Raw genomic sequence first — 122939 nt, forward strand, 5'->3', positions numbered from 1 at the left:
GCATATATATAACATAACAGTGTTCCTTTTATTCATCAGAACCAAGTTTCATCAGAATGTAAACAACTTTTCAAATTAATATTTAAGATTGGCTTGGAACATGGTTTAGCCATTTACTAATTTACACAGATATTCAGAAGTATAATAAAAATGTGGATGTGAATAAAGAAAACTTTGATATGACTCTTTTTAAGATTTACTTATTTATTTATTATTTGAAAGAGTTACAGAGAGAGGGAGAGGGAAAGATCTTCCATCCACTGGTTCTCTCCTCAAATGGCCACAATGGCCAAAGCTGGCCAGGCTGAAGGCAGGAGCCAGGAGCCAGGAGCCTCATCAGGTCTCCATGTAGGTGCAGGGTCTCCAGGACTTGGGTCATCCTCCACTGTTTTCCCAGGCCATTAGCAGGGAGCTGAATTGGAAGTGGAGCAGCTGGGATTCGAACTGTTGCCCATGTGGGATGCTAGCACACAGATGGTGGTTTAACCTGCTGCGCCACAGCACCAGCCCCTTATATGACTCTTTTGTAATAAATCATTGTATAGGTTATCACTTTACTTTTTATTTTTTTATTTTTTTTGACAAGCAGATTTAGACATAGAGAGAAAGGTCTTCCTTCCATTGGTTCACCCCCCAAATGGCCGCCACAGCCGGCACGCTGTGCCAATCCAAAGCCAGGAGCCAGGTGCCTCCTCCCAGTCTCCCATGTGAGTGCAGGGGCCCAAACACCCGGGCCATCTTCCACTGCCTTCCCAGGCCACAGCAGAGAGCGGGACTGGAAGAGGAGCAACCGGGGCCAGAACCCGCGCCCATATGGGATGCTGGCACCGCAGGTGGAGGATTAACCAAGTGAGCCACAGTGCCAGCCCATCACTTTTTTAAATTATCATGCTGTACTTTTTTTTTTTTAAGATTGATTTATTTATTTGAAAGAGTTAAACACAGAGAGAAGGAGAAGCAAAGAGAGAGAGAGAGAGATCTTCCATCCACTGGTTCACTCCCCAATTAGCCGCAACTGCTGGAGCTGCGCCGATCTGAAGACAGAAGCCAGGAGCTTCTTCTGGGTCTCCCACGTGGATGCAGGGGCCCAAGGACTTGGGCCATCTTCCACTGTTTTTCCAGGCCATAGCAGAGAGTGGATTGGAAGTGGAGCAGCCGGGACTCTAACCAGTGCCCATATAGGATGCTGGCACTGCAGGCTGGGGCTCTATCCACTACACCACAGTGCTGACCGCCACTTTATTTTTTAAATTTTTATTTATTTGAATGACAGTTACAGAAAGAGGTAGTGAGAGAGAAAGCAAGCTCTTCAATCTGCTGGTTCACTTCCCAATGGCTGCCGCGGCCAGAGCTGAGCTGATGTGAAGCCAGGAGCCAGGAGAATCTTCCAGGTCTCCCACGTGGGTACCAGGAGCACAGGGATTTGGGCCATCCTCTACTGCTTTCCCAGGCGTATTAGCAAGGAGCTGGATTGGAAGTGGAGTAGCCAGGAGTCGAACTGGCACCCATATGGGATGCCAGCATTGCAGGCCAGGCCTTTAACCCACTGCACCACAGCACCTGCTCCATCGCTTTCGATAAAATAGCATTTCTAGTTTTGACCTCCTTTGTCATCTTTTTTTGGATATTTAATGAATAAGCACTTTATTTTTAAGTCAGTTTTGTAGTTCTGTATATAGTCTTTTTGTTGTTGTTTAAGGTTAAAAAAAAAAGGATACTGTTTTTATGACATTATTTTCCAATATTTACACTGCTTCCAGTTTGTTTTTCTTAAAGCATTGTGTTAGGTTCTTTAGGATGCCAAAACAGAGAAACAGGTTACCTCAAATGTGGGTGGTGGTGGGGCCTCAGAGTGTGTGTGTGTGTGTGTGTGTGTCCAACAATTTATTTAGCTAGAACTTTTGGAAAATGATACGTGTTTGGAATTTGGAAAGATATATTGTCACTCTAGAGATTTCACAATATGAGTTTAAGGATTCTAGCCAGATTTTCTATTTATGTAAAGCTACACTTTGATGATTGATAATGATAGCAGAGATAAAGAAATTAAGGTGAAATGAACAACACCTACTTGTATTACCCTCCAAACTTATAAAATGTGCAACTAGAAGGTAGTTGAATGTAGGGTTTGGTAGGCTGTGAGAGAATGAAATGACAGGAACTAAGTATCCTCTTCTAGATTGTCCTAGTCAGTTAGAGGATGGGAGGCGTTAGCTGTTGAGCTGTTTTTCTTGCGCCTTAAAGAGTTTCCTTCTAGAATCACTTTCCTAATGAACCATATCTTTTAGAGAGTTCTTTTAGTAGGTGTCTGTTGGTAGCATCTGTTTTTGTTTGATCTTATCTTTACTCTCTGTTCCTCTGATAATTTCACCAGGTGTATAGTTCTAAGTTCGGTTATTTTCTTTCAGTACTTTGAAAATATTGTTACATTGTCAATTGGTAACCCATTGTTGCTCTTGAGAAATCAGCTATCCATTTAGTAGCTGTTTCTTTGCAGGGAATTTCTTTTCTTTCTGATATCTGCGTTTTACTTTGATGTATTTGAAGTATCTTTTTTTAAAAAAAAAATATGTATTTATCTCAAAGAGTTACAGAGAGAGGGAGGCCAAAGCTAGAAGCCAAGAACTTTATCTTGGTCTCCCCACATGCGTAGCAGGGGACCAAGTATTTGGGCCATTTTTCGCTGCTTTTCCCAAGCCCTTATGAGGGAGCTGGATCATAAGTGAGCAGCTCAGACATGAACTGGCACCCATATGAGATGCTGATGTCACAGGCAGCAGCTTTACCCACAGTGCCCTAACGCTGGCCCCTGAAATATTGTTTACTTATTCTGCTTGGCATTCAGTCTGCTTGCTGAATCTGAAGGTTCTTGTATTTTTTTAAAAAAAGATTTATTTATTTTGAGAGTTACAGGGGGCTCTTGAAAGTTACAGAGTTACAGGGGGGAGGAAGACAGAGGGAACTTTCATTCACTGACTCATTCCCCAGATGGCTGCAACAGCCAGGACTGGGCCAGGCCAAAGTCAAGAAATTCATTCAGGTCTCCCACGTGGGTGTCAGGGACCCAGACACTTGGGCCATCTTCTGCTGCTTTTCTTAGGCCAGCAGCAGGGGATTGAAAGTGGAGGAGCTGGGACATAAACTGGCACCTATATGGGATGCTGGTATTTCAGGCAGTAGCTTTACCCACTATGCCACATCACTGGCCCCAAAGAAGATTCTTGTCATTAATCAATTCTGGAAGATTCTTAGCCATTACTTCATCATATACTGCCTTTTTTGTTTTCTCTTTCTCCTGAAATCCTCATTAGGGTTATGGTACATCTTTACAGCTTGTCTGCATGTCTCTTAAATTGGATTTCTTCCATAAAACTCTACAAGTCTCCGAGCTGCTCTCAATAGTTTCTACTTTACAATGAATACGCTCTTCAGTTGTGTGTAATCTGCTATTAAATGCAAACATTGGCTCTAGTATAAATTCTTTGTTTCTAGTCTGTTTGGTTCCTTTTCAAAGCTGCCTGGTCATTTAAAAAAATAGTATCTTGTTTCTTGGTCCTATTTTCTAGTTCCTGTCTTATTTTCTTTAACATTTACATGAACTTCTCTTTTGTAACCAGTAATAGCAACATCTGAAGTCCTTATGGTTTTCTTTATTCCTTATAGTCTCTATTGACTCATTTATGGTGGTTTGTTTCTTTGGGTGTATTGTACTCACATTTTGGGGGTTCATGTTTTGCTTTGGAAATCCTGCTTATCTGTGGAATCCTTTGAGACTGGAGTTGAGGACACACCTGTGCAGTGAGTATTTGTATTTGTTTCTTCCAGACCCTCAAGCACTAGTAGCCTGGGACCACTTTCTTGACTTGAGGTTACCTGGACAGTGCAGGTACTATAGCTTTGAACTTTCAAACCTTGGTGAGGGAGTATTTGTGGTTATTAATTCTAGAGAGGCATTTTTCTCTTTCCCAAGTCTTTCTGCCTAGTCCAGGCTAAAATAGACAAATGTTCTGTGTGTTTCCAGTCTGCTCCTGGAGGGTATGCCTTTCAGTTTCCAGCCCCATGCAGGATCATAGTACCAGCTTCTTACACAGGTCCAACACCTTGTCTTGGGGCTTCTGTGTCTTGTGCAGCCATTAAAACCCTGGAGACTTTTAAGATGAACAAATTCCTTTAACCTCAGCTGCTTACCCACTCTGGTTTCTTGTTCCTTCGGTGGGTTAAGTGTGGAATTTGGATTACTACCAGAGGCACTCTCTTCTTTCATGCAAGCTTGGTTACACATTTGAAGGGATGTCTTATTTTAGCTAGTGTTCCTACGTGTTTAATAATGGGAGCATTTTTTAAGATTTATTTATTGATTTGAAAGAGTTACAGAGAGAGAGAGACAGAGAGGCATCTTCCACCTGCTGGTTTACTCCAAATGACTCAGTGGCTGAGGCTGGGATGAGCCAGGCCAAACCCAGGAGCCAGGAGCTTCTTCCGGGTCTCTCACATGGGTGCAGGGGCCCAAGGACTTGGGCCATTTTCCCACTGCTTTCCCAGGCACGTTAGCAGGGAATTGGGTCGGAAGTGAAGCAGCTGGGACTTGAACCAGTGCCCGTATGGGATGCTGGTGCTACAGGCCATGGCTTTAACTAGATGTGCCACAACTCCAGCCCCAATGTTGGGAGCATTTTTGAGGTGATCACTAACGTGCCACATTGCTCCTTGATTCCTTTTCTCCTGTAACCTCTGTATCAGTTGAGTTTTATGCTCTACATATGAAAATAAGCACAATCTGTCTCCCTCTCTCCATTTCTTCTATTTTTTAAAAATTTATTTTATCAGAGAGCAAGTGAGTTGGAGGGGAGACTGTGATCTCCCATCCTCAATTGTGTTTGGCTGGGCTGGGCAGAGTCTGAGTCTGGGCCTCCCACGTGAGTGGCAGGGGCCCAGTTCCTTGAACTATCACCTGTTTCCTCCCAGGGTTAGCATTAACAGGAAGCTGGAATTGGAAGCAGAGCTGGAACTCAAACCCAGCACCCTGATATGGGATGTGAGTACCCTTACTTGCATCTTGAGCACTGTGCCAAATGCCCACCTCCTGACCTCACTTCATGTCTACTGCTATCTAGTGTCTGTTGTCATTATTGCCTCCCAAGTTCTGTATTTCTGTACTTCATTCTCTATGTAGCACTCTAGTTATTTTCGAGTATAGACCAGATAACTCCAATTTCTTGCTTAAAACCCTTTAATGCAGACTTGTCTAGCTTGGTATTCAAGATCCTTCATGACCTGAATCTTGTCTATCACAGTGTTTTCTTATACTCTGCTCTTCTTGCACTAAGTTCCAGCTCCACAGGCCTTCCTCACTGACCATAGTGGCACCATTTGTATCACCTCCTCCCTGTGATGCTTTCACTGGGGTGTTTCTCAAGGATGTCGCTTTCTGTTTGTAGCTTGAATGTCCTCTCCTTAAAGAGGCAGCCGCTGGCTGCCTATCCAAAGTAATCTCATAGCAACATCACTACTTTTGCGTTTCTGTTTTTCTAAACTGCACAAAGGCAGAGTGAATCATGTTCACCCTGTATCCCTGATGCCTAACAGTATGCAACACTCAATATATAGTTAAATATTTTTAGAACAGTGAACACACCGATGAACTCCTGTATGGATAAAATACAGAGGTCTTGACTTGCCAGAGGTGGAACTAAATTTAGTGACAAAATACAGTTTGTAGGTAAAGAAGAAGAAATAGATGAAAACAAATGGCCTGGAGCACATTTGTGTGTCATCATTCGTCCGTCAGCATCTTCCCTTGGCAAAACCGGATCGGAGGCGATGCTGAACTCACTGAGGGACTGGCTGGCCCCCTCGATACAAAGACCACCCTATAAAAGCAGTGTCCGTCATTAAACTACAACTCCCAGTAGTCCCCGCGCGAGCGCTCCCAATGAAGGGCGCGGCTCCTCTCGGCCCCGAGGATCCGCAGAAGGGGCGGGGCGGGGCGGCTGCTGGCCCCGCCCCTCCCCGCTCCCCGCCGTCTCCCTCCCCCAGGGTTGTGGCCACGCGCAGCGGCGGCGGTTGTTCCGCTTCCCCTCCGGCCGGGGCCGTCGCCATTGCCGAAGGCTCCCTCCCCTCCCCTCCCCGGCGCCCGCAGGGCTCCGCTGCCGCTTGGCCTAGCGGTAGTAGCGGCTGCGCTCCCGCGGGGCTCCTCTTCCCGCCCCGCTCGCCCGTCCCTCCCCTCCGCTCCGCGCGCCGCGCGCCTGCCCGGGGCGGCTCCGCAGCCCGCCGGGAGCTCGGACGGAGGCGCCTCGCCGGGGCGGGGACCTTTCCTCGCCTGGGGTAAGTGTGCGGACAGGCCCGGGGCGCGAGCCGCCGCTCTCCTTCCTCTTTCCATGTCCGCGGCCTGGCCGGCGGGAGCGGCCCGGGACTGCAGAGCTGCCTGCCTGCTTGAGCTGGGCCGGGGCAGCCGCCACCTGCGAGCCGGGAGCCGCAGCTCCTGGGGCGGTGGCTCATTGTCTGCTCCCTAGGGGTGTTTTCTTCTCCGGCTGTAGCCCGAAATGGGAAGCGTGCGGGGCTGGGGAAGCCTGGCCGCTCCCGGAGCCTCCCTGCCCCGAGCGTGGCGCACCCCGGGCTCTGCCCTCTCGCCTTGCAGCCGCCGCCTCCGCTCGCTTTCGCGCTGGACCAGACGTCTCGGGGCAGGTCCCTCGGCTTTTCCTGCCTTGGTGGCTCTCAGCCCCTTCGGTCGCGGCTCGGTGGCCCAGGAGTGTGGTCTCGAGCCCCCTCACTCTCCGCTCCGGTCCGCGCCCGCTTTCCCGCACCCCACGTTTCCCGGGGCGTCGCGGGCCCCTGCCGACGACCGGGACTCTCAGACCTTGTGAGAGTTGTTTGATCTCCGGCCAGGACGTGAGCGTTTGCGTCTCCTCAGGTGAAGCGAAGAGCGGCTCTTCACCATGTTTGGCTTTCTTTGAAACGCGCGCACGCACGCGCTGCCGCGAATTGCTCGGCGAACGCAAACCTTTTGACTAATTCTTGAAAGATAAAGTCATCCCGGGGCTGGAGCGCGCCAAGTAGTTGCCATTGTCAGCTGGCGCGAGCTCGCACCCGTCCCTGAACCTGGAGCGGCCGGGCCGTGGGGGGAGGGGGCACACGTCCTCCCCCTCAGGGAATGCACAATTCCGTCCGCGGAACTTCAGTTCTTGATGGACGAGCCGCGGTTACTGTGTCTTCCAACCTTTGTCGAGACCGTCAAAACGGCCAAGCCTAAAATTAGACCGGGACGAGCTGTGTTTTGGATCAAGGTTGCGCACGTCACGTTTTTTCGCCTGCTGTGTGTGACTCTTCCGCTCTCAGAAGCAGGCAGGATATTGAGACGGACACGAATCTGTTCGGGGGGTTGTGCGGCCGTAGGGGTTGTCCAGGAGAGCACCGGCAAAGGAGGCTCGATCGGGCTGCAGGCAGTGGGTAGTGATTTCTGAAGCAAGTTAAAACTCGTCGGCTCTGCCAGGTCTGTGGCATTTGTAACACGCCAGCGCTCCCTTATAGGGCTGTGTGTGTGTGTGTCGGTGCAGAAAGGGAACGCCTTTCCCAGCTTCTGTAGGGGATACTGATCGAAGCGCTTTCACTTTTTCACCCTCAGCTTTTGGACCTTCCCAGTCATCAATTTCGCTAAGAACGCCCGCGTTTGTATTTACATTTTGGAAACTGAGCTTCGTGTTTCTGACCTGTAATGTATGTAGGTCTTAGACTGATGTTCAGATTTTTGGGAAAGAGGTTGACCTCGTTTCAGCACATTTGTGTTTCCATTAACGAGTCCATTGTTAGCTCTCTGTTCAGCAGGCTCTGAAAAATATGGCTTAATACTCGGCCACAGTGCTGTCACCTTTTGGTAGTATCAGTTGGCCTTAACTTAGTGGAATGTCTTGTCGGCCGGATGGATTAAGGTGTAGAAAGGTTCCAGCATGAAACTCGGTCAGTTAATGTCAGCCTCTTTGCCAGTTCTCTCTATAAGCAGAGTTCCTGGATTATTTCACTTCCCCTAGGGCCTTGGGGTCCTGGTTTACCATCATTCAGAGCCATGCTTGAGGACTTTGTGACATTTAATACTAAGCCTGCAAACCCAAATTCGTAAAGTAACAGTGAGTATGTAGTTGGAGTTCCTCTTCTAAACAAATGAGCCGGGTTCTCCGATCTGATCTCTGAGATAGACAGGTTTCCAAGTAGACCTGGTTCACCATAGTTTGTGTTTCTTTTCAATTACACTTTTTGGAGGAGTGAATTTAGAAATTGTTCACGTAGCTAAGGGTGAACTTGCAGTTATATGTTTTTAAAACAGTGAGTACTTGTTTAAGTAGCCAGGGATAAAATAAGTAGGTACTGTTAAATTCCTCTCTAATCTGCCATTATTTGTTATTATAGTAATATTCAAGTATAACATTTCTTGCTGAAATTTTTTTTAAGATTTATTTATTTATTTGAAAGAGTTACAAGGCAGGGGTAGGGGAGAAAGAGAGAGTGCTCTGAAAGACATTCCATCTGCTGGTTTACTCCCCAGTTGGTCGCAGCTGCCAGGGCTGGGTCAGGCCAAAGCCAGGAGCTTCACTGGGGTCTCCTACATGGGTGCAGGGGCCCAGGTACTTGAGCCATCTTCCACTGCTTTCCCAGGCACTTTGGCAGGGAGCTAAATCTGAAGTGGAGCAGCTGGGACTTGTGTAGGTGCTATGGGATGCTGGCACTGCAGATGGCGGCTTAACCCAGTGCTTTTGATTAAAACTTGAAACTGGGCAATGTTCAGGACTTTAAGTCTTTAGAGTTTTGATGAATTTGTTCTCAAAACCCCTTCCAGAGTTAACTATCTACTGTATTATTTGTGAAATTAGAAATAAGCTTCTGTTGGATGTCATATTGTTTTCACAATGATTTTGAAATCATTAGCGCTGTGGCTTAGCAGGTTAAGCCTCTGTCTGCAGTGTCGGCATCCCATATGGGCTCCGGCTCCAGTCCCAGCTACTCCTCATCCAATCCAGCTCCCTCCCTGCTGATGGCCTGGGACAGCTCCTGGCTCCTGGCTCCTGGCTCCTGGCTGCTAGCTCCTGATCGGCCCAGCTCTGACCATCTCGGCCATTTGGAGAGTAAACCGGCAGATGGAAGATCTCTGTCTCTCCCTCTCTGTCTATAAATAACTCTGCCTCTCAAATAAATAGATAAATCTTTAAAATAAAAAATCTAGTCATTATTTTTCATAGCAATACATATACTGATACCTCATCTTTTTTAACAGTGGTAATGGAGTGTATTATAAGGTATTTGTTTAATTATTCTTGGTCATTTATGGTATTTTCAACTTTGACAGTTAAAACTATAGCCTTGATGAATTTCTTTATATCTTTGTGTACATGAGTATGTATATAAATATTTCCCTAAAAAGGATTTCTAAATGTGCATTTTAAGTTTTGGTAGATGCTAAATTGCCTTCCAAAAAGCCTGTACCAATCTTTATTTCCTTGTTGAGTTGTAGGAACTTTTTACACATAATAGATATTAATCTTTTGCCTTCTGTATAAAGATCTTTCCTGTTTCACCTTTACAGAAAACATTCTTGCATGTTTTCTTGTACTTTGAGTAACTGCTGTGTTTTGATGTTAATCTTTCTGGAATATTTTGTGGGAGAAGTATAACAGTTAAAATATAGTTTTGCTATAAAAGTTTTGCTATATAGTTAGGCTTAAAACATTTCAGAAGTTTGAGAGTGGTGTGGATTGAGAGAGGAAATCTTACAATGGTTTTATTGTAACTCGTATTTGGAAAGGAGGGGATGCCCCTCTTTGACTCCTAGTTCTTGTCAGCCACCTAATTTATTCTCATCTTTTCAAATCCCAGCTCTGTGTGTGTGTGTGTGTGTGTCTAGTTCTTATTTATTTATTTGAGAGATAGAATGAGAGCTCCCTTCTGCTAGTTCACGCCCCAAATACCCTTATTGGCTGGTATTGGTTGGGCCCAACCCAGGTCTCCCATGTGAGTGACAGGAATCCAATTACTTGAGCCCTCTCTGCTGCCCACTCCCTAGTCTGCCTTAGCAGGAAGCTGGAGTCAGGAGCCAGGGCGGGGGGTGGGACCCAGGCCCTCTGATAGGGAATGCAGATGTCTTAACTGCTAGGCCAAATACCTACCCCCATATCTCAACCTTTGGGTGTAGCTTTCTAAAGGAATCTTTCCTTTTTAAAATTTTTTTTTTAAGATTTATTTATTGAAAGAGTTACAGAGAGAGGAGAGAGAGGTCTTCGATCCGCTGGTTCACTCCCCAACTGGCTGCAACGGTCAGAGCTGCGCTGATCTGAAGCCAGGAGCCAGGAGCCTCTTCCAGGTCTCTCACGTGGGTGCAGGGGCCCAAAGACTTGGGCCATCTTCTACTGCTTTCCCAAGCCATAGCAGAGAGCTGGATCGGAAGTGGAGCCAGCTTGGTCTCGAACCGGCACCCATATGGATGCTGGCGCTTCAGGCCAGGGTGTTAAGCTGCTGAGCCACAGCGCCGGCCCCTGGAATCTTTCCTTTTACTATGACTTAGATCATCTTACTCTATATGCTCTCTCTCTCTTTTTTATTTTAAAGATTTATTTATTTGAAAGTCACAGTTACACAGAGAGAGGAGAGGCAGAGAGAGAGAGAGAATTTGCCATCAGCTCGTTCACTCCCCAATTGGCCGCAACAGCCAGAGCTGCACCGATCTGAAGCCAGGAGCCAGGAGCTTCTTCCGGGTCTCCCAGTCGGGTGCAGGGGCCCAAGGACTTGGTCCTTCTGCTGCTGCTTTCCCAGGCCATAGCAGAGAGCTGGATCACAAGTGGAGCAGCTGGTTCTCCAACTAGCGCCCATATGGGATGCTGGCACTTCAACCCACTGCGCCACAGCGCCGGCCCCACTATATTCTCTTAACATGTCAATCTATATATATATTTTTTTTTTTACTCATCTGGAAAAGAGTTATTTCTCAATTTTTGTAATGTGAAACCAATCAATCAAAGAGGGAGTTGGAAGAATTTAGTAATATTGGTTAAAAGTGAGATACACACACACACACTACAGAGTCATTTCATCTGTCCTTAATGAAGTCTTCCTTAACATCTTTCTGATAAGCTTTTATGTTTGGTAATATTTTTTCATGTGAATAATAGGTTCTCTAAAGATAGGATTTATTTTGTTTTTTTTGCATTTATTTCATAAGAACAAAGTGTGTGTTAATGTATAATCTGTGCTTCAAAGAATTCCTACTCCTGGGGCTTGCATTGTGGCACAGTGGGTTAAGCTTCCACTTGGACGCCTGTATCTCATATCGGAGTGGCAGTTCATGTCCCAGCTACTCTCCTTTGCTAAAGCATCCTGGGAGGCAGCAGATGATAACTCCAGTGCTTAGGCCCCTGCCACCCCCTTGGGTGACCCTGATGGAGTTCCCCACTGCTGACTTCAGCCTAGCCCAGCCTGGCTGTTATGGGCATTTGGGGGAATGAACCAGCAAATGGACAATCTGTCTCTCTAATGCTCTTTCATGTAGATGAAAGTAAACTTTTTTTAAAATCCCACTTTTAATTTTGAGATTATTTAGTAATATAGGCTAATGAGTGAACAGTCTTGTGTTGTAATACACACAAGAACGTAAGAGGTGGGATAAAAGATTGAGACAAAATTTCAGGCATTCTAAAGAGCAAATTGTTAAAGCATAAAAAGTTACATTCACAGATGTAATAGAAGTATTAGCCAGTTGCTTGATAAAGTATCCCTTTTGTAATTCCCAATCTTCTCCATCTTCCTGATTAAATATTTGAAAAGATAAAGTTTTTTTTTAAATGTTATTCCATTATCTCTAACTCTTGTTGGTGTTTTGGGATGTCTCTTGCCAATGCTTTGTCTTCTTTATATGTTGCTTATACATGATTTTTAAAAAGATTTGTTTCTATAGCAATGATGGCTCAGTGAGTCCCTGCCACTCACAGGGGAGATCAGGATGGAGTTGCTGGCTCCTAGCTTTGGCATTTGGTACAGGCATTTGGGAAGTGGACTTTTAAGATTCCAGTAAAAAGAAAAAAGATTTGTTTCTTCATTTCAAAATCAGAGTTAGTGAGGGAGAAACAGAGCTGCCATTCTGCTAGTTTATTCCCCAAATGCCTCTAACAACTGGGGTTGGGCCAGGCTGAAGCCAAGAGCCAGTAGTTTCATCTGGGTCTCCCATTATGGGTGGCAGGGACCCAACCACTTGTGTCATCTTCTGCTGCCTTTTCCAGGCCATTAGCAGGGAACTAGATTGGAAGTGGAGCAGCTGGGACTTGAACTGGCTTCTACATGGGCTGTCCATGTCATAGATGATGACTTTAGCTGCTACGCCAAAACACCAGCCCCCACATTGGTAATTTTTATGAAACAGGAACAAGGCATTCTGAATAATTTGTTACCATATTTTTTAAATTTAACATTAAATCTTGAATGCTTCCTTTGTTCTTCTTAGAAATCTTTTAAATTGATTTTTAACAACTAACATTGTATTTTAGGATTGTGCCTTTACAGTTTCACTGTAAATTATTTCTGATTTTAAAAATATAAATAGCACTATGATTATCTTTGAATAAATCTTTATCTCTGGTTATAACTTTATTATTATTATTCCTTTTAACTTGAAAGGAAGAGAGACAGAGTACTCCCATGGGTTGGTTGACTTCCTAAATATATGCAGAAGTAGGCACCCAAGCACTCAACAGGTGTCCATGAGTGGCAGGGACCTAATTACTTGAGCTATCACTGCAGTGGAGGAACTTGGAATTGGGGAAGCTTGAACTGGGAGGGGGACTGGGAATCTGACCCAGGTACTCTGGTAGTTATGTCTTTTTTTTTTTTTTTTTTTTTTTTAGATTTATTTATTTATTTGAGAGGCAAAGTTACAGAGAGAAGTAGAGACAGAGAGAGAGAGAGAGAGATCTTCCATCTGCTGGTTCACTCGCCAAATGGCCACAATGGCCAGGGCTGGACCAGGCTGAAGCCAGGAGCCAGGAACTTCATCTAGATTGTACATGTGGTGTGGGTGCAGAAGCCCAAGCACTTGGACCATCTTTTGCTGCTCTCCCAGGGGAAAAGTGGAGCAGCCAGGACTTGAGCTGGTGCCCATGTGGGATGCCTGCCGGCACTGCAAGCCACAGCTTTACCAGATACACCACAGCGCCGGCCCCTTAACCCGTGTCTCAACCACTAAATGCTTGCCCCTGCTTTGTGGACTTTAATAACCAGCTTTGAGATTTATTTATTTAAATGATTTACCATTTTCTGAATTGCTGATTTTTACTTTTCTCCTTTATTTGGTTCTCTTGTTGTTTTTTTTTTTTTTTTTGTGATACCTTTTCTAATTTATTGAATTTTTTTTTCTTTTTCTTTTTTTATTTGAGAGAGTTACACAGAGAGAGAAGGAGAGGCAGAGAGAGAGGGAGAGAGAGGTCTTCCATCCACTGGTTCACTCCTCAGTTGGCCACAACGGCTGGAGCTGTGCCCATCCGGAGCCGGGAGCTGGGAGCCTCCTTTGGGTCTCCCATGTGGGTACAGGGGTCCAAGTCTTCTACTGCTTTCCCAGGTCAAAGCAGAGAGCTGGAAGGAAGTGGAGCAGTGGGGACTCAGACCCACACCCATAATGGGATGTCAGCACTGCAGGTGGGCGGCTTTACCAGCCCACTGGCCCCAGCTTTTTTTTTTTTTTTTTTTTCCTTTTAATAAAAGCATTTCATGCTCTTAATTTGCCTCTGAGTACAGCTTTGGCAGTGCTATATAATTTACGTGAATGGTGTTATAGTTAGTACTTTCCAGATAGTTGGTAGTTCTAGTTTTGATTTCATTTTTGACATGAGACAGTTATGACAGTTCTTTTCACATCTATATTTTTTTTCATTGTTTTTTTGTGACTTAAAGCATAATCCATGCTGTAATTGTTTTGTAATAACTTAACAAGAACATTTTCCGTTTGCAGTCTACAGTTTTAAATATACCTGTTAATTAAATTTAGTGATTCATATTATCTTACCTGAATTGTTATTCCTTACTGATAGCTCTCATTAATTATAAGCCTTAGTCCTTATTAATCCTAGTAAGGACAGTATTCCTTATTTTAATTAATTGTAGTCCTCATTAATTTTTCAGTGTTCTTTTCTTTTAAAATATTGTTTTCATTCTATTTGAAAATCAGATAGAGAAGCAGAGGTCTTCTTCTATCCAATGGTTCATTTCCCAAATGCCTGCAATACCCAAGGCTGGGCCAGACCGAGCCAGGAGCTTGGAACTCCACTCAGATCTACCTGGGCTGCAGGGGCCCAAGCACCTGAGCCATGATCTGCTGCTTCCCAGGACACAGTAGCAGGAAGCTGGGTTGGAAGCGAAGCAGGCAGAACTTGAACTTGCACTCTAGCATGGGATGTGGTGTTGCGCGTGGTGTCTTAATTTGCAGTTCCACAGCACCCGTCCCTCTTTTGCCCTGTTTTAAAATTTTACTTTATTTATTTGAAAGGCAAGCAGAGTTGGTTCTGTCTCCAAATGTCAGCAACATCTAGTTTTGCCTAATTTTTAATTAAGTTGTTCTGTTGTTGAGTTTTAAGAGTTCTTTGTATATTTTTGGTAATAGTCCTTTTTTTCACATATTTATTTTACAAGTATTTCTCCTGATATGTGGTTTGGCTCCTCTTTCTCTTACTCTGGTGATTTTTATTCTGTTTTTTTGATGTAGTATTATTTGGTGCATAATGAAGTTTTATACTACTAAAGATCTTCATTATGGATTATACCTTTACCAATAACAATGATTGTCCTACTTAATATTTTTGCATCTTACATTTTACTTGTTTTAAATTCCTGACTGTATTTTATTCCTTTGTAATATGTTATTACTCAACTTTGTTTTCCTTGCCATTTTCCTTTTGTGTCTCTTTTATATTGTATGTAGTTTGTTTTAGTCCAAAATTAATGCTTAAAGAAAGCATTTGTGTTTGTCGTCATAACTAATACTTTGTGATATGTTTCTGTTATTTAATATTTTAAATTGTTCATTTCTGCTGCTTTGTTTTATATTTTTTAAGTTATAGAATATATGTAGCATAAAATTACCAACATAACCATTTTTAAATATGCAGTTCTTTCGCAGTAATTATATGCACACTGTTGTGCATCCATCACCACCATTCATGTCTAGAAATATTTCGCCCTTCCCACCTGAAACTATGTACTTATTAAAAATTTAACTCCTTGTTAGGAGCCCCAGTATACTACCTTCAGTCTACCTTCTGCCTCTTCTAGATATTTCATGAAAATAGAAGCGTGCATTATTTGTGCGTATGGTCTATTTCATGTAGCATGTTCTCAAGATCCATGCATGTTGTAGCATGTATTGGTACTTAATTCTTTCATCTTCTATATATAGATGTAGTTACAGATTTATATACACACATTTTGTTTATCCAGTTATCTGCCTGTGTTTTCTGGTTTTTACTTGGTAAGTTATATTTGATGCCTGCTTTTATCTCAGATATTTGGGATGTAATCCTGTTTTTAATGTATACTAGTTTAAGTAAATTCAAGTCTAAATACACATTGAAAAAAAAGTAAGATTTTATGATTTGTTAATCTTAAAAAGAAAGTTATTTTAGGCCGGCACCGCGGCTCACTAGGTTAATCCTCCGCCTTGCGGCGCCGGCACACCGGGTTCTAGTCCCGGTCAGGGCACCGATCCTGTCCCGGTTGCCCCTCTTGAAGGCCAGCTCTCTGCTGTGGCCCGGGAGTGCAGTGGAGGATGGCCCAAGTGCTTGGGTCCTGCACCCCATGGGAGACCAGGAGAAGCACCTGGCTCCTGCCATCGGATCAGCGCAGTGCGCCGGCCGCAGTGCGCCTACCGCGGCAGCCATTGGAGGGTGAACCAACGGCAAAAGGAAGACCTTTCTCTCTGTCTCTCTCTCACTGTCCACTCTGCCTGTCAAAAAAAAAAAAAATAAAATAAAAAAAAAAAAAAAGAAAGTTATTTTGACTCTCCTTGTACTGAAGAATGTAGCTTTTTCTCTCAACTCGCCCTCACTTATCTCCCTTCCCGCTCTGATGGGTGCCGGGTCCAGCATAAATATTGTTAGTTAGCACATTTTTTTGTACTTCATGTTTTTAACTTCATTTTGTTTCAAGACTTTTATCCTGATAATTACATTCAGCGTTAACACGCATTATTTAAACTGTATTCAATTTCACATTTAAATTGACTTATCCTGTGCCTGAGCTAGCACCCATTTTCACCTAGAATCTGTGGTAGGAGGCCCCTCAGAAAGTCTGTCGACGCTATTTCCTGTCGACCTCCACCTGGCCCCTTGTTCCTATGCCTGAACAGTGGTAAGAATTTTCTTTTTATTGAGGTATTTTGACAGATCATGTCCTGTGCATGTTGACTAATGTTGCCTGAAGCATTAGTTCCTTATGATCTGCATACTTGGTTCTTTTTTCACTTCCCAAAATACCTTTGGTCATTGCTTTTTTCCAGCTGTTCTGTTTTCTTCCTTGAAAACGTTTGTAATTAGGTTGGCTCAGGGACCTTTTCTCTCCTCCGTGTGAGCTGCTCAGTTGTTTGTGTTTTTAATCACTCATTTGACTTTCTTTTTTGCCTCCAATGCTGACTTTGTTTCTACTATTGTAATTTTTTGGTAATTTTAATTTCTGTGCATCCTTAAAAATTTACCATGCTTCCTTTTCTTCTTAAATTACTCTCATTTCGGCCGGCGCCACAGCTCACTTGGCTAATCCTCCCCCTGCGGCGCCGGCACCCCAGGTTGTAGTCCTGGTCAGGGCGCCAGATTCTGTCCCAGTTTCTCCTCTTCCAGTCCAGCTCTCTGCTGTGGCTCGGAAAGGCAGTGGAGGATGCCCAAGTGCTTGGGCCCTGCACCCACATGGGAGACCAGGAGGAGGCGCCTGGCTCTGGATCGGCACAGCTGGCTGGCTGTAGCAGCCATTTGGGCAGGTGAATCATGGAAGGAAGGCCTTTCTCTCTGTCTCTCTCTCTCACTGTCTAACTCTGCCTGTCAAAAAACAAAACAAAACAAAACAAAACAAAACAAAACAAAAAAAACCAAAACTCTCATTTCGTCTTAGATTGATCTGTTTCTGTCTCTGTCTCTCTCTGACTCTGTCTCTCTCTCTCTGTGCCTCTTTCACAGAGTTTGCCAAACAGCATTTGAAGTTAGTTCTGTGTCCTCAAGTAATTTAACTTCTAATACAGGCTCCATGTTTGCGTGTAGGATAACCATCCCTCTTCCCTGTGCTGCTTTGCTTTGTGTTGAATTTTTTCCTGCTAGTACCTGTTATATATATTATCTGATGTGCATTTGTAAACACCGTTTGTGGGTTGTCCTTGCCTGGACGATTGGACTGGGGTCCTGGTAGCATCCTCTTGTCGGGGCATTGCTATGAGGGATAGATGCACCTGGTCTCATGTCCAGTGGCTCATGGAAATGCCTCCGCTGTGGCAGGTCTGGGCTAGGGCAGTGGTTTCTGTTTCTCTCCATGAAACTGAATTCCGAATGGCATGATTTGTGTGCCTTCCTGATCTGTCGCATGTGCTGCTGGTAGGGCTCTTCTTGGGACAGGTCTAGTTCTTTCAAACTTAGATAACCACTTAGGTAATCAGACTTGGCCTTCATCTTACAGTTTTATCTTAGACTGGTAGATTACCATTTTGATAGTAGGGAAATGGTTCTCTCTGATTTTCATCTTTTTTGTGATCAGGTGAGGTAGAACACTTTTCAAATATTTATTGCCTCTCCCATCTCATTTTCCTATTCTGAATGGGGGTCTGGGATTTGTAGCTAGACTTCACAGTGTTTAACTCATTCTTCTTGATACTTTTTCAGTAATCTTTGGCCATTGTGCCTTGCTTATTCTCCCCATTCCCCACCTTACAGGCAGTTTTAAAACAATTTCTGAGCCTTCCCATGTCCTTCATGCTTGGTCATTGTTTCATTTTTTTATTGTAGCAATTGGGTAGTGGCCAAGAGGAAGAAAGAAAAAAAAAATCACATTTGAATTACAAAATCTCACTCCCTGTTTCCTCTGTATACAGAGACCTTCCTTTCTTTCCCTGCCTGGCAAATTCTTTCTCATCCTTCGGAAGCCAGTTCTTACGATTGTCACAGAAACTGGAGAACTGGTTCCTCTATTTTTTTTTTTTTTTTAAGATTTATTTATCTGAAAGCAGAGTTAACAGAGAGGAAGAGGCAGAGAAAGATCTTCCATCTGCTAGTTCACTCCCCAAATGGCTGTAGCGGCTGAAGCTGGGCTGATCTGAAGCCAAGAACTTCTTCTGGGTCTCCCATGCAGGTGCAGGGGCCCAAGGACTTGGGTCATCTTCTACTCCTTTCCCAGGCCGTAGCAGAGAGCTGGATTGGAAGTGGAGCAGCCGGGTTTTGAACTGGCGCCCATAGGGGATGCCAACACTGCAGGCTGCTACACAGCGTTGGCCCCATCCTGGCTCCTCTTTTTTTTTTTTTTTTTTTTAAGGCTCCCCCCACCCCTTTTTAAAAAATATTTATTTATTTTACTTGAAAGAGTTACACAGAGAGAGAAGGAGAGGCAGAGAGAGGTCTTCCATCCGCAGGTTCACTCCCCAGATGGCTGCAATGGCTGGAGCTGTGCTGATCTGAAGCCAGGAGCTTCTTCTCTCCCACAGGGGCCCAAGGGCTTGCAGTGGCCCAAGGGCTTGGGCTATCTTCTACTGCTTTCCCAGGCCACAGCAGAGAGTTGGATAGGAAGTGGAACAGCTGAGACTTGAACCAGCACCCGCATGGGATGCCGGCACTGCAGGTGGCGGCTTTACTCGCTACACCACAGTGCCAGCCCCCTGGCTCCTCTTTACTACTGAATTCCATCGGTCTCTGCAGATTATCTTATTGCAGAGCAGTCATCTCTTAACTATATTCTGCTTATTGTGAGCTTCAAGGTAAGATAAATCTTTAGTATGTGATACATTTTTTGATAAATCTTAAATAAATAGTTGAATGAATATATTAGGAGAGACTTAATTTAAATGTTTTCTCCCCAACTCTTATAATTTTCCTGCTTAGTAACTTCTAGCATGAAAATACCACAAACAGTTGTCTCTGGAAAGTGGAATTATGAATATTTCTTGTTTTTTAGTTTATTCTGATGTGCGGTTTTTATATAGCTGCTCATGTACTACTTTTATTATGGGAATAAAAACACCATGAAAACCAAACCCCTTTGGTCTGGTGATATGGCTAGGTGGCTTAAAAGCCATGGCCTGCAGCACCAGCTTCCTGTATGGGCACTGATTCGAATCCAGGCTCCTCCACTTCGGGTCCAGGGCCCTGCTAATATGCCTGGGATAGCAGCATAAGATGGATCAAGTGCTTGGGCATAGGCACCCACATGGGAGACCCGGAAGGAGCTCCTGGCTCCTAGCTTCAACCTCGCTCAGTCCTGGCTGTTGTGGCCATCTGGGGAGTGAACCAGCAGGTGGAAGATTTGTCTCCCTCTCCTTCTCTGTAACTCTGCCTTTCAAATAAATAAATAATTCTCAAAACAAAACAAAACATCATACCCTTCAAACTTTAGGTATTTCCTGCTGTTGGTTGCCCTCCATCTCCTTCCTGTCTCATCAGCTAGGCTTTACTGACTGGTCCTCTTCTTTAAATCCCGTCCTGGTTGGGAGTGCACTCTGGTAAACACTGAGGGGTACTAGTATTAGAGGTTGTGTACTTAGAGTTTAGACTGGCTGCATGCTGGACAAGGTGGTAAAGGTGTGAGGTTTCTGGATTTTTTTAAATCAACTGTTAGGGTCAAGATAAATGGAGAATTTAATTATCTTGGCTTTCTGGATAGTGACTTTGGAGAAGACAGACTAGTGAGTGCATCTTCAACTTTTTCTGGATTTCTACTAGCGTAATTATGATGCCTTCACAGATAAAGTCTATTCATTCACTGATTTTTTTATTCAACAAATAATTACTCATTTGCTTACTCTGGACTGGTCACAATGTTAGATGCCAGTGATACAGTGGTTAACAAGATACTCACTGGGCCCATGCTTGTAGAGTTGATAATGTAGTTAGAGAAGACCTTTAGAGAGCAAATTCAGTGTAATGAATGTTAAGATAAAAGGGGAGGGCAGGCGCTGTGGCGCAGTGGGTAAAGCCGCCACCTGCAGTGCCAGCATCCCATGTGGGCACCAGTTCAAGTCCCAGCTGTTCCACTTCCGATGCTGCTCCCTGCTAATGGCCTCGGAAAGTACTGGAAGATGGCCCAGGTGCTTGGTCCCCTGTACCTGCATGGGGGACCCAGAAGATGCTCCTGGCTTCCGATTGACCCAACTCCAACCATTGTGGCCATTTGGGGAGTGAACCAGTGGATGGAAGACCTCTCTGCCTCTGCCTCTCTGTAACTCTTTCAAATAAATAAATAAACCTTAAAAAAAAAAAAAGATAAAAGAGGAGGCTGGATGCTTGGTGCAGTGCTTAGAATGTTGCTCAAAATGCCCACATCTCATATACTAGTGCCTGGGTTCAAGTCCAGGCTCTGATTCTTATTTTTCTTTTTTTTTTTTTTTTTTGACAGGCAGAGTGAATAGTGAGTGAGACAGAAAGGTCTTCCTTTTTGCCGTTGGTTCACCCTCCAATGGCCGCCACGGCCAGCGGATCTCGCTGATCCGAAGCCAGGAGCCAGGTGCTTCTCCTGGTCTCCCGTGGGGTGCAGGGCCCAAGCACTTGGGCCATCCTCCACTGCCTTCCCGGGCCATAGCAGAGAGCTGGCCTGAAAGAGGGGCAACCGGGATAGAATCCGGCGCCCCGACCGGGACTAGAACCCGGGATGCCGGCACCACAGGTGGAGGATTAGCCTGGTAAGCCATGGCGCTGAACTGATTCTTATTTTTCTTTAAGGTTTATTCTATTTGAAAGACAGAAGTAGAGAGGGGAGAGGGGAAGAGAGAGAGAGGTCTTCCATCCGCTGGTTCACTCCCCAAATGACCACAATGGCCTGGCCCACTCTGGCTGAAGTCAGAAGTCAAGAGCTTCATCTGTGTCTTCCAAGGGGGTGCAGGGGCCCAAGCACTTGGGCCATCCTCCACTGCTTTCCCAGGCACATTAGCAGGGAGCTGGATGGGAAGTGGAGCAGCCAGAACTCCAACCAGCACCCACAACCTGATGTGCTGCAATGCCAGCCCCATAGGCTCTGCTTCTGACTCCAGCTTCCTTTATTGCACACCTGAGAAGCAGCAGAAGATGGTTCAAGGTGTTGGTTTCCTATCTCCCAGTGGGAGACCCGGATTGGGTTTTAGACTGAATTTAACTTGACCCAGCCCCAGCTATACCCAGTCCCAGCTATTGCCAGCATTTTAGGGAGGGAACCAGTTAAATGGAAGATCTTCTGTCTCTTTTTCTCTGTGTATCTCTGTGCCTTTCAAATAAAATGAAATTTTAAAATAAAATAGCCCCGGTTGCCCCTCTTCCAGGCCAGCTCTCTGCTGTGGCCCGGGAGTGCAGTGGAGGATGGCCCAAGTCCTTGGGCCCTGCACCCGCATGGGAGACCAGGAGAAGCACCTAGCTCCTGGCTTCGGATCAGCGAGATGCGCAGGCCGCAGCGGCCATTGGAGGGTGAACCAACGGCAAGAAGGAAGACCTTTCTCTCTGTCTCTCTCTCTGTCTCTCTCTCTCTCGCTATCCACTCTGCCTGTCAAAATAAATAAATAAATAAATAAATAAATATAAAAATAAAATAAAATAGCGTCTTTAAAAAGAAGGAAATGAACTGGGTGTGTGGTATGAGAGTAAGCCAGTAGCAGGGAAGTTTCCTGAGAAAGTGACATTTAGGCCACTATTTGAAGTGTTAGTAAAGGGAAATGGCAGACCAAAAGTAGAAGTGATCGGCTCTCCCTGGTTTGCCTGAGGCTTTCTGGTTTTTAACACTAAAAGTCCTGTGTCCCAGGATCTCTTGGTCCTCAGTCCTAAGCAAATGGAATGATCACCAAACAGGAAGCCTTCCAGAAAGGTTATGTCCATAGTGAAGGCTTGTGGTAGTTACTAGAGAAACTCAAAGAATGCCAAAATCTAAAGCATAGAGGAAGAAAGGCCGGAAAGAGATGAGGCTGAATGGTTAGACAGGGCCTGATCATGAGGGTTCTATGGGGCTGAATCTTAGATTAAGAGTTGTTATAGGCTGGCACCGTGGCTTAACAGGCTAATCCTCCGCCTTGTGGCGCCAGCACACCAGGTTCTAGTCCTGGTCGGGGCGCCGGATTCTATCCCGGTTGCCCCTCTTCCAGGCCAGCTCTCTGCTATGGCCTGGGAAGGCACTGGAGGATGGCCCAAGTGCTTGGGCCCTGCACCCCATGGGAGACCAGGAGAAGCACCTGGCTCCTGGCTTTGGATCAGCATGATGCGCCGGCCGCAGCGGCCATTGGAGGGTGAACCAACGGCAAAGGAAGACCTTTCCCTCTGTTTCTCTCTCTCACTATCCACTCTGCCTGTCAAAAAAAAAAAAAAAAAAAAAAAATTGTGAGGTTTTGGGTAGGAGAGTGAAGTGATAACATTTAGCCCGTTTGCAGGTTGCTACCTGCCGTGTTCAGGGTAGACAGGGAGGGACTGAGTAAATATGGGGATAAGAGAGACATAATGATTAAGTCATGGGCTGAGTGACTTAGATGTTTTGTGAGGCATAGACAGGCTTGGCAATTAGAGAATTATGATAGAGGTGTGAAACTCTTAAATGATTTTTTAAAAGTGTTATCCTAAGAAGTTTATTTAAAATGGAAAAACAAAATATTTTTGCTGTGTTTTTTCTCGGTCACTGGGTGGAAGTTTTTACTAGCAGAGTAAATAATCCAGATGGCAGATTTTTTTAGTGATGACTGTTGTCAGCCTTTAATTTCAGATATGAAGAAGAATACTGTGGAAGGCAGGAGACGTGGATGTGACATCATAAAAGTGGTTCTTCTCTTGAACACAAATTATAAATGGCTTGTCATCTTCAGAGTTGTCCCATTGAAAGATTGTATGTTTACTCCAGTAATACTTCCATTCTTCAAATCATTTTTAGGAGTCTTTTTTTTTTTTTTTTAAGATGTTTGTTTGTTTGTTTGAAAGGCAGAGTTACAGAGAAGAGGGGAACTCATTTTTCTCCCCTAAAGATTTATTTATTTGAAAGGCAGAGTTACAGAGAGAAGGAGATCTTCCATCCATTGGTTTATCTGTCCAAGTAGCTGCAGCAGCCAGGGTTGGGCTGATCTGAAGCCAGGGGCCGGGAGCCTCTTTCAGGTCTCCCACACAGTTGCAGGTGCCCAAGGACTTGGGCCATCTTCTGCTTTCCCAGGCCATAGCAGAAGAGCTGGATCAGAAGTGGAGCAGCCGGGATTCAAACCAGCGCCCATATGGGATGCTGGCGTCGCAGGCGGATGCTTAACCTACTACACCACAGCTCCGGCCTCTGTGGCATATTCTTTAACTTCTCTAGAGGAAAATGTTCCATCCTTGCCTTTGCCGGTTTCAGGTCACTCTTTGGTGTCTGCCCCACCATGATTTCTTTCTTTTCCTTAAAAATTCCCTTACATTTAAAAAGACAAGTATAGGCCGGCGCCGCGGCTCACTAGGCTAATCCTCCGCCTTGCGGCGCCGGCACACCGGGTTCTAGTCCTGGTCGAGGCACCGATCCTGTCCTGGTTGCCCCTCTTCTAGGCCAGCTCTCTGCTGTGGCCAAGGAGTGCAGTGGAGGATGGCCCAAGTCCTTGGGCCCTGCACCCCATGGGAGACCAGGAGAAGCACCTGGCTCCTGCCATCGGATCAGCGCAGTGCGCCTACCACGGCGGCCATTGGAGGGTGAACCAACGGCAAAAGGAAGATCTTCCTCTCTGTCTCTCACTGTCCACTCTGCCTGTCAAAAAAAAAATTAAAAAAAAAAAGGCAAGTATAATTCATATGTGATAAAATTGACCCTTTATGGTGCACAGTGCAGTGAGGATTTTTGTGTGTACATGAAGTTGTGCAGCCATCACCACAGTCCAATTCCAGAATACTTGATTCACATTCAATAGCAATCTCATTTTATTCCAGCATTTTCCTGTTACCACTCTGAACTACCACTAATACATTTTTATGGTCTTTAAATTGGCCTTTTCTGGATGTATAAATGGGATGATACAGTATGTGGTCTTTGTGATTGTCTTCTTTGACTTGATTAGCACAATGTGTTCATGATCCATGTGTGTTACAGCATGTGTCAGTACTTCATTCCTTTTTATCACTGAGTAATAATCCATTGTGGATATATATAGCATTTTATTTATATATTCATCAGCTATATCAATAATGCTGTGTTAACGTTTATATGCAGGTTTTGGTATGGATATAGGTTTTCACTTCTTTTGGTTATACCAATGTTCTTAGTCATATGGTAACTCAGTGTTTTTGTGGTGTCACCATTTTCTCACAAGCAGTGTTCGAGTGTTCTGATTTCTCTGTACCTTCACCTACACTTGTTATTTTCTTTCTGATCATAGCTGTCTTAGTTGCTGTGAAATGCTATTTCCTCCTGATGACTTACATGTTAAGAATTTTTTCATGTACTTGTGGTCATTTGTGTATTTTTTGAGAAATGTGTATTTAGATCCTTTGCAAAAATTTTTTTTATGTTCAGAATTGAATGCTTCGGATTAGTACTTCTCAGAAACTTTTCTGTTGTAAGCTACTAACTTTTTGTAAAATACCGTAAAACAGAAATTAAAGGGGCGGAAGCAAACGTACAAAATGCAAACTCCATGTTGTTTTTCTTGTTATTAGAGTCAACAGATGTAAATTACTCTGTGAAATTGCTCTAAAAGTTTCTAGACACGTTTTATATTTCATTGAAGACTGTTAATAAATAGCCAGTGCACGTTGCACTCTAGTTTAGTTTTTTAGTAACCTAAAGTTTTATTTGGAAAATGTCACAACTGTTTTCATGTTTGAACTCAAGGCAGTTGCTTGGTAGGTATATTTTCTGCACTTCCAGCTGTGGCTTGCATTCCTGATCTGTTTCTGAGGGCAGTCCCGCAGAAAGCTGTTTTGAGGCTTGATGAAAACAAGTACTGCATACACATTTCTAGTTGTGAGTTGTGTTGGGATAAATTGCAGGGTGCAGTTTCAGTGGGCGGTAGCAAGGCAAGTTGAGGGTGGCTTCTGGCTCCCTGTTTGCTCACAGGAGGTGACCCTCAGTGGTGGTGGCAGTGCTTTGGAAGAAGTGGTCCTGCTAGGTTTCCTAAAGCACAGAACAGAAATTTACCACAGAGCCTCCTTCACTTCTGACTTTCTCACCCTGAAACTCCAATATGATTATCTTACTAGTTTGCTAATAAATAGTTATCATTGTTCCTACCATAATTTCTTACCTTCTTACTCATATTTATCCAGTAATAATAAGCATCATTCATGATTCTGGAGCTCATTTTGTGGGCACGAGCAGTTCATTATCCTTTGTCTTACAGGGTCTAAGCCTGTAGGCAGGTGCCAGTTTCCTAACTTCATAGCCCAGGGACACTGGGGGATGCATAATTCTGCTCTCCAGGTGATTTATACCTCACTGGAATAAAGTGGGTCGTTAGAAAGTGTCTTATTTGGGGCAAGTGTTTGGCCTAATGGTTAAGCTGCATCTCTTATCAGAGTGCCTGGGTTTGAGATCTGCCTCTGTTCCCAGTTCCAGCTTCCTGCTAATGTGTACTCTGGAAAGCAGGAGGTAAAGGCTCAATTATTGGGTCCTTAGGAGACCTGGATCCAGTTCCTGGCTTTCGGGTTTTGCCTGGCTCAACCCTGGCCATTGGAGGCATTTGAGGAGTGAACCAATAGATGTGGGAAGTATGCTGTCTCTTAAACAGATAAATAAGAAAGTTTTATTTTGAATTTATACAGTCGTTAGTGCCTCTGTGTTAAAAGCATTATGTTAGTGTAAAATATATAAAGAGGAGTGTGGAGGGGTCGACATCGTGGCCTGCGTAGCTGGCACCCCATATGGGCACCAATAAAAAATCCAGGCTGCTCTACTTCCCATCCAGCTGGGAAAGCAGCTGAAGATAATGCAAGTGCTTGGGTCCCTGCCACCCATGTAGGAGACCTGGATGTAGTTCCAGGCTCCTGGTTTTGGCCTGGCTCAGCCTTGGCTGTCACCACCATTTGGGGAGTGAACCAGTGGATGAGAGATCTCTCTCTCTCTGTCTCTCCCTCTCTGTAACTGCCTTTTTATTTTTTAATTTTTATTTTTTTGACAGGCAGAGTGGACAGTGAGAGAGAGAGAGAGAAAGGTCTTCCTTTTGCCGTTGGTTCACCCTCCAATGGCCACCGCGGCCAGCCTGCTGCGGCCGGCGCACTGCGCTGATCTGAAGGCAGGAGCCAGGTGTTTATCATGGTCTCCCATGGGGTGCCAAGCACTTGGGCCATCCTCCACTGCACTCCCGGGCCACAGCAGAGAGCTGGCCTGGAAGAGGTGCAACCGGGACAGAAATCCAGAGCCCCAACCGGGACTAGAACCCGGTGTGCCGTGCCGCAGGTGGAGGATTAGCCTATTGAGCCTTGGCGCTGGCTGCCTTTCAAATAAATAAATAAAATTAAACCTAAAGAGTACAAGAAAGAGACATGACAGAACTATAATGCTAGTTTAAAAAATTAAGGAAATAAATCCTTGCCATCCAAGAGTTTATAATCTTGTAAAAAGAAGGAAAATTAGAAGCTAGGTCATTGAAACAAAAGGAAGTACGTAAGTACTTGATGACTAGGATCAGTCAGGAGAGAGAAACTTCAGCAATTTGAATGTAAAAAGAGTGATTAACTATACCAGGGGAATTGGGCAATGAGGGCTTGCCTAGTAAGATGTTAAATAGAACTCTAGGAATGTGGGAATAGGAAAATAAAGGAGCAGCTACTGCCCCTGAGGCTGGGATAGAATACTTAGGGAGGGGCCCTCAGGCAGAGGTAGAGTGCCCAGGGGAGGGCCTTGGGACTGAGGTCGAGTACCCAAGGGAATGCCTGTAGACTGGGTGGTGTTTTTGTTTGTTTGTTTTTAAATCATTTATTTGCAGAGCTGATGTTGTGGCATAGCAGGTTAAGCTGCCACCTGTGACACCAGCATCCCATATGGGAACTGGTTCGAGACCCAGCTGTTCCACTTTCGATCAAGTTCTCTGCTAACGTGCCTGGGAAAAAGTAGAAGATGGTCCAAGTACCTGGGCTCCTGCACTCATGTGGGAGATCCGGAAGAAGCCCTAGGCTCCTGGCTTCAGCCTGGAACAGCCCTGGCCATTGCAACCATCTGGGGAGTTAACCAGCAGATAGAAGATCTCTCTAACCTTGCCAGAGCCAGGAGGTTCTTCCAGGTCTTCCATGTGGATGGCAGGGGCCCAAGCACTTGGGCCGTCTTCCACTGCTTTTCCCAGGCTGTTAGCAGGGAGCTGGATCAGAAGTGGAACAGCTGGAGTATGAACCAGCACCCATATGGGATGCTGGTGTCACAGGTGGCAGCTTAACCTGCTATGCCACAACATCAGCTCTGCAAATAAATGCTTTACCTGCTGCACCACAGTGCCATCCCCCCATAGGCTGAGATTAAGTACCCAGGTAAGAGCCCTCCCATCCCTCAGAGCTGAGATCCAGGCTATATGGGAAACAGCATGGCTATGGATCATTGAAAGGCAGGAGGTCTCTGTAATTTAGTGGTTCTGTGCTGGCCAAAGTTGCTGGACATCTGTGCCTTAGAGTGCCAAGGAAAGCTCTTCAGAGGGAGGTGTTAAACATTACACAGAAGTGCCCAAGAAGTCTGTATGTGTGGGGGAAGGAAGCTGCTGGCTGCTAGAAGAGGATTCTGGTAGACTCAGTGCTGACCACTTTGGCCTGTAGGACCTGGTGCTGGATGAACCACCGGTCCATCAGGAGTCCAGTGAAAGCTGGATCAGGAAGCAAAACTTCTCCTCTGGAGTCTCTGTGGCGCCCTCTACTGATAAAGCTTAGTATTGTGCTGTCTTCCAGGTCTCCCATGTGGATGCAGGGGCCCAAGGGCTTGGGCCATCTTCTGCTTTCCCAGGCTATAGCAGAGATATGGATTGGAAGTGGAGCAGCTGGAACTCGAACCAGCGCCCATATGAGATACCAGCACTGCAGGTGGCAGCTTTATCTGCTACACCACAGTGCCAGTCCCACTTTTATATTTTTATTTGAAAGGCAGAGAGAGATCTTTCATCTGCTAGTTCACTTCTCAAATGTGTACAATAGCTGGCACTGGGCCGGGCCAAAGACAGAATCCCAGAACCCAGTGTGGGTCTCCCATGTGGGTAGCAGGAACCCAAGTACTTGGGCCATCACTTGCTGCCTCTAGGATGTGTGCATTAACAGGAAGCCGGATCGGGTGCAGAGGCAAATGGGATGTGGTGTTCCAAGTAACATCTTAACCCTTGTGCCAAATGCCTGCTCCTAGAAAGAGATTTTCTGATGCAGTGTTGTACCTTAGAAGTCCATCCTGCTTCGCTTTGCTTTGCTTTGCCCACAGGTTTTCATGTGAATGCTTCTCTTAGGAAGAGGGTGCTAGCAGATGTGTTGTGGGAAAGCAAATTAGAAATGGGATGTTGCCCTTGGTGAATTATAGTGATTAATCCTCCCCCATATAACAGAAACTAGAACCATATGTAGTGGTATTTACTCTTTAAAGTTGAACAGTAATTCTAGAGAATGAAAACGCATTTCTTGGGTGTTAATCCACAACCAATCTTACATAAGTGATTAGGATATATAATGGTAGACCCATTTTTAGAGAAAAATGCTACTAAATCCAGACAAGTTCTTGGTGACTTGTTAACAACTTTTTTACCAGTTTGGTACAGAAATGAATTGTTTGCGTTCCTGTTTTGGCAAATTAAAGGGCAAAATTAAAGCATTAGTGTAAGTTTAGTTTTTAACCTTTTTAGATATAATCTTAGATTTAGGAACATTTGACTTAAAAATAACTGTTTCCCAACAGTGCTTTCCAATTAGAACTTGCTACACTGATGGAAATGTTCTTTGTCTGCATTGTCCAGTACAATAGCCACAATTAAATAGCAATTATGACCACCCATTCAGATTCCACATATCCCACAGTTTATGGAATAGTGTGTTTTGTTTTGTTTTTAAAGATTTATTTACTAATAGGAAAGGCGGAGTTACAGAGAGACCTTCCATCTGTGACTCATTCCCCAAATGATTACAACAGCTGAGACTGGGCCAGGCTGAAGCCAGGTCTGGGGCTCCCCCATCCTCTGCCTTTCTCAGGCACAGTAGCAGGGAGCCGGATCAAAAGTGGAGCATTTGGGACTCGAACTGGCGTTCATCTGGGATGCTGCAGCTCAACCTGCTGCACTGCAGCGCCAGCTCCTGAATGGTGTGTTGTTAAGGGAATAAGCTGAAATTTGGCTGAGATCCTTTAAGACATCTTCTAAATGTGCGTGAAGCCCTGGGGATGTCTCTTTCTGTAACTTAACAGCTAGTCTTAGTTCATTTTGCTACTCCGTATCAAGCTCTGTGTCATGTGCTGTCCACTTTTTCTCTGTGGAAACTGTTCTTTATGTTGTCTATCAAGTCACAGTCACGTCCACAGGCTGTCATCTTTTGGTTTTACCAATTTACACTCCAAATAGTATGAGGGGGCTGGTGCTGTGGTGCAGTGGGTTAACACCCTGGCCTGAAGCACCGGCATCCCATATGGGCACCTTTTCGAGACCCGGCTGCTCCACTTCCCATCCAGCTCTCTGCTATGGCCTGGGAAAGCAGTAGAAGATGGCCCACGTCCTTGGGCCCCTGCACCCTCGTGAGAGACCCAGAAGAAGCTCCTGGCTCCTGGCTTAGGATCAGCGCAGCTCCAGCAGTTGCGGCCGATTGGAGAGTGAACCATTGGATGGAAGACCTCTCTCTCTCTGCCTCTCCTCTGTGTAACTCTTGACTTTCAAATAAATAAATCTTTTTTAAAAATGATATGAGAATTCTCTTTGCACCATGTCTTTGCCAACACTTGATTTGGGCCAACCTTCATAATTTCTGTCACTGTAAGACGGTATCTGCTAGCGGTCTTCATTTGTCTTCCAACAATTTCTCTGGGTGCATTCTCAGGTATGTGTTCACTGTTAGTCATCTGTCAAATGCTTGTTTGTATCATGTGCTCATTATTGGATTGCTTGCCATTTTCTGTTTTTTTGTTTTTTAGAAGATTTATTTATTTGAAAGGCAGACTTACAGAAAAGGGGAGAGGGAGAGGGAGAGGGGGGAGGGGGGAGGAAGAGGAGGGGGAGAGAGATAGAGAAGAGAAAGAGAAATCTTCCATCTGCTGGTTAACTCCCTCGTTGGGAGTTGGGCTGGGCCAAGCTGAAACCAGGAGCCTGGAACTCCATCTGGGTCTCCCACATGGGTGCAGGATTCCACACATGTGGGCCATCTTGTTTTGCTTTCCCAGGTGCATTAGCAGGGAGCTGGATTGGATGTGGAGCAGCTGAGACTCCAGTTGGTGCCCATCGCTGGCTCCTATAGACAGTCTTATGCAATTAGTAACTCATTTCTTCTAAGGTAGCAAAACATTGGAGGAAAAAAAAGAGTAAGAGACAATAAACTCAGATAAAAACTTGTCAAAACATTTTTCACATCCTGCAGTCTCCCATCCCAACTCACCATGAGAACAGTAATGCAGGTGCTGTTTGATTTCATTGGTGATTGATGGAAGGCACTAAATGGAACAGTGATTCTGCTTTCAGTTTACACTTGATTAGTGGCAGGAGTGAGTTTGCCTAAAACTGCTAACGATGTTTGAGCTTCTGTAATGAAAGTTGTCCTTTGCTAGGTGCTATTGGAGAATAAAAAGCTTTAAAAATCAGTATCTTTCCACATAGAGTTCAGTAGAGGAAATAGGATCCATCATAATAGATAATAACAGAGTCCATGCCACCTGGGTAGTGCATGTTTGCTGAGTGTGTGATACATATAGTATTGCAAAATGTTCCCTTTATAGATGTTGTGCTCATTAAAGATGTTGCAGGGGCCGTGAAAACTTGGACCCACTGCCAGTTTACATTCAGTTCTGTTCAGTATTTTGCTCTTAATTGTAAAGCTAAACAAGGTTCATATGTTATTCTACAAAATGAAAAATAACAAGGTGACTGTTTCTAGTGAGCAAGGGATTGTTAGAAAGTTTCAAAATCAAGTATACAAAGCAAAATACATTCAGAAAAGTCTAGCTTTTTACTCACTCTTCTCCATTTTGTGCCCTTTCTGTCTCAAAGTAACTGTTAGAAAACATGGTTCCTCATCCCTCCACACACACATGGTGTAACTGTGTCAAGTATACCTCAAGAAGACTGAAGAGGCTGGTGCTATGGTGTAGTGGGCTAAGCCTCCACCTACGGTGCTAGAATGCCATATGGGCACTGGTTCAAGTCCCAGCTGCTCCTCTTCCAGTCCAGCTCTCTGCTATGGACTGGGAAAGCTGTAGAAGATGGCCCAAGTGCTTGGCTCCCACACCCCCGTGGGAGAACCAGAGGCGGCCTTGGCTCCTGACTTCAGATCAGCTCAGCTCCAGCTATTGTGGCCCTTTAGGCAGTGACCAGTGGATGGAAGACCTTTCTCTCTGTCTCTCCCTCTCATTGTCTATAACTCTGCCTCTCAAATAAATAAATAATCTTTTTTAAAAAAAATGAAAAAAATTATGGTTTATTTCATTAAAACATGTTGGGGTGGCAATTGGCTAGTGATTAAGAAGCAAGTTAAGACACCCACATATCATTTGAGAGTGCCTGGGCTTGCTAACTGCCTCCAGCTCCTAACTCCAGCTTGCTGTTTGCTGTTCATCACAGTGGGAGACAGCAGTTATGGCTTAAGTAATTGGTTCCTGCCAAACCACGTCGGAGAACTGGATTGAGTACCTGACTTCTGCTTGACCCAGCCCTAACCATTATAGGCATTTGAAGAGTAAACCAATGGATGAGAACTTTCTTTCTTGCTCTATCTTAAAAAAAAAAAAAAAAGTGTGTGTGTATTGATATGCCCCCCCCCCCCAATTTTTCCATCTTACATTTGCGCTTAATATATCTTGGAGATCATTCCATGGTAGTATATACAGTGGTTTTCTGGTTTTTTTTTTTTTTAATTAAAAAAAAAATATTTATTTATTTATTTGATAGGCAGAGGCAGAGAGAGAGGGAAAGAGGAGGAAGGAGGAAGGGAAAGGTTTTCCATCCGGTGGTTCACTCCCCAATTGGCTGCACCGGCTGGAGCTACGCTGATCCGAAGCCAGGAGCCAGGAGCTTCTTCTGGGTCTCCCACAGGAGTGCAGGGGCCCAAGGACTTGGGCCATCTTCTGCTGCTTTCCCAGGCCATAGCAGAGAGCTGGATGAGAAGTGGAGCAGCCGGGACTCAAACCGGCGCCTATATGGGATGCCGGCATTGCAGGTGGTGACTTTACCTGCTGTACCACAGTGCAGGCCCCTCTTATTTGTTTTTATAGTTTCACAGTACTTCTGTATGTGATATACGATAGTTAATTCAGCCAGTCCTGTATCTATGAGTATTTGAATTGCTTCTAGTTTGTTGTTGTTGTTTTTTTTTTTTTTTTGCACAGATAATGCTACAGTAATAGCCTAATGTGTATGTCTTTGTATTTTTGCCAGTGTATCTTTGGAATAGATTCCTAGAAATAGGACATCTGAGTCAAAAGATATAATCTGTACTCTTAAACACTATGTTACACTGCTTTCCTATGAAGTGAAAATCAGATTATTAAGCCTATCCATATAGAATTTCAAGGGAGAAATCAATATCATGTTCTAAGTGTAATAGAAAAAAAAGAAAAGGAAAACTAATGAAAAGCCTATTTTCGTTTGTGTATCTTGACTACAACTACACTGAAAGCCATTCTGAAGTAATGGGCGTTTGTGTCTGCGCCATAGGCTTGGATGCAGTGCAAACACAAGTGGACCACTGTTGGTGACTTACCTGGCATGCACAGAGTATTCTTGGTGACAGTGACTTTCCAAATGCTGAATACGTATCTTAGTGAAGTCTGAGCAAAACAAAGTACAAACTTGTATTGCTTTACCTGGTGGTTGCGTATCTGGAAAATTTCAATGTAAAAACTGTAAAAAAAAATCTTGGTGAAATAGAACTGTGCACTAGATTCAGTTAATGATGTTTTTTAATGATAAATCAGTGTGGGATGGGATGTTCGGGAGTGAGAGCACCTTGCAGAACATCTGATACCTGTGCCATCTCACTAGATGTCGGCAGAACTGATTTTCATTCCTAATGTTAATTTGTGCTCTTTTGATTAATTTTGTCAGGGAGATCTGACTAGCTTGTCTAGGATTTTTTTATTATTATTTTATTTATATGAAAGAGTTTCAGAGAGCTCCAGCCCCAGCTCGTCTAGGATTTAACTTTTAGCTTTGTTGGTCTTCTCTGTGGTAAATTAGCTTTCTGTCCAGCAATTTCTGCTGCTTACCTCCTTTCTTTCTTTGCATTAATTTTGCTGGGGGTTTTTGGACTTAGGTTTGATGCTTAATGCATTAATGTTTAGATGTTTTTAATTTTTTCTGGGGGAAGGAAGGAGACGGGGTGAGAGAACATGCACGGGAACACAGGGACTTCTTCCACCAGTGCACTCCCTGAATTCTTCAGACAGCTGGGGCTGAGCCAGGCCAGGAGCTAGAAACTAGGACCTTAGTCTGCACCTTGAGGTGCACGTGGAGCTGGGTCTCAACCCCAGGCACTTTGTGTGCCTCAAGCAGCATCTCAACTGCTGCACCAGACGCCCACGCCTCTCGCATATTTTTTGTCTCTTTGTCTCTCTTGCTGTATTTTCAGCATTTTCTTCCGCTGCATCCCCCCAGGTCATGGATTCTCCCTTCTGCTGTGTCTGGGCAGCTGCCTTTTACTTCAAATGTTGCTTCAATTTTTGACACTGTTTTTTCTTTCTGGAAATTCTCTTACGATGTTTTTCCTATCTGCCCTTTTCTTTTTCTTCCTCCCCCGGTTTGTTGTACATGTTCTGTCTCATGATTCTGTTCTGTTTCCCCAGTCCCTTGGGCAAGTTCTCAGTCAGGGAGCCTTGCTCTTCTGGTTCTCCATGTGAGCTGCTCCTTTTCCTTGGAACTTTATCTTTGGGTGATATCTGAAACCTAGGTTGAGGTTAATTTCTCCAGAGAGGTTTTATATTTGCTTCTGTCACTCACCAGAGAGTGCTGTGGATTTAGGAACACATTCAATTAAGTCTGTTGACCTTTTTTTTTTTTTTTTTTTTTTAACTTCTTAGGTGGGATGAATGTGAACCATAAACATGCTTTTTATTATTAGGATTTTTTCAAAGATCCTTTCCCCATCCCCGACCCCTGCCTTCACCATGCTTAAAGTGCTTGAGGCTTTCTTAGCCATCCTGCTCCCAAGGGCTTAGTACTCATTACTCATTTATCCTTATACATAGTATAGCCCTTTAGGTCTTAGTCTGATATGAGAGAGATATTTTGCAGTCTAGATAGATTCTGGGTTTTATTGTCTATGTTAAAGTGGAGGTACAGGGGCTGGCACTGTGGTGTAGTGGGTAAACCCAAAGCCTGCCGCACCAGCATCCCATATAGGTGCTGGTTCAAGTCCCTGCTGCTCCATTTCTGATCCAGCTCCCTGCTAATGCACCTGGGAAAACAGCAAAGATGGTCCAAGTACTTGGGCTCCTTCATACCGTTGTCATCAAATTTCTGTGTATACTGTATGTTGTCTCACTGGTGATCTGGGGACATTTTCACTGATGTTTTGCTGTTAAAGGCATTTATGGCTTTTTTTGAAGAGGGGCAATAAGGGCCACTGGTGTTGAAGCTCTTGCTGTTTATTAGAGACAATTAGAAGTCTGATTAGTTAGTATTGTGTTATTACACTCATGTGGTACTAAAAATTATCTTGTGTTTCTGTGTGTATGTTTTGTGCCTGGGGTACCGTATTGATCCTAGTAGATTAAAATAAATTTAGTAATTTCCACTAGTTTGGCTGACTAGTTCTGGACACACTACTTTCTTCATTTCTGTCGTATAGTTAGCTACCCTAGTCTCCTTCAGTAGACAACAGAGTAATTGTTTGTGTTTTGAGTTGTGTCACTGTTAAACAATGGGCCTGTTAGAAGAGTACAGTGTGTTTTGGGCACACTTTCTGTTTCGCCTACTTGTTTTTCGCTGAAAAGTAGCAAAAAGTGAGCAGATTTGAAGAGAGACACTCCTTGTCATTTGCTCTTGAAACAGTTTTGAGTAATGGTAGAGCAAAAGATAAGGCAAATCAGTATTTTTGTCATGAATTGGGTTTGTATTTTTTTATGAAAATATAAATTGAATGTAAAGAACCTTACACAGCAACATTTGGCGTTTCTAGGTATTTGACACTCTCAGTGAAAGGGATGCACAAAAAAGTTCTCTGCTTAATGGGAATCAGGTGAAGGGGAAAATCCAGCTGTTTCCAGAGATAGTTTTGTTAATTAGACATAATTTATTTGTTGTGAAATGCTGCTTGATAAAAGAACCAATAAATTCAAGAGTAGCGTTTCATCTGGGGACAGAGTGTGGGACCTCAAATCAGTAAATTTACTGTCTCATACATGCAAAGTCCCTGCTTTTGAATTGCTTGAAGCCTTAAGTGGAGAAAGCACATGAAATAATAAATAAGGAGGCACAGTTGTAGTTCACTGCCAAAGAATGGTCCAGCGTATAAACATAAGAGAGAAAAAAAAAGAGTATGAGATTAGAAGTTGTTAGGAAACTTGAATTCTGGGTGTGGTTTTGTTAAGTCGATCAGTGTGATTTCAGGCAAACCACTTACTTTTTTGTAGATCACTTCTTTCCAATATAAAATAAAGGTAGATGAATTCTAATCCTTTATAGTTTTAATGCTCTCTGAATTTATTTTCCTGTGTAACTTAAGTTCAGTGGATGAGGGGTTATTTTGAGCAGGGATAGACAGCAGTGACCTTAAAAAGGTGTTGCAGGAGTACTGGCAAGGAGGAGTCTGAGGCTCTAGTTTCTGGGGTCTGTGTCTTGTCCCCAAGAGGTGTGGCAGTTTCTTCTTCTTCTTCTTCTTCTTTTTTTTTTTTTTTTTTTGCCAGATTCTTTGGCATAGCTTCCAGGGCTGGCATTGTGGCATAGCAGGCTAAGCTGCCACCAGCAAGACGAGCATCCTATGTGGGTGCTGGTTTGAGTCCCAGATGCTCCACTTCTGATCTACCTCCTTGCTAATCGCCTGGGAAAAGCAGTGGAAGATATCCCGAGTACTTGGGCTCCTGCCACCTGTATGAGACTCAGAAGTAGCTCCTGGCTTCAGACTGGCCTAGCTCTGGCCTTTGCAGCCATTTAAGGGAGTGAACCAGCGGATGGAAGGTCCCTCTCTGTCTCTATCTCCTTCCTTTTCTCTCCATATCTGTAACTCTGCCTTTCAAATAAATAAAAATAAATCTTAAACAAATGAAGAAGAAGAAATGGTGCAGCTCCTGTGTTACAGACTCTCCTCTGCGGTGGGATCTTAGCCGCTCCTCTGCCAGGTCCATCAAGGAGTGTTACAGTCTTCTGTATTGCAGCTCTCTTCTGTGCCAGGTTTGTTGTCTCATGACCATGAAGTGAGGCACACAGACAAGGAGGAAGGAGCAAAGCGAAGAAAGTTTATTGAAAGAAGCAGAGAAATCTCCTAGCAGCTGGGAAGGGTCCCCAAAGGGTTGTCTACCCAGAAAGGGGCTGTGGATAAAGGCTGTGTCTGTGGGTTTTTATGTGTTTCTTTTTTATTTTTTAAGATTTATTTATTTATTTGTTTGAGAGGCAGAGTTACAGAGAAGGAGAGACAGAGGTCTTCCATCTGCTGGTTCACTTCCCAAATGGCCACAACGGCTGGAGCTGGGTTGATCCGAAGACAGGAGCCAAAGAGCTTCTTCTGGGTCTCCCAAGTGGATGCAGGGACCTAAGGACTTGGTCCATTTTCCATAGGCATGTTAGCAGGGAGCTGGATCGGAAGTGGAGCAGCCAGGACTTGAGCTGGCGCCAATATGGGATGCCAGTGCCTCAGGCAGATGCTTAACCTACTACACCACAGCGACAGCCCTAAAGGAGGAAGTTTGCAGGATTGGTCAAGATATATGCTAATAAGGTATTCTATGTGAACCAATTAGGGTACTGACATCAGCCTAGCCTATTATGAATAGAAGTTTGTAGAGTGCTCAATTAGGTCCCAGATGGGCAAGATGTCCTGTAGATGGAGCCTCTGATGATTGTAATGTATGTTTCTCCCTTCCCTTCTCTCAGGGTTCCTGGAGGGTTAAGTCATGTATGTTTCTTCCTTACTTCCCCAGGGGCCTCTGGAGTTCCAATCGAAGGGACTGGTTTTCACTGAGCCTTAAGATTTGGTTGGATAAATAAAAGGATGAAGAAAAACTTTTTTTAAACACATTTTTTAAAGATTTATTTTCTTTTACTTGCAAGTCAGAGTTATACAGAGAAGGAGAGGCAGAGAGAGAGAGAGGTCTTCTATCCCTCGGGTTCACTCTCCAGTTGGCCAGAACAGCCCGAGCTGTGTTGATCCGAAGCCAGGAGCTTCTTCCGGGTCTCCCACACGGGTGCAGGGCTCCAATGACTTGGGCCATCTTCAACTGCTTTCCCAGGCCATAGCAGAGAGCTAGATCAAGTGGAGCAGCTGGGACTTGAACTGCCATTAGAGATGCCTGCACTGTAGGCGGCAGCCTTACCCAATAAGCCACAGTGCCGGCGCCAAAGAAAAGCATTTTTAAGACATATTTTAGTATTTAAAAGAATGACAGAGAGAGATCTTCTGTCCTCTGGTTTACTTCCCAAGTGGCCACAATGGCTGAGCCTGGGTCAAGCCAAAGCCAGGAGCCTGGAACTCATTTAGGCTTCCTGTGTGGGTGGCAAGGTCCTAAACACTTGGGCCACCTGCTGCTGCTTCCCCAAGTTCACTAGCAGGAGCAGAATCAGAAGCAGAGCAGCCAGGACTGGACCAGCACTCACGTGGATGCTGGCCCCTAAAGAAAAATTAACAATGGAGAAATATATATACAAAAATGATTTAGCCCAGGAAGGTCTTTGATATATATGGGGAACATGAAACATAGGATTTGTCAGATTGATCAGTAGTTTAGAGTTAAATGACCCTAAAACGCCAGAGTTTAGTCCTTAGCAGGTTGTGAGCCGCTGGAAGAGAAGGTGTAGACAGGGAGAGTAATGTTTTATGTTTAGTTATTGCGTGATAATTAAAATGTACAAATGTTTAACCAGCTCTTCATTCTCTAAGGAAAGAAACAAAAAGCACATAGAAAATCTTGAGGAAGCTTGTTAGAGATTCTGACTCGTCTCTGAGTTACAGCTGAAGACACAGAGACTGAGTCAGAGAAATCCCGAGCTGAAGAGATGAAGTCCGGCCAAGCTGCAGCACCATTATTAACCAAGGGACGTGCCTGTGTTTGCTAAGATCCAAACGCTTCTCTGGCGTATTGTTTGTAGTTGCTGTCATATTTGTCATGTTGAGTAATTTCACTGGGGACAGCCATGACTCATGTGTTTAAATTTGGGGGTTGTTTTGGCAGACGTTGCCGAAAGGATACTCAAATTAATTTGAATTCCTTGAAACACAGCTATTATCTATTCTGTAAAGTCACCATAAATAGACGGGCTGGCGCCGCGGCTCACTTGGCTAATCCTCCACCTGCGGCGCTGGCACCCCGGGTTCTAGTCCTGGTTGGGGTGCCGGATTCTGTCCCGGTTGCTTCTCTTCCAGTCCAGCTCTCTGCTATGGCCCAGGAGGGCAGTAGAGGATGGCCCAAGTGCTTGGGCCCTGCACCCACATGGGAGACCAGGAGGAAGCTCCTGGCTCCTGGCTTCAGATCAGTGCAGCGCACCAGCTGTAGTGGCCATTTGTGGGGTGAACCAACGGAAAAGGAAGACCTTTCTCTCTGTCTCTGTCTCTCTCTCTCTCCAACTCTGCCTGTCAAAAAAAAAAAAAAAAGAAAGAAAGAGATGGTCTCCTCTTCATTTCTATTAGACTGAATTTGTACAAAAAAAATTTTATTAAAAGTTGCTACACAGTACTTTGAATAATAGAAAAAATTAGGAGAGCCAGAGTATAGGGGAAAACTGTTCTACTGCATAACATCATTTGCTTAAAATTTTGTGTTGTTTCTTGTGTAAATGTTATCTAGGCTGTCTGTGGCTAACTCACGAAAGTTTGCCAGTCTTTATGGTGTTGTCATGAAAAGCAATATGGTGAATACTGCTGCAAATACACAATTTCCAACCATGTTACATACTGAGTTGATTTTTTTATTTTATTTTATTTTATTTATTTATTTATTTATTTTTGACAGGCAGAGTGGACAGTGAGAGAGAGAGAGAGAAAGGTCTTCCTGGGCCGGCGCCGCGGCTCACTAGGCTAATCCTCCACCTTGTGGCGCTGGCACACCGGGTTCTAGTCCCGGTCGGGGCACCGATCCTGTCCCGGTTGCCCCTCTTCCAGGCCAGCTCTCTGCTGTGGCCAGGGAGTGCAGTGGAGGATGGCCCAAGTCCTTGGGCCCTGCACCCCATGGGAAACCAGGAGAAGCACCTGGCTCCTGTCATCGGATCAGCGCGGTGCGCCGGCTGCAGCGCGCCTACCGCGGCGGCCATTGGAGGGTGAACCAACGGCAAAGGAAGACCTTTCTCTCTGTCTCTCTCTCTCACTGTCCACTCTGCCTGTCAAAAAAAAAAAAAAGAGAGAGAGAGAGAGAGGTCTTCCTTTTTGCCATTGGTTCACCCTCCAATGGCCGCTGCGGCCGGCGCACCGCACTGATCCGATTGCAGGAGCCAGGTGCTTCTCCTGGTCTCCCATGGGGTGCAGGGCCCAAGCACTTGGGCCATCCTCCACTGCCCTCCCTGGCCCCAGCAGAGAGCTGGCCTGGAAGAGGGGCAACCGGGACAGAATCCGGCGCCCCGACCGGGACTAGAACCTGGTGTGCCGGTGCTGGAAGGCGGAGGATTAGCCTAGTGAGCCGCGGCGCCGGCTGATTTTTTTAAGATTTTTTATTTATTCATTTGACAGGTACAGTTAGAAAGACAGAGAAAGGTCTTCCTTCCATTGGTTCACCCCACAAATGGCCGCTACGGCCAGCACACTGCACTGATCCGAAGCCAGGAGCCAGGTGCTTCCTCCTGGTCTCCCATGTGGGTGCAGGGCCCAAAGACTTGGGCCATCCTCCATTGCCCTCCTGGGCCACAGCAGAGAGCTGGACTGAAAGAGGAGCAACTGAGACTAGAACCCGGCGATGCCGGTGCCGCAGGCAGAGGATTAACCAAGTGAGCCAAGGCGCCAGCCCCTGAGTTGATTTTTGTACTTAGCTTGGAAATCTAGCTATTGACTAAACAGTTTCAAGGAGCAGGCGTTTAGCCTAGTGGTTAAGGCACTGCATCCCACTTCAGAGTGGCTGGATTTGATCTCTCACTTTCGGTCCAGGTCTTGATTGCAGCTTCTGACAACAGTTTCCAACTGATGCAGACCCTGGGAGGCAACAGTGATGGCTCAAGTAGTTGGGTTCCTGCTGTTTACATGGGAGACCTGGGTTGAGTTTCTAGCCTCTGGGTTATGGGTATTTAGGAAAGGAACCGATAGATACTTCGTGTCTCTCTGCCTCTTGAATGACTGACTGAATAAATAAATAAATAAATAAATAAATAAATAAAATTAGAAAAAAAAAAAGTCAGTTTCACTTAAGAATGTATTTAGGGCCTAGTGCTATGGCATAGAACGTTAAGCTGTCTCCTGCAGCTCCGGAATCCCATATGGGCACCAGGTTCTAGTCCCAGTTGCTTCTCTTCCAGGTGGGGGATTAACCAAGTGAGCCATGGCTCCGGCCCATATTTAAAAAAATAAAATAAAAAGTTTTGGGGCCGGCACTGTGGCATAGTGGGTAAAGCCTCCTGGGCCCCTGCACTGGTGTGGGAAACCTGGAAGAATCTCCTGGCTTCTGGCTTCAGATTGGCCCAGCTCTAGCCCTTGTGGCCATTTGGGAAATGAACCAGTGGATGGAAGACCTCTCTCTCTTTCTCTGCCTTCTGCCTCTCTGTAACTCTGCTTTTGAAATAAACACATAAATAAATCTTTAAAAATTTTATGCCGATGTTGAGTTTGATGGTTTCCCAGTACTTGAGATTTTTCTGATGAGATCAGTGGTGATATTAATAGATTTTGTTTTTATTGTGCATGATGTGTCTACATTCAGAGTATCTTCAAAACCTGGTAAACCAATGTTTTGAAAGAAAACATGCTTGATAAAAGCATGACATTTATGCACGGGTAAAAGATCCATTCAAAGTTTGAAAGAAATGAGCAGGTTTAATATAATCATACTGAAAATTGGTTCCTCTGGTTCCAGATTCCACACCTAACATTTGGAAGGTTGAATCTGGTATAATATCAAAGCAGACTATCCAAAGTTATCTAAAAATTGTTAAAATACTTCTACCTTTGCAGCTACATATTTGTGTAAGCTAGAATTTAATAAACTTCATCTAAAACAGCACCACAGCAGATTAAGTGCAGAAATAGATTTGAGAGTCCAGCTGTCCTCTACTAAGCCAGACATTAAAAATATTTGCAAAAATACAAAATAATGCCAGTTTTCTTGCTGAATTTATATTGTTTTGGAAAATAGTCTTTTTTTTTTTTTTTCATTTAAAAATACTACTTATGGGATAGCCATTGACCACAGTGGTTAAGACATCAATTAAGATGCCTGTGTCCCATATTAGACTGTGTTCAGTTTGAGTGCCAGCCGCAGTTCCAAGTTCAGCTTCTTGTAAATGCACACCTTGGGAGGCAGCAGGTGATGGCTCCAGTATTTAGGTTCTTGGCTCCTTCCTTTGACCCAGTGTAGCCTTGGCTCTGTGGGCATTTGGGGAGTAGACCAGTGGATGAGAGATCTCTGCTTCTCTCCCTCTCTCTCTCTTCTTTCTCTCTCTCTCTCTGCCTTTTAAATAAAAATGAAATGAACTTTAAAATGTTTTAAATAAAAAACATTATTTATATTAATGTAATAGGCTTATTGTGTTAAATGAGTTAAGTGCTTAAATAACTTGTTTCAGTTTCTCAATAAATGTAGATACAGCTCTTTTTTTTTTTTTTTTTAAAGATTTATTTATTTATTTGAAAGTCAGAGTTACACAGAGGAGAGGAGAGGCAGAGAGAGAGGTCTTCTATCTGCTGGTTCACTCTCCAGATGGCCGCATCAAACAGAGCTGCGCTGTTCCGAAGCCAGGAGCCAGGAACTTCTTCCGAGTCTCCCACATGAGTGCAGGGGCCCAAGGACTTGGGCCATCTTCTACTGCTTTCTCAGGCCACAGCAGAGAGCTGGATTGAAAGTGGAGCAGCTGGGACTAGAACCGGAGCCCATGTAGGATGCAGGCGCTTCAGGCCAGGGCATTAACCCGCTGCGCCACAGCGCTGGCCCCACAACTCTTTTTTTTTTTTTTTTTTTTAATTTGAAAGAGTTACACAGAAAGAAAGAGGTCTTCCATCTGATGGTTCACTCCCCAATTGGCCACAACAGCTGGAGCTGCTCTGATCCAGAGCCAGGAGCCAGGAGCTTCCTCCAGGTCTCCCACGTAGGTGCAGGGGCCCAAGGACTTGGGCCATCCTCTACTGCTTTCCCAGGCCATAGAAGAGAGCTGGATCGGAAGTGGAGCAGTTGGGTCTCGAACCAGCGCCCATATGGGATGCCAGTATTTCAGGCCAGGGCGTTAACCTGCTGCACCACAGCACCGGCCCCGATACAACCCTTATAAACAAAATTTTGGGGATCCTCAACAATTTGTAGGAAAAAATTTAATTGTGTAAAGGAAAAGAGTAAAAATATAAATAAAAAATAATGTAAAGCAGTCTTGAGGCCAAAATTTATTTTTTTATTTTTTGACAGGCAGAGTGGACAATGAGAGAGAGAGACAGAGAGAAAGGTCTTCCTTTGCCGTTGGTTCACCCTCCAATGGCCGCCGTGGCTGGCGCGCTGCGGCCTGCACACTGCGTTGATCCGAAGGCAGGAGCCAGGTGCTTCTCCTGGTCTCCCATGGGGTGCAGGGCCCAAGCACTTGGGCCATCCTCCACTGCCTTTCTGGGCCACAGCAGAGAGCTGGCCTGGAAGAGGGGCAACCAGGACAGAATCCGGCGCCCCAACCGGGACTAGAACCCGGTGTGCTGGCGCCGCAAGGTGGAGGATTAGCCTATTTAGCCGCCGTGCAGGCTAGGCCAAAATGTTTTTAAAACTGCTATTATGAAGCAACTTAGTGACATCAATATTCATGTGTTGAGAACAGATGCTGATAAAGGGCATGCCTACATTAATTTAAACGAGTTTATATTGGTTTTGTCGTGGGCGTTGTGGTAGAGCAGTTGAGGTCGCCGCTTGGGGTGCTCACATCACATATTGGACTACCTAGTATTGGTCTAGCTTCCTGTTCAAGTGCCTGGGTGGCAGTCAGTGATGGCTCAGGTACTTTGGTTCCTGCCACCCATGTGGGAGACTCAGGTTGAGTTCCAGGCTCCTGGTTTTGGCCTGGCCCTGCTCTGGCTGTTGTGGGCATTTGGGGAGTGAACCAGTAGATGGAAGATAGATCTCTCTCTCTCCCCTTATCTCCCCTCCCCCTCCCTGTTTTTCCTCTCTTTCTCTCCCCCTGCCGCTTCCTCTTCCTCTTCTCTTTGCCACTCTGCCTTTCAGATAAATAGCAATGAATAAATAACATTTTTAGAAGATGTGAACTAGTTAGTCTGTCATTCTGTTAAATTGGACCTGTAGAGGTTGGCATTGTGGCACAGTGGGTTGAGCTGCATATGGGAGTGCTAGTTCTGGGCCTGGTTACTTGGCTTCCAATCCAGCTTCCTTCTATCATGCCTGGAAGACAGCAGAAGGTGGGCCAAGGACTTGGGCCCTTGCTACCCACTGGGAGAACAGGATGGAGCTCCTGGCTCCTGCTTTGGCCTGACCAGCCTTGACTGTTGCAGCAGTTTGGCCAGTGAATCAGTGGTTAGAATCTTAATCTCAGTCTCTGTCTTTCCCTCTTTCTCTGATGATCTACCTTTCAAAGAAAAAAATAAGTAGATAATCTTTTTAAAAAAAGATTTATTTAAAAAAATATTTAAAATACACAGAGGGAGGTAGAGAGAGAGAGTCTTCATCCTCTGGCTCACTCTCCAAATGGCTGCAGTGGCTGGAGCTGAGCCATTCCGAAGCCTGGAGCCAGGAGCTTCTTTCAGGTCTCCCATATGGGTGCAGGGGCCCAAGGCCTTGCTCCATCTTCTGCTGCTTTCCCAGGTGCATTAGCAGGGAGCTGAATCAGAAGTGGAGCAGCTGGGACTTGAACTGGCACCCATATGGGATGCTGGCACTGTCCTAGATAATAAATCTTAAAACAGCGACACCGCCAACGAAGCAAAACACTAGACTGAACTCTTGGGAGAAGACCTCAGTCATCTTATTTACTCAGGTATCTAGCAGACAGTCTTACAAATACCAATGATAACAGCAGCATTTTTTAATCTTTTTTTTTTTTTTCTTTTTACAAGCAGAGTGGATAGTGAGAGAGAGAGACAGAGAGAAAGGTTTTCCTTTTTGCCATTGGTTCACCCTCCACTGGCCGCTGCGGCCGGCGCACCGCGCTAATCGGAAGGCAGGAGCCAGGTGCTTCTGGTCTCCCATGGGGTGCAGGGCCCAAGGACCTGGGCCATCCTCCACTGCACTCCCGGGCCATAGCAGAGAGCTGGCCTGGAAGAGGGGCAACCGGGACAGAATCCGGTGCCCCGACCGGGACTAGAACCCAGTGTGCCGGCGCCACAAGGCAGAGAATTAGCCTACTGAGCCAAGGTGCCGGCCCAATCTTTTTTTTTTTTAAAGATTTACTTATTTGAGAGTTGCACATACACACACACACACAGACATCTGCCATTTACTGGTTCAGTTGGCTGTAATGGTCAGGGCTGATCTAGGCTGGAGCCAGGAGCTCTATCCAGGTCTCCCTTTGGGTGGCAGGGGCCCAAGTTCATGGTCCATCTTCTGCTTTTCCCAAGCTCATTAGCACAGGTGGTTTGCAGGGTCCCAAGTACATGGTCTATGTCCTGCTGCTTTTCCCAGGCTTATTAGCAGGGAGCAGCCAGGTCTTGCACTGTTGCCCATAGGAGATGCTGGTGTCATAGGCTGAGGTTTAAGCTGCCACGCCACGACATTGGCTCTCATCTTTTTATTTTTTTTAATGTTTATTTTAATCTATTTGAAAGGTGGAGTGAGAGAAATTGTCCATCCAATGGTTTACTTCCCAAATACCTGCAACAGCCTGGGCTAGCTCAGACCGAAGCGAGCAGCCTTGAACTTCATTTGGGTCTATCGTGAGTGGCAGGGACCCAAGTACTTGAGCCATCATCTGCTACCTCACAGGATGCATCACCAGGAAGCTGGATCAGAAGTGGAGTAACTGGGATCTGAGCCAGCACTCTGCTATGGGAAGCAGGTGTCCCAAAGTGGTGTCTTAACCTGCTGTGTCACAACACCTACCTTCATTCGTTTTTGAGATATAGTGCACAGAGCCTACTGGTTACCATTTTAAAGTATACAGTTTGTTGGTTTTAGTTTATGTGAGTTGTGTAGACATCACCACTGTCTTAATTCCAAAATATTTTCATCCCTCCCCTCCAAAGAAACTCCATGCTTGTTAGTAGTCACGTTTCATTGCCCTCAGCCCCTGGCAAGCACTTACCAACATTTTATGAACTGAACTTTACTATCTCGGTGGATTTGCCTGTTCTGGACATTTTATTTCAATGAACTCATGTAATACGTTACAGCTTTTTGTGCCTGGCCTTTGTTCACTAAGCTCTCAGGGCTCATCCATATCGTGCCATCCATCAGTACCTCACTGCTTTTGTGGCCAAATGATATTCCATTGAATGGCCATGTCACATTTTGTCTATCCGGTCTGCAGCTTCAATTGGTGGGTATTTGGGTTGTTTCTATTGTCTGGCTCCTGTGATTGTGTGTGTGTGTGAACATTGTACATGTAAGTTTCTGTGTGAATATTTTCAGTTTTGTCGATATATACCTGAGGATGGAAATGCTAGTTCATATGCTAGCTCTGTAGTTAACTTTTGAGGAACTTCTTAATTCCTTTTTAAATAGACTTTTTATTTCAAGATAATGATAGATTTATAGACAAGTTGCAAAAATAGATTTCCTATCTTTGTGTCTACCTATCACCCAGCTTCCTTGCTGTTAGTATCTTACATAAATGTGACATGCATTGCAAAGCAAAAAAACTGACAGTGGTATGTCACTGTTAATTAGATTCGAGGTTTTATTTTGATTTTGCCAGTATTTTCCACCAATTTTTTGTTTGTTTGGTTTTTCCTGTTGGAGGATCCAGTCTCGGGTACCATATTGCACTTAAACTTAAACTCCTTTGATACATGTCAGGTTCGTAGTCTTTCCTTATTTTTCATGTTCTTGGCAGTTTTGAGGAGTTTACTTGTCAGGAATTTTGTAAAGCATCCCTCAGTTTGGGTTTGTGTGATTTTTTTTTTTTTCCCCCTCATGTTTGGGACTGGGGTTACTGGTATTTAGGAGGAGTACGGTGACAGAGAAGTGTGCTCGTATCACAGTAGATTAGGGGCTATGATGTTAACATGACTTACACTGGTGCTGTGGACAGATTCTTTCCTTTTTTTTAAGATTTTATTTATTTATTTGAGAGGTAGAGTTACAGACAGTGAGAGGGAGAGACAGAGAGAAAGGTCTTCCTTCCGTTGGTTACACTCCACAGATGGCCGCAACGGCCAGAGCTACACCAATCCGAAGCCAGGAGCCAGGTGCCTTTTCCTGGTCTCCTATGCAGGTGCAGGGGCCCAAGGACTTGGGCCATCTTCCACTGCTATCCCAGGCCACAGCAGAGAGCTGGATCGAAGAGGAGCAGCCGGGACCAGAACTGGAGCCCATAAGGGATGCCAGCACTGCAGGCAGAAGATTAACCTACTGTGCCATGATGCCGGCCCCCGAGGTTATTTTCAGTGCAAAATTGTTTTTCCTTTTCCATAATCTGTTCCTTGAAAATGAGTCACTAAGTTTAGCCTGCACTCGAGGCAAAGGCGGATTAATCTCGGGTTCTTACGAGGGAAATGTATCTACATATATGAATTTAGGATTCTTCAATAAGAAAGATTTTCCCCTTCCAAATGCACACTTGTTTGTTTATTCATGTATTAGGTCAATATAGTATGACATTTTTACTCTTTGCCTTGTCCCTTTGATATGCTGTCATCCTTTAGGGTACTTGCATACCTTCTGATACTATTAGATTCTATAGACTTACCTTGTATTTTCCCTGTCCCAGGACAGGAGTGAGGGTTGATGGTTTGAAAACATGTCCATACACTCCTCCATGATCTTCTCTTTAAAGGGGGAGCAGTGGTGCCCGTGCTGTGGCATAGTAGGTTAAGCCTCCACCTCTGGGGCTGGCATCCCCTAATGGGCGCTGGTTCAAGCCTTGGCTGCTCCTCTTGCTATCCAGCTCCCTGCTGATGGCCTGGGAAAGCAGTGGAAGATAGCCCAAGTGCTTGGGCCCTTGCACCCATGTGGGAGACATGGAAGAAGCTCCTGGTTCCTGGCTTCAGATTGGCCCAGCTTTGGCAGTTTTAGCCATCTAGGGAGTGAACCAGTGGATAGATCAATCTTTCTCCCGACTACCGCCCTCCCATAACTCTGGCTTTCAGGTAAATAAATAAATCTTTAAAAACAACTTGAAAGTGCACTGACAGTTTCTAGTCATTTTCCATATATGTGAGCTTTTAGGATAGAATTTAACTTACACTTAATTACACGAAGTAATTATTGTGCCCTGACTGTTCTATGATTAACCACTGCTCTGGTGTTAATCTCTATGCCTTAGTGTTATGGTACAGTAAGACCTAAACATCTGTCTTAATTTACCAATTCATGAGGTAATCCTTGCAGTATTGTTGCCAAACCTTTTTATTCAGTCTGTAGCAAGGTAGATTCCCTTTGGTAGTGCACACTGGTAGTAGCCCGCATTTACAAACAGCCAGTTGCCCCTACCCCCACGAAAAAAAACCCAAACACACATGGTGTGAACAGCTGGTTTGGAAGAACGGCCTGAGGGCAAGTCATGTGCCCCAGCCTGTATCTCACCCCCTTTCTTCCCTGACCAGCAAGTCTTTCTCATCAGAGAGAGAGATCTTGCTACCATTTTTGGCCCTTTCCAGGCAGTTAGCCCTAGAAATGTGTATTTTTCCTTTTTTTTTTTTTCTTTTTACCTTCTCTCCTTTTTCTTCTTCTGTAGGCTGAAAAGTATTTTGCATTTTCTTTTTTTTCTATTTGACAGGTAGAGTTAGAGAGAGAGAGAGAGAAAGAGAAAGGTCTTCTTTCCATTGGTTCAGTCCCCAAATGGCCGCTACGGCCAGCTGCACTGATCTGAAGCCCGGAGCCAGGTGCTTCTTCTTGGTCTCCCATGCTGGTGCAGGAGCCCAAACACTTGGGTCATCCTCCACTGTCTTCCTGGGCCACAGCAGAGAGCTGGACTGGAAGAGGAGCAACTGGGACTAGAACCCGGCACCCATAGGGGATGCCAGTGCTGCGGGTGGAGGATTAACCCTTAAGTGAGCCACAGTGCTGGCCTTGGTATTTTGCATTTTGACAGATAAAATATACCAAGGTAGTGCATCAGCAAGCAAACAAGAACCGCAGGACTTAGAGTGGAATTAGGTAGAGTAATCTCTTCATTCATCAATTCAGTTCTTCTAGAATTATACCTACTTTTCTTCAGGTACTAGTATTCAAACTGAATAAAATAAAAATTTATTTTTAATATTCTCTAAAATATAGTTAGCATTCTTTTCATTGTTTATATGTCTTGTTCATTTAAATGCATTAATCTTATTAAATCAAAATCCAGTTACCAGTCAAAACCTTGTTTAGTGAGGTAAATATGTTGTTTCCTAACATGAGGGTATTTCATTAAGTTGATTAAAAAGATAAAAAGAGAAGTTTGTTATGAAAAAAAACCTGAAATTCATGCTTAGCTTTTTCCTAGTGTACATTTTCCATGAACTCTTTGAAAGACCACTGTTACTTACTTGGTATTTTAATTCCTGTAAATTAGGCATTCTGTCCCCCTTTACAGCTGATTTTCAATGTGAGTACTTTTCAAAAAGATATAAAATACCTGCCTATCAGTATATCTAAACAAGGATGAAGTTTCCACTGAATCAGCCATGTTGTTGAAGGGGTTATCTGGCCGCATGGACAGAGCGTTACAGGGAAACAGCCTTGGGATTTGGCCGCACTGTGGCTCTCAGCCATGTTCAGGATTGAGCAGGCTGAGCACAGGAGGCTGTATATAGATTAGAATGTCAGGTGTTCGAGAGACCAAATATCAGTGCATCAGTGGTCCATTCATTTAGGAATCCTTTCAGAAAGTTTATGTACAGGCTAAGTTGTAATCCTAACACTGATGTTTATGGAAACAGATTAGTATTGGTATTGGTTAAAGACTTGTGGTAGCCACGTTGTGGCACAGTGAATTAAGCTTTTGCCCGTATTGCGAATGTCCTACATTGGAGCCCTTGTTGGAGTCCCAGCTGCTCTGCTTCCAATCCAGCTTCCTGCTATTGCACCTGGGAAAGAAGCAGAAGATGGCACAAATGTTTGGGTGGGAGACCCAGATGGAGCTCTGGGCTTCTGGCTTTGGCCTGGACCAACCCTGGCCATTGAGGCCATTTGGGGAATAAACCAGAGGATGGAAAATCCCTCCTCTTCTGTCTGTCTGTCTCTCTCTCTCTCTCTCTCTCTCTCTCCCTCCCTCTCCTCCTTTCAAATAAAAAAAAAATTTTTTTTTTTTAAAAAAGGTTGTACATTGTGTATCTTTCTATTGGAACAATCTCAGAATCCATTGATTAGATGAATAACTTTTGATATGTTATCATAATTATGCTTTTCACTTGGTTTCTCCAAAATTTATTTAACGATTTACTAACTTTGTTAGGAGAGATTACCTTTGTTGAGAACCAGTTTTTTTCTTTCAATTCACTGATTTTTTTTCCCCCGAATTTTGCAAATGTCTCAAAATCAGGGGTCAGGAACATCCAGCCTGTGGGCTGTATAAGGCCTGTGAAATCATTGGGCTGCCCCTGCCAAGGCAACCACAGGCAGAACTTGAAATTCAGTACATCTGTAACAGGCTAGTGTTTAAGTTTACAGTTGTGTGTGGCCTGCAGATGGCATTACAGATATCCAGGTGGCCCTTGTCAGAAAAAAGCTTGCTCTAAATTGAGAATATTTTCTGATTTGGAGTTGTGGCAGGGGGTGGGTATTATTATTTTTTAATTATTTTTTATTTTAATGATTTTTATTTATTTATTTGACAGAATTACAGACAATGAGAGAGAGAGACAGAGAGAAAGGTCTTCCTTCCGTTGGTTCACTCCCCAATGGCCGCTACGGCCAGAGCTTCACCGATCCGAAGCCAGGAGCCAGGTGCTTATTCCTGGTCTCCCATGCGGGTGCAGGGCCCAAGCACTTGGGCCATCCTCCGCTGCCTTCCCAGGCCACAGCAGAGAGCTAGACTGGAAGATGAGCAACTGGGACTAGAACCCGGCGCCTATATGGGATGCCGGCGCTGCAGGCAGAGGATTAACCTAGTGCGTCACAGTGCCGGCCCCGGGTATTATATTTTAAAGATTTTTTTTTTTAAGATTTATTTTATTTATTTGAAAGAGTTATAGAAAGACCCAGAGGGAGAGGTCTTCCATCCACTGGTTCATTCCTCAAATGGCCATAATGGCTGGAATTGCAGCAGCTAGGACTTGGACTGGCGCCTATATGGAATACCAGCACTGCGGGCCAGGCTTTAACTGCTGCGCTACCTTGCCTGCCCCTAAAGATCTATTTTTATTTGAAAGAGTTAGAAGGAGAGATGGGGAGAGAGAGAGATACTGATCTTCCATCTGCTGGTTTACTCCGCAAATGGCCACAACAGCCAGGACTGGGCCAAGCCAAAGCCAGGAGCCAGGAGTTTCATTGGGGCCTCCCATGTGGGTGTCAGGGGCCTAGCACGTCTGCCATCTTCCACTGCTTTTCCCAGGCTGTTAGCAGTGAGCTGGATCAGAAGTAGAGCAGCCTGGGCATGAACCAACGCTCATATGGGATGCTGGTGTCACAGGCAGTGGCTTTACCTGCTACACTATAGTGCCGGCCCCAGGGGGTAGGTCTTTTTGTTTGTGCTTGTCCATCCAGTTTTCACCTTAATTGTGTTATTGTTTTTTTGTTTTTCCTTCTCCAGGCCATTTCGTAACTCTGAATCATGTCTGATAACGGAGAACTGGAAGACAAGCCTCCAGCACCTCCTGTGCGAATGAGCAGCACCATCTTTAGCACTGGAGGCAAAGACCCCTTGTCAGCCAATCACAGCTTGAAGCCTTTGCCCTCTGTTCCAGAAGAAAAAAAGCCAAGGAATAAAATCATCTCCATATTCTCAGGCACAGAAAAAGGTAACTAGCTCTTGTGATTCCAGGAGTCTCAGTATTGACAGACTAATTACTACCCATGTGGATGTCTTTTTGGTGACCACAGTAAGTAGATCCAAGAAAGCAATTGATACACAGGCATTATTGAAAAGACTGGTTTATTTTAAACTGATAGAAAACTATAGAGCTGTAAAGTTCGTGGTCATCCTACTTGTTTGTAGCTTCCTGATAATTGAGATGAGATTTGTGATTTTCTTAGTCCGTTCCGTGTTGCTATAACAAATATCTGAGGCTAGGTAGTTGGTAAAGAAAAGTGCATTGTTGGGTTCACAATTGTAGTTGCTGGAAGGTCCAAACAACCTCGCTTAGCATCTGCTGAGAGCACCTGGCTGCATCACAGCATGGCAGAGAAGCACAGCCACCTGTGTAAGCAAGAAGCCAAAAGCTGAGGAAAGGGCTGGCGCTTTGGTTTTATCACAACCGTAATCCACTCCTGGAGATCAACACTGATCCCTCTGGAGGGTGGTCATGACCCTGTCATGTCGCAGTAGGCCCCACTTCTTAAAAACCCACCGCCTTTCCATATCATTACTTTGGGGACCACGGGTCCAGCACATGAACCCGTGGAGGACAAACCATGTCTTGATCAGGGCAGAGATATTTGAAGGAGACTTGCAGCTATAATAATGATAATGAAGGTACCAAATCCCCTATTGCAAATCTATGAGGCCAACCGTGTTTTGGAATTAAGATTCTTTTCTGACCTTTGAATGCTTATACTATCTTCCTGTCATGTATTCTACAGTAGCATCAGAAATATCTGAGGCAGGAGTAGGTGTTGAGCATAAGAGTTAAGACACTACTTGGGGCACCTGCATCCCTTATCAGAGTGCCCGTGTTCAAATCCTGGCTCCCCCACTTCCAGTCCAGCTGCCTGCTAATGCAGACATTGAGAGACAACAGGTGGTGGCTCAAGTCCTTGGTTTTCTACCACTGCAGGAGACATAGATTAAGTTCCAGTCTCTCCTTCCTACCCCACCCTCTTTCTCTCTCTCTATCTCTTTATCTTCTGCTTTCCCAGGCACATTAGCAGGGAGCTGGATCTGAAGTAGAGCAGCTGGCATCACAAGCAGTAACGTAACTTGCTATGCCACAGTGCTGGCCCCTAACTTAATAATAAATTTAAAAATTAAAGATCAGTAAGAACCAGTGATCTAGTCACATAAAATGATATAAAGACCTAATAGTCTTCTATAACTTGAAGTCACTAAATTTTTGGTGTCAAATTTAAGGGAAAAAATCTTGACTTTCTGAGCTTTTTGTATTTTAGAATTGAATAGGGGAATTGGGGATATTATTGGATTTTATGATAAGGGTAAGGGGTTCCTTTTATCATGTTAAGCATGGTAATATGGTTCAACAGATGGTACTATATGTAAAATGGAGTTAAAGTTGTATTTCCTAAGTCTATATGAGGAGATAAGCCCTAATTAGAAGAGTGTTGCTTTATATATACTACTACTAAATGCACATTTTTTTAAGAAAAGATTTATTTATTTATTTGAAAGGCAGAGTTACAGAGGGGCAGAGAGAGAGAGAGAGAGGTCTTCCCATCCACTGGTTCACTCCCCAGGTGGCTGCAACAGCCAGAACTGCGCCTATCCAAAGCCAGGAGCCAGGAACTTCTTTGTGTCACCCATGCTGGTGCAGGGGCCTAAGGACTTAGGCCATCTTCTGCTGCTTTCCCAAGCCATAGCAGAGAGCTGGATTGGAAGTGGAACAGCCAGGTTGTGAACCAGTGCCCGTATAGGATGCCGGCACTGCAGGCAGCAGTTTTACCCACTACGCCACAGTGCTGGCCCCTTAATGCACATTTAATTTGAGATAAATAGTATGTAACAGTGAAAATTCAATTCCATTAGTATTAGCAAAGAATCCATCCTTAGAGAAATTAACTTTGCAGTCAGGATGTAATCCTGGAGTAGTTGAAAATTGATCATTTTTTTGTGTATCATTTCTGATTTTGGTTTTATTAAGATTTTATGTCAGATTGTAATTGAGGAGCCTCATGGATATATGTTTTTTGAGTTTATTTAATTGAAATGCATGGGGTACTTGGCATATTAGAGGGTGAAAAATGTATTTAGACTGGGGTAAGTAAAGGATAAAGGGGAAGATGAAGCAGTGAGCCAGCAATTCATGAGAAGAGGACAAATGTGTAGAGAGTGAAATCCTCTAGTAGCAAGTCAGTATAAAGTGGGAAGACCTAAATGTGGCAGTATAAATATGATAATTAAAATATGGAGGTATAGAAAAAATTATGGAAGTTAGTACCAACAGAAATTGCTGAAGGCGTTGAAATTATTTATATGGAAGACTAGACTACAAAATGGGGTGGGGAAATGTTCAGGATGGGATAAAATAAGAATGGCCATTTGGCCTGTTAGTTAACACCCCAGTAAAGAGGGGTGGGTATTTGGCACAGTCCGATGGTTCACTCCCCAACTGGCTGCAACAGCAGGAGCTGCACTGATCTGAAGCCAGGAGCCGGAGCTTTTTCCAGGTGTCCCATGTGGGTGCAGGGACCCAAGGACTTAGGCCATCTTCTGCAGCTTTCCCAGGTCATAGCAGAGAGCTGGATCAGAAGTGGAGCAACCGGGACTTGAACTGACACTCATATGGGATGCCAGCACTGCAGGCAGAGACTTTACCTGCTATGCCACAGCTCTGGCCCTACAAACTTTTAATACCTTTTATTTGTTTGTTTGAGAGGCACACAGACAGTGAGAGAGTCAGAGACAGACTGTTTCAGCAGTGTCCCAAAACAGCCTGGGCTGGGCCCAGCCAAAGCCAGGGCCTGGAATTTCACCCAGATCTCGCACAGGGATGTCAGAAACCCTATTACTTGAGCCATCACTGCTGCCTCCTGGGTGTGCATTAACAGGAAGCTGGAATGGACATGGAACTGGGATTCCAGCCCAGGCACTCCATAGGCAATGCAGGTGTTCCAAGCGATCCCTTAACCACTGTGCCAAACTCTTTCTAAAATGTTACCTTATCCTGCTGGTTCATGTCCCAGCTGCTCCACTTCTGATCCAGCTTCCAGCTAATGGCCTGGGAAAAGCAGCAGAAGATTGCCCAAGCACTTGGTTGGGCCCCTGGCAACTACACAGGAGACTTGACAGAAGTTTCTGGCTCCTGGCTTCAGCCTGACTCATCCCTAGCTGTTGCAGCCCTCTGGGGAGTGAACCAGCAGATGGAAGATCCTTTCTCTTTCTCTCTGTCTCTGTCTGTCTCTCCCCCCTCTCTGTAACTCTGACTTCCAAATAAATCAATCTTAAAAAAAAAAAAAAAAAGTTGCCTTATCTAATTCCTTTTCTTCCTCTTAAAAAGAAAGGTTGTATTTTAGAAAATATGAAACATGTATTGGGGGTTGGCACTGTGGTGCAGTGGGTTAAAGCCCTGGCCTGGGCCGGTGCCGTGGCTCAACAGGCTAATCCTCTACCTAGCGGCGCCGGCACACCAGGTTCTAGTCCCGGTCGGGGCGCCGGATTCTGTCCCGGTTGCCCCTCTTCCAGGCCAGCTCTCTGCTGTGGCCAGGGAGTGCAGTGGAGGATGGCCCAAGTGCTTGGGCCTTGCACCCACATGGGAGACCAGGAGAAGCACCTGGCTCCTGCCTTCGGATCAGCGCGGTGCGCCACCCGCAGCGCACCGGCCGCGGCGGCCATTGGAGGGCAAACCAACGGCAAAGGAAGACCTTTCTCTCTCCCTCTCTCTCTCACTGTCCACTCTGCCTGTCAAAAAAAAAAAGCCCTGGCCTGAAGCATTGGCATCCCGTATGGGCACCGGTTCAAGTCCTGGCTGCCCCTCTTCCAGGCCAGGTCTCTGCTATGGCCCGGGAGTGCAGTGGAGGATGGCCCAAGTGCTTGGGCCCCTGCACCGACGTGGGAGAGCCAGAGGAAACTCCTGGCTCCTGGCTTCGGATCGGTGCAGCTCTGGCCATTGCAGCCATCTGGGGAGTGAACCAGCGGATGGAAGACCTCTCTCTCTCTCTCTGCCTCTCCTCTCTGTTACTCTTGTCATTCAAATAAATAAAATCTTAAAAAAAAAAAAAAAAAAGAAACAGGTACTGAATAAACCATGTAGTGACCCTGTCATGCAGCTTTAGCAGCTGTCATCATTTGCCTCTACTTTACTCCATTTTTTAACAAAAAATTTACAGATAATCTAAATGCACAAATGTTAAATTGTACAGTCTGAACAAATAGATCCACCCATGAACGCCACATTCATTACCACCATGTTCTATACTAGACTGTTGCCATCTCTGAGAAAGTTCTTTCACATTATGTCTCAGTCTGCTTCTCTCCCATCCCCAGACAGCTACTCTGATTTGTTTTCATTTCTACCTTTATTCAGTGTAGCCTGTGTTCGAATGTCACATAACAGGATTTTGCTTTTTTCCTCTATGGTGGTATTGTATATGCAGACATAAAGGGGTGTGTATTGTGATGAAACATTCTTGTATCTACCCAGTTAGGTTTTGTCGGTGCCTCTGCAGTCTCCATCTCCTGCACCCATCCTCTTCTCTTCCTCCTGCTTCCCAATATCTGCCACCTGGGATTTTGCATTTTCTCTTCCAGTCAGTATTTTTTTTTTTTTAAATTTTTTATTTATTTGACAGGTAGAGATATAGATAGTGAGAGACAGACAGAGAGAAAGGTCTTCCTTCCATTGGTTCACCCCCCAAATGGCTGCCATGGTTGGAGCTATGCCGATCTGAAGCCAGGAGCCAGGCGCTTCCTCCTGGTCTCCCACGCTGGTGCAGGGGCCCAAGCACCTGGGCACAAGCACAAGCATCCTCCACTGCCTTCCCAGGCCACAGCAGAGAACTGGACTGGAAGAGGAGCAACTGGGACTAGAACCTGGTGCCCACATGGGATGCCGGCACCGCAGGTGGAGGATTAACCAAGTGAGCCACAGTGCCGGCCCCTCCAGTCAGTATTTATCAGGCTTCTATGTGTATCAGGATTTTTCTGCATTCTATGTGTGTTCCATTGGCTAATTTGTACCCTAGCTAATGCCACCCTGTCTTGATTGCTGTATCTTAAAATAATGGAATAGCTCTCCTCCCAGATCTTCTTTGGGATCTTAAAAATTACTTTGTCTTTTAAACTTCTCTATATATTTTTAGCATCTACTTATTTTCTTTAAAAACTCTTAAGGCAGGCATTTGGCATAGCAGTTAAGACACTGCAATAGGCAAAGCTAGGTTGGGCCGTAGCCAGGAGCTAAGAATTCCATCAGCTCTCTCTCATGGATGGCATGGCCTTATCACTTTGGCCATCATCTGCTGCCTTCTCAGGCTCATGCGCAGGACCCTGGATTGGAAGCAGATCAGCCAAGACTGTTGCTTTTTGAAATCAGATCATTGTTGTTTGTTGTTGAATTTTCAAGTTCTTATATAATACAGATATTATTCCTTTGCCAGACAAAGAGCTTATATTTATTTTCTCCCATATTGTAGGTTGCCTTTTCTTTACTGTGTTGGTTGTTTCTTGCAGAACCATTTTAGTTTAATACATTCCAACTGTCTGCTTTTTTTTTTTTTTCTCATGCTTTTGAGGTCTTATGAGAAAAAAAAAAAAAAAATCCTGGGGCTGGTGTTGTGACATAGTGGTTAAAGTGCTGCCTTCCCCACCAGCATCCCATCTGAGTGCAGCTGCTCCCAGTTCCCATCCACCTCCTTGTGATGCGCCTGGGAAAACAGCAGAGCATAGCCCAAGTGCTTGGGCTCCTGCACCCACTTGGAAGACCTGAAAGAAGCTCCCAGCTCTGGCCATTGCAGCCACTAGAGAATGAACCAGCAGATGGAAGATCCATCTCTCCCTCTCTCTTTCTCTAACTCTGCCTTTCAAATAAATAAATCTTTAAGCAGAAAATTTAAAAAAAAAATTTTTTTGCCCATACCAGTACCCTGAAGCATCTCCCTCAATGTTTTCTTGTAATTTCACAAGTTCTTTTCTTCCACTTAAACTTTAATCCACTTTGAGTTGATTTTTTTACATGATGAGATGTATGTAGTTTAATTTTTTTAACATGATTATCCAGTTTTCTAAGCACCATTCATTAGAGAGACTATCCTTTCCTCAATATATTTTCTTGGCATCTTTGTTAAAAATCATTTGGCTGTATATATGTGGATTTATTTGAGTTCTTTATTATTCTGTTGCATTGGTCTGTGTGACTATATCTGTTACTGTTTTGTTTTGGTTACTACAGTTTTGTTGTGTATTTTGAAATCAGGTAGTGTGATACCTCTAGCTTTGTTCTTTTTTACTCAGGCTTGAATTAGCTATTTGCAATCTCTTGGGATTCTGCTTAAATTTTAGGATTATTTTTCTGTTTCTGTGAAGGATGTTGCTAGTATTTTGATACAGATTACTTAGAATCTGTGAATTGTTTTAGGTAGTATGGACATTTCAGTATTTGTCTAATCCATGAACATGAAGGTCTTTTCCTTCATAAGTGTTTTATACTTTTCATTATAGAGATCTTTCACCTTCTGGGCTAAATTTGTTCCTAAAAATTTTTTAAGGATGTATTTATTTATTTTAAAGTCAACATTACACAGAGAGAGAAGGAGAGGCAGAGAGAAAACGAGGTCTTCCATCTGCTGGTTTACTCCCCATTTGGCTGCAACAGCTGGAGCTGCGCCGATCTGAAGCCAGGGGCTAGGAGCTTCTTCCGGGTCTCCTACTGCTTTTTCAGGCCATAGCAGAGAGCTGGATCAGAAGTGGAGCAGCCAGGACTCAAACCAGTGCCCATATGGGAGGCTGGCACTGCAGGTGGTGGCTTTACCCGGTATACCACAGCGCCGGCCCCTCCTAAATATTTTTTGTAACAGTTTGTAAATAGTACTGGTTTCTTGGCTTCTTTCTCAGTTCACCATAGATATAAAGAAATGCCACTGACTTTTGTATATGTCTTGCTATTTTACTAAGTTTGTACCCTGTTGATAGTTTCATTAGAATTACATTGAATTTGTAGGGCAAGTTGGGGAGAATTATATTCAGCTTTGTGGTTGAGAAGAGAGGATATGCAGAGCTGAGTAGCCTGCTCGGAGGAAGGTTTAAGGAGCAAATGGTTTTCAGTTTTAAGAAAGAGCTGTGTGGGATTTTGGAGGGTAAGGCATGCTTTGTTTTATTTTTTAAAATATTTATTTAGTTGAGAGGCAGAGAGAAAGGTCTTCTATCCACTGGTTCACTCCCCAAATGGCCACAATGGCTGGAACTGGGCCAGTTCGGAGCCAGGAGCTTCTTCTGGGTCTCCCATGCAGGAGTAGTGGCCCAAGTACTTGGGTCATCCTCCACTGTTTTCCCAAGCGATCAGTAGGGAGCTAGATAGGAAGTGGAGCTGCTGGGACTGAAACCAGCATCCTTATGGGATGCCAGCACCACAAGTGGAGGCTTAACTTACTTTGCCACAGCGCCAGCCCCAGAATATGCTTCTTGATTCCTCCGATTCCCTAGGGTTCTGCCCTCACTTTCCAACCCATTTTCACACATTTAGTGCTCCTATTGAAAGCTGAAACATGCAATATAACCTTGCCATTAGGAGTTAAGAATGAGGGAGAACTCAGTGTATATATGCACACCTGTGCTTGTGTGAACACACAGATCCGTCTGCTCTGCTGCTTCTACCGTATTATCTCATTCTTTGACCTGGTGGCTGCCTCTGGGTCCTCATCCTTACCCCTTTAGCTTCTAGCTTCAGCCACCTGCACCATTTCTGCCATAGCATGCTCTTACCTATGTCCTGAGCTGCTGTTTCTCTCTTCAGTTTTATTCTAATTGCTTTTCGTTTTTAAGTATTTCTCATAGTTTTGTTCTGTTGCTTACAGGGATTTGGTATAGAAGAGGACTGTAGTGTGTGCTCACTGCATCATCTTAAACAGAGATCTAGAAAGGAAAGAATTGTATTATTTAAAAAATCATAATGACCCTAAAAGAGAAATCCCCTAGACAGAGACTTCAGTTATTTTTTCTTTTAAAGATTTATTTATTTATTTGAAAAGCAAGAGGCAGAGAGAGAGAAAGGTCTTCTATCTGCTGGTTCACTCCTCAAATGGCTGCAACAGACGGAGCTGGGCCAGTCCAAAGCCTGGAGCCTAGATCATCTTCTACTTGGAAGCAGGGGCCCAAGGAGTTGGGCCATCTTCTGCTGCTTTCCCAGGCACATTATCAGGGAGCTGCATCAGAAGTGGAGCAGCTGGGATAGGAACTGGCATCTATATGGGATGTTCATGTCATAGGCAGTGGCTTCACTTAATACACCACAGTGCCAGTCCCAACTTCAGTTATTAATTATTGATTTTAATCAGTGTCACTAGAAAAGAAAATGTGAAATGTCTTTTTAAAAGCTGATATGTAATTATGTGTGTGTGTGTGTGTGTGTATGGGGTAGAGTATGATATTTTGATATGTGTATACAATGTATAGGAATCAAATCAAGTAATTTGGTAATCTGTCATCTCCAATATTTATCATTTCTGTATGTTGGAAACATTTAAAGTCCTCTCTACCTATTTTGAAATATGCAATCAATTATTATTAACTGTATTTACCCTTTGCAGTTTAGGACACTAGAACTTAATCCTCCCATTTCATTGTAATTTTGTACCCATTCATCAACCTCTTTCTCTTCTTCCCTCCCTTCTCTTCCAAACTGTTAGTTTATAGCTGGTTGATAAATATTTTCTTGTATGAAACAGGATACCAGTTTACAAGCCAAAGAGGAGGCAAGGGCATGACCTCAGGTCAGTCTGGTGGAAAATGAGAGGCCACTAGTGATCCAGGGAATTGTGTGTTTCAGAAAAGATAACAACATTTAATCCAGGCGGAGCAGCTGCATTTCCCTATGTTCCTTTCCACGATCTGTGTGCTCTGCTCTGTTACCCAGATCTTACCCTTGCCATATCTCCTAAATATGTATCATATGTGCCTAGAAGACCTAGAGAAGAGGTGGACATTTAGGCACAAATCTGTTGTCACGAGTCTAAAAAATAGTAGTGTGTTTCCTGCTCATGCTAGATGAGCAGTATCTTGTGAACAGAAATTGGTGGACAATAACGTTTCCACCTGTGTGTGTACAGACTTCTCAAAACAGGACGGTTTTAGACTCCTTTATGAGAGGAGAATCTTGGAGTTTAATAGAGCATATTGACCATCTGCTTCTGTTTACTTAACTCCCCACCAAGACCCAGCTAAAATGACAGTAAAACAAAAGCAGTTGTTTACTATGACAAGGGCAAAGAGAATCGGAGAGGAGAAGTAGTGTACAAGAGGTTTCAGCGCACGTTTGGAAGTTGAAGTGGGAGGAAAGGGCACCCAGCAAGCAGAACGGAAGCAGATAAAAACCCAAGCACTTGCAGAGGGGATTGTCTATGAGAGTTGAACCCATTTCCCTTCTAAAAACCTCAGAGCTTCAGGGTTGGGGGGAGGGGATGTGAGGGTGGAATACACAGGCTGGGGACCAGCATTGTGGTGTAGCAGGAAAGCTGCCAGCATTCCATATGGGCGCTGATTTGAGTCCCAGCTGCTTCACTTCTGATTCAACTTCCTTCTAATGTACCTGGGAAAGGTGCAGAAGATGGCCTAAGTGCTTGGGCCCCTGCTCCCACATGGGAGTCCCAGATGGAGTTCCTGGCTTTGTCCTGGCCCTGCCCCAGCCACTGCAGCCATTTAGGGAATGAACCAGTGAATGGAAGGCCTCTCCCTCTCTTCCCTCTTCTCTTCCCCTCTATCCTCCTCTATCCCCCTCCCTTCTTCTCTCCCACCCTCCTTCCTCCTCTCTCTCTGTAACTCTGCCTTTCAATTAAATAAAAAATAAATAAATAAAATAAATAAATAAAAATACACAGGCCTAAAAGGGAGGAATTGCAAATCCACATAGAAAATGTCGAGGCCATCCAAGCCTCCATTTAATCCCTTATAGCCAGGCAAATATAGTCCCCCCACCACCACCACCACCACCGCACTGGGACTGCTGAGAACAAACTGATGTTTACATATAGGCAGATATTAAATTGGAGAGGCCCCGTGCTTGTCAGGGGAGATAGGAAACGTTGAAGCTTAGCATAAGAAAGGTGGACTCAGTGAAGTCCAAATGTGGAACTCCCTTCCTCTGCCCTGCTTTCAGAATACTTTTGGCCTGACTCATAGCCCGAAGACAAGGGATTGGAGGATTTTTCTCTGGGTAAACACAATGCCCTGGGAGGGAAATACTTCAGATACTCTGCTCCCCGTCTGTAGTGCAAAGGCTGACCTATCTCCCCATCAGCTTTTTAAATGCTTTCCTGCAAGAGTAGACACAAAGGATTACCAGACATTTGAGAAAAATCCTTAAACATTAGAGAGTATGGATCAACAGAAGATTTTAAAAAGGAACTTAAACACACAATATGGAGAGGAAAACAAATAAACCAAAAAACCCAGCCTATCATAAACACACAGTATATATTCTTCAAAGAGAGCAGATAAATTGGATCCATAAACATGAATAGGATTCTCAGAGGACAATGAGAAGTAATCTGTGGTGAAATCAGCGTTTAACATTACTCAAATGAGGTGCAGTGATTAAGATTCCACTTGGGATGCCTACATTTGAGTTCCATTTCCACTTCTGATCCAGTTTCCTGCTAAGGCATGCCCTGGAAGGCAGCAAATTATGGCTCAAGTCACATGGAAAACTTGGATTGAGATCTGGGCTCCTGGCTTCAACCTGGCCTATCCCTGACTGGGCATTTGGGAGATATAAAGATTACCAAGGGGCTGGCACTGTGGCGTAGCAGGTAAAGTTGTTGCCTGAGATGTGGGCATCCCACATGGGCACTGGTTGGAGTCTGGGCTGCTCCACTTCTGATCCACCTTCTTGTTAGTGCTCCTGGAAAGTCAGCAGAAGATGGTCCAAGTGCTTGGGCCCTTGTGCCCACATGGGAGACCCAGAAGCTCAGGGCTTCTGGCTTTGGCATGGCGTAGCCCTAGCTGTTGAAGCCATTTGGGGAGTGAACCCAATGGATGAAAGACACTCTCCCCCCGCCCCCCGCCTTTACCTCTGTAACTTTGCCTTTCAAATAAATAAATCTTTAAATAAAGATGAAAAATACATAGGAAAGAAAAAAGAACCATCCTAAGAGATGGACTGATCTAACCAATATTGAGCAAATTAAATATAATGGAGATTTTCATAGAAATAAGGGGAAATTTCTAAGATCTGAAGCATGTGATTTCCAAATGGGAGGGTCTCCCTAGAACTCAGCAGAGTGGAGAGTGAAGGGCATTTTGTCCCAAAACTCCTCACACTGCAGTTAGAAAAGAAAGCTACTGTGCTTCCCAGGGTGGAGAAGTAGGGGCTGGATTTATTCTGTCACTCAAAAGAACTAATACAGTGGGGGAAATTCACAAAACAGTGGTTTCCAAGACATTGGATATCAATGAAGGAAAATCTCTAAGAGAAGAGTAACTAATGAGGTGAGTCCCCCAATTGATCCAGCTTATTGTCTTCTAGAAACAGGAAAGAGAAATTCCATAGTCTTCTAAGTTAGAAGCAGAACTTTATTAAACAAGATCAACACTAGTTGACCTTGCACAAGAAAAGATGAGTGAATGTTTTGGTGTCATAAACTGTAGAAACCATCCGAAACGCAACGAAGAGAAAAGATTGCTGTAAAAGTGAGCAGCTGTGGAGTAACTTGAAGTGCGATTGGAATCTAGAGGAAGGAGAGGACAGACCATTTTTAAAGAGCTATAAACCCACAGATTTAAGAAATTAACAGAATCTGAGCACAGAAACGTGAGGTCACGTCCCAAAATTCCTGAATTTCCCCTTATTTCTTTGATAGTTTTCTTCATTGTATTTAGTTTGTTCAGTGTACCAAAGCACATATCAAATTATTTAAAACCAGAGACAAAAAGCTTCGAGACTGAGGCTGGCACTGTTACATAGTGGGTAAAGCCACCGCCTGCAGCCCAGTACCCATATGGGCACCGGTTCCAGTCCTAGCTTCTCCACTTCCGATCCAGCTCCCCACTAACGCATCTGGGAAAGCAGCAGAAGAGTGCCCAAATACTTGGGCCCCTGCACCCACATCAGAGACCTGGATGGAGTTCCTCGTTCCTAGCTTTGGCCTGGCTAAGGCCTGACCATTGCAACCATTTGGGAGTGAACCAGTGGATGGGAAGATTCTCTTTCCTGCTCTTACTCTCTTTCTCACTCTGCCTCTCAACTAAATACATAAATCTTCAAAAAGAAGAAGCAGCAGCAGCTGCTGCCACAAAACAAAAAACACAGAACAGCCCTGCACCCCATGGGAGACCAGGATAAGCACCTGGCTCCTGCCATCGGCTCAGCGCGGTGCGCCGGCCGCAGCGCGTTACCACGGCAGCCATTGGAGGGTGAACCAACGGCAAAAGGAAGACCTTTCTCTCTGTCTCTCTCTCTCACTGTCCACTCTGCCTATCAAAAAAAAAAAAAAAAAAAAAAAAAAGAACAAAAGCAAGAGTGACAACAGACTTTATACAAATGACAAGATAAGACAGAAGACAAAAAGCAGCCCTCTCCCCATTTTTATTTGTTTTCATTTTATTTGAAAGAGAGCAACATAGGGACAGAGACAGATGTTCCATCAGCTGGTTCATGCCTGAAATGCCCACAACAGCCAGGACTGGGTTGGGCCAAAGCAAGGAGCCTTGAGGGGGCCCAAGCACTTGGACCATCATCTGCCACCTTCTTAGGCATGTTAACAGGAAGCTGGATTGGAAGCAGATCCCAATATTCTTTTTAAAATTATTTGAGAGGCAGAGAGCTCCTGTTAACTGGTTCACTCTGCAAATGCCTGTGAAAACTAGGGGTGGGAGTGCCAGAATGGTAGCTGGGAACTCACGCTAGGTCTCCCACATGTTATCACAGGAAACCAACTAGACTAGAGCCATCAGTGCTGCTTCCCAGGATCCACATTAGCAAGAAACTGTAGTCAGGAGCTGGAGCTAGGAATCAAATGTAGGTACTCTGACAGCAGGTTATATGTTTTTTTGTTTTTTTTTTTTAAAGAATTATTTTGTTTATTTTAAAGAGTTACAGAGAGAGAGAGGTCTTCCATTCCTCTGGTTCCCTCCCTAAATGACTGCAACAGTCAGAGCTAGCTGATCCGAAGCCAGGAGCTTCTTCCGGGACTTCCACACGGGTTCAGGGGCCCAAGGAGTTGGGCCATCCTCCACTGCTTTCCCAGGCCATAGCAGAGAGCTGGACCGGAAGAGGAGCAGCTAGGACTAGAACCAGCGCCTGCAAGCTGGAGCTCTAACCCACTGTGCTATAGCGCCAGCCCCTGTATGTTCTTTTTAAGTACACATGAAATATTAATGAAGGCATATCATTTTAGGGCTAAAGTCTTCGTGTAGAAGGATTTAAATCATATAAGGTATATTCTGTGACCACAGTATAAATACGTCAGAAATTGATAACAAGAAGGTCTCTGAAAACATGTGAAAAGTAAATAAAACACCTCCAAAAAAGCAAAGAAACCAAAAGATTAGTGAAACTGAGTGAAAATGAAAATTCAGAACATCAGTAATGGGGCAGGCATTGTGGCACAGCGGGTTAATCTGTCACTTGGACAGCTGCATCCCATACTGTGAAGTACTGATTCGATTCCCATCTTCCTGCTAATGCATCCTGGAAGACAGTAGATGATGGCTTGAGTACTTGGGTCCCTGCCTGCCTGGTCTGCTTGGTCCTGCCCTGGCTGTCAGAAGGATTTTGGAGTGAACCAACTAATGGAAGTTATTTGTTCTCACTGTTTTTATCTCTCTCTTTGTCACTGTTTCTCTGTCTCTTTGCATTTCAGATAAGTAAAGATAACATTTTTTAAGAAAATCAATATTTGTAAGCTTGATTCAATGAAACCAAACCCTAATTCATTGAGAATATCAAAATGATAAGCCAGACTGGTGGGGGGAAAAAAGAAGACACAAATTACCAATATTAGAATGAGAAAGGTAGCATCTCTCCAGAGTTTTATAGATATTAAAAATAATAAATCAAAAACAAGCTAGCTAAAACGGAATGTTTTATTTATTTGAAAGGCAGAGTTACAGAGAGGCAGAGGCAGAAAGAGAAGGAGGTCCTCCACCTACTGGTTCACTCCCCAAATGGCTCAAGGGCTGGAGCCAGGAGCCAGGAGCTTTTTCCAGGTCTCCTATGCAGATGCAGGGGCCCAAGGACTGGGGCCATCTTTTTCTGCTTTCCCAGGCCATAGTAGAGAGCTGGATCTGAAGTGGAGAACCCAGGACTCGAAACAGTGCCCGTAAGGGATGCCGGCACTGTAGGTACTGGCTTTACCCGCTGTGCCACAGCGCCAGCCCTAATGGAATATTTTCCTGAAAGACACAAATTTCTAAAACCTAAGAAGAAATAGATAACCTAAATGTTCTGTATCTCTTGGAAAAACTTAGTTTGTAACTAAAAACCTTGCCACAAAGAAAATTCATATCTACCTAGCTGCATTGGTGAATTCTATGAAATGTTTAAGGAAGAAATATTGGGCTGGCGCCGCAGCTCACTAGGCTAATCCTCTGCCTGTGGTGCCGGTACCCCGGGTTCTAGTCCCGGTTGGGGTGCCGGATTCCGTCCTGGTTGCTCCTCTTCCAGTCCAGCTCTCTGCTGTGGTCCGGGAGGGCAATGGAGGATGGCCCAAGTCCTTGGGCTCTGCACCCACATGGAAGACCAGGAGGAAGCACCTGGCTCCTGGCTTCAGATTGGCACAGTGTGCCAGCCATAGCGGCCATTTGGGGGGTGAACCAACGGAAGAAAGACCTTTCTCTCTGTCTCTCTCTCTCTCAGTGTCTAACTCTGCCTGTCAAAAAAAAAAAAAAGAAAGAAAGAAAGAAAGAAAGAAATATTACCAATTCTACACAAAACTTGAAGGAAATTGAATGGTAGGCAGTGCTTCCCACATTGTTTTAGGAGACCAACTTTACCTTTGATTTGGATACCCAAATCAAAGACATTACAAGAAAAGAAAGCTATATATCTTGTGAACATGAGCACCTCTTGAATGTGCCTGTGGAATCTTAGCAAGAGTTTAACAGTTGGACTCCACCAATGTATTAGAAGAATAATTCATCATGATTAAGTGGATTTCATTTTAGGAATACGGGTTGGTTCAACATTTCAAAATGAATCATTATAATTCACCATGTTAACAGAATTAAAGGAATAAGCCTTAAATCCATCTCAATAAATATAGAAAAATATTTGACAAAGTCCAATATCCATTTCTCTGTGTTTAATTTTTTAATTTATTTATTTGAAAGAAAGAAAGAGCTTCCATCCTAGATTCACATCCCCAGATGCTTGCAACAGCCAGAATTGGTCAGGCTGAAGCCAGTAGCCCAGAATTCCATCTAGGTCTCCCAAGTGGGTAACAAGGGCCCGAACACTTCGGCTGTCATCCACCGCCTTCCCAGGTATTAACAGGAAGGTGGATCAGAAGAAGAGTACGCGGGACTCAAACCCACACTCTGATATGGGATATAGGCATCACAAGTGGCTTAACCTGCTATGCTATGCTATAATGCTGGCCCCCAGTATCCATGTCTAATATGTTCACCATGTGTCCTAATTAAACGACATCTTTGAAAAATTTATCAGTGGCATTAAACAATTTTTTTTTAAAAGACTTTCCCGTTGGATCAGGAAAAAAAAAAAAGATTGCTATTATTACTGCTTTTATTCAACAGTGTACTAGAGGTTCTTGCCAGTGCAGTAAAGGAAGTAAAAGAAATCCAGGTTGCAAAGTAAGAAGTAAACCAACATGATTGAATTTTTATAGAAAATTCTTAATATCAAAAATACAACTGAAATAAATACAGTAAGGTTTCAGGGCGCAGGTTTGTGTCCCGGCTGCTCTGCTTTTTTTTTTCTCTTTTTTCCTCTTTCTTTCTTTCTTTTTTTTAAGATTTATTTATTTATTTGAAAGTCAGAGTTACACAGAGAGAGAAAGAGAGGTCTTCCATCCGATCTTTCACTCCCCAGTTGGCCGCAATGGCCGGAACCAGGAGCCAGGAGCTTTTTCCGGGTATCCCATGCGGGTGCAGGGGCACAAGAACTTGGGCCATCTTCCACTGCTTTCCCAGGCCACAGTAGAGAGCCGGATCGGAAGAGGAGCATCCAGGACTACAGCTGGCACCCATATGGGATGCGGGCACTTCAGGCCAAGGCGTTAACCCGCTGAGCCACAGCGCCGGCCCCTGCTCCACTTTCGATCCAGCTCTCTGCTATGGCCTGGGAAGGCAACAGAAGATGGTCCAAGTACCTGAGCCCCTGCACCACGTGGGAGACCCGGAAGAAGCTCCAGGCTTTGGATTGACCCAGCTCTGGCCGTTGTGGCCATTTGGGGGGTGAATCAGCAGATGGAAGACCTTTCTGTCTTTCCCTGTCTCTGTAACTTTATCTCTCAAATAAATAAAATCTTTTTTAAAAAATCAGTATTTAATTAATTTATTATTTTTTTTTGACAGAGTGGATAGTGAGAGAGACAGAGAGGAAGGTCTTCCTTTGCCGTTGGTTCACCCTCCAATGGCCGCTGTGGCCAGCGCATCGTGCTGATCCAAAGCCAGGAGCCAGGTGCTTTTTCCTGGTCTCCCATGCGGGTGCAGGGCCCAAGCACTTGGGCCATCCTCCACTGCCTTCCCGGGCCATAGTAGAGAGCTGGCCTGGAAGAGGGGCAACCGGGATAGAATCCGGAGCCCCGACCTGGACTAGAACCCGGTGTGCCGGCGCCGCAAGGCGGAAGATTAGCCTGTTAAGCCACGGTGCCAGCTAAAAAATCAGTATTCAAGAATCAGCTGTATCTCCACTTGCCAGCAGTGAATTATTGAAATTGAAATTTTATGACTATATTCCGTTCTTTTCTTTTCTAAGTTGCATCAAAAATTGGGAAATACCGAAAGCAGTCACAGATCTGCACTCTCTGGACTGATAACTACAAAGGAAATTAAAGACCCAAATAATGGAGAAATTCCCTTTTGTTGTGGATCAAAAGACTTGGTGGTGTTAAGAAATCAGGGAGAGGGGCCAGCGCTGTGGCACAGCAGGTTAAAGCCTCAGCCTGAAGCACTGACATCCCATAAGGGTGCCGGTTCGAGTCCTGACTGCTTCACTTCCAATCCACTTACTAACGTGGGAGACCTGGAATCTCCTGGCTCCTGGCTTCGTATCAGCTCAGCTCTGGCCATTGCAGCCATTTGGGGAGTAAACTAGTGATGGAAGACCTCTCTCTCTCTCTCCCTCTCTCCCTCCCTTCCTCTTTCCCTCCCTCTTTCCCTCTCACCCTTTCCCTCCCTTCCCCCATCTGTCTGTCTCTGCCTTTCTCTGTAACTCTGTCTTTCAAATAAATCTTAGAAAAGAAAAGAAATCAAGGGCAGGTATTGTGGCATAGCAGGTTAAGCCTCTGCTTGGAATGCCTAAATCTCATCTGTATTGGAGTCCTGACCTCTCTGCTTCTGATCCAGCCCTCTGCCAATATGCTTGAGAAACGGTAGACAATGGTTCATGTATTTTGTGTTCCTGCCACCCATGGTGGGAACCTAGATGAAGTTTCTGGCTTCTGACTTTGGCCTGGTCCAGCCCTGGCTGGTTTGGGCTCTGGTTTTTGCTGTCACACTGCCTTTCAAATAAATACATTTTTGAAAATGAATTGTTCCTCACTTCTCCCTCAATAGATTATATAGATTCAGTGTAATCTTAATGAAAACCCTAGCACTCTTTGTGTATACATTTATAAGCTCATTCTTTTTTTTTTTTTTATAAGATCTATTTATTTACTTGAAAGTTAGAGTTACACAGAAAGAGAAAGAGATGCAGAGAGAGGGGTCTTCCGTCCGCTGGTTCACTCCCCAGATGGCTACAACGACATTGGTCTTTGCAACACTGGAAATTCTAAGGAGAAAAACACATTTTCAACATATATAGCAAGAGAGAGAGAGAAACTACCTGTTGAAACACAGAGATGAAACAGGAAAATAACGGGATCCAGAAAATAGATTCCAGCACAGGGTGAAAGTGAAGGGGCACCATGCAGTAGCTCGTCAAGAAGCACAAACATACACTCCTGCAGGTTAGAGTTTGGGGAGGAGGGAGCCCATGTGTTTGAATATACTGAAAATTTTAATTTTTTTAATATTTATTAGTTACTTTATCCATTGAAGAGGCAGACAGAGCTCCCATCTGTTGGTTTACTCCTGAAGTACCTGCAACTAGCAAGACTGGGCCAGCTTGAAGCTGGTAGCTGGAAACTCAGGTTGCGTATTAGCAGGAAGCAGCTAGAAGCAGAGCTGGGACTTGAATCCAGGCACTCCCAATGGGACGAAGGTGTCCCGAGTGACTATCCCAAGCAGCATCTTGTGTGCCAGAAACCAAATCCAGAGAATATAACCATTGGTGTGGCAGAAATGTTGCAAAAATAGTTTACTGTAGGGCTGTAGAAATACTGGGCAGTTTTTAAATGGGGCAGCTGTTAACTCCAGTAAAAAGGAACGAATAGTTTTTTGCAAAAAAGTCAGTGGTGGCCTTTGTCAACTGCTTGTCTTCACAGGGTACACACGGTCATAGCAGTGGACGGTTTACTGTCTAGGTTAACATGACTGGATGGAAATCGGACTTGATCCACTTGTTTTCCAGCTTGCTCAGTAGCTGAACTGTGGACTGCTATTTGTGGGAGAGCCAGTGCTCTTAGTGGTGGACTCAGTGCCTTACACCCTTTTGTGCAGGCCTGGTGCTGGTCCACGTGCCTGTGTCAGGGCCCTTCACGGACTGCTTGCCCCCGCCTCTGCCGTATTCTCCTGTTTCCTATCAAGCCACTGTTTGGAGGGGGAAATCTGTGTTCTAGTAATTTTGTTCCTAATCGGTTTTAGGAAAAAATGTATGTAAAAGTGCCTTTATTAACTTTGAATAGGCTGATTTTTTTTTTTTTTAAATGCCCTCTAGGAAGTAAAAAGAAAGAAAAAGAACGACCAGAGATTTCTCCTCCTTCTGATTTTGAGCACACCATCCACGTCGGCTTCGATGCTGTTACTGGAGAATTCACTGTGAGTGTCCTTAGTCACAGCTCGTTGATAACATTCCAGCGGTCTCAGACCTTTGTCTTCAGAATTAAGTTCCAAGTTAGCTTTTCTGTCCATGACTGCTTCTTACTGCTTTTTGCCTCTTAGCGGGTGGATGTATTGTTTGTCCTAGGGAGCTGAGCGTATTCATCAGGATTCTACTAAATATAGAAATTTCATCAAGCCTTCAGTTGTGTAGATTTTTTCCCTCCTGTATTTTGTCATCTATCTCTGGAAGCTCGTTGTGTTAGAGCCGTTCGGATCCAGGGGAGTAGCTGCGTGTCTCTTTGCCAGGGCATGCCGGAGCAGTGGGCACGCCTGCTGCAGACGTCCAACATCACCAAGCTTGAGCAGAAGAAGAACCCACAGGCCGTGCTGGACGTGCTCAAGTTCTATGACTCCAACACTGTGAAGCAGAAGTACCTGAGCTTCACTCCTCCAGGTAAGACGGCAGACACTGCAAACGACAGAGTGGCACAGAGAATGCCAGCCACTTCTTGACTAAAAGACAACTTGTACAAAAATGAAAGGCTAAACCATGGTTTTTGTCCCCACTTTTCCCCCCAGCACAGATTTTGCCTTTGTAAATTGATTAGGGCAGCTCCAAGATCATATTAATCTCATAGCTGTGCCAGAAGTGGAGTTAATAGATGTCTTGGCTTTCTGTTTCTTTTAGTTTCTTTGTTTTTTTCTCCTCGTTGCTTTTGAACAACTTCCAGCCATAGAAGTAGAAAGCAAATTGTAGACATGTTCATGTTAGAAATAAATTTATTTTAAGTGGGATAGAAGGAAAGCTATTTCACTATATAAATGAACAGACTCAAAGTAAAAAAGTGTTTACTCAAAAATTGAAACTCATCAATCATATAAATATGTAAAATATAATTAAGCATTAGCACTGAAAGGACTTACACCTCAGAGTTGCAGTTTCTTCACGTAAGAATTGGAGCATAGTAGGTTTTTAAAAGCAAATTGGTTGGTTGATGTCTTCACCTTTGTTTTATTTTTAGGTTTCACTCAGTCATGCTAGGTTTTTTTTTTTTTCTTCTTTTTTTTAGACTTATTTATTTATTTAGAAGGCAGAGTTACAACGAAGCAGAGATAGAGGCAGAGAGAGAGAGACAGAGGTCTTCATCTTCTGGGTCACTCTCCAAATAGCTGCAGTGGCCGGAGCTGTGCCAATCTGAAGCCAGGAGCCAGGAGGTTCTTCCTGGTCTCCCATGCAGGTGCAGGGACCCAAGGACTCAGTCCATCCTCCACTGCTTTCCCAAACCATAGCAGAGAGCTGGATTGGAAGTGGAGCAGCCGGGACATGAACCGGTGCCCATATGGGATGCTGGCACTGCAGGCAGTGGCTTTACCTGCTTTGCCACAATGCCAGCCCCCATGCTAGTTCTTACTCTGTCTTTTCCTTGCAGTTTATTGGTTAAAGAAAATTGTTTGCCTTTTTGGCCTCTGTGAATTTTGTTAAGTATGTCCATAGGATGTCATTTAGTGTGCTGCTCTCTCTCTGAAACCATCATGCAGTTTTGTTTTCTTTTTAGATTTTATTTGAGAGGCAGACAGACAAACAGACAAGACAGTTCATTCCAGTGATTCACTCCCAAAATGCTCACAATAGCCAGAGCTGAGCCAGAGGCAAGAACTGTGAACTCCATTCAGGTCTTCCACATGGGTGGCAGGAACCCAATTACTTGAGCCATCACTGTCACCACACCAAGTCTTCATTGGCAGGGACTAGTGACAGGAGCCAAAGCCAGGAATCAAACCTAGTATTCCAGTGTAGGACATGGTTGTTTTAACAGCTAGACCAGTCACCTGCTCCCATACATCAGATTTTTAAAACAATTGAGCCAAAGTCATAACATGTGGTTTGAGTTAATTGTGCTTAATATGTTTGCATCCCTGCAGAAATAAGGGCTATTCTCAAGAAGAGATAGACTTCTTTACAAGTGGTATTGACCTTTTTTACTTTAGTATGTCCTTAGGAAAATACCAGACTTGCCTTTAGAACCTTTGTGTCAGACAGTAAATCTGTGTAATTTAATAATTTTTTTAAAAAAAAGATTTATTTATTTATTTATTTGATAAGTAGAGTTACAGACAGAGGGAGAGACATAAAGAGAGGTCTTTATTCACTGATTCACTCACCAAATGGCCGCAATGGCCAGAGCTGAGCTGATCCAAAGCCAGGAGCCAGGAGTTTCTTCCAGGTCTCCCACGCAGGTACAGGGGCCCAAGGACTTGGGCCGTCTTTCACTGGTTTCCCAGGTTGTCAGTAGAAAGATGGACTGGAAGAGGAGCAGCTGGGACTTGAACCAGTGCCCACATGGGATGCTGGTGCCACAGGTGGATGCTTAACGTACTACACCACAGCACTGACCCCAAATTTAGTAATTTTTAAAAAGCAATGTTTAACCAGTAAATGGTAGATTGTTTACATGTGTTGTTGAGTATCTGAATAAACTCATTAGTCTTAAGAGGGATTTTTCAAAAGGAAACAGAAAACTTTAGAGTTTTACTTTGCACAAATGCCATTGTTTGAATGATAACTTTAGTAAGTTCTTCAATAGGAAGTTTTCTAGAGATAGTTTCCTTATCAATAAATTAATTTTGTTTTAATGAATACACACTGGGAGATATAGTTTCAAATAAATTTTAATAACTATTAAGAAATAAGTTACATGTCAAAATTTGTCCATTTCAAGTACACAATTCTGTGATTTTTGGTAAATTCAGAGTTCCATTAGGATTTGAGATATATCAGCTCAGTCTTAAATAAATTCTTGTTTGAGTACTGGTTTTGTCATTTTGCTTGAGTTTTTCAACCTAAAATGAAGCCAGTTTAAGACTACCTCACTTGCTTTTTATTTTTTAGTCATATAAACATTTTATTTCTTGAATTATTAACATTATTTTCTGATTGTTTCCTCTTTTATATTCAGAGAAAGATGGCTTCCCTTCTGGAACACCAGCAGTAAGTTATAATTTATTTCTTATACCATAAAAACCTCAGTGTTGATTTTGCTGTCTTTCTTTTTTTTTTTTTTTTTGGACAGGCAGAGTGGATAGTGAGAGAGAGATAGAGCGAAAGGTCTTCCTTTTTGCCGTTGGTTCACCCTCCAATGGCCGCTGCGGCCGGCGCATCGTGCTGATCCAAAGCTAGGAGCCAGGTGCTTCTCCTGGTCTCCCATGGGGTGCAGGGCCCAAGCACCTGGGCCATCCTCCACTGCCTTCCCGGGCCATAGCAGAGAGCTGGCCTGGAAGAGGGGCAACCAGGATAGAATCTGGCGCCCCGAATGGGACTAGAACCCGGTGTGCCGGCGCCGCAAGGCGGAGGATTAGCCTGTTAAGCCATGGCACCGGCCTGATTTTGCTTTCTAAAATAAATTCCCATTAGAGGTAAATAGCTACCTAATATCTTTTAAGCTAGCCACTGGAAGAAGCCATATTAATAAGTAGAATTTTCTTGATGGGATACTTGAAGTAACTAAAATTTATAATGACCTCTAGAGCAGTGTGGCTACTTCTGGTCATGTTTCCATGTACAGACATGAATACAGAGAACTTGCTAGCAGATCCCTCCCTTTCCCTTCTGGCACCATTCTATTGAACATAGGCTATAGAAGCATCCTGAACAACTAAAGCTAAACACAGTTACCTCTTGGAAACACTCACTGTTTCATGTTCAGTTGGGAGGGGGAACAGTCTCCTGGAGTTGTATGAGGACTTACATTTAAAATACCTACCTTGTACTTCTTGGGCAGCACATATACTGAATTATCTATCTACCTACTGGGACCGGCATTGCAGCACAGGGAGTGAATTGCCCATATGAGTTCCAGTTGCTCCACTTCCAGTCCAGCTCGCTTCCCTGCTAATGCATCTGTGAATACAGCAGAAGATGGCTCCAGTGCTTGGGCCCCTGTACCCGTGTTCAAGACATGGGTGGAGTTCCAGGCTCCTGGCTTTGGTGTGGCCTAGACCTGGCTGTTGCAGCCATTTGGGGAGTGAACCAGCAGGTGGAAGATTGACTTTTTCCCCCCTCCCTCCCTCCCTTCCTTCCTATTCATTTGAGAGGCAGAGTTACAGACAGGAAGAGACAGAAAGGTTTTTCATTTTCTGGCTCACTCCCCCAAATGGCCACAATGGCCGGAATTGGCCATCAGGAGCCAGGAGCTTCCTCCAGGTCTCCCATGAGAATGCAAGGGCCCAAGCACTTGGGCCATCTTCTGCTACCCTCCCAGGCCGTAGCAGAGAGCTGGATCAGAAGAGGAGCATCTGGGACACAAATCGGGACATATGGGATACCAGTGCTGCAAGAGGAGGCTCAGCCCACCACACCACAGTGCCAGCCCCTTTTTCTAACTCTTCCTTTCAAATAAGTAAAATGTTTTTAAAAATCTTTTTAAAGAATAAAATATCTGTGTACCATGTATCTGTCATATAATAAACTTTTGTATTATATAGGTTCATTCTTTACCTTTTTGCTTTTTTGTTTTTTTAAGATTTATTTTATTTATTTGAAGGGCAGGGTTGGGGGAGAGAGAGAGGGAGATACCTTCCATCTGCTATTTTACTCCTTAAATAGCTTCAATGGCGGGGACTTGGCTGGGCTGAAGCCAGGAACTGGGACCTTCTTCAAGGTCTCCAACATAGGTGTAGGGGCCCAAGCACTTGGGCCATCCTACACTGCTTTCCCCAGCACCTTACAAGTAGCTGGATCAGAAGTAGAACAGCCAGGACTCAAACCGGTGTCCATATTAGATGTCAGTGTCAAAGCCAGCATCTTTATTCACTATACCACACCACCAGCCCCACCATTTTTGCTTTTTTAATGACTACTTTTTCTGGTGGTTGTGGATTTTTATGTTTTTAAGATTTATTTGTTGGGGTGGGCGCTGTGGTGTAGTGGGTTAATGCCCTGGCCTGAAGTGCCGGCATCCCATATGGGCGCCTGTTTGAGACCTGGCTGCTTCACTTCCCATCCAGCTCTCTGCTATGGCCTGAGAAAGCAGTAGAAGATGACCCAAGTCCTTGGGCCCCTGTACCCATGTGGGAGACCCAGAGGAAGCTCTTGGCTCCTGGCTTCGGAATGGCGCAGCTCCAGCTGTTGCAGCCAATTGGAGAGTGAACCATTACATGGAAGACCTCTCTCTCTCTCTCTCTGCCTCTCTTCTCTCTGTATAACTCTGACTTTTGAATAAAGAAAGAAATCTTTAAAAAGAAAAGATTTATTTGTTACTTGAAAGACGTAGTGACAGAGAGAGAAAGACATCTTCCATCTGCTAGTTCACTCCCCAGATGGCCACAACAGCCAAGGCTGGGTGAGGCCGAAGCCAGGAGGCGAACTCTCTCCCACATCTCCATTGGGTGGCAGGGGCCCAAGTATTTGGGCCATCATCAGCTACTTTCCCAGGCACATTAGCAGGAAGGTGGATCGGAAGCAGAGCAGCTGGGATTCCAGCCAACATTCTGATATGGAATACCAGCATTGCCAGCAACAGCTTACCCTGCTGCATCACAGCACCAGCCCCGTGGCTATTTTAAATGTCCTGAAATGACTGGGGACTAGCAATGTGGTACAGCAGGTTAAGCCACCATCTGCAGCACAGGCATCCCATATGGGTGCTGGTTCGCATCCCAACTGCTACTGATTCAACTCCCCTGCCTGGGAAAATAGAGGAGGATGGCCCAAGTCCTTAGACCCCTGCACCCACATGGGAGACCTGGATGAAGCTTCTGGCTCCTGGCATCCGCTTGGCCCAGCCCTGGCCTCTGCAGTCACTTGAGGAGTGAACCAGCAGATGAAAGATCTGTGTGTCTCTCCCTCCCTCTCTCTAATTCTGACTTTTAAATAAATAAAAATAGTTTTAAAAGAAAAATAAAATAACTATGATGTATAAAGCCCTGAGAATCTATGTTTTTCATCTTTTATTTAAAGATTATTTTATTTATTTTAAAAGCAAAGTTAGAGACCTTTTATCTGCTGGGTCAGCTTCCCAAATGGCCACAACAGTCAGTACTGGGCCAGGCTGAATCCAGGAGCCTAGAATTCCATCTGGATCTTTCACATGGGTGGCAGGGGCCCAAGCGCTGGGATCATCTTCTGTGCTCTGCCAGGTGAATTAGCAGGGAGTTGGATCAGAAGTGGAGAAGCTGGGACTTGAACCAGTGCTCACAGGGGTGCTGGCACTGCAGGCGGCTTAACCTGCTGTGCCTCAGTGCTGGCCACCTCATTTTTAAGAAAATAACAACATTTATTTCATTTATTTAAAAAGCAGAGTGACAGGGAGAGGAAGAGACAGATTTTATTCACTGATTTCCTCTCCAAATGGCCTCAATGGCCAGGATTGGGCCAGGCTAAAGCTAGCAGCCAGGAACTCTGTCCACATCTCCCACATGGGTGGCAGGGACCCAGGTACATGTGCCATCCTCTGCTGCATTTCCAACTACATTAGCTGGGATCTGGATTCGAAACTGAGCAGCCAGGATTAGAACTGGCTCTCTGATGTTATGCTGGCATCACAGGTGGTGGCATAACCCACTGTACCATAATACCAGCCAATTTTTTTTCATCTTAAAAATAAATTGGTTATTTACTCTTTAGGGCATTGGGTATATATGCTTATTTAAATAATTTAAATGATAGTCTCAAGAATATTTGATAGGAGCTGACGCTGTGGCGTAGCTGGTAAAGTTGCTGCCTGCAGTGCCAGCATCCTATATGGGCACCAGCATCCCATATGGGCACTGGTCCAAGTCCTGGCTGCTCCACTTCCAATCCAGCTCTCTGCTATGGCCTGGGAAAGCAGTGGGAAATGGCCCAAGTACTTGGTCCCCTGAAGCCAATGGGAGACTCAGAAAAAGCTCCTGGCTTCTGGCTTCGAGTTGGCCAGCTCCAGCTGTTGCAGCCATTTGGGGAGTGAACTGCAGATAGAAGACCTCTCTCTCTTTTTCTCTCTCTCTGCCTCTGCCTCTAACGCTTTCAAATAAATGAGTAAATCTTTTTTTAAAAAAGAATATTTGATGATCTCCATAAACATTTCATAAACGTTTGCATAACTCAAAATCATCTCTTTTTAAGATTCTGTCTATTTGACAGGTAGAGTTACAGACAGTGAGGGAGAGGTCTTCCTTTCTCTTCCCAAATGGCTGCAAAGGCCAGAACTGGACTGATCCAGAGCCAGGAGCCTCCTCCAGGTCTCCCACACCGGTGCAGGGCCATCTTCTGCTGCTTTCCCAGGCCATCAGCAGAGAGCTGGATCAGAAGAGGAGCAGCCAGGACTCAAACCAGTGTTCATATGGGATGCTGGGGCCATAGGTGGAGGATTAACCTACTGCACCACAGCACCAACCCCCAAAATCATCTTTACTTTTAAAATTATTGTATTAGAGGGCTGGCATCATGGCATAGTGGGTTAGACCACCGCCTGCTATGCCGATGTCCCATATGGGCACCGGTTTGTGTCCCAGAGGCTCTACTTCCAATCCAGTTCCTTACTAAGGCTTGGAAAAGCAGCAGAGATGGCCCAAGTGTGTGCGCCCCTTTTCCTACGTGGGAGACCTGGAAGAAGCTCCTGGCTCCTGACTCTGCCTGGCTCAGCCCTGGCCATTGCAGCCATCTAGGGAATGAACCAATGAATGGAAGATATTTCTCTTTCCTCTCTCTGTCTCTGCAGTGTGGACTTTCAAATAAATAAATAAAATCTTTAAAATTTATTGTATTAGAACCAGTGAGGATTTATCATTTTGAAATGAGTTATTAAAGAAAGTAAACTTTCTCAAATATGTTTAACAAACAAAGAGTAACATTGTTAACTTTTAATTTTATTGGCTTGTCTTCCTTCCTTTGCTTACATGATAAATGCAGCTGAATACCAAGGTATCAGAAACATCAGCAGTAGTAACAGAAGAAGATGACGACGATGAAGAGGCTGCACCTCCTGTTATTGCCCCACGGCCAGATCATACAAAATCAGTGAGTGTTGGAGTAGTGAACTGGGCTATGTGTGTTTTTAAAAATAGTATTTGACTAGTTTTAGAAAGTCTTTGAGTTTAAAAGATCTTAGTATGGGGAGATTGAACTAGGAGATCATTGCCTAAAGACTGTTCTTCAAAAGCTAGTTTTTTGAAATTTAAATCTAATGGCTTCTACATTTCTCTTGAAGCCTTGATGTCACTCTACAGGCAGTTGAGAATGAAATTCCTAACCAGGTAGAGGAGAATTTTAATAATAATGACCTATAGGGAGCCAAAAAGAGGAAAGAGCAAGTGCTATCCTTCTCCCTATACTAATACAAGTACAAGTAAGACTAAGGGCAGGTGCTTTGCAGTGGAATGTAGTGTGCTGGCACAGTTGGCAGGTAAAGCTCTGGATCCTGATCTAATGCTAGAGAGCTTCTGCTGGAGTATTTTCTTTATTCCTTAGAACTCAAAAACCAAAGAACTGAATAGAGTACCAGTAAAAATATCTTTGCTCAAATCTTGAGGCCAGTGTTTGCACAGCAGTGAACATACCACTTGAAATGCCTGCATCCCATACTGGAGGAGGGTTTGAGTCCTGGCTTCGCTCTTGATTGCAGCTTCTGGCTAATGTGTACCCTGTGAGGTACACATTAAGCCTAAGATCATTCTTTGTCTTTCAAATTAAAAAAAAAAACAAACTCAACGTTGTGCTGTGTCTCTGCAGATTTATACACGGTCTGTAATTGACCCTATTCCTGCACCAGTTGGTGATTCTAATGTTGATAGTGGTGCCAAGTCTTCAGATAAACAGAAAAAGAAAACCAAGATGACAGATGAAGAGATTATGGAGAAATTACGTATGTTACCTACATTTTATGTTACTCTTAAATTTTTAACATTTCTTAAAATATTTTTCCCAGTGAATTTTAACTTCTTCCTTATATTTTGATTTAAAGGTAGATAACAAATTAATTTCATAAAGAATAATAACTTCAGTGAAAAGCTAGTGAAACCAAAGTGATACTCTTCTTTAATTGTTTATTAGTGCATTTGAAAGAGTTTATGTGTTGACCAGTGGCAGTGTTTCACCAGTAGTATCTCTGGAAGCAGTACCTTTTATCTAACGTACATAGATGGAAACCTTACCAAAGCATGTTTGTATATAATTTATGTATACCTGTACTTTCTCAATACGAACCTGCAGAGCGTCCCTAAATAATTAAACAGAATGACCTTCTGTAGATTTGTGTGTAGAGCAAAAGCTGTCTGGGGGAAAACGTTTTTCTCGTCTTCCTTTTAATACACCAATTGTTTGTCTTTAGCCTTAATTGAACATTGAAATAATGTAAATAGATCCAGGGAGAGGGTATTAATAATGTCTAGTGACAGGGATAAAGTAACTATAATCCTAGAGAACACTGACCCAGAGAAAACAAGGAAATCTATTTTAAACATTTATATGCTATACATTTATTTATTTTTTGATTTCTCAATGCTTTCCTGTGTAAACCTGCTTTTATTCCGGTATTTTGTAGACATATATAATATTTCTTCTTTTAGGGGACCTGCTTATTTAAAAAAAAACTAGAATAGTAATTGTCACCATTCAGTTATGACCTTTACCTGTCACATCTCTTATCTTTTGGTATGTTTTTGCCCTTAGCATCTTTGTTTTTTAGGATTTTTACTTTATTTATTTGAAAGGCAGAGTGATAGGGAGGAAGAGAGATCTTCCATCTTCTGTTTCACTTCTCAAATGCCTGCATCAGCTGGGGCTGGTTCAAGCTGAAGCCAGGACCCTGGAACTTCATCTGGGTCTCCCACCTGGGAGGTAGGGACCCAAGTACTTGGACTATCTTCTGGTGCTTTCCCAGGCACATTAACAGGGAGCCTGATTGGAAGTGGGGCAGATGGGACTCAAATTGGCACTCTGGTATGCTGTGCCAGCATCACAGGTGCCAGCTTAACTCAGCGCCACAACACTGGTCCCTTCCCTTAGCATCCTACTGTTTATCCTGTTCCTGTGCTTCTTAGCTGGAGCCAAAATGGCCAACTGGAGGTTGGTAACCTATACAAGATTATTTATGTGGCATTTCCTACTATGTCCCTATCATCTTTTTCTTTTTAAAATTTATTTGACAGGTAGAGTTATACACAGAGAGACAGAAAGATCTTCTTTCTGTTGGTTCACTCCCCAAATGGCTGCCACAGCTGGCACTGTGCCGATCCAAAGCCAGGAGCCAGGTGCCACCTCTTGGTCTCCCATGCGGGTGCAGGGGCCCAGGACTTGGGCCATCTTCCACTGCCTTCCTGGGCCACAGCAGAGAGCGGGACTGGAAGAGGAGCAAATGGGACTAGAACCTGGCGCCCGGGCTGGCGCCGCGGCTCACTAGGCTAATCCTCCGCCTTGCGGCGCCGGCACACTGGGTTCTAGTCCCGGTCGGGGCACCAGATTCTGTCCCGGTTGCCCCTCTTCCAGGCCAGCTCTCTGCTGTGGCCTGAGAGTGCAGTGGAGGATGGCCCAAGTCCTTGGGCCCTGCACCCCATGGGAGACCAGGAGAAGCACCTGGCTCCTGCCATCGGATCAGCGCAGTGTGCAGGTCGCAGCACGCCAACCGCGGCGGCCATTGGAGGGTGAACCAACGGCAAAAGGAAGACCTTTCTCTCTGTCTCTCTCTCTCACTGTCCACTCTGCCTGTCACAAAAGCAGAAAAAAAGAACCTGGCGCCCATATGGGATGCCAGCGCTGCAGGCGGAGGATTAACCAAGTGAGCCACAGTGCTGGCCCTCCTGTCAGCTTTTACCATAAGCAAGTGGATTAATGGTTTTCTCATATTTTTTACTTACAGGAATAATAAAAATTTAAATTATGATTTTATATATAGCATCCAATTTTAAGTTGTTTCTTAGTAATGACTTTGAACTTGCTTAAAGTGGGTATGTGATTAGGTCATATTAAAGTAGAATCACTGGGGTGGGTTTTCTGGTACATCAGGTTATGCAGCTTCTTGGAACACCTGCATCTCATACCAGAGTGCCCTTGGAGTCTTGTCTACTCCACTGCCCATCCAGCTTCCTGTTAATTCACCTGGGAGGCAGCAGATAATGATTCAAGTGCTTGGGCTCCTGCCACCTGCGTGGGAGACCCCAGGAGGGAGAATGAAACAGTGGGTGGCAGATCTCTGGGTCTCTGTCTGTGTCTCCCTGTCACTGTGCCTTTCAAGTAGATGAAAATATATACACAGAGCCCTGCGCTGCAGTGCAGTGAGTAGAGCCACCCCCTGCCATGCCGGTATCCCATGCAAACACCTGCTTCTAATCCAGCTCCTTGCTAGTGTGCCTGGGAGAAGAGCAGAAGATAGCCCAAGTACTCGAGTCTTTGCCACCCAGATGGAATTCTAGACACCTGGCTTCTGCCTTGCCATTGCAACCATTTGGGGAATGAAATCAGATGGGAGATCTTTCTCCCTCTCTTTCTATACTTCTGCCTTTCAAATAAATAAATTTTAAAAAATAAGAAAGAAAATAGGAGTGGGCATTAAGACACAATGGGTCACCTGCAATGCTGGCATCCCATATGGGCACTAGGTCAAATCCCAGCTGATCCACTTCCAATCCAGCTTCCTGCTAATCTGCTTGGGAAGATAGTGAAGATGGCCCAAGTTTTTGGGCCTCTGTACCCGCATTGGAGACCTGGAAGGAGTTCCAGGCTCCTGGTTTCAGTCTGGCCTAGCCCTGGCCATTGGGCCATTTCAGGAGTGAACTAGTACATGGAAAATCTCTCTTTGTCACTCCATCTCTTTCTCTGTAACTCTGCCTTTCATATAATACATAAATCATTGAAAGAGGGGAGTAATGATTTCAAAATTCCTTTGCTTTTAAAATGCTTAATTGATAATTGAAAATACATGTTAGTAGTCAAAGAGATCACATAAACAAGACTAGTGTCTGCTAATACTATCTGATAGAATTAAGAAGGAGAGAACGATCCAACATGGGAAGCGGGAGACACAGCAGACACATAGAATGGCAGGTGCCCTAAACAGCACTCTGGCCTCAGAATTAGCCCTTAAGGCATTCGGATCTGGCTGAAGAGCCCTTGAGAGTATTTGAGGCATGGAAAGCCAAGACACTCTGGCAAGAAAAAAAAAAAAACTAAATGAAAGATCTCTGTGAGTGAGATCCCAGTAGAAAGAATGGGCCATCAAAGAAGGAGGTACCTTTCTCTGAAGGGAGAAGATAACTTCCACTTTGAATATGACCTTGTTTAAATAAGATCGGAGTTGGCGAACTCAAAATGGTTCCATGGCCTTGGCAACTCATGACAAGAGCCTAGGGTGATTACTGACGCCATAAACAAGAGTGTCAATTTATTAAGTCAACAACAGGAGTCATTGTGCACTTACTCCTCATGTAGGATCTCTGTCCTTAATATGTTGTACAATGTGAATTAATGCTATAACTAGTACTCAAACAGTATTTTACACTTTGTGTTTTGGTGTGGGTGCAAACTGTTGAAATCTTTACTTAATTTATACTAAATTGATCTTCTGTATATAAATAAAGATAATTGAAAATGAATCTTGATGCGAATGGAATGGGGGAGGGTTGTGGGTGGAAGGAAAGTTATGGGGGGGAAAAAGCCATTGTAACCCATAAACTGTACTTTGGAAATTTATGCTTATTAAATAAAAGTTAAAAAAAGAAAATAGATATTAGTAAAAAATAGAGTGGGAATAAGAGAGGGAAGAGGAAGAGGGGTGGGAGGGTGACACAGTGGGAAGAATCAGCATGTTCCTAAAGTTGTTATTACGAAATGTATGAATTTTGTAAAGCTCTATAGTCTATAGTTCTGCATACATTCCTAGGGACTTACTTCTAAGGGTACAGTCTAAAAGCTTGCTATGGAACCCCCAATTTCCCTTAAGCTGGGTGGTAAAAATAACATTTTAAGTGTTAAAGTGATCATATGGATAGGGTTAAGTATTAAAGTGATCATATAGATAGGATTAAGTGTTAAAGGGATCATATAAATAAGATCAAATGTGTGGTAATAGTAATAGATAGAATTAAAAAGGAGAGACTATTCCAACATGGGAAGCAGTCCATACAGCAGACTCATAGAGACTGACAATGGATTTAAGTAGCACTCTGACCTCAGAATCAGCCCTTAAAGGCATTTTGGGCTGGCTGAAAAGCCTGTGAGAACATTTCAGGCATGGAAAGCCAAGACACTGTGGCAAAAAAAAAAGTCCTACATGAAGAGTCTCTGTGACAGAGACCCCAGTGGAAAAAAGTGGTCATCAAAGAAGGAGATACTTTTCTCTGAAAAGAGGAGAGAACTTCCATTTTGCTTATGGCCTTGTCTAAATACTGACAGTTTGTGGATTTAAAACGCTTCCATAGCCGAGGCAGCTTATGTCAAGAGCCTCAAGTGATCACTGATGTCATACATAAGAGTGTTAATTGTTGAATTAACAAGAATCACTGCACTAACTTCTCATGTAGGACCTCTGTCCTCAAGGAGTTGTATTTTGAGAGTTAACAGTAAAACTTGTTTTCAAAGATTTATTTCATTTTAGTGTATTAAGTGGAGGATATTCTTAAGTCTCATAAGTTATAGGTATGTCTAAGTGCTTGCAGAAAAAAGGTATCATTCTTGGGTGCTTCTTTAAAAGTTAATTAAGTTTCTTTTAAAAAAAAGTGAAATTAACTTCAAGATGTGATGACTTTGAACAGCCCTTGTCTTGACTGTTGAGGAACAGTTTTTCATTTTTTTTTCATGCAAATTGTTGAATTCTTTACTTAGTGTAAGTTGGTTTTCTATGTATAAAGTTAATTGAAAATGGATCTTAGTGGAGAATGGGACTGGGAATGGGAGAGGAAGGAGGAGGAGAAGGGTGGGAGTGTGGGTAGGAGAGCAGATATGCTGGGAAGAATCATTATATTCCTAAAGTTGTACTTATGAAATGTATAAAGTTTGTATTCCTTAAATAAAAGGTTTCTTTGGGGAAACAAAATGCTTAACTGAATTTTAAACTTCTTGTTTTTGTTTACAATAGGAACTATTGTGAGCATAGGTGACCCTAAGAAAAAATATACAAGATATGAAAAAATTGGACAAGGGTAAGTACATATTTATAACTGTATTTGTGTTTATAACAGTATTCATTACTTTCTAGGTATACAAGCCTGTATCTCTTGCCTCCTGACAGTGAGCACTTACATATTCTCTAAGTTATATTCTTGGGGATTTGTATAAATAAGTAATCTGGTTGTTATTAGATGCTGTTTTAAAATATCATTTATCAATGACTTTACATGATTGTTTTTTTGTTTTGTTTTGTTTTGTTTTGTTTGACAGGCAGAGTGGACAGTGAGAGACAGAGAGACAGAGAGAAAGGTCTTCCTTTTTCCATTAGTTCACCCTCCAGTGGCTGCCGTGGTCAGCGCGCTGTGGCCGGCGCACTGCGCTGATGGGAAGGCAGGAGCCAGGTGCTTTTTCCTGGTCTCCCATGGGGTGCAGGGCCCAAGCACTTGGGCTGTCCTCCACTGCACTCCCGGGCCATAGCAGAGAGCTGGCCTGGAAGAGGGGCAACCGGGATAGAATCCGGTGCCCCGACCGGGACTAGAACCCGGTGTGCCTTTGGATTTAGAAAGAACTTAAGCTCTAGAACATTAGAAAAAACCTGTGTTGAAAAATGCTTTGAATTTTTTTAACTAAATACAGTTGGGGTACTTTTTGTTTGTTTGTTTGTTTGTTTGTTTGTTTGTTTTTGACAGGCAGAGTGGCCGGTGAGAGAGAGACAGAGAGAAAGGTCTTCCTTTTTGCCGTTGGTTCACCCTCCAATGGCTGCCGCGGCCGGCGCATTGTGCTGATCCGAAGTCAGGAGCCAGGTGCTTTTCCTGGTCTCCCACGCAGGTGCAGGGCCCAAGCACCTGGGCCATCCTCCACTGCACTCCCGGGCCATAGCAGAGAGCTGGCCTGGAAGAGGGGCAACTGGGACAGAATCCGGCGCCCCGACCGGAACTAGAACCGGTGTACCAGCGCCACAGGCGGAGGATTAGCCTAATGAGCCGCGACACCGGCCTTGTTTTGTTTTTTATTTGAGAGGTAGAGTTACAGAGAGAAGGAGAGAGAGAAAAAGATCTTCCATCTGTTGATGCAATCCCCAGTTGGCCGCAACAGCCAGAGCTATGCTGATCTGAAGTCAGGAGCCTGGAGCTTCTTCCAGGTCTCCCACTTGGGTGCAGAGGCCCAAGCACTTAGGCCATCTTCCCCTGCCTTCCCAAGCCATTAGCAGAAAGCTGGATCGGAAGAGGAGCAGCAGGGACTCAAACCAGCGCCCATATGGGATGCTGGCACCCCAGGTGGAGGCTTACTCTATTGTGCCACAGCTCTGGCCCCTGGGCACTGTTTTTTAATCACAAAAAAAAGATTCATCTTAATGCTTTTTAGCATAGTAATGGATAAATAATATATATAATAGTAATGATGAACAAGAATAATATCTATCTATATGGATGACCATCACAAATCCAGTGTTGGCTAAGGAAAGCCAGTTGCTGGGAACAGGCATTTGGTGTAGTATTTAAGATGCCCATGTCCCATATCAGAATTCTTGGGTTCAAGTCCCAGCTCAAGCTCCCAATTCCAGCTCTCTGCTAATGTAGACCTTGGGAGATACTAGATGATAACACAAGTAATGTTGAGTGCTGTTTGCCCACACAGGAGATCTGAATTGAGTTCTGGGCTCTGGCTTCAGCCTAGTGCAGCCTTGTCCCTTTACAGGCAGTTGGCAAGTAAAGCAGCAGATGGGAGAGTGCTCGCTCTCTGTCTCTCAAATAACTGTAAAATTTTTTTAATTAAAAAAATAAGCAAGTTGCAGGAAAAATGTGTAAAATCAAACTGTATAATGTTTAAAAATCAGGCTGAGTACTAGTATATTCTGTAAAGATATACCCCTGTGTCCTTTAGTTCAGTTTAGAGAAATGTGTGGAAATGACGCCATCAAATACAGATGTCCACTGGGAGCAGGGAGGATGCCGGTCAGGAACGACGGGCAGGAACCTTCACAATCATTTGTAGTTGTTTCTTGAGCAAGGAAGTGTATTCATGAGTTAGGTAACATTTTTCTAATTTTTCCTTAATGTTTTTATAGTTCTGAATTATTTCAAACGTAAGTTTTAGTCACAAGGCTTGCCTTTTTTCATCTTCTTTTCCTTTGATTTTGTTTTGACTTTTATTTCTTTTACAGATGATGTCTTAAATGTTTTTAATCCTTTTTTGACTTCTTGAAGTGTAAAGTCTTGGGATATTACAGTGATTTAGAAACCTTAAATCTTGTTGTTATCTTTTCTCCCTCTAGGGCTTCTGGTACAGTTTTCACTGCTACTGATGTGGCATTGGGACAGGAGGTAGCTACTTTTTCATACTTCTGAATGTTATTAGCTTTCCATGTAGGAGAAAACTAGATTAAAGCTGAGCATAATCAAGAGAAGTCTGTTTCCAGTAGAAGAGACCTGCTTTGTGTATTTTTATAGCATTTCTCACAGGGGAAAAAGGAATTATAACTTAGTATCATAAATAAACAAATATTAAAAAATTATTTTCCTAGCTTGGAATGAAAAGAGGGTTAATTCCTGCTGCTGTACTGATTTGGATTGGTTAATCAACGTCAAGATAAAACTAAAAATATTTAGGCTCTGTGTATTGCAAAGAATTGTGCATATGCAGTATGGAATTACTAACTGTGAATGAGTTACAGTCTCATTGTATAATATAATATGTATTTAATAAGTTGTTAATTGTTTGTAATTTTCTATGAGGATTAGAAAATCTGTTAAGTTTTCTTCAATTCTGTTTCCATTATAGGTTGCTATCAAACAGATTAATTTACAGAAACAGCCAAAGAAGGAATTGATCATTAATGAAATTCTGGTGATGAAAGAGTTAAAAAATCCCAACATAGTTAACTTCTTGGACAGGTAATTGGAATTAAAAATGTGGAAATTTTAATTTTCATGGTTTGAAGGGGCTGATTGCTTCAGTCAAATGTCAGTGCTGGAGCGTAGCAGATAGAGCTGCCGTCTGCAGTGGCAGCATCCATATGGAAACCGATTCAAGTCCTGGCTGCTCCACTTCAGATCTGGCTCTCTGTTAATGTGCCTGGGAAAGCAGTGGAAGACCCAAGTCGTTAGACCCTTATACCTGCATGGGCAACTTGGAAAAAGCTCCTGGTTCCTGGCTTTAGATAGGCCCAGCTCCAGTTCTTGTGATCATTTGGGGAGTGAACCAGTGGATGGAAGACTTCTCTTTCTTTGCCTCTGCCTCTCTGTAACTGCCTTTCAAATAAATAAATAAATCTTTAAAAAAAAAAAAAAAAAGTCAGTACTGGGGCTGACGTTGTAGCAGAGTGGTCTAAGTCACTGCCTGCAACACTGGCATCACTTATGAACTCCATTCAAGTTCCAGCTGCTCCACTTCCAATGCAGCTTCCTGCTAATGTGCCTGGGAAGTCAGTAGAAAATAACCCAAGTAGTTGGGCCCCTGCCATCCACATGGGAGACCCAGATAGAGTTCCAGGCTCCTAGCTTCCACTTGGCCTGGCCCCAGCTATTGTGACCATTTAGGGACTGAACTGGTGGATAGAAGATCTCCCCACACACAACTCTGCCTTTCAAATAAATGAAAAAATCTTTAAAGAAAAAAAAAAACATCAGGAGACAGCATTGTAGCACAATGGGTTAAGCCCCACCGTGCCAGCATCCAATATGGGTGCTAGTTCTGGTCCCTGATGCTCCACTTCTGACCCAGCTCCCTGCTAGTGGCCTGGGAAAAGGAGCAGACAGTGGTCCAAGTGCTTGGGCCCCTGCACCCATATGGAAGACTTGGAAAAAGCTCTTGGCTCCTGGCTTCTGCCTGGCCAAGCCCTAGCCATTACAGCCACTTGGGGAATGAGCTAGCAGATGGAAGGAAGATCTCTCCCTCTCTCCCTTTCTCCCTCTCCCTTTCCCTCTCCCTCTCCTTCCTTCCCTCCCACCACCTCCCATTATCCCTCCAACCCCGTGTATGTGTGTCTGTAGCTCTGCCTTTGAAATAAATATTTCTAAAAATGTCAGAGTTAAGAAATAGACTTGAAGGAAGAGGGGCAAAAGCACATTATTATTTAAAAGTTTATTTTTCTACAGGGATATCTTATGGCAAATGAGAGAAGGTATTTAAACAAAGGACCATATATTCTATGAATTTTTATCTTAAAGGTTGGGCTTCATGGGCAAATTGTATATTATCTACCAAAACCTCATTTAGGTGTGGGTGTTTGGCTCAGCTGTTAAGTTGCCACTTGAAACGCCTGTTATCTCCTATCAGAGCACTAGTTTGTGTCCTGCCTACTCTGCCTCTGATCCATCTTCCAGCAATGCGCCCCTGGGAGGCAGAGGTGATTACTTGAGTACTCAGATCCCTGCCACCCACGTGGGAGACCTCACTTGAGTTCCAGGCTCCTGGAAAAATGTTGTGAGCATTTGGGGGATGAACTAGTGGGTGGAAAACTCTCTGGCTGACTGTTCTCTTTGTGTCTGTCTGTCTGTCTGTCTTGCCCTCTCTCCTATCTTTCAAATAATAATGAAAATAATGTTTTTAAAACCTCTCATTTAGTGTAGGAATTAATGTTGAATAATAGAACAAAAACCAGAATAGAAAATTATGTATATTACTACAACTACTTTTTAAATACTTAATAACATGTGAATGAAAGACTTAGCAGAAGATGAAAATGTATTAGTGGTTTTATTGGAGATTATAGGCAACTTTCTTCCATATTTAAATTTAGAATGAGACAAATATGAGACAAATAAATTTTTCAGATACAATTTTTAAAAGTAATATTTCTGCCGGCGCCGCGGCTCAATAGGCTAATCCTCCGCCTTGCGGCGCCGGCACACCGGGTTCTGTCCCGGTTGCTTCTCTTCCAGGCCAGCTCTCTGCTGTGGCCCGGGAGTGCAGTGGAGGAGGGCCCAAGTGCTTGGGTCCTGTACCCGCATGGGAGACCAGGATAAGTACCTGGCTCCTGCCTTCGGATCAGCACGGTGTGCCGGCTGCAGTGCGCCGGCTATGGCAGCCATTTGTGGGGTGAACCAACGGCAAAAGGAAGACCTTTTTCTCTGTCTCTCTCTCTCTCACTGTCCATTCTGCCTGTCCAAAAAAAAAAAAAGTAATATTCCAAGTCACTCTGGCATGGTGGTCACATCATTGGTTTCTGGCTTCTGATTCTGGTTCTGTCACTTAGTAACTATGAATAAGTTAGGGAACCTCTTCAAGCCCCTGTCTCTTCATCTGCAAAACAGGACTCATAATTCTCACCTTATGGGGTTATTTTAATTTTGGAATAATCCATGTACATACATACTCAGAATGATTCAGGAGCTTCAAAATGATCCTTAGTTATTTTTCTGAGCTGTGTGTAGTATCTTTTCAGGTTTTCTCCTCTAGCTCTCATCATTAAGATGTTTTACATTTGAATTCTTTAACAGAGAGAACCATGTGTGTAGACAATGGAAATGTGAGTGTATTTTGTGTGTTCTGTTTTTAGTTACCTAGTGGGAGATGAATTATTCGTGGTAATGGAGTACCTTGCTGGTGGCTCACTTACTGATGTTGTAACAGAAACCTGCATGGATGAAGCACAGATCGCAGCTGTGTGCAGAGAGGTGGGTTTGCTCCCATGGTGATAAGCTATGGTGATCTGTAGTCAGCCAGAGATTAAAAAAAACAAAGGAATGTTTTTCTGCACAGGTAATTTTTATTATGTGGAATAATTTCTCAGTATACATACTCTGCAAGTTAGCCCATTCCATTTCATCATGCGTGAAAGTTTCAGCCCTTCCCATCCTGTGCAGGATAATCAGGAAATGAAACTTTCACCTTTGGATAGCTGTTCTGGATATATTGACTCAGTACGAGGAAAGAAATTGGTTGTTTCTTTGTGTTCATTAATGAATTTCTACACATACCACAAAGGCACTTCAGTAAGTTTGTAGAAAACGTATCTTACAATGTAATTCCATTTTTGAAGTACCCTTATGCTTATTTTGTCTGCTGAACTCAACATGAGTTGCCAAAAGTCAAAGCCAAATCAGCTCTTCTATCGAATCTTTTTCTCAGGAAAGACTTAAGTCAATGGTTTACTTATTGCCACTGAAACTGTAGTGCTGCTTTTTTCTAAAATCCTAGGAGACTTTGTCACAAAGGGCAAGCTTGTAAAAGTCATGGGAGACCCAGATTAAATTCCAGGCTCCTGGCTTCCACCTGCCCCAGCCCTGGTTGTTGGGGACATTTTGAAAGTGAATCAGTGGGTAGAAGATCTGTTTGTCTCTATTTTTGGTGTGCACTCTCTCTCTTTCTCTCTCTGCCTTTCAAATAAAATGAAAAAAATTTTGATACATTTTAAAAATATATTCATTTAAAATTTTAATTCTGAACTAACGGTGCTCCATATAATGGTTAACACCCTTCTGAAGGAAGAAAATAAGAACTTATTAATAGTTCTGAATATGATGTCCCTTAACAAAGACTGTTTGATCACAGTTAAAAGTTGATGAAATGTAATAATGTTGCCTATTTATACTTAGTTTTTGTAATGCCTTTTTCATAGTTGATGTAAAATTAATTTTAGGAATTCCTCTGATTACCTTTCACTTGACTTTTCTTCCATATGCCAATATTTAAAAATTGCAAGAAGTTTGATTCTATTTATTTGTATTGGTATTTTTCTGGGACTTCATGCTTTTTAAGAATCTCATTAAGTGCCTGCTAAATGTAATGAGTTAATACCCCATTGTTTCAATGAATGACTAGTAGTGTATTTCAAATGAGGTTTTTAAGTTATAAATCATGGGTAGACTTTATCTGTTACTGTTTTTGATGAGAATGAAAAGTAAAAATTAACTTTTCCTAAGTTTGCAATGGGTGCTCTCAGTTCATGTCCAGAAGCATTGGGGCAGTTATTAAACTCATTCTTGTGATGAAGGAAGGGAAGAATCTGTCTTCACTTTTTGACCTGTTACTTTCTAAAACGTGGCATAAGAGGAAAGCTAGTTTTTCACCATTGGTGTCCTGATGGACTGTTTGCCATAGAAGAAATAAGGCAGACGTTTTAGGCCACACTGATGAACAGCTAGACGGACCAAGACCACCAGCATCCTACCCATTTCTCAGTGGCTCAGATTCAAGTGGGAATGATCACAGATTTGTTTTTATTTGAGGGACAAAGACAGACTCACGCAGCATGCTCCCATGTGCTGGTTCCTTCCCTAAACACCTGCAATGGCCAGAATGGACTGGAGCCAGAGTCAGGAACTGGGGACTTAGGTCTCTATGTGAATGTCAGGGACCCAGTCACTTGGGCCTTCACTGCTGCCCTCCAGGGTCTGCATTGGAAGAAGCTAGAATCAGGAGCCAGGACTGGGAATTGAACCCAGACAACTACAGTGTGGGACATGGCATTTAAACTCTTAGGCCAAATGCGTTCCCCTCCACAAGGTTTATTCCTTATTGTTGAGTTGATTTTTTAAAAATGCTTATATATTTTTAAAAAATGTATTTTTATCTATTTGAAAGACAGTATGATAAAGGGATCTTCTGTCCACTGGTTCAGTCCCCAGAATAACCTGCAACAACCAGGGCAGGACTGAGCCAAAGCTATGAGACCTGGACTCCATTTAGTTCACATGTGGTGGCAGGAGCCCAAGCACTTGAGCCATCATCAGCTGCCTCCCAGGCTGCATTAGCAAGAAGCTGAATCGGAAGCAGAGTGGCTGGTACTTGAAGTAGAACTCCAGTATGGGATGTGTGTGTCACTAGTGGCTGCCTAACCCTCTGTGTCACAACACCTGCTCATGTTAATGATTTCTTTAGAGTGTGTGCCTGCTACCAAGTGCTGTGTACCTTCAGGGGTTGAAAACTGAAAAGGCCTAGAAGTTGTATTGACTCAGCCCTTTGTTTTATATATTAGACCTTTGAAGACTGAGTGATAATCAGTGGTAGAGAATGGACTGGGTGCCGCTGGGTGAGATCAGATGGTGGGAGGAGAGCTAGTTAATTAAGGCGTAGTTTCCTAGCTTTGCATATGAGAGGATGTTCTTGTTTATAAATCTAAGCCCTGGAAGATAATTCTGCTAGGTTTTAGAAGCAATGCTTTGGCCCTAACTACTGCACACAGAGCTCCCTTGACTTTTTAGGAATGTTTCATTGATAGGTGTTTTTCTTCTGTTCAGTGTTTACAGGCTTTGGAGTTTTTACATGCTAATCAAGTGATCCACAGAGACATCAAAAGTGACAATGTGCTTTTGGGGATGGAAGGATCAGTTAAACTTAGTGAGTAATGAATGAAGAAATACCATTTGTTTTTATTATACTCCTGTCTTCTGTTTAATGTGAAATCACTTCTGTTAATATTTTTATGATTTAATAAATAGAGGGGGGAGGAAATTTAATGGTAAAAAATTGGATTCCTAACTGGACAGCCTAGGTTTAAGTAGCAGGTCTGCTACTACTTTATGAATAATTTTGGACAAGTCACTTCATCTTTTTGTGTATTTTCTCATTAATTCAATAAGGAAAATAATAGTTTATATCTTAGGGAATTCTCTGGAGCATTAAAAATGTAAGCTTCAAAGAAACTGCCTAGGACCGGTAATGTTAACCGTCTTAAAAAGATTAAGTGGAATTTGTTTCTGCCTGTTATTTTTTTTTATGCTCTTCAGCCTTCTCTGACTTTTTTAGAGCATGGCTTAATAGAGAAGTGCTGGGCTGTATGACCTTGCCCTGAGATAATGGCATGCTGATAAAACAGTCCTCCTCTCTCAGTGTCAGACATAGTAGAGCCACGACATAGTGTCCCTCTGTGTCAGACATAGTAGAGCCATGAAACAATCCTGAGCTTCTCTTTCCTCTGCTGGCTGTGATCTCTCAGTTCTAATTATGCCCTCTGGAGGATTCCAGAAGAAGCTCTTACTGAGATTGCTCCAATTTTGTAAAATTCAAGATATTAAGATTTATTTATTTATTTTGAATGTCAAGTGTACAGAGAGAGGGAGTGACAGAGAAAGGATCTTTCATCTGCTGGTTCACTCCCCTGATGGCTGTAACAGTCGGAGTTGGGCCAGGCCAGAACCAGGAGCCAGGAGCTTCTCCCACTTGAGTAGCAGGGGCCTAACACTTGGGCCGTCTTCACTGCTTTTTCCCAGGCCATTAGCAGGGAGCTGGATTGGAAGTGGAGCAGCCAGTACATTAACCAGTGCCTATATGGGATGCCAGCATCACAGTTGACAGTTTACCTGCTGTGCCACAACATAGGCCTTGGCATATATATTTTTAAAAAATATTTATTTATTTGAAAGGCAGCAGTGACAGAGATAGAGATATTTTGTCTATTGGTTCACTCCTGAAATGCTCACAATAGTCAGACCTGGGCCAAGCTAAATCTAGGAGCTAAGAATTCCTTCTAAATGTGCCATATAGGTAGAAGAAAACCAGCTACTTGAACAACCACCTGCTGCCTGCCAAAGTGTATATTAGCAGTAAGCTGGATTGGAGGTGGAGGCGAGACTTGATCTCAGGCATTGCAATATGGGATTGGGTGTTCCAAGCAGTGGCTTAACCCATTGAACCACAGTGCCTGCATCCATACATCGTTCTAAATAACTTACCCAAGGTCTTTCATAGTGGTAGACTAGGATAAAATGTTATCCAAAAAAATTAATTCAGGGACTGGTATTGTGTCATAGCAGCTATAGGTGCCACCTGTGTTGCCAGCATCCCATAAAGATGCCAGTTCATGTACCAGCTGCTCCACTTGTGATCCAGCTCCCTGTTAATGGCCTGGGAAAAGCAGCAGAAGATGGCCCAAGTGTTTGGGCACCTGCCACACACATGGGAGACCAGGATGAAGCTCCTGACTCCTGGCTTCAGCTTAGCCCAGCTTTGGCTGTTGGCAGCCATCTTCCAGCAAATGGACGATCTCCCTGTCTGTAACTCTGACTTTAAAATAAATAAATCTTTAAAACATGTATGTGTGTATGAACGTATGCCTAAGTTTTCCCATTTTACAAATGGTAATAAATGTAATAACAACTGTACCCATCTGATAGCGTTTTCATGAGGATTAGATATTTCTTTTAAGGCGCTTGGCAGTAGTGCCTGACTTGTTAAGTATTCACTTTAGCAATAAATATTACTTGACTTACTAATTGCTCTTTTAGGATTCTCTCATGTAGTTACTTAGCTTATGCATCACAATAACTGCAAAGACGTTCTCTGTAACATTGTAAACAAAAAACTATCTTAGGTGTTGAACTATAAAGGAATAAATAATGAATTTTCATATTCTATAATATTTTATGGTTTCAAATGAGGCAAATCAATATGAATAAAGATCTCTTAAAAAGTAGTTTTGAATTTATTTTTCATTTTTTTACTTGGAAGACTGACAGAGATCTTCATCTACTGGTTTACTCTTCAAATGTCCACCACAGCCAGGAGCCTGGAACTCAGTTAAGGTCTCCCTTATGGGTGGAAAGGGCCAGTTACTTGAGCCATCACCTGCTGCCTGCCAGGGTGTGCATTAGCAGGAAGCTGGAATGGGAAGCAGAGCCAGGGCTTGGATCTAGGGATGTGAGTATCCCAGGTGGAACTTAACCATTGCACCAGGTGCCTGACCCATTGAAAGTTTTTAAAAGTTTATAGAAGATCCTAGTTAAGTAAAGTAAGCCAAATGGTTTATAGATACTGTTCATACATATATAAATGTAAAACAGAAGGTCTGAGGCTTATAAACTCAGTTACTAATAGTGGTTACATGTGAAAAAGAATGTGTTGAATGGTGGAAAGGAGGAAAAGTTCTAAATTCTAAGCAGACCCATAACAAGTAGTAAGACTGAAATAGTAATTAAAAGTCTCCCATTAAAAAACAGTCTGGAACCTGATGGCTTTATAACTACAAAATACATAAAAAAGAACTAACTTCAGTATTATCAAATATGGAAAATAATGGAACTTTGCCAAACTCTATGATGCCAGCATTACTCTGATACCAAAACCAAAAAAAGACAATACAAAAAGAAAACTACAGACCCATATCCTTGATAAACATGGGGCCAAAAATTCTCAACAAAATATTGGCAAACAGACCAACATTACATTAACAAAGATCATAAGTCATAGTCAGGTGGATTTATCCCCAGGATGCAGAAGCGATTTAACATTTGCAAATCAAGGAATGTCATAAATCACATCAGCAGAATGAAGAGCAAAAACCAGCATCTGGCCCAGGATTGTGGTGCAGCAGATTGGGCCACCATTTGCAATGTTGGCACCCCATTTTGCAGTTTGAGTCCTGGCTGTTCTGCCTCTGACCCAGCTCCTTGCTGGCACATCTGGGAAAGCAGGAAAAGATGGTCCAAGTACTTGGGTCCCTGCCCCCCGATGGGGGAGTTATGGGCTCCTGGCTTTGACCTTTACGGGCCCTGACCATTATAGGCATTTAGGGAGTGAACCAGTGGGTGACAGATTCACTCTCCCTTCCTTTCAAATAAAATAAATAAACCTTTAAAAAAAAATAAGTGTATGATGATCTCAAGAGATGTAGAGAAAGCACTAGCTAAGACTCAATATCCCTTCCTGATAAAAACCGTAAACAAATTAGGTATAGAAATAATACCTCAAAATTATAAAGGCCATATATATGATAAACAAATAGCCAATATACTGGATGGGGGAAAATCTGAAAGCATTTCCCTTCAGATCTAGAACAAGACAAAGATGTCCGCTTCTCTACTCTTATTCAGTAAAGTATTAGAAGTATTAGCAAGAGCAGTTAGAGAGGAAAAAGAAATAAAGGGCGTTAAAATATTCATGTTGGTAAATGACATGTTTATGTACATAGCCAAACCTAGACTCTACCCCAGAAAGCTGTTAGAACTGATAAACCGATTCACTGAAGTCACATGATGCAAAATCAACATACGAGAGACAGTATCTTTTTTTGGACAGGCAGAGTTAGCGAGAGAGAGAGAGAGAGAAAGGTCTTCCTTCCGTTGGTTCACCCCCGAAATGGTTGCTACGGCCGGCACGCTGCACCAATCCAAAGCCAGAAGCCAGGTGCCTCCTCCTGGTCGCCCATGCAGGTGCAGGGCCCAAGCACTTGGGCCATCCTCCACTGCCTTCCCGGGCCACAGCAGAGAGCTGGACTGGAAGAGGAGCAGCCGGGACAGAATCCGGCGCCCTGACCAGGACTAGAACTCGGGATGCCGGCGCTGCAGGCAGAGGATTAGCCTAGTGAGCTGTGGCACTGGCCAGACAGTATCATTTTTAATACATTAGTATTGATCTTGATGAAACAAAAATCAAGAAAGAAATCCCATTCGTAATAGCTACAAAAAATTTTAAGTATTTAGGATTAAATTTAACCAAAGAAATAAAATATCTCTGCAATGAAAATTAATAAAACACTGATAAAAGAAGTTATGGTGGAAAAATAAATAAATAAAAAGAAGTCATGGTGGGCACTAAAAAATCAAAGATGTTCCCAGTTCGTGGATTGGAAGAGTGAACATCATTAAATGTCCATACTATCTAAAGCAATTTACAGGTTCAGCCTAATCTTTATCGAAGTACCCATGATACTTTACAGAATTAGAAAAACACAACTGTAAAATTAATATAGAAACACAAAAGACTCAGAATAGCCAAAGCATTTCTGAGCCAAAAGAAGAAAAAAAAAGGTGGAGGCATCACAGTACCTGATTTCAAAGCATATTATGAAACAATAGTAATTAACGCAACATGGTGGGACCATTGTTATGGCACAGTGAGTTAAACCACTGCCTGCAATGTCAGTATCCCATATCAGAGTGCCGGTTCGAGTTCTAGCTGCTCCACTTCTGATCCCGCTCCTTGCTAATGCACCTGGGAAAGCAGTGGAAAATGGCTCAAGTGCTTGGGGCCACGCCATGCACATGGAGACCTGGATTGAGTTCCTGGCTCCTGGCTTCGTTCTGGCCCAGAACTGATTATTGCGGCCTTTAACAGTGTGCTACTGGCATTAAAACCAAAAATGTAAAATCAGTGGTGCCAAGTAAAGAACTGAGAAATTAATCCATGCCTATACAGCCAAGTGATTTTTGACAAAGGTGCCAAGAACGCACATTAGAGAAAAGATAGTTTTTTCAGCAAATGCTGTTGTCAAAATGATATATACACATGTGGACGAGTGAAATTAGATCTCTACTTACCGTATCCAAAAATCGATTCAAGATGGATCTCAGAGGGGCCTGTTGCAGTAGGTTAAGCTAGTGCTTGTGACTCTGGCATCTTGTTTCAGAAACCTGGTGGAGTCCCAGCTGCTCCACTTCCCATCCAGCTTCTTGCTGATGATCCTGAGAAGGCAGCAGATCATGACCCAAGTACCTGGGTCCCTACAACCCCCATGGGAGACTTAGGTGGAGCTCTGTGCCCCAGGCTTTGTTTGGCACAGGTCCATCCATTGCAGCCATTTAGGGAGTAGACGAGTAGATGGAAGATCCATATCTCTACCCTTCCCCCATCTATTTCTCCCTTTCTGTCACTCTGCCTTTTACATAAATACATTTTTTTTTAATGAACCAAAATCCTAAAAGTGGCCAGCGCCACAGCTCACTTGGCTAATCCTCTACCTGCAGCTCTGGCACCCAGGGTTCTAGACCCAGTTGGGGCTCCGGATTCTGTCCCGGCTGCTTCTCTTCCAGTCCAGCTCTCTGCTGTGGCCTGGGAAGGCAGTGGAGGATGGCCCAGGTCCTTGGGCCCTGCACCTGCATGGGAGACTGGGAGGAGGCACCTAGCTCCTGGCTTTGGATCGGTGCAGCGCGCTGGCCATAGCAACCATTTCGGGGGTGAACCAACGGAAGGAAGACCTTTCTCTCTGTCTCTCTCTCTCGCTGTCTAACTCTGCCTGTCAAAAAAAAAAAAAAGTAAATGTAAGCCCTGAAATTGTAAAATTGATATATGAAAATATCGGGAAGCACTTGAAGACATTAGTATGAGCTGTGAGCACAGCCAGCCAGAGGGAAACTGAACAGTGGGATTATATCAAACTTAGAAGCTTCTGCACAGCAAAGGAAATAATCACTACAATGAAAAGACATGACAGAATGAGGGGAAAAAAAATTTTTTTTTTTGACAGGCAGAGTCAGACAGTGAGAGAGACAGAGAGAAAGGTCTTCCTTTTTCCATTGGTTCACCCCCCCAAGTGGCTGCTAGTGCTGGAGCCTTGCAGCCGGCATGCTGCGCTGATCTGAAGCCAGGAGCCAGGTGCTTCCTCGTGGTCTTCCATGCGGGTGCAGGGCCCAAGCACTTGGGCCATCCTCCACTGCACTCCTGGGCCACAGCAGAGAGCTGGACTGGAAAAGGGGCAACCGGGACAGAATCCGGCACCCCGACCAGGACTAGAACCCGGGGTGCTGGTGCCGCAGGCAGAGGATTAGCCCACGGTGCCGGCCAATGGAAAATATTTGTAAACTATTTATCTAACACATGATTGATTTATAGAACAGATCAAGAACTCAGGAAACTCAACAACAACAACAAAAAAACAATCTAGTTAAGAAATGGGCATGGGGCTGGCGCTGTTAAACCTCTGCCTGTGGTGTCGGCATTCCATATGGACACCACTTCGACACCTGGCTGCTCCACCTTTGATCCAGTTCCCTGTTAATGTACCTGAGAAAACAACAGAAGATGGTCCATGAGTTAGGCCCCTGCACCCACATGGGAGACCTGCAAGAAGCTCCAGGCTCCTGACTCCTGGCTTTGACCTGGCCTAGCTCTAGCCATTGTCACCATTTGGAGAGTGAACCATTGGATGGAAAATCTTTATCTGTCCTCTTCTCTCTATAACTCTGCCTTTCAAATAAATTTAAATCTTTAAAAAAACAAAAAGAAAAATGAAAGAAATGGGCAAAGGACTTGAATAAGTTCTTAGAAGAAGAAATATAAATGGCCAACAAATATATGAAAATATGCTCAATATCACTATCCATCAGGGAAGTGAAAATCAAAACCACAGTGAGCTATCACCTCACCCCTGTTAGAATGGCTGTTATCAGAAAGGCAGACAGGATTATGAAGAAAGAGGTACTCTTACACACCACTGGTGAGAATGTGAATTAGTATATCTACCATGGAAAACAGTATGGAGATTTCATTAAAAACAAGAAACAGAACTGCTATATTGATCCAGCAGTCCTACTACTGGGTATATTTATATCCAAAAGACATGAAATTATCGTATCAAAGAGATACCAACTCCACCATGTTTATTGCAGCACTGTTTACAATAGCCATGATCTATAGAATCAACCCAGTGTCCATTGGTGAATGGGTAAAGAAAATGTTTACATACACAATTGAATACTATTCAGCCCTTTAAAAATGAAATCCTGTCATTTGCTGCAAAATGGATGGAACAGAAAACATCGTGTTAAGTGAAATGAGACATCAAAAGACAAATACTGCATGTTCTCCCTCATGTGGGAGCTAAAAAAAAAAAAAAAAGACAACTCCATCTAAATACCTGATGTTAATTACTATAGGAGAGGAGGGGGGAATTAAAGGAGTTTAGTTTGGATTAACAAAAAGAGGAGAAACTGGGTGTGGTTTATTAATTATGATATACTCATATGAGATGTCAATAATGGAAGCTTAGTGTGGTTTATAGATTGTGACAAGTGTGCTAATATGAGATGTTAACAGAAGGGGAATCGGAGTGTGGAGTTTATAGGAATTCTTTGTATTACTTTTTGTTTTATAAATTTAAAACTGTCCTGAAATGAAAAGTTTAAAAAATTTTAATTGTGATTTTTCAAAAAATTAACGTCAGATACTAGAGTAGTCTTCCTACTCCTCAGTTACAAAATGACATAGATTAATACTAGGTGATAGTAGATTAATACTAGGTGAGGGCCTTACATATTCTTTTCATATTCTCTCTACTAAGTTGAATACTTAGTAATTCTAGCTTCTGTTTATCTTACTCAAAAGTGATTTGCATATCCTAACTTTTTCCAGATTCACTGTGTTCAGTTTTTTATGTTACTTTGATGACTTTTTCTTTTAGAACTCTTTCAATATTTTTAAGCTTCATGGGCAACAATTAAAATTAGCAAATGACTTCCTGATACTTTGCACTCTATTGTGGGAATAAAATTTAAAAGGGATGATTGGTTTACCTTACAGGTTTAGTATTATTTATCCAAAGTATTTGGGACCAGAAATGTTTCAGATTGCCGAATCTTTCAGATTTTGGAATATTTACATAGAATTCACTGGTTGAACAACCCTAATCTGAAAATCCTAAACCTTAAATGCTTCAAAATCCAAAACTCTGTGAGTGTCATCTTGATACCCATGGAGTTTTGGCTTTTGGATTTTTGTTTAGGGACGCTCAACCTGTATTAATAAGACCTTAGAAAACAAAATGTTAAATCAAAACAAAATGGTAAATCAAAATGTTATTAGTTACTGAAATGAACTCTTGATAAAGCATCCGTGGAAACCATTAACTCTAGATAATGTTGTTTTGTTTTATAGCTGACTTTGGTTTCTGTGCCCAGATCACCCCTGAGCAGAGTAAACGCAGTACCATGGTTGGAACGCCTTACTGGATGGCACCCGAGGTGGTCACACGGAAAGCATATGGCCCTAAAGTCGATATATGGTCTCTGGGCATCATGGCTATTGAGATGGTAGAAGGAGAACCTCCATACCTCAATGAAAATCCCTTGAGGGTAAGGCCAATTAAATACCTGCCTTGTTGTATGAGAAATACCCTGTAAATCATTTAGTTAGAACTTACTTGTACCAATTGGTGGCTAAAAATTTAGGATAGAAAGTTAATAAAACCTAGTCACTGCCCTTACTTTCATCTAAAACTCATTTGCTTCTGAGTTATGGAATTGAATATGTTTCGGAGTTTGTGGATTTTTCGTAGTAAGCTGTGTGGTTTCTTATTTTGCATGTCAGTGAGTATATAGTTCCTTAGCCACAGAGTTGAGGTACCCTAAGTAAGTACCTTTTTCTGTACTGTTGGATAACCTAGAAATACTCATCAACTTAACAATTTTGAACTCTGGTCACAAGATACAGAGGAAAGGAAAAACAAATCCCACCTCCGAGAAAGCTGTGTAAGTAATAATGTGAAGACCCATATTCACATCAGAGTGAAGATCCTGAGAACCATAGACTTTGAACAGTGAACAATCCCAGCAGCTGAACTGCAGAGTTTAGAAGTCTCAGTTTCTACTTCCTTCACCCTGATTTAAATTTTTTCTTCCCTTACTGCTTTTAAATTACCAAGTATGGGGACAGGTGTTTGGCACACTGCTTAGGACTCCACATGGACCCCTACATCTCAGATTATTGCCTGCATTCAAGTTCCAGGTCTGCTACGATTCCAGTTTCCTGCTAATGCAGATCGAGGGAGACAGCATGTGATGATTCAAGTAGTTAGGTCCTTGTCACCCACATGGTAGAGACAGATTGAGTTCCAGGCTCCTAGCTTCTGCCTGGCCCTGCTCTAACTGTTGTGGGCATTTGGGGAATGAATCAGCAGATGGGAGATATCTCTCTCTCTCTCTCTCCCTCTCCCATCCCCTTTCAAATAAATAAAAGTAAATAAATTTCTTAAAAGAGTTTGTTTATTTGAAAAGCGGAGTTAAGAGAAATCTTTCATTTTCTGGTTCACTCCTCAAATGACTGAATCAGCCAGGTCTGGGCCGGGCCAGGCCAAAGTGAAGAGCCTGAAACTTCCATGCGGGTCTTCCCCATGGGTGGCAGGGGTCCAAGTACTTGGGCCATCATCTGCTGCCTTCTCAGGCTAGAACATTCGAGACTCAAACTGGTGCCCATGTGGGATGCTGGTATCACAGTTGGTGGATTAATGCATTATGTCAACAATGCCGACCCCCATAAATTTTTATTTTAGGCACAAGCTAACCACTTCACACTTACTATAATTGCTATAATAAAAAGTACAGTTGTAAGTATTGATGAGAGTCCAGAGAAATTGGGACTCTCTTATATATAAAATAGTACCTGTGCTTTGGAAAACAATTTAACAGTTCCTCAAAAAGTTAATGTTAAATTACCATACAACCTCACACTTTCACAAGTTCCACTGCTAGATGTATAGCAAAGAGAGTTAAAAGCATACACCCATACAAAGAGTTGCACTTGAATGTTCATTGCAGCATTATCTCTAGTAGCTAAAAAGTGGAAGCAAGTCAAATGTCTGTTACGTTGCTTAATAGTGGAATATTATTCAGCCATAAAAGGAAGGATGTTCCTGTACATGTTACAACATTGAACCTTTAAAAAAAAAAAAAAAGATTTATTTTATTTATTTGAAAGAGTTACACAGAGAGAGGAGAGGCAGAGACAGAGAGATCTTCCATGCGCTGGTTCACTCCCCAAATGGCCACAATGGCCAGAGCTGCACCAATCTGAAGCCAGGAGCCAGGAGCTTCCTCTGGGTCCCCCACACAGGTGCAGGGGCCCAAGGACTTGGGCCATCTTCTACTGCTTTCCCAGGCCATAGCAGAGATTTGGATTGGAAGAGGAGCAGTGGGACTAGAACCGGTGCCCATATGGGATGCCGGTGCTTCAGGCCAGGGCTTTTAACCCACTGTGCCACAATGCCGGCCCCACAACATTGAACCTTAAAGTATTATGCTAGGTGAGAGAAGCAAGAAAGCAGATGGCATTGGATTTGAATACACTTTTTCTTAAACTTATCCTATTGCTTGGGGCCAGCGCCGTGGTTAATCCTCCATCTGCGGCGTGGGGAGGCAGTGGAGGATGGCCCAAGTGCTTGGGCTCCTGCACCCGCATAGGAGACCAGGAAGAGGCTCCCAGCTCCTGGCTTCAGATCGGTGCAGTTCCAGCTATTGTGGCCATTTGGGGAGAGAACCAACGGAAGGAAGACCTGTCTCTCTGTCTCCCCTCTCACTGTCTATAACTCTGCCTCTCAAATAAATAAATAAATAAAAATCTTAAAAAACTTATCCTATTGCCAGAGCTTTTAGTTGAAGTGAGCAGCTAAAGTACTTTTGTAGAGGTAATTAATTTAGAGTACTTTTCAGAATTTTTTTTTTTTTTTTTTTTTTTTGACAGGCAGAGTGGACAGTGAGACAGAGACAGAGAGAAAGGTCTTCCTTTGCCGTTGGTTCACCCTCCAACGGCCGCCGTGGCCAGCATGCTGCGGCCGGCGCACCGCGCTGATCCGAAGGCAGGAGCCAGGTGCTTCTCCTGGTTTCCCATGGGGTGCAGGGCCCAAGCACTTGGGCCATCCTGCACTGCACTCCCGGGCCACAGCAGAGAGCTGGACTGGAAGAGGGGCAACCGGGACAGAATCCGGCGCCCCGACCGGGACTAGAACCCCGTGTGCCGGCGCTGCTAGGCGGAGGATTAGCCTGTTGAGCCACGGCGCCGGCCTCAGAACATTTTTTAAAAGATTTATTTATTTGAGAGGCACAGAAAGAGAAAGGTCTTCCATCTGCTGGTTCACTCCCCAAATGGCCACAGTGGCTGGAACTGGGTTGATCCAAAGCCAGGAGCCTGGAGCTTCTTCTGGGTCTCCCACGTGGATGCAGGGGCCCAAGGACTTGGGCCATCTTTGCTGCTTTCTCAGGCACGTTAACAGGGAGCTGATTTAGAAAAGGAGCAGCTGGGACTTTAACTGGTGCCCATATGGGATGCCGGCACTGCAGGTGGCAGTTTTACCCACTACACCACAGCCCTAGCCCCTCAAACAATTTTTTAAACCCCTTTACTTTCATTCTTTAGTTAGCCAGTGTAATGGAGTGTCTGTCTCATGCCAGGCAGTATTCAAGGTGCTGCCTAAAAGAACCAACAAAAGTTCTGTCCTCATGGAACTTAAATTCTAGTTAGAGAGGAGAGACGACAAAATAAATAAGAATAATATGTGACATGTTCAGTGATGGTCTCGCTTGGAGAGGTCAGGGTGTTTGCTTTCAGAGGGGTGCTGTGGAAGGCTTCACTGAGGTGATGTGTGGACACGAGAGGTAAGAGATGGTGCGTACCTAGTGGAAGAGCATTCCAAACAAAGAAACAGCAGGTATGAGCTCTAAAGCAGCAGTGTTCCTCGTGTATCCAAGGATCATTGAAGATTTCAGCACAGCTAGATTACATCGTGCAAACAGCAGCTGTAAGGTAGGTTAGACTGTGTTAAGTGCCTTATAAGGCCTTTGGAAAGATGATGGCTTTTTCTCTATATAACTTGGGGAAACTATTGGAAAGTTTTAAGTGGAGGAATAAAATAGTCAAACGTTTTAACAGGATCTCTGCCTACTGTGTTGAGATTATCCAAGCAAAGGACAAAGTATGAAGACCAGTTAAAAGGCTGTTGTAATAATTCAGGCAAGAGGGGCCCACGCTGTGGAGTAGTGGGCTAAACCTCCATATGCGGCGCCAGCATCCTACATGGGCTCTGGTTTGAGTCCCAGCTGCTCCTCTTCTGATCCAGCTCCCTGATATGGCCTGGGAAAGCAGTGGAAGATGGCCCAAATGCTTGGGACCCTGCACCAGCGTGGGAGACCTGGAAGAAGCTTTTGGCTCCTAGTTTCAGACTGGCCCAGCTCTAGCCATTGTGGCCATTTGGGGAGTGAACCAGTGGATGGAAGACCTTTCTCTCTGTCTCTCCCTCTCTCTCTGTAGCTCTATCTCTCAAGTAAATAAAAAAATCTTTGTTTAAAAAAATAACTCAGGCAAGAAATAAGAAATGATGGTAGCTTAGACCACAGTCATATCAGTGGAGGTGGTAAAAAGTGAGTTGAATTCTGGATGTGTTTTGAAAGGAGAGGCTACAGGGGCTGGCGCTGTGGCATAGCAGGTAAAGCTGCTGCCTGCAGTCCCAGCATCCCATATGGGCGCTGGTTCGAGTTCCGGCAGCTTCACTTCTGATCCAGCTCTCTGCTATGGTCTGGGAAAGCAGTAGAAGATGGCCCAAGTCCTTGGGCCCCTGCACCCACGTGGGAGACCTGGAAGAAGCTCCTGGATCCTGGTTTCAGATCCGCGCAGGTCTGGCCATTGTGGCCAGTTGGGGAGTGAACCAGCGGATGGAAGAACTAACTCTCTGTCTCTCTCTGTCTGCCTCTCCTCTCTCTGTGTAACTCTGACTCTCAAATAAATAAATAAATAAATACATTTTTTAAAAAAAATAGAAGATTACCATAACTGAGATGGCCACAATTGCATGCAGTAAGAGTAGGGGATCTGGTTGGTAGGTGGGATATCAGTAGATAGCTTTTTTTTTTTTTTTTTTTTTTTGATGGGCAGGGTGGACAGTGAGAGAGAGAGACAGAGAGAAAGGTCTTCCTTTTTGCCGCTGGTTCACCCTCCAATGGCCGCTGCGGCCGGCGCACCGCGCTGATCCAAAGCCAGGAGCCAGGTGCTTCTCCTGGTCTCCCATGGGGCGCAGGGCCCAAGGACTTGGGCCATCCTCCACTGCCTTCCCAGGCCATAGCAGAGAGCTGGCCTGGAAGAGGGGCAACCGGGACAGAATCCGGCGCCCCAACTGGGACTAGAACCTGGTGTGCCGGCACCGCAAGGCAGAGGATTAGCCTGTTGAGCCATGGCGCCAGCTAGTAGATAACATTTTAACATGTCTTAGAGTCACTAAATTTTAGGTGCCTCTTAAGTCATCCAAGTGAATATGCTGAATAGACTGTTGGGTATGCAAATCTGGAATCCAGGCTAGAATTTCAGGTATAAAATCATGGTGCCTTAGTGATAGATGTTATCTAAAGCTGTGAATCCAGATGAGATCACCAGGTCATGTGAGTAGCTAAAAGTTGATGATGCAGACCAACAGAGCAGACTAAGAAAGAATGGCTGGAAAGGGAGGAAAAGCCAAATAAATATATGCATGCCCTGGAACCTGTATAAAGAAAGTAAGCTTGTCAGAAACTGCAGTTACGGCCATTGAGATGAGGACTCAGGAGGGTATTGGATGCAGCAATGAAGATACTGCTTGGTACCCACATCTCTTTATCAGAGTGCTTGGGGCTGAGTCCCCGCTTTGCTTCTGGGTCTAGATTCCATCTAATATGCACCCTGGGAGGCAGCAGATGACGGTTCAAGTACTTGGGTTCCTGCCACCTACCTGGGAAACCTGGATTAAGTTCCAGGCTCGGCCGGCGCCATGGCTCAACAGGCTAATCCTCCGCCTTGTGGCTCCGGCACACCGGGTTCTAGTCCCATTCGGGGCGCCAGATTCTGTCCCGGTTGCCCCTCTTCCCGGCCAGCTCTCTGCTGTGGCCCGGGAGTGCAGTGCAGGATGGCCCAAGTGCTTGGGCCCTGCACCCGCATGGGAGACCAGGAGAAGCACCTGGCTCCTGGCTTCGGATCAGCATGATGCGCCGACCACGGCGGCCATTGGAGGGTGAACCAACGGCAAAAAGGAAGACCTTTCTTTCTGTCTCTGTCTCACTGTCCACTCTGCCTGTCAAAAAAAAAAAAAAGTTCCAGGCTCTGTTAAACTTCGGGCTGGTGCTATGACATAAGTTATAGCTCTTCTTGTGTCTATATATAGTATATATAGTGGCCTTGGTGGTTACACAAACCAGTCATTCAAAGAATGACTGCCTGGTGAAAAAGAATATTTATAGGGATGTAGAAATAATCAGGCTTCAATTCCATTTTCTACAAAGCTAAAACTTCTTAAATAACAGTTAATCAAAAAGTAATAATTTCATTTCTAGAAATTTATAGGAAATAGAGAAGTATATAAAGAATACAAGAATTTTCTAAAAACTATTGATTATAATAGAGAACATAAGATACTGTTTGATTTAACCATTAAAATAATTTTGTGGGGCCAGTGCTGTGGCTTGGTGGGTGGAGCAACCACCTGCAGTGGCGGCATCCCATATGGGTACTGGTTCAAGTCCTGCTGCTCTACTTCTGATCCTGCTCCCTGCTTACACACCTGGGAAGGCAGCAGAAGATGGCACGAGTATTTGGAAGAAGCTTCTGGCTCCTGGCTTCAGACTGGCTTAGCTCCTGCTGTTGCAGCCATTTGGGGAGTGAACCAATGGTTGGAAGCTCTCACTCACTTTCTCTGTGTCTCCCTGTCTCTGTAATTCTGACTTTCAAATAAGTAGATAAATCTTTTTAAAAAGTACATAAAGTGAAAAAGGAAAAATTTCAGAACCAAATGAGTAAAAATGATAACCTCACTTTGATGTTGATGTTTGTTTTTAAAGAATTAAGAGATCCATAAACTTTGTAAAGTGATCTGTCAGTTTGTTGCATTATCATAAGTGTGTAAAAATGTTCTTCCATTTTAGGCCTTGTACCTGATAGCAACTAATGGAACCCCAGAACTTCAGAATCCAGAGAAGCTTTCCCCCATATTTCGGGATTTCTTAAATCGATGTTTGGAAATGGATGTGGAGAAGAGAGGTTCAGCCAAAGAACTGCTGCAGGTAATTTGGAAATGATGTCATTTTTGGAAAATTTAGTTGCCTTTGTTTTTTGAGTAACCTAGACGTTTTCATAGGGTGGCAAATCATTGTATTTTACTATCTGTTGATCACCTTGGTGTGGTAACTCTGCATTTTAGGGCTCCTTCTGGGAATAAAAATCTGTACCATCATATCTGTTCTCAGGCCTGTTCACTGCTGACTTGGATATATCTGTGGCCTTAACTATAGATTTATATTAGAAAAAGTAAAGTGGTTGCTTTCAGCTTTAGGTGTTGTACTGATTATGTTGGTTTCATATGGGTATTGACTTGTGGGAATACTTTAACAAACCATGATTCCTAAGCAGTCTTTGGGGATTAGTTGAAAGAAAACACTTTGTTTGTTTCTAAGCTGATAGCGTTTACCTGCTTGTTTCTCCCCCTTTTCTGGCAGCATCCCTTCCTGAAACTGGCCAAACCGTTATCCAGCTTGACACCACTCATCATGGCAGCTAAAGAAGCAATGAAGAGTAACCGCTAGCATCAGTGCCATGATCTCATGTTCCTTTGTCCATGTCCTAAAAGAAGTCTTTTAATATATGAAAGTTACTGCTCTTTTCGGGGTTTAAAGAAATGGTCTGAATAATGGAGGAAAAACAAAGCTACTATTTCTTGAAGACAACTAAGACAAAATTGCAAAAAGAGAATCATGACTTTCAGATGAACCCCTTCTTTAGGGTCCAAAGGAATTGTGGACTGAGTCACTCGCCTTACATCTTTCAGCAGACAGCCATCAGGGCTGTTTCTCATGCTTGAGATTTGCATTTTATTTTGCTAACTTTGTTGGAATAGATCCCATTCTTGTCCCCTTTGGGGTGTTTTCAATACTTGAAGGGCAGATTCGAGTTTTTCAGAGTATTTGTTTCACCTGCTGGTCTTCTCTCCTTCAGAGCTCTCCTTTTCCTCGACTTGCTCCTTTTGAGTTGCTTTGAGAACTTTTTGTCGTGCCTAAATTCAAGGCAAGGATGATAGAAATTGTGCAGCTCCTCGTATTGGCAAAGGAGCTCAGCATAGTTTAACTTTGTATAAAAGTTAGGACCAGCAATGGTTTCATGGAATATTTCAGTTCAGAACTTGAACTGAAAAAGGGAAGAAAAGTATGTGATTTTTACCTTTTTTAACAAATGTGAAAGGGTCACTTTGAGAAATCTCATGGTGGTGAGTTTGGAGTTTGTTACATGTATAGAAAGAAGACTAATCTATATTTATAACTAAATCACTGAGACAAAAAAGAATCCCGGCGACTTTACACCCTGACGGTTTTGTCTTCCTTTCTGCCTGTCTCCTCTTCAGATTTGGCTTGAGGAGGAACCAAAGTGATTTTTCTTGTTCCAGCTTGGGCTTTATGCGTGGTTAGTGCCATTACCTTCCCTTTCCTCCTTTCCTCTTTCATTTTGGAAATAAGTTTCTGTATATGTTGCAATTTTAGGTTTAGGTTTTTTTGTTTATTTTTGTTTTTATGTAACCTTCTCTCACCTTACATATCCTGTTCATACCACATCCTACTCTGTAATAATCATTGAATTTTCAGAATTCGAAAGTTAACTTTTGTTTTCCACTTAAAGGGAAAAATATTTGGGGTTAGCAGAGACAAAGTGAGAGATTGAACTTTGGTGAGTTGTAAAATAATTAGTTGAGACTGTATTCATGAGAGAGAAATGTCAGTATTACAGAGTTCCAAATGATGACGAGTAAACTGTAAAGGCTGTCATAAGTTAGAGCGATTCTAACACATTACCAGTGTGTTACTGTGTAAGAGAACTTAAATGAGAAAGTTCTTGGTGGATTCATGGATCATTGGAGATGCGGAATTACTTTAGTGCTTTTTTTTTTTTTTTTTTCCCAGAGAAGTAGAGAATATTCATGTAAAAAACTGAGGAAAAGAAAAATGCGGTATTGATAGGAATCCTTTTTTATTTTAAAGATTAAGAAAAGGTCTGTGACCTGTTAATTATTAGAATGCCCCATCCTCCCCTTCCTTTCTGTGCTTTACTCTCCTGTATTTCTCTCCTCATTTCTCTGTTGTTTGGCTTTTGGAGGAGGTATTGTCTACTCTGACATGCCTTGAACCACATAAAAAAGTCTTCGGTTGAGTTCTGGTATTTTGTTCTCACCATGCCCTCCCAATGAACTTCACACCTGCTTGCCATCCTGCAATAGTACAAATCATTAATGAAAGTAAGTGTGCTGTTTTGTAGTATATTGGAGAAACCAGCAGAGTTTTATTTCCTATTATTCCCGTCATATCTGTGTTAAGATACAGATATCAGTGTAGAATGACTATTTTGTGTTGATACCACAGAAAGATTTTCAGAAAAATGAGTAAAAAATAATTAATGAAACTTTTATATAGAGCACTTAATGATCTCTGATACCAGTATGGTTCTTGATTTCATTTTTCTCTGGACTACATTGGCCTTCTACAGCTCTTACTAAATTATAGAAACAAGCTGGTTTATTTCTGGTGGAAAGCTACAGTGCCCCTTAACTTCCAGATTTGAACATTCTTTGTAGATGATTGTCTGGATGGATTATGATGAAGATGCTGCCAATGAAATAGAAAAAACCAACTAGATGGTGAGACTGTGATCATCATGACCACTTAAGAAGGCACTTCCCATCCTAAGTCATAAAGACTTTTTCCCTTGAATCTGTGCCAGGGCCCCAGTTTATGCTTGTGGTGCAACAAAGGGCCTTTCAGGCGGTGGAAGCAGTTTGGGATTTGTATTTACAGCCTCTCTGATGGTTACCTGCACGTCCATTGCTGGCAACGGACTTTGAAATCTGACTCCTTGGTTAAGGGAGCTACACTGTGGTTTATTCTTTACTTACCTGGATAAACTAACCTGTAATAGAAGTATGCTTTAGTAAATTCTGAAATGTGTCATTTTTAAACAAAATAATCCTGAAAGCAATATGAAATTGTGATTTATTAGTTATTTTAAATTAAAATGTTCAGATCTTCTTGAAAGAACTACTGTATCTGAATGAAGATTCTTGTTTTTTAATAATTGTCTTTTATATTCATCTTTTTGTCACCACTTCAGGGTGAAAATTCCCATTTAAATCTGAAAATTACGTTAGTCATCTTGTATTACTAGAGCAATATTACTGTAATACTTATTTATGATATTTTAGCCTCTCTGGTGGTCTTTAAGTTATCTTCTACTCTTGTTTCTTGTGCTGCTTTAAGGGACAGCTAAAAACTGGGAAACCATGACAATATTGGAACATTTTATGCTACCTACAGTAGTAAACAAGTAGAGTGATTATGTAACATGACCTCAAGGCTGACACAACTCTGTCTTCATGTGTTGGGTGCCTGGCACATAGTCTGACTTATCTTCAACATAAATATTAAGCTGCTTAAAAATGTATCTAGGAACCACCAGTCCTAAACAAACCTGTGCCTTTAACAAGCCATTTAAACTACCTGTAAGTATTTCTTTGTATGACTCCCTTAAATACATGTGTGTTTGTATATATTATATAATTTTAGATGTTATCAGGCAGTAGCTACAGTAAGAAAAAAACAAGTGCTTAAAGAATTTGCATCAATTTTTTAAATCTAAAATGCTTTAAATATACTGAGATCCATATCCAGTGAAATGTCAAAATAATATTATAGGTTATAGCTAAAATCCAGATTAATATTCATTTTGTTTTTTTATGATAGAATTTCATAGTAATATAAAAAGCAGATGGTCTTCCACTGCTCCCGTGATAGATATTTGAACAGTTAATATCAGTTTTTGCACAGTGTGTATATGTGTATGTGAATTAAAATAAAACACACATTTTTTCCTCTCAGCACATTTGTTGAACACTCTGGCAGAGATGCTGTGGTAGGTGTTGGCATTACCAAGAGAAGAATCGCAGTGGTCTGGCCTTGAAAGAGCTGAAGAAAGTCTTCCTTTTTCATCAATCTAGAATATTGCCAAGATAAGAGGCAGGAAGAAATGTAGGATAATTCTGTTCAACAAACAAGTTTTCATTCTATACTGAGAAAACCAATTATATTTTGAGTTCAACATCTTTCGTTTTAATGTGTTGACTTTTTTGTTTTAGTAGATAGAAATGTAATTAAGTGAAAGTAGCTTATCTTTTCTGGTTTTTCTTCAAATTTTAAATCGTCTTATTTTCAACTTGATCCCATTCAATTATTTAATTGTTACATTGACAGTAACTGCTGTGTTTGATGACTTCATTCAGTAATTATGTTCTTTCAAGGCTAGAAATAAACTTTTTTAATGTCCATTTTTCCCTTTTCTAAACTTCCATTCTTTCTTCAGATCAGTACAACATAAAAGAGCAGGTTGAAGGCTTTCAGAGAGCATTCTAGTATTATTAAGGATAGACTTTTTTTTTAATCCCCTAAAAGACATGAGGGGTACAAGTGCTTGAGCCATCGCCTGCTGCCTCCCAGACTGCACATTAGCAGGGAGCTGGAATTGGAAGCAGAGCTGGGACTGGAACCCGGGCCCTCTGATGTGGAGGGCAGGCATTGCAATCATTGCACCAAACACTTGCCCCACCGATCTTCATTTAAAATAAGCTAAATCTTGGGGAAGGAGGAGATGTAGCTTTTTTCTCTCTCTCTCCTGTCATATTTCCACTGCCTTGAACGTGTCATTAAAAACTCCTGCCAACATCACCAATGAATTCCTAGTTATTAAATTTACTAGACCCCGTTGAGTCCTTGTAAGTGACATTTGTAGCCTCTGGTGGTGGTGCCTGTTCCCGTGAGATGAGCCTGCCCAGTGCTGTGCCCATTCTTAGTGGGGCTGCGTGGGCCTCTGCCACTGCTCAGCGCCCCCCCCCCCCCCCCCCCCGGATTCCCTCAGTTTGCTGTTCCCCAGCTTCACCAGGCTTGTATCATCTTGACCACTTGTGATTTCTGTCTTACCGCTTCCAAACGTCTTCATACTATGCCTTGGGCCTCAGATAAATGCTGGACATCCCCACAGGCCCTTCAGACTACCATCCCTAACTGATCCCAACATTCCCTACCATGAGGAGGATCCAATTTTCTTACCATTCACTCCTAGTTGGAAAGATCAGTGGCTGGCACTTCATCAGCCTAGCTGGAACTCCCCTCAAGTATTCTCTTAAGTCAGCAACCGTATTAATTCTGTCAGTTTAATATTATCTTGGAGCCCTTTCCTCCTCTCCATCCTTCAGTTCAGACCCCTAACATTTAGGCTGAACTACTTTTGCATCAGTTTTTTTTTTTTTTTTTTTTTTTTTTTATTTATTTATTTTTTTTTATTTTTGACAGGCAGAGTGGACAGTGAGAGAGAGAGAGAGAGACAGAGAGAAAGGTCTTCCTTTGCCATTGGTTCACCCTCTAATGGCCGCCGCGGTAGCGCGCTGAGGCCGGCGCACCGCGCTGTTCCGATGGCAGGAGCCAGGTGCTTCTCCTGGTCTCCCATGGGGTGCAGGGCCCAAGTACTTGGGCCATCCTCCACTGCACTCCCTGGCCACAGCAGAGAGCTGGCCTGGAAGAGGGGCAACCGGTACAGGATCGGTGCCCCGACCGGGACTAGAACCCGGTGTGCCGGCGCCGCAAGGCGGAGGATTAGCCTGTTGAGCCACGGCGCCGGCTGCATCAGTTTTATAACTGCTCTTCCCTCACCATACTTGAGTCTGTCTACACAGCTGTTGGAGTGAAGCTCCTAAGATGTAAATCAGTTCAAAGTACTCACCTGCTTCAAACTGCCTGGCAGGGCTAAAAGCCCACTGTCTAGGCTCACTCTTGTTCAAATAAAAGTTTTTAAAACTGCAGCTGTTAAGAAAATGAAATGAGGGGCAGACTTCTGGCATAGCCATTAAGTCTCTGCTTGAGATTTCCTCATCTCTTCCAGAATGCCTGGTTTACCTCCCAGCTGCTGTGTTTATGAACCAGCTCCCTGCTAGTGCACACTCTGGGAGGCCACAGGTGATGGCCCAAGTGCTTGAGTCCCTGCTACCCATGTTTGAGACCTAGATTGAGTTTCTGGCTCCTGACTTTGGCCTGGCCCAGTCTTGGCTATTGAAGGCATTTGGGGAGTGAAACACCAGATAGAAGACATCTGTCTCCCCATGTATTGTTTGGCCTTTCACATAAACTTTTAAAAATGAAATCAGGGGAAGGCATTTGGCACAGCAATAAAGTACCATTTGAGAGTCCCACATCCCGTGTTGGAGAGCCTAGATTTCAAGTCCTGGCTGTGTTCCCAGCTCCTGATTCCTGCTAATGTACACCCTGGATTCAGCAGTGATGGCTTGAGTATTTGGGTCTCTGCTACCATGTGGGAGACCTGGGGTGAATTTGTAGCTGCCCGGCTGACCAAGCTCCAGCTGTTTTAGGCATTTGGGGAGTTTACTGGCTGACAGGAGTTCTCTTTCTGCCTTTTAAATTAAAAAATCAAAATTCCTTTTTAAAAATGAAACAGGACAGCCCTATTATGCAGTGAATGTCACTTCCTAACCCAAAAGACTTTTAAAAAGATGGTGTGTCCGGGTTCTAGTCCCGGTTGGGGTGCCGGATTCTATCCCGGTTGCCCCTCTTCCAGGCCAGCTCTCTGCTGTGGCCAGGGAGTGCAGTGGAGGATGGCCCAAGTCCTTGGGCCCTGCACCCGCACGGGAGACCAGGAGAAGCACCTGGCTTCGGATCAGCGCGATGCGCTGGCCGCAGCGGCCATTGGAGGGTAAACCAACGGCAAAAAGGAAGACCTTTTTCTCTGTCTCTCTCACTGTCCACTCTGCCTGTCAAAAAAAAAAAAAAAAAAGATGGTGTGTCATAGTAACTTCCTACTTTGGTGTTGTGGAGAGGGAAGGTAGCCTGTGAAATTCCCTCGCACTGAAGTATGTGAGGCAGAAGTTGGCATGGGTTCAGGCTCCGCATATCCCAACAGGCTGTAGTTTTCACTTGTACAGAGAGAAACATCCCAGTGTTGAGTGTGCCTCAGCAGACATTCAGCGAAAGTTCCTTACCTGTGGTTAACCTGACGACCTGCAGTCAGGCTTAAGACATTGCAAAGGTAGCATTTGGTTCCCTGTTTCAGAAAAGACTTTTGCTTTTAGTTTATTTCTCTTGTTTAAAACAGTTTTAGAACAGTATGCGCCCTTTTGCATATTGGTCCCTGGACTGTAGTGTAAATGTTTGCCTCCTAGGAGAGCCTGTGAAGGGGTCCCAGGAGAAGGGACTGTTGGCATCCTCAAGGCTACTTGCTACTTGTGCCCCAGTTGTGCCTCTCCAAAGTCAGGCTACCCTGGGTTTCCAAGAGGCTCTCCTACAAAGACTCCTTGCCTGCTAGCCAGTGTGGCCCACCGGTGGGGTTTTTGAGAGCTCACAGGCCATGTCTTGTTATAGACTTGCTCATGAAAATACAGGGCTTTCATTCCTAGCTTTTATCCCAAACATTTTTTGGGGAAGGGTTGGGGGGTGGAGGGAGGTGCTGAGGTCTGCACTGTGGCAGGTGGGTATGGATTTGGTAAGCTTTTAGTCAATAGGATTTGGTTTTCTTCAGTGACTGTATAATATGCAAGCAAGTCGGTGAATTGAACCAACAGGAACAGCACCCTGGAAGGCAGCAGGTGATGGATGGCTCAAGCACTGGAGCATGTGGCACACCTGAGAGACCAGACTGAGCTCCTGGATCTGGTCTCCCACATAGGTGACAGGGACCCAAGTACTTCAGCCGTCACTGGTTGCCTCCCAGGGTGTGTATTAGCAGGAAGCTGGAACGGAAGCGGAGGAGCTGCGGCTGGAATCAGTCACTCATATAGGATGTGGACATACCAAGCAGCAACTTCACCACTGTGCCAAATGCCCACCCCACTTCCCAAGTATTTCTGCGGGGCATTGCCTTTCACACCTGTTGTCTCCTTGGATATATACCACATGGCTGATTGAGAGAAAGTGCTCACTTCTAGGTATGAGGAGAAGCCAAGGGGGTGAAATCACTGCTCAGTATTTTCCAGCTAGAATTTTGGCCTTTGCAGCATCCTTCAGCTCCTCTTTGTTAATCATAAACAGTTTCCCACCCTCTGACCCCATTGCAGCTGTATTGCTGATTTTGAAGGAATGTCATTTTCCATAGCTTATGAAGCCAGAAATGCATCTTAAGTATAGTTGCAGTGTTGAACGGTTAGTAAGCAGTCATTGGAAGGACATCTTAAGTGCGTTCCCTGAATGGTTGAGCCAGCGATTGGCTTAGCTTGGCTGAATGGAGTGCTGGGGACGCTGTGTGAGGCTCTTCCTGGCCCCTGAGTTCCCTCTAGGGGGCGCTGCTGCCGTTGACATTCTCAGAGATGTGTTAGGGATCAAGGCAGCAGTCCTCGCCATTGCTCTGCTGTATTCAGGTTTACTACACCTTCTTGGAAGAATTTAAATGTAGACATCGGAGTGTCCAGAGACAGATTTCTTTTGATTTTTGAATCAAGCTCAGTATCAGCAAAGCCACATTCTCTTTTTTTTTTTTTAAGAAAGAGTTACATAGAGAAGGAGACGCAGAGAGAGAGAGGTCTTCCATCCGATGGTTCACTCCCCCAAAAGGCTACAATGGCTGGAGTTGTGCTGACCCAGGAGCCAGGAGCTTCTTCTGGGTCTCCAGAGTGGGTGCAGGGGCCCAAGGACTCAGGCCATAGCAGAGAGCTGGATCGGTAGAGGAGCACCCAGGACTCAAACCGGCACCCATATGGGATGCCAGCACTGCAGGTAGCAGCTTTACCTGCTATGCTACAGCGCCGGCCCCATCGGCAAAACCACATTTTCAAGAAGACTGGGGATGGGGGAATGAATCCAGGTGTCTCCCCAACTCGGGCATTCCAGAAAGCCCATGTTACCATCATTTTTATTTTTAAAAATACATACTCTTTTATTTTTTGCTTTTATTTGAAAGGCAGAAAGATCTTCCATCTGCTGGTTCACCCCAGATGCCCACAATAGCTGGGGTTAGGCCAAAGCCAGGAGTCAGGAACTCAACCTGAGTCTCCCACCTGGGTGACAGGGACCCAAGTATTGAAGCCACATCTGCTGCCTCCCAGTGTGCACATTAGCAGGAAGCTGGAGTCAAACGTGGACCTAGAACTCAAACCCAGCCAATCTGATACAGGGTGTTGGTACCCTAAGCATATCTTCTGCTGTGCCAAATGTCCACCCCTACTATAATTTTTACTCTAAAAAAATTGTAAGTACCTAAGTACTAGAGAAGTACATTCTCAGATTTTTTTTTTAAGATTGATTTTTTTTGAAAGTCAGTTACACAGAGGAGAAGCAGAGAGAGAGAGAAGTGTCTTCCATCCACTGGTTCACCCCCCAAGTTGGCCACAACAGCTGGAGCTGCGCCGATCTGAAACCAGGAGCCAGGAGCTTTCTCCAGGTCTCCCATGTGGGTGCAGGAGCCCAAGGACTTGGGCCGTCTTCCACTGCTTTCCCAGGCCATAGCAGAGAGCTGGATGGGAAGTGGAGCAGCCGGGACTAGAACCAGCCAGCGCCTATATGGGATGCCGGCACTTTTAGGCCAGGGTATTAACCCGCTGTGCCGCAGCGCCAGCCCCTTCAGGTTTTTTAATTCCAGCAATTTTAATAAAAGGCTCCCCAATCCCATCTAAGTCCTGTCCAAAAGGAAGAATTACAGGTTCATGTTTTCAGACCTTTTTCTGTATTATGTCTGGATACTGATCAGATGTGTTGACAAAAGCAGTTATTTAAAGATGCAAAGAAAGTTTATTTTTTGTTTCCTGCTGTCCTAACCCATTTTATGAGGCTTGTTCTTCCCTATTGCCTTAATGAAATTTAGAGCAAAGACCCAGACTGGGGTGCTGGTGCTGTGGCATTGGTTCAATGTGCATTGGTTCAAGTCAAGGCTGCTCTACTTCTAATCCAGCTCCCTGCTAATGTACCTGAGAAAACAGAAGATGGGCCCAGGTCCTCGGGCCCCTGCACCCATGTGGGAGACCCAGATGAAGCTCCAGGCTTCTGGCTTCAGATCAGCCCTGCTCTGGCTGTTGTGGCCATTTGGGGAATGAATCTCTCTGTAATTCTGCCTTTCAAATAAATCTTAAAAAAAAAAAAAATACCCAGACTGGCATTTTTGTTAAGATTATTTATTTGAAAGTCAGGATTACAGAAAGAAAGGGAGAGACCAAGATCTTCTGTCCACTGGCTCACTCCCTGATGGCAGCAATGGCCAGGGCTGGGCCAAGCTGAAGACTGGAGCCAGGAGCTTCTTCCACGACCCCTACATTGGTATAGGGGTCCAAACCTTTGGGCCATCTTCCACTATCCCAGGCCACTAGCAGGGAGCTGGATCAGAAGTGGTACAGTTGGGACACCAGGCTGCTGCACCACAACACCATCCCCAACTCAGGCTGTTTTACCAACAAGTTGTACAAATACTCAAGAAAAAATAATTCCACTTTTGCAAATTATTCCAGAATATAGGAAACACTCTCCAAATTCTATTATTGAGAACAATATAGCATATAAAGAGGGAAATTACACAGCAGACTCACTTATAAATGCACAATTATTAAATATCATTAGCAAACCAAATTAACTTGATTTTTAAAGATGGACTGGCATTTTGGCATAATAGGTTAAGCTGCTGCCTGCAATGCCAGCAGTGGGAAATGGGCCCAGCCCTGGCTGTTGTGGCCATTTGGGGAGTGAACCAGCAGATGGAGGGTCTCTCTCTCCATCTCTCTAACTCTGCCTTTCAAAAAAAAAAAAAATATATATATATATATATATAAAGACAGCACATGCTTGTCAAGTATGGCTATGCAAAATTAGTATAATTTAAAAACCATGTAATTCATCATGTTAGGTTAAGTAAGCATCTCCAATGAAGAAAAAAGCATTTAGTAAGATTGAATATCGGTTTGCATAAGTTGACAAACCAGAAGTGAAGTTTTGTAAATTTTTGTTTTCATTTTATCTGAAAGGCAGGTCTTCCTCCATCTGCTGGTTCACTCCACAAATGTGTGTAACAGGGTTGGAGCAGGCTGAAACCAGGAGCCTTAAAATCAATCCAGGTCTACCACATGGATGGCAAGGACCCAAATACTTCAGCCAAGTATACTGCTGCCTCCCAAGGTGCACATTAGTAGGAAATGGAGCCAGGATTTGACTTTGACATTCCAGTGTGGGATGTGGACACTGGTAGAGTAAGGACAAAAGCCTTAGATGTATGTTAGTCCCCTGCATACGTGACAGAGCAGATCCTAAACTCCCACATTTTTCCTCAGAGCTGGACCCCGCTCTAGTCTTTAGCCCAAACCCTCCCCAGCCCTCCCATCTATATCTTTTTTTTTTTTTTTGGACAGGCAGAGTGGACAGTAGAGGGAGACAGAGAGAAAGGTCTTCCTTTTTGCCGTTGGTTCCCCCTCCAATGGCATCCCATATGGCACCTGTTTGAGTCCTAGCTGTTTACTTCCAATCCAGATCCCTGCTAATGGGCTGGGAAAAAGCAGTAGAAGATGGCCCAAGTGCTTGGGCCCCTGTGGAGACCTGGAAAAAGCTGCTAGCTGTTGCAGCCATCTGGGAGTGAATCAGCAGATGGAAGATCTTTGTCTCTTTTTTAAAAAACTAAGTTTATTTTTTACGATTTATTTATGTGAGAGGCAGAGTTGCAGACAGAGAGGTCCTCCATCTGCTGGTTCACTTCCCAGATACTGGGTTCACTTCCCAGATGCTGCAACAGCCGGAGCTGCACTGATCCGAAGCCAGGAGCCAATAGCCTCTTCCCAGTCTCCCATATGGGTGCAAGGGCCCAAGCACTTGGGCTATCTTCCACTGCTTTCCCAGGCCATCAGCAGGGAGCTGGATTGGAAGTAGAGCAGCTGGAACTCGAACCGGCGCCCATATAAGATGCTGGCACCACAGGTGGGTGCTTAACCCACTATGCCACAGCGTTGGCTCCATTCTGTAATGCTGATTTTCATATAAATAAATTTCCCGGCCGGCTCCATGGCCCACTAGGTTAATCCCCTGCTTGCAGTGCTGGTACTCTGGGTTCTAGTCCCGGTTGGGGCGCCGCTTCTGTCCCAGTTGCTCCTCTTCCAGGCCAGCTCTCTCCTGTGGCCCGGGAGTGCAGTGGAGGATGCCCAAATGCTTGGTTCCCTGCACCTGCATGGGAGACTGGGAGGAGGCACCTGGCTCCTGGTTTCGGATTGGCGCAGCTCTGGCCGTAGCAGCCATTTGGGGGTGAACCAACGGAAAGAAGACCTGTCTCTCTCTCTTTCTCTCTCACTAACTCTGCCTGTCATTCATACATACATACATAAATAAATAGATAGATACATACATACATACATACATAAATGTATTTATTTCCCACTATCTCATGTTGTATAAGCCTCCAGCTTGTATGAGAATCTGCTGTCTGCTGTGTGTTTGCTTTGAGTGAGCCCCTCTCAGGTTTGTTCCCTGAGTAAACCTGTTCTGGCTGTGGGTCTGTCCCACCTCCTCTTTGTCTTGCTCTTCTTTCCTTACAGACATCCCAAGCAGAGACTTGGCTGCTGCACAAACATGGCCCCCAGGTGAACCTCTATAACGTGATAAGGTGTATCTACAACAAGCCTGCAGCAAGAAATGCTTACTGGTGAAGCGCTGACCCTTCGAGGGTCAGAATAAGATAAGGGTACCCATTATCACCGTTTTTATTTAAACTTGAAATTGAAGATCGTAATTCATACAATTTTTTAAAAACATAAGAACTGGAAAGCAAGGTAAAAACTCATTTTTTTTTCAGATAAGGTTTAGAATGCAGGAAACCCTAAAGAACATATTATAAATTGTTAAAATTAATGAGAGGCGTCCGGCGCTTGTGGCATAGCAGGTAAAGCTGCTGCCTGCAGTGCCAGCATCCCATATGGGCGCCGGTTCAAGTCCCGGTTGCTCCACTTCCGATCCAGCTCTCTGCTATGGCCTGGGAAACAGTGGAAGATGTCCCAAGTCCTTGGGCCCCTGCACCCACGTGGGAGACTGGAGGAAGTTCCTGGCTCCTGGTTTCAGATCAGCGCAGCTCTGGCTGTTGTGGCCATCTGGGGAGTGAACCAGCAGATGGAATACCTCTCTCTCTCTCTGCCTCTCCTCTCTCTGTGTAACTCTTTCAAGCAAAATAAATAAATCTTAAAAAAAAAAAAAGAATGAATGAGAAATTTAGCAAGTTCACTGGATGCAAAACTAACGTGCAAAAGTTGATTATATTTTTAACTGTTATATTGTTAACAACAGAAAATGTAATCCTTGAGGCTAGGATTGTGGCACAGTGGGTTTAGCTACAGCCTTCGATGTTGGCATCCCTTATCAGAGCACTAGTTCAATTCCCGGCTGCTCGACTTCCAATCCAGCTCCCTGCTAAGCAGGGAGAGCAGGCAAGGATGATCTGCATACTTGGGCCCCTGTCTCCCATGTGGGAGATACTGTGGAGTTCTAGGCTCCTGATTTGGCCTGGAGGAGAATCAACCAGCAGATGAAAGATGTCTCTTTCTCTGTCTCACTCTCACTGTCTAACTCCTCCTTTCAAACAAATTTTTAAAATATTTTTCCCTCTGGATTTTTTTTTTAAGATTTATTTATTTGAGAAGCAGAGCAGAGTTAGAGAGAGAGAAAGAGAGGTCGTCCATCCGCTGGTTCACTCCCCAAATGGCCTCAATGGCTGGAGCTGGGCCAATCAGGAGCCAGGAGCCAGGAGCTTCTTTCAGATCTCCTATAAGGATGTAGGAGTCCAGGCACTTGGGCCATTTTCTACTGCTTTCCCAGGCCATTAGCAGGGAACTGGATTGGAAAGCAGAACAACCAGGGACTCGAATTGGCACCTACATGGGATCCTGGCTCTGCAGACCCCAAATAATTAAGTCTTTATAAAAGACCCAAGTATTGGGCCCCTGCTCACAATGTGGGAGACCTGGAAGAAGCTCCCGGTTCCTAGCTAAAGATCAACCCAGCTCTGGCCATTGCAGCCATCTGGGGGAGTGAACCAGTGGATGAAAGATTTCTCTCTGTCTCTAACTCTGCCTTTCAAACAATAAATATATCTTTAAAAAAAACCTTGAAAGTCTATAATAGATCAAAAGTATGAAGTACCTAGAAGTAAGTATTCAAGTTATTAAGACTTCAGGGGAACTGTGAAGATTTTTATTAAATTTTAAATTTGGGATTGGGAAATGCTTTGTGGAAAGCTTGTTGTGCTTGTTGAAAGCTGAAAAATGTTACTGGAAAAGGCTGACCAGAGGTTTTTGTCTTTGGGCAAGAAAGAATTCAGACATGAGAACAGTGGTAAGTGTGTTAGCAAAGTTTAATGAAGAGAAGTACACCTGACAGCCCAGGTGGACATCTCAGGAAGGAACTGAGCAACCAGTCTGTATTCAGACTATTTTTTTTAATTGAGTCCTTTCTCTTTTTTAAAAATTATAATGTATTTGAAAGGCAGAGTTACAGCAGAGAGAGAGGGAGAGACAGAGGTCTTCCATCTGCTGGCTCACTCCCCAAATGGATGCAATGGCTGGGGCTGAGACAGGCTGAAGCCAGAAGCTTCCTCCAGGTCTCCCATGTGGTTGCAGGGACCTGAGCACTCAGACCATCCTCTGCAGCTTTCCCAGGTGCATGAGCAGAGAGGTGGATTGGAAGTTGAGTAGCCAGGTCTCAAACCGGCGACCATATGGGATGCCAGCAT

At 43.8% G+C, this 122939-nt stretch overlaps 1 protein-coding gene across 1 annotated transcript; it reads left to right on the forward strand.

Annotated features, from left to right (window-relative positions):
- Positions 1-6096: 6096 nt before the first annotated feature.
- Positions 6097-112083, forward strand: PAK2 (p21 (RAC1) activated kinase 2). The gene is made up of 15 exons (XM_062209612.1): positions 6097-6324; positions 51386-51593; positions 70614-70714; positions 71024-71171; positions 73675-73706; positions 78603-78710; positions 79422-79554; positions 84760-84823; positions 87067-87115; positions 87573-87685; positions 90292-90409; positions 92975-93074; positions 101322-101518; positions 108098-108235; positions 108668-112083. The coding sequence occupies exons 2-15, from the start codon at positions 51407-51409 to the stop codon at positions 108752-108754; spliced, it is 1575 nt and encodes a 524-aa protein (XP_062065596.1). The 5' UTR covers positions 6097-6324; positions 51386-51406; the 3' UTR covers positions 108755-112083.
- The last annotated feature ends 10856 nt before the right edge of the window (positions 112084-122939 follow it).

Source organism: Lepus europaeus, chromosome 2, assembly GCF_033115175.1.
Source record: "Lepus europaeus isolate LE1 chromosome 2, mLepTim1.pri, whole genome shotgun sequence".
In the NCBI taxonomy this organism is placed as follows: Eukaryota; Metazoa; Chordata; class Mammalia; order Lagomorpha; family Leporidae; genus Lepus; species Lepus europaeus.

What these genes read in the sequence shown, in the direction of transcription:
- PAK2 (XM_062209612.1), top strand. Translation starts at nt 51,407, where the DNA reads ATGTCTGATAACGGAGAACTGGAAGACAAGCCTCCAGCACCTCCTGTG. An exon ending in TCCCTTCTGGAACACCAGCA is followed by an intron (nt 73,707 to 78,602) that starts GTAAGTTATAAT and finishes TGATAAATGCAG; the next exon opens with CTGAATACCAAGGTATCAGA. An exon ending in TCAATGAAAATCCCTTGAGG is followed by an intron (nt 101,519 to 108,097) that starts GTAAGGCCAATT and finishes CTTCCATTTTAG; the next exon opens with GCCTTGTACCTGATAGCAAC.